Below are 144,179 nucleotides of genomic sequence, written 5' to 3'. Positions count from 1 at the left end.
AGCAAGACCGGAGGACACAGTCCGACCACAGTTGGACGTCTGCCACAACTCAGAGGTGAGGGGTGAATCAGAGGAACATCAGTGGGAGTGCGACCTCCCCCAAAGGGCTCCTTTCGGAAACCTACATCCCACTGGGTGACCTCGAGACCTACAGTGGACCCAGTATGTGCTGGCTGCACCGTAATTTAATTAGCTGGACCCAAACTAATTAAATCAAAGGCCTGACCAGCGCACACAACAGTCTGCAGGCGGCATGACCTTCAACACCGTCCATGGGATACTGGCTGCAAAAACTCATGGTAACATAAAAACCCAGAAAAAGAGCATTGTGCTTTTCATGAGCCAGTGGCAGACAGTGAATGGCGCTTTTCTCCGCAAAATGATACGATTCTCAGTCCTTCAGACTCCAGCATGGTCTACGTGATGAAAAGTTTTCTTTCTTCTTTTGACCACCAGACACCTTAACTGTAGCTGCAAATGATAACTCGAAAAGCGACTAAATGACTCAACCCCGCAACTTTGTTTGTTCTCTTCTGTATGTCTGTCGTTGCGGGACACCATATGTGGGAGGAACTTTTTTTTTTTTATTTAAGCTGGTGTCGGGAGATAAACAAGCCACGCCCACAACTTCGACAGCAGGCAGAGTCTTGGACTCTAGTCAAGGCATTTTTCAAGGAGCCCTCAATCTGCGTTTACTTTGGAGGTCTAATCTCACTTTTTTTTTTATATGTATAATAAAAAACCTGGAAAAAATATCTACACTTTGTGTATTGCCATCAGTGCCTCTCTGCTACTGATCCATGCTCCTGACCCTAGACAGGCGTGCTTGGTCTTAAATATGTTAGTGGTTGGCTTTTCTCTCATCTTCGTATTCGACAGTGCCTCTACATTATTCGTTCATGCTTCTGAAAAAATTTGGAATTTTGTCTGGGATTTTAATAATTTTCAGCTGTATTTTTTTTTTTTTTCATTACATCGAAGAACATGCTGTACCAAACCTTTAATCTTGGTGCTAATCTTGGTGTTTTGTGTAGGAAGGTCAACACAAATACAGAAATTCTTCCTGTGAAGAGTTCGGCTCTACATCAATTGTTCAGTGCAGCATTAGCCATCAATAAAATATCTGTTTCTCTTCCAACTGCAGAAAATGTGGAAATAAACACCTCGCTGAGCACGTTCCATGAAAGCAAGACATCAGAGAGTGCGGTCAAAACCAGAAGCATTCAAACAAAGACGGGCTAGTGAGACAGCAACAAAAGACCCACAGAGACTGGGAGGGAGGGAAAGATGGAGAGATGTAAGGCATCTCTGTCTTTTGTGGGATTAGTGTGCCCTTGCACAAGGACATGCTTTGCTGTGAAGGACACGCCCAGGTATTCAGGAGTTTAAAAAGCTGACAGGCCATCGCTACGCAAACACAATTAACCAGGTTGCGTGTGGCTGAACACACGGGCCACAGACACACACACACACACACATGAGGAATCAAGGACATATGGATTTTAGTGACAAGCAAGAAAAAGGCATGAGCTTCAATCCATATTTAATTTCCAGCATCTCTGAATGGTCCCTCAGACTGGCATCTGTAATATAACTCATTAAAAAAAGTCGCCTGAGGAGTCTGAAATATTATAAAACACAACCATCAATGTTAGCCTGCCACCTTTAACTAATGTCACACCGAACCAGGGCAGATATGAGCCTCTGCACTACTTTAAGGAATGTGTATTTTTCATATAAACACATGGGCATGTGAACATGTGAGTGTTTTGCAAAGCAAAATATGGAATTGGGCCTAGTTGTCTCATTAATTACACTGAGCATGATAGTGTGTGTGTGAGCCAGTTGCCTAATTTCAGGAATGGGACTTTACAGTCTTTTTAGTAAGGAAGCTCATTATTTTCTGATGGACATTTGGTTTCAGGAAGAAAGAACTGTTTGTCACGCTGGTCTGAAATGGCAGGCAGGTGATCTGAAACGATGGCTGGACATGGCGATGAAGAAGGACGCATATGCACAACGTCACAAATACATGATGAACGGGGAAGACATCCAGTAACAAGTAACGATGACCCAACTGTGAACAGACACGAACAGGGCAGCTTTATACAATCTTACACAGGTGAAAACAATCAGGAAACATTACACAGGACGAACATGAAACTCCGCTCTGGATCCCGGACCCAGAGTAACCCCTGCCAGACCTGATCATGACAGTACCCACCCTCCTAGACTGCCGGTGTGCCACCAAAAGCAGTCCACGAAGGGGGGAAGGAAGTCCATACACTGAGTTTTTTTTTACATGAATGGAAAAATAAACAAGAGCTGACTGCCTGATTCACAGTCTGCATCCTGTTGGCATAACTGGGATGGATCATCTCCTTTCCCCCCTTTAATGAGGAGGTTCTCGCATTGCTTGAACAAGCTCCCAGTGGTGATTTTTGGCTGGTTCGGGCTGCTCTGGCAGCAGATAGCGCCTTGTGGCTTTCACGGAATGTTTGCACCGAAACTCCCAGATGTTAGAGAAAGCTGAGAAATTGTTCTTGGCTGCAGGCAGGCTGGCACACAAAAGAACATCCATCAGGTTTACTGGAAGTAGTTCATTTGCCCAGAATCTTCACCAACCAGTTCCTCGTTGATTTCTTCACGTAACTCTGGACACCTGCCTAATACATGGTGGTGCTGGATTGCATGACCTTTTCATCACCTCTGGAGGGTTGCGCTCAGGCTCATCCTCAACCAAACCTATAAACTAGCCTCTCTTTTATGCCTGATGCTATTAATCACTTTCAAGAAAAAGGAATAATTAATCTCATTAGGCCCATGGAATTTTGTGGACTGCACATTCATCACATCGCACCGTGACCTCCTCCACCTCCTCAGAAAACTTTATACATTTGGGCAATTAGGAAATTTGTGTGTAAACACACAGCTTTCCAATAAACGCTTGTGAGATATTGATCTGTGCTCATTACCAAGGTGCGTCCTTGGAGTTCCAACTCGGCCTTATTACTATTCTGGATCTGTCACAGAAGGATTCAGATTTTTTTTTCTCTTGGTCCTGCAATTACTTTTGACCTCAGTGTATTCTTCATAACATGTGATAACATGGATTAAAGCGTTCTGAACTGAGAATCCAGCTAAGGCAGCTAAGTAGACAAGAATGTACATGGGAATGCGATTCAGTGACATGATATTGATCTACTCAGCGATCAATCAATGCTAACATATAAATTATTAACGAGGGACAAGGCTTAATTGACATGCAATACAATGGGAAAGTAGCTCTTAGAGGGATCAGTCGTGACCAGTGACTGCAGCAACTTAGTTAGACAGTTAGATTTTATTGTCCCCGTTAGTAAAATTATAAATCACAAGATAAATCAGTGGCACTGCAAGTACAGTGCAATCACCCCAGAGCTCAACACAATCAACATCATCACAAAACATCAGAGTTCAACACCAAAAACTATCAACAGCATAAGTGAAGTGATTGCCACTGTGATACACAGCACAGCACACGGTGACACAACGAATTGTGTCCATCATCCTTGGTGAGCAGTGGGCGGCCATGACAGGCGTCAGGGGAGCAGTGTGTGGGGACGGTACTTTGCTCAGTGGCACCTCAGTGGCACCTTGGTGGATCGGGATTCGAACTGGCAACCTTCTGATTACAGGGCCGCTTTCTTATCCGCTAGGCCACCACAGCGCAAACCAGTCAGGGAAAGCGCGCGACACACACAATAGTAATTGTGTTGGAGATCAGCTTGGTAGACTACAGATAATGCGGGACTTTTGCAGGGGAGAGGAATAGACACAACAACCCGCACCTGATGCTCATTAAACCAATGCTGATCACTATCCGTGCTGAAGGGACCTGGAGTGGGAACTGTACACTGAACAATACTGCATTGTAGATCACAAACAGCTGATATATATAAACACGTTTATTAGTCAGGGTTTGATCACTGATTGAGAAATATTAATGATAAAAACAATCCAGTCATAAAAGTTTTAAATGAAAACACAAAAGAAATGGCATGTGAGCCAAAAACAGAGGAAACAAGGGAAACCCTAAGGCATGTGTCAGAGGTGACAAGAACTAACATTCACACACACACAGGTAAGTGCCAGTGTCCACTGTGGCAGCAACGGCTGAGAGCTGCTGCTTGGGTTTAATGGAGTCCTGGTCCATGAAGCCTAATTGGTGTCAGCTGGGATGGACCGGGACGCCATAATCAGGTTTATGGGCACCTGCTGTGACGATCCCATGGTCCCGGGGCGTCACAGTCTCAAATACAAAAGCAGGGACAAAAACAGTCAGTTTCTGCCTTGAGCTTTTCCCATGAGAATTAATTACACATAATTAATATTGAAGTAAACATGAAATCACACTGCAACCCATCTTGAAACAACCAAACAAAAAAGATGCGGTTCATCTTAGGTGAGTGTTCTGAAGCAACATTCTTGATGAGGTGTAAACGTTCAGCCAGAGGCTGTGTCTCCCCTTGGCGCCTGGCTCTGCCACGCAGGGCTATGGGCACATCCTGTCACCTTGCACTTTCTTGTTAGTGATTTATTTATTCCTTTTACACACGAATTTGGGGACATAGCCAACTAAGACAGCTGATTGATTCATCAATAAATGTTTCCTACACGGACTTTGGCTCTCTGTTTCAGTTGTACCATTGAGTGGCCTGATGCAGCACCGTTTATTTCAGCGCCCTGGGCACGTAACTTACAGAAGAAAAAAAAAGGCCGGCTGTTAATTTGAGTGATCAGTTGAGCACCCCTGTGTTTTTGTCCAGTAAATGGATTACATGCGCACAGCAGCCATACATCAAAAGTGAAGCAGGCATTTATGGTGTATAAAGTGAGGTTTAAAGTTGAGTGGGCTTGGCAGTTCAATGTCTATTTCTGCACTCGAGAAATGCACCAATGATTATGAAGCACTGCTATGTCTGAATAGCTTCCTCACATTGATTTCAAAAAATAGAAATGAAAAAGTTTACTTTATGCTAGCTGCAATGCATTTATTCAACATTTCTTTTGTACATCAGTGGGAATAGTTTTAACTCTATAATTTTGCAGGTCAATTTGACCCAAATTGACACAGTGGCACAGCAGTTGCACTCCCTATGTTGGTGTGTGTTTCACCCAAAGGCATGCACGGTAAGTGAATATGGCACTCACAGTTGTCCATTCAGTGGGACAATGTGGGACAGTATGGACACTGATTCAAAGATACTGTTTTTAATTTCTTGCAATAAACAGGAAAGAATCTGGATAAATTCTCAATATGGCAAACACAGAATTAAGTGACATTTTCATATTAGGGGACCTAAGTCCCCGAGTAAACTTAATTTTGCTAGAACTCATAATTTTTTTAAAGTATATATTTCCACATTTCGTCATGAAACAGCTCTCAAAATTAAATATACTGTATGTTATAAAATGGTACACAGGTTTCAACAGTTTACATGCTCTCCCTGTGTCAGTGTGGGTTTGCTCAGTGTCCTCCCGCCGTTCAGAGGCATGTATACAAGGTGTTGTACATAGTTATGAGGGTGTGAGTGAATTCTGTGAGTGTGTGTGTGCCCTGCAAGTTCCCACCGGTGGACTTGCATGTTGGACAAAAGACTTTCTGAAAAATTTCCGAGATGGATTAGCCTTATCTGGCCCCAGGTGAAATGATGTCCTCTGCATGTCTGACCATGTGTGTCACAAAAAGCTAATCAATACAACATCATTGCCCGCATTGACTAATGCCCCCCCCCCCCCATGACCTACTTGTCCACACCGATATCCAATCATTAGACCCCCCGGCCCCCTACTAGCCAATCAGGACAACTGAGCCTCAGGGGTGTGAAGCCGGCATTCTCATAAGTCGGAGAACAAATGAAGGATTGAAACTCAATAAGGGATGAATGCGACGTAATGGAATCTGCACATTCATCACGGCGCCATGTAAAATGTTAAAGATGACAAATCTGCTTTGCACATTCACTGCAGCCATTTTCATTTGGCATTGCACTCGTTTTATAGGATTCTTCTGGCCACTGCACAATTAAAGTGGACGTCCTGCTCTCCCCGGCTGCAGAAACACAAACAGACCTCAAGCAGAGGGAAATGTATTTAATGATTTCCTTTCCTTATTACTGTTGGCATTGGAAGCACAAGGAGAAACCTTTTGTTTCCAGTGTAGGGAACCCTGAACGTGTGTTTTTACAGATTCGGGATGAGGCCAGTGATCATGTGACACAAGGTCAAGTAATTTCATGTGATGAGTAAAATAGATGTGAACCACCCCATTACTTGCCCTTCAGCTGCCAGCCCGGATCATACAAATACACCACATCAAGTATATTAAATGGAGCAGAATAAAAGAACTGTAGAACCTGGGGCCAAGGCTGTGGGGAGTGTAGAGCCCTTTACAATACAATTACACCCATTAAAGTGAACCCTTATCAGCCATAACATCATGGCTACACACAGAAACACTGAGGTATGCATCAGTGACCATGTCATTGGTTCACCAGTTGTCCTTCCTTGGACCACAAACGTCCCACGGCAGCTGCATTTTCTGAAATACTATCATCCACCTGATCAGCAAAATTAATGTCAGCACATCAACATAATGTTTGCTTGCTGCTGTCCAATACATCCCACCCACTTATGTCATGAGCACTGTCACCTTAACTCTCAAGGCCCTTGTGTCATGATCCGGTCCGGAAGGGGTTACTCCAGGCCGGGGGAGTTTCATGTTGGTCCTGTGTAATGTTTCCTTATTGTGTTCACCTGTGTCTGATTGTATAAAGCTGCCCTGTTAGTGTCTGTTCACCGTCGTGTCATTGTTACAGGTTACCTGTTCACCTGTTACCGGATGTCTCCCTGGTCGTGTTCATCATGGATTAAACCTGCGTCCTTCTTCCTCGTCATAGCTTGTCATCATTTCAGATCACCTGCCTCGCCATGCCGAACGGTCGTGACACCTTGTGCTCTTGCAAATTCTATATTATCCTCTTGGTTAATAATGTTTACCTCGCTTCGGAATGAAAATAGCAGCGCTGCCTTTTTATTTTTAGGATCTAAGTGCATCAAAAACAAAAACAATAAAGCCTTCAATAGTCAGGAGCAAAGCATGAGTGAAGTGACCACATGTTGGAGGCCTGAAGGTCTCGCGGAGCCTTTTTTAGACTTTTTTTTTTTCCTCATGAATCTCTCACCCATGAAGACCAAGACTGCAGTCAGCAATGTCGTCTTTACAATAAACACTCAAGCAGGACAAGTTTTGCAGGGTTAGACCATAACTGACTGTAAACTGAAGGCAAAGAAAAGGAGAAATAAATAAAATTGGACAGGTTGTAATGTGGGCACGTGGACGAGAAGGCGGAGGACTAGCTACTTTGTGTGCGAAGTGCTTGGTGAGGAGGAACACAATAACCTTTCCATGTGTTATTGTTTCAAAGCCACAAAGCACTTACGCATCCTTAGAGAGAAACCCCCTCGAAATAAAGGGCGAGTTTAATTGCCTGTGATGCATATTAAATGCAAAAGCATGCAACTGTGCAGTGTGGGCGCCTGCTAATATCTTGAGGCTTAGAACAACGACAACCCGACCAGGCAACCAGATAAATTCAATTAAAAGTAAATTAATATATTAAAAGCAAGCAAATAATCACCTCCTTTCTTTGACATAGTTTTAATAAGAACATCTTAGAAGAGCTATTTTAGATGCCAACGCTAATAAGAATTTCAGGCACATTGGATCCGTCAGGAGACCTTTTAGACTCGGCAGAGAAAAATATGGCAGCAACATAACGATGTCTTCCATATGCATTCCAATAGTATATAGAAAGTGAACCTATGGGGGGGAAAAATACCGTCAGGTTTTACTTCTCTGGGAACAAAGTGTACAAACTTCAGCAACTAAATAGTAGCAATCAACATGCTAGACAAGTAATGCTAGTTCAACGAATGATTTATTCACCTCATCAAAATCAGCAACCCAAAGAGTAATATGAAAACTCTTGATAAAGGTTCACTGTGTGAGCGGCCACGATACGACACCTGAATCACGGGGTGAGAGTTTTTCCTTTGTCGAAAAAAAGCTTTAGAAGCTACGTGCTTTGCTCCATATTACGGATAAAAGACATTACAAAAGACATCGGGGCAGTGGTGGCCTAGTGTTTAAGGAGGCGGTCCCATAATCAGAAGGTTGCTGGTTTGAATCCCGATCTGCCAAGGTACCACTGAGGTGCCACTGAGCAAAGCACCGTCCCCACACACTGCTCCCCGGGCGCCTGTCATGGCTGCCCACTGCTCACTCAGGGCGATGGGTTAAATGCAGAGGACAAATTTCACTGTGTGCACTGTGTACTGTACTGCTGTGTATCACGTGTGACAATCACTTCACAATTACATTTTTTTTTAAATATTATGGAGTTGTAATTTTAAATGGAATGTAAAATGGAAGCACATCAAATCTACCATACAATGCAGGAATATGCTGAAATGAAAAGAAGGTTCAATCACCATGAATGCAATTTTCCATCCATGGAAATGTGTAGTTCAATATCTGCTCTGCCAGCGATGAAAACCTGGTATCAGCTGAAGGAGCTTCAGGCCCGACATGTAGTCATACCTACGAGGACTCCATGTGACTCCATGGGTGATTTAATGCTCTGCTCTTGGAGAAACGTTGGCAGGACACTTGGAAGGGTTCGCGTTGCCCCTTGCAGAACGTCTCCACCTATTATTTGCCTCTGGTCCATGGAAATAAGACCAGTACAGTTCCTCGATGCGGAGTGACCGATGTCCAGAAGGAATACCTGATGTTATGGGCTTCCTGAGGCCAAAGCTGGTGGTGAGTAACAGGGAAAACAGAAAAGTATGCAGGAGTTGTGCTGCAACCCTGGACATCTGAGGGACCATTCTGGTCACCAATCAGTAGAATCCTTTTAGGCAGCTTAGGGACCCTGGCACTGTCGGTACCTGCAGGTATTCTCTGAGCTGCAGTTCCTTGGATGACTTCCAGGGACCGTAGGAGCTTCTGGAACGTATGTGACGACAGGCTATGCAAAGTTGTACATGGAAGCATCCTCGCCCCGTGACCTATTTTTTCCATTTTGGCTGAGCACAGAGCCGGTTCCCTCAACCAGTGAGCTAGCTGCATATGTGGACATGAACCACAACGATCATAACATAATGTGTCAACAGATGGCAACGATGGCTCCGGGATACAGTAGAAGCATCACGAAGCATCCAGTGCTGTCATAAAAAAAAAAAACCTTGCATGTTCTGCACAATGAGGACCATTTATTTGCTTACATAAATAATTAATTAGTTAATAATTTATTTGCGGATTCATTTGCGCTGTCCTATGGAGGTGCACAGCATGGGTTCAATTCGGCAGCTTCTCGGGCATCGCACACGCTGTAAATTTATTGTCAGGCAGCAGCTCGTTAAGAGGACAACTTCCCACCCCGTACTGTCCACGTCGGCATTGTCTTCTCTTCTCCTCTTTTTTGACCTCCTTCTGGTTAATTAGCCGGCGGCGGCGGTGCTGCTTCGACCCGAGACCCAGGCGGTCAGACGAGTGGCCGGAGGAGAGCGTGCAGGCCACTGTCAGCGGGTGATGAGGGGCTGACGGGAAGGGCAGTGTCTCCTGGCTGGTGACATTAGGAGATGGGGACAGTGTGTTTCTGGCTGAGTAGAACGCACATGGTGCCGAACAAAGTACGCAAAACTGTACTCTAGTTAAAGTAGAGTTGCCCAAGGTTAAATAAAAAGTTTAAACTAGAAATCATCCATTTCAATATGAGCAAAAGTACATTTATCATGGCTCTAAAGCACTCTAATATTACTCTTGATATGCATGTCTTTTAAATCCAATGTCTTTAAATCCTCTTGTAAACCTACTCAAGGTAAGTACATTTACATTTACACTTACGACATTTACCAGACGCCCTTATCCAGAGCGACTTACAATCAGTTGTTACAGGGACAGTGGAGTACACTGGAGTGTCTTGCTCAGGGACCCGATGGTAGTGACAATGACATTTAAAAGGCAAAGTGTTGGTTTTTATTACAAGTAACAAGAAGTTTAATTAAACTTTGAATTCAACACAGGTTCACAGGTGAGTTTTAATACTGAGGGGTGAGATCAATATGGGAGTGTCATTAAATGTGTGGATAGTGGTGGACGCGGCCCCGTAATCAGAAGGTTGCCGTTTCGAATCTCGATCCGCCAAGGTGCCACTGAGGTGCCACTGGGCAAAGCACCGTCCCCACACACTGCTCCCCGGGCACCTGTCATGGCCGCCCACTGCTCACCGAGGGTGACGGAGGACACATTTAATTTTTTTGCACCGTGTGCTGTGCTGCAGTGTCTCGCAATGACAATCACTTCACTTATACTTCAGATCACTTCACTTTAACCCTCGATATAAAAACCTGTGTTGAATCCAAGGTTTAATTTATGATCTTGTTACTTGTAATAAAAAAATCTGAAACAAACACTTCTCAAATGTCATTGCCACTTGGTCCTACCATTTTTTTAATCTAACTTTTGAACCCAGGGATGACAGTATAGATAGTGAACAACATTTTAGATGTTATTAAGAAGCATTTTTCCTGGATAAATGCATTCACCAGAAAAGCGCACAAAAAAAAAAGAGCGGAGAAAAGTTCAGCAACCAGTCAGACTTCTTAGTTAGTCCACTCGCGAACCCTCAGTATGTGTGCATGCCTGTGTGTGTGTGGCAGTGATGGGAGGGGTTAGAATGTGCCACTGTGTGTGCATGTGTTGCCTCCGGAAGTGGATGTCACTTTCTATGAAATGACGTGGCTCGGGTCGAGTCACCTCCCTGAGAAGAGCGCAACTGATCTGATTGTGCAGCTGACAAGTGAGGAGAAGGAGAGAACACACTTATGCTGTGCACGTACACACACACACACACACACACATAGTGAGCCTTTAGATCCTTGCCTGCAAGTCAATAAATAGAGTAGAACTGCAGACATTTACAACACCTACTCATTACAATTAGCTACATATTTAAATTAGATGTGTAATACGTTCATTGTTGATTATCCTGAAAAAAGAAATGTTTTTTTTTGCAGGTCAGCTCCTTCTAATGGCGCTTTCTAATATAAAACTGCAATAGTGCAAATATGGGTTCTGTTGACAAGAAGGATAAAATGTACAATTTTCTGTTTGTCCACCATTCAACCAATTCAGAGACTCAGAGAGCCAAAATAAGATTAACAGCAGAATAGTCCGGAGGAGGACCTGCAGCAGAGCATTGTGGGACGAGCCCAGCCTTCCAGCCCAGGATCAGTGATGAGACCCAGACGTATGTTCCATCCTACAGAGAAAAGATGAGATAATAAACACACACACACACACACTGCTGCCTGTGGATGCGTAAAAGCGAGTCTGCTGCACGCTGGAAATCTTTTCATCATCACAAGACTGTGCGGCTCTATCGTCAGGGAAGTGTCCCCTGTTGTCTTTTTCCTTGTCCTTCATCACACCAGGCTCTGATGGTAACTTTTGAGACGTCAGAACGGCAGATGAGCCACAGCGGCCTTCACGTCGACGGCTGCGTTCGCGCCATCACAGCATAACGTCCCGTCCGTCTTATCCGACGCCCTGTCACATCCATAATGACATTAAAAGCGGGAGTGGAGCAGTGCATGCATGGATTTCTGTCTTCCAAAGGGTCTCCTTGGAGTCCCTGTCATGAAATCGCCCGGCTGAAGTGATGTGGATTTAAACGGTTTTCCATTTCATATTCTGTTCATTTACTTCATAACTCATTCATTTTTCAAATGGAGACGCTACACGCAATACCACAAACCGTAGAAGCAGCTCATCAACTCTTTCAAAAGTTACAATTTTTACACTGTCTGGTCTTTTCTTCAGGGAGTGAACCGTCTGAAGGCAACAGAGCAACTGAAGGCAACGTATCGTTGTGTCCCCACGTTGTTCCATCGATGCCCGTCCACGTCTGTCTCTCGCTTCTCCCTTCTCCCCCGGCTGCTCCAGATCAGTTGCATTATTGATCGGCAGGACCTGCTTGTCCTTGTGTAAAACTGGGCCAGACATGTGATATGAAGCTTTGCTCCACCGTAAAGGAACACATGGAACTGTGTGGCCACGCCCTGCCACGTTCCTTACTGTATTTATTCTATTTCTCTAATCATTATTAAGAATCTTTAAGAGTCATTATGTTCCTCGTTTTGTATGGATGCATTAAGCATCCCATTTCTGGTTTCTGCAATTGCAAAATTCAATGTATTAAAGTATGAGTTCCTCAACATTTCACTCTCGGCTGCACTGTGACTTAGAAACTATGTTGTCATGTATTTCCTGAAGGGAACGATATTTACTGTCATCGTACAATAGACAGCAGATGCACGGTCATAAAAAGGTTCTTACAATAAGAAAAATAAAAATACATGCCATGCACAGTTTACAATTTATCTTCATTTTGCTGATGTGGTCATTTGAACAGTTTGTGTCTTTATGAATCTATGCAGGGGGATAACTGGTAAATATCTTTGTTGTGTCTTAATACTCAAGAATTTAATCATATTGTTAGACACGACATTATCATTACAGTAAAAGTTAGCCTGATGGCGGCCAGATTATGATGGGAGATGGGAATTTCATAGCTGATTTCCACTCCCACTCCCATAATTAGGCTGCAGAGTGACTTATCCTGTTTCACAAATCCGGCCGGAATCATTGGTAACGTCCAGGAGAGTGGCAAGAATGACACTCAACCTGGCATCAAGGACTACTGAGTACTGGATTTTGTTTCCTTTTTCCTGTAATTTTCTACCACTCTCCAGTTATGGCTTTTGGACCACAGACACTTCCGCTTTGCTGCTGTTATTATTTAACTTTTTTTTTTTGTACAGTGAAGTATTCTGGGAAAAAAACAGAAGTAGAAGGATGTCTCATCTGTCTTCTAAACCCACTTATTGAGGTCAGGGTCAGAAGGACGTTGGAGTAAATCCCATCAGTCTTCATGCACTGGGCACCAGTCCATCACAGGGTGAGCACAGACTGGAACCGGAAGTGTCTACACCGAGCAATTTAGTCCATTTCTTTCTGCCGGGAAAAACTTGATGCTTATTCTGATATAAAAATGATAAATAAATAAATGAAACCCAGGTTGGCTCTGTACATCACAGTGTGAACTTCTGACACGATGACAGCACCTGAGCACCCATCTCAAAGCATCACATCCTGTTGGAGCTTTCCTCGGGACTCACACACACACACACACACACACACACACACACACACAGCATACTTCACACCCTTTGTGTTCAGGTAAAGCTCCAGAAGGTTTGGGTTTGTGTCGCACAACACGTTGCTTCCTCCCAAACCCTCACTTCCACACTCCTCCTCCTTTCATGTCCCACCTCCTGCATCTCCGCTCTTCCCCCCTTCCTGTCCTTTCTTCTAAACTTGAACTTCTCCGTTGCTCGCTCCCATCACACACTTCCAAGAGGCACCAGCGCCACAGTAAAAAAAAAGAAGCCTCTCTCAGCTGGAAGGATTATCTGAATGTGCGCTTTCCCGATAAGTGGATTAATATAATATTTCTCCATTTGTCTCCGCAAGGTTGAGACGCATTACTGAAGCCACGACTTAAGTCAGCCAAATGGCAGCCATATTATGATGGGAGAGTGGCATTTCACTGCCGATGCCACTCCCAAGTAGACCGCACAGGGACAAATCCGGCCGGACTCCGCGGGAACGTCCAGGTGGGCGGCAAGGATTATTGACAACAACTCAAGAGGGGATTTAGTTTCCTTTTTCATTTCATTTTTACCTCTGTCCGGTCATGGCACTTTTACTCGGCCACACTCAGACACTTCTCCATTGCTGCTGTTATTATTCTACTTTGTTAGAGAACTATATTTGAACATCAGCGCTGTGTGGCAGTGGGAATCTCCAGGAAAGATCATTATTTCATAAACTGCCATAATTATGTCCTTTCTCCTGGAATGTGTGATGCAAGTTAATTCTTAAAAATGTTTTAAATGTTTTCACTTCTCTTGCTTAGATGCAGTTGGCATTTATGGGCAAGGTTGTGGAAAGATGTGCAGATAATGTCACTAGGATAGCATTCTTTCACCTTAGAAATATTGCAAAGAAAGAAGAAACATCAACTCAATGCATGATGCAGAAAAGTTGGTCCATGCATTTATCACATCAAGGTTAGATTACTGTAATGCATTACTGTCTGGATGCTCTGGTAGGTGCATGAGTAAACATTTACATTTACATTTACGGCATTTATCAGATGCCCTTATCCAGAGCGACTTACAATCAGTAGTTACAGGGACAGTCTCCCTGGAGCAACTAAGGGTTAAGTGTCTTGAACAGGGACACAATGGTTGTAAGTGGGATTTGATCCCGGGTCTTCTGGTTCATAGGTGAGTGTGTTACCCACTAGGCTACTACCACCCACACTAAACTCCAGCTAGTACAGAATGCTGCAGCCAGAGTTCTAACTAGAACTAGGAAATTTGACCACATCACCCCAGTCACCCATCAAATTTAGGATTGACTACAAAATCCTACTTTTGACCTATAAAGCTCTAAATGGTCTCGCTCGACCTTACCTGAGTGAACTTTTAGTTCTTTATAACCCACCACACTCAGTCTTTAAATCTAAACTAAAAACACACCTGTTTTCTCTGGCCCTCGGTCCCCGACACAGTGTCAATTATTAAATCCACTTTATCACACAGTCACCCAGTCAAACACAGACAGTGTTAAATTCACCTTAGTCAGTCTGTCCTAGTTAGGGTACCAGGCCACTGTACCACCAATATACTACTAGAACCACATATTTCAGTATCGGTCGTACGATGCCACCGTCTCCCGCTGCTTCTGTTTGTTCTCTCCGAGACACAAAATCAAGCGCACAGACTGCCGGCAGACTCCAGTGAAGAGACCAGCAGATAAATCCTGGTTCCTGGCAACTGCTAACCGACGACTTCAACCCGGATCTTCAAATGGACCAGTAGCATCATAATGTACACCATAACACTGGACTAGAACCTTCTCTGCACTGTCCAGTACCTCCAAACATGGACGGATGCTCTATACTACACTTTGGACTACTCCACCTCTACAACTGTAGGACTTTTTCTCTTTTTGGACAAATCAGCCACCAGCCCTGCACTGACACCATTTGCAGGCTCACTGTACCCTGGAAGGGGGTCCCTCTCTGTTTCACTCCTTCCCAAGGTTTCTTCCTTTCTTTTTTTCTCTCTCCTAGAGTTTTTCCTTGTGAGCAGAAGGGTCAAGTGTAGGGGTGTCAACTGTAGATCCTGTCAAAGCTTATTGAGACGTACTGTATATTATTTTGCGCTACATAAAAAATAAATGTTGATATTGTTGTTGATGTTTGTAAGTTGGGACTAAACCAAAAAAAATTATTCACCTTCTCTGATGTCATCCATGTGATCAAAAGAGACTTTTAGTGTTCAGACTGCTCATTTGCCTGATTTTTCCACACTTATTTCATGTGAGGTGTGTTTCCACCACACTTTCATCCAAAATCAGCTCAGCAGGAGTACCATGGATGAAAACGGTCTCATTTGTGGTAATAAATGTTTAACCAACATAGATACCTGCATGTAAAAGTACCATAGTAACCGCACAAGGCCGAGAGAGGAGCTGCTTCACTTCTTATCCCTGCAGAACCGCCAATACTCCAATAAATCTCTAGACTTTAATGATCAGCTGGCCTGCAGGTGGAGGATGATGAAGGAGAGGCACCCAGCAATGAATCATGGGAACTCACTAATGCACAGCCGATTATGTTCACTAACTACGGGCCCGGCAGTGCTGGGGCCGGGCTGAATGTGTCATTCAGGGACACAATGGCAGTAAATGAGTCCTGTCCGTCTTTGTCGGTAAAAATGAAAAACGCAATTGAACAAATTCAATACCAGGCATTTCCACACCGATTTTCTCTCATTCTGTCCTGATCGAAGGACTCCGGCGGCTGCTCTACTGCATCCGATGTCCACTGTCAATAACATGACAGGACAGACAATACAACTCCTCCGGTCAAGCCTTCAGCCGTCGGCGAGTCGATGCTGCCGATGCGCGGAGAACAAGGCGACCTTCCCACATGCAAGCATCGGGGGCACAACATTCCCACGCAGAGATGTTTTTCCCATTTTTTATAGATAATGAGTTATGGAGGAGTGGGCAATGCTTAACTTACCTTGTCAAAAGTATTTAAACATTTTAAAAATTAATGGTAAAGGTTCCACTATGTTATAATTATGGCATTTATCAGATGCTCTTATCTAGAGTGCTTTATTACCACCCTACCAAAACCAGTTGAAGGTAAGCCAGGTATGGTAGAATGTGGAAAGATCTAAGATTTGCATGGTTGGTGACAACTGATCTACAGAGGTGGGTGTATGTAGCCAAAATTATGAGTAGCGTTACTCCAATATAATAGTAAAGTACCAGAAGTCATCCTAAAAATTACTTGATTGTAGCATTTAATGTAATTAAAAATAAATATAAATGTGCTAATTCTGGTATTTCCTCATAATTATAATAAACAGGAAACAGAGCATGCATGTCCTAACATAGGACAGAACATGCAGCACAACGACAAGCTCTAAACAGGGGTGATGGGGGTGAGGTGCAAACGTTTAAATAAATGAAACCAAAAATAGCGCGCGAATGAGGACGTTCCTCCACGTTCTCCAGTTTCCTCCAACTGACCAAAGGCAAAGACACCAGGTGTCCCTGGATGGGCCCTGGCACCCAATAATAAGCAGTTATCAAATTCTAATTTTCTGGTCCTTTCTCTTTATCTATATTTCTCCTGGATCAGGTGATCTCTTTGAAGCTTTGTCCAAGGCCTTTTCTCTCTCATTCTCTATCTTTTTCTCCTGTCTTTTATTTAGGGTTTTTCTGTAAACATTGGTACCTTCTTTACATACAATATTTACATGTAACTGCAATAGTAATTTATTGGTGTTAATAAATTAGAAACTGTTCATCCTTTTAACCTCTATTGTGCCATGCCTCTTTCTGCCAGGTAACATCAGTTTCGAGTGGTGGCCTAGTGGTTAAAGAAGCGGCCCCGTAATCAGAAGGTTGCCGGTTCGAATCCCGATCCGCCGAGGTGCCACTGAGGTGCCACTGAGCAAAGCACCGTCCCCACACACTGTCAAGGTGCCACTGCTGCCCACTGCTCACTTATACTACTTCACTTTTTACAACAGTCATACACGGTATGATATACAGTGAAATGCTTTAGCGACTGCTATAGACGACAGTGAAGCATACAGTGAACCAATATGCAAATATTGCAAACATAACCAAATATTACACTTTTTTGTTATTAATATAAAATATGTGTAACAGTTAGGGACAAGGTGTCCAAATGAGTAAAGTGAAAGTAAGAAGTAAAAAAAATTATGTTAAAAAAGTTATGGATTGTGAGTGAGAACGGGGGCGACACTTTGGTGTCTTGTCCTGAGTACCTGATTGCCTTATCTTTAGTGTGCATGGGTGAGGTTTTGTACTGCTTTTTGCATTGGTTCCCTGTTCTATTTGTATTCGAATCAGCTTTGCATCAAAAAAATATGTCTCCTGCTTCTCCCTCACACCTGACCATACATTTTTAAACAGAGACAGCTGACGTGCCATAAATCGTGAACACAGTGAGACGTAGAAAGAACTTCCATCAGATTCGTGCTACAAGGACTGAGGACATCAGGGGTTTTCTATTTTCCCCCCTTCAACTAGCAGTCACATTCGCTTACCGACCAACCCACATAAAAGACGGCGGCTTCACACCTCCCCTGTAATTATGCTGTAAAATGCTGCCAATTTACAGAAAAAGAACAACAGCAGTGAAGCTTGAGAAAAATCTACTTGCTAACGCGTCTGATCACGACGTGGAAAAGAAACCTGCGGACTACCTGTTGCCATCCATGCACCGTCTGCGCATTCCATTCAGAAATCGTCATCAGAACTCTGCACTGGTTAAATTTGCATGGAGTTGCATCGTCTCAAGTCCTGAACATGGTCTCTCTCAGACCCACACACTGCTGTTCTTTTTTTATGTGGTGAACGGTTGCCGAGTTTACTCGAGCCCAAGGATGCAAAGTTTACGAGATCAAACTTTGTTTCTGCTTAGAGTTTGGAAACGGGGTGTGACGCGGCTCCTCCCGCACCGTACTGCAGTGTAATCATGGCTTTACCATCTGCTGTTTCCTCTCCAGCTCCGAGGGGCTTTCTGCAGCCTCTGCATTCTGCCAGAGGGAAGAGGCAGGCATGAGCAGACAACGCACACACTCAGACACGCATGCATATATGCAATAAAAGAAAAGGAAGAAAAGGAAGAAATGCGGGGTGCTGAAAATCTCAACAGTGAGTTCCTCACTGGAGCCCTCACTTAAATACAATATGAAAAGTCCTGTCTCATGTCAGCACACAGTCCTGTGCCCGTTGAGTTTGCCGGTTTTCCCTGACACAACAACTCGGATTGGGGTCCATTTTTTTAAAGACCTGCAGCGAGGCGGCGGGAGGAGGAGGAGGGCGCCAGGCTTTCATGTAAAAAAGTGCCTCTGCTGCTCCGCGCTTCTGAAAGGAGCAGAAAATAAAGTTGGAGAGCGGACAGGGCTGCCGAGAATATTGTCGCAGCCTGAGAGCTCCACTCTCCCTTCCACTGACTTACACCGAAATGCACACGCGTGTCTGCGCGAGTGTGTGTTCATCCACGTGCATTTCGGTCTTTTGGTGTGCATTCAGTTCTTTTAAAGCAGGGTTATTATCTGTCTGACAGGCCTGGGTAAAAGGCCATCAGAATTTTGTTCATTTTTCACTCTTGCGAAACAAACTATTCTGAATGAATCCAGAAAAACTTTTCATCTGTTTTAATCAAAGTATTTGGTCATAAGTGCTGTTAATGATCCAAAACCATGATATATAATCTAACATAACAGACTTAATTGCAACTGTTTTTTTTTTTCAGAATTATTCTCAATAAAAAGAATTTTAACCACTGATGTAGCCAATCAAAATTGTATTTTGGAAAACAAATCCAATGTAAGTGCATTCAGAAAACCAAGTAAATATGCTGTAGACTGTATTGATATTTGGTGTGAAATTCACCCAATCTGGCATCCCAAACAGACCGATGAGAATCACAGATGTGATCAATATATAAAGCACGGTGCTGCACGGTGGTGGCTTAAAATCAAATCCCGGCTTGGACCTTGTGTGGGCATCCTCCCGGAATTCCGGTTTCCTCTCACCATCCGAAGATGGTGAAAAGGCGGCTCTGAGAATGACTGTAGTTGTGAGGGACTGTGTAGGACGGGTGAAAGGAATAAGCTTAAGGATACTGAGTGATTGAGTGAGTATGGAATACATATGGTAAGGTTGCCATAGATAATCTCTGTAGATTAGTTGCTGGGACAGATACAATTCTGCCTGTGAGCATCTGACTGAACAGGGAAGATTTATGAATGTGTGATGTGCACACGATTGCAACCTGAATTATTACAGTTTGTGCTTTAAAAGGCTCAGAGTACGGCCAACAACAGTGTGTGTGTGTGTGTGTTTGTCAGTGCATACACACACCCGAATCACAGAGGATAGCGCCGACCCTGCACAGAAGACACGGTCCCATGATTGACATTCTCACTGCACCGATCAGCTCAGAGCTTGTTGCCAGCAGCCTGCGGGCCGCTTCATTTTAGCTTTGTTTCAGTACAGCAGGCGCCCCGTGACCCTCCGGACCTCTTTATTTTGGTGTTCGCCAGACTAACCCAGCAGCCTGAGGAAGCTTTTTATTTTAATGCTGTACTTTGCATGCTAGGCTAAGATAGCGAGCCTTATGACAAAACACTGATTAGCTATACTGTCCTGTTAAAATTATTTTTCAAATAAAAAAAATGATATTTCAAATTAAACAACTTGTCCATAAATGTCCACAAAAATATGTAGTCCTGATAAGCATAATTAAGCATTTGTAAATGACTACAGTACAGGCCAAATGTTTGGACACCTTCTCGTTCAACGTGTTTTCTTTATATTCATGACCATTTACTTTGGTAGATTCTCACTGAAGGCATCAAAACTATGAATGAACACATGTGGAGTTCTGTACTTAACAAAAAGTGGAGACCTGGACTCCACAGTCACCGGACCTGAGCCCAATCCAGATAGTTTGGGGTGAACTTGACCCCAACAAGTTCTAAACACCTCTGGGATCTCCTTCAAGACTGTTGGAGAACCATTTCAGGTGACGACCTCTTGAAGCTCATTGAGAGAATGCCAAGAGTGTGCAAAGCAGTAATCAGAGCAAATAAACTAGAATATAACTAGAATAGGGTGGTAGTAGCCTAGTGGGTAACACACTCGCCTATGAACCAGAAGACCCGGGTTCAAATCCCGCTTACTACCATTGTGTCCCTGAGCAAGACACTTAACCCTAACTTGCTCCAGGGAGACTGTCCCTGTAACTACTGATTGTAAGTCGCTCTGGATAAGGGCGTCTGATAAATGTTGTAAATGTAAATGTAAATATAAAACATGTTTTCATTTATTTCACCTTTTTTCGTTAAGTACAGAACTCCACATGTGTTCATTCATAGTTTTGATGCCTTAAGTGAGAATCTACCAACGTAAATGGTCATGAAGATAAAGAAAACACGTTGAATGAGTAGGTGTGTCCAAACATTTGGCCTGTACTGTACATATAGCATCCTAATTTGATGAAGTCAGTATCCCACCCACAATAATCAAAACCCAGTATATGGTGTTACCATTTATGCTCTTATAACACAATGCTGAAATTCTTGTCACCGGGTGATGGCATCAGCCAGTTGAAGGCATGGTGTGTTTCTTCTTTTCCAAACTTGCGCACAGGGACAGTGGTGGAAGCAGTTAAGGAAGAGGCCCCGTAATTGGAAGGTTGGCGGTTCGACACACCAGGGCACCGTCCCGACACACTCTTCACCGGGCGCCTGTCATGACTGCCCTATGCTCCCCAAGGGTGATGGTTAAATACAGAAGACACATTTCGTTGATCACTGTGCGCTGTGCTGCAGTGTTTTACAACGACACTTTCACATGCATTGCAATGCAAATGAATTCAGATCGTTTTATTTAGGATTCTTCATTAGAATGCATGGACCTATAAGTGCCCTGCTCAACATCTCCATATATGGTATATAATGTATGGTCTTTGTCAGGTTTATGTATATTTCAGGGGTCGCGAGGAGTTATAAATGACGGCTGCAGGTGCCATCAGTCTTTCTCATTCCACAGACAGAATCTTCACTGCCGCCGCCTTTTCTTTTTTCACTCTAATGCCATTATGGCTGATTGATTGCCGGCGCCGTGTGCAGTGAAAGCCGAGATGGAGCGAGGGGGCTGAGGAGAAGACCTCTGCTGCACCGGAGCCGTGGTAATGATTCGGGGTTGAAGTGCAGCTTGCGTCTCGCTTGGCGGGGGGGTAAGATTGGACCGGCTGTAGGTGTTTGATGTGGCCTGTGTTTGCCGCTTGGGGGGCTTGTGCTGAGCGCTGATTTGGGGATTGAGCTCAAGGGTCGCGGGGCGAAGAAGACGAGCGCGGCGGCAAACAGCGACTCAGATGGCTGAAGCATTTGATCAAATTACATAACAGCCTCACAGCACAAACTCATTCACCTCACAGCTTTGATGTCAGCTTGTGTGTGTGTATGTATTGCCGTCAGCTTGTGTGTGAGAGTGTGTGTGTGTGTGTGTGTGTGTGAATCACAGCCTGTCCTCAGCAAAGCAGGCCAGCAAATGATTAATTGTTAAAAATTGAAATTAGCAAACCGCATCTTGTGTTTGTGTGTGTGAATAATTGTTTGTATTAACCCCTGGAGGACGGACCTTTCCCTTATTCCTCTCTTCACACGGATCTTCCAGTCTACGTTTCGTAGTGGGACTCCTGGGGGGTCACGAGGCTGTGAAAAACTAAGGGATAAAATACATCGCATTTGTGCAGTCAAGTCCATGTGGAGACATTTTTTTTTGTCACTTTTGTGCTTCCAATTTATTCTTTGGTAGGTCTGTAGTTTGTCAGTAAGTAGTATGATCTACAACTATTTAATGATTTAATGATTGGTGATATGATGTTTTATAGTTTTCCCTCAGCTGCTGGTGTGAGCTTATGACCAGTTCAAACTGCGAACAGCGCCACAAATGCCTTTAGTGGCCAGAAAGCGTATTACATGTGTACTGTTAAGAGTCCACTGAACACATATCAAACTCGTGATCACTCTACAGGTTTTGGTAGGGCTGTATTTTGGTGACCAGTGGTCCAGAGCAACAAATCAGCAGTTTTACTCCAAAACTGCACTTTGCTTCAGAGTTGGACCATTTGCTCCAAGCATGTGGGATCATAATTCTGTGTGAGTACACAGTGTGACGACTGCAGCTGTCTATTTTTCTCTCTTTCTGGAACACACACACACACACACAAGTTACTTCTCTCTGTCTCTCTCACACACACAAAGACCACATACGATCCGGCCGCCACATGTGATATATCCATGAAGCTTCCTTGCCACAGTTACTGGTTACACTGGCTCGCTTTGACAAATGGCACCGGCGCTGTTGAATAAGTGGCTGTGTGTGGAGCAGAGCGATAAGTCTGAGCCTTCAGAGCTGGCATCTGGTGAAGCAGGGCACTTCTGCAGAACCCTGTTTGGTTCCTTCATACAGGGTCAGCCAGATGTGACACAAATGTCACTGTGTGTGAAATAACTGCCATTGTCATTGTTTTCCTCTCAAATGCCTTTCGAAACCACGTTCATTAAAACAACAATGAAATCCTGTTTGGACCAGAGCCATGAATAACGGTATGATCAAGTGATAAAAAATACATATATAATTTTAGAAGGTTCCTGTGAAGTCACTCTGCAGCCTCACATGGTGCATCTCCTTGTGTCATTCAGCCACTGCTGGTGACACCTAAAGAAAACATCTGGATGATGCACAAAACCACAGGTATCCATGAGTGGTTCTTTCATCCTGCTTTTACTCCAAATAGCACCAGGAAGGCTATTCGCTTCCATACCTTCAATCCCCTTAGACAGTCTACAAATTGTGCTGTTGTTATTGTAGGTTTTATATATTTTAATTTCATATCAAAGGAACACCTTCCTGGACGTTTCCTGAGGCCCTAAAGTGCTCAACTTCACAACCATCAGATCAGATCTTCTGAGGTCAATACGGTGTCTGTACATGATTGCATGGTTGACAAATTTGATTGGAAAAGTTTGTGCAGTGAAGTTGAGGTGTACACACTGCCGCTGGATAGCTTAGGGGACCTTACACAGCGAATTAAGAGCCAATTTGCTTTACCAACAACCACAATTTATCAGCAGGGCCGCAATTTACCAAAACCGGGTGCCGCAATTTGTCTCAAATGAGGCAACAAATGAGTAAAACCCGGGACAAATAAAACATCAGTCACCTTCTTAATACAGCATGGGAACAAATTAATAATGTGTGGACTCCCTTTTCTAACCTTGGCCTTAATAATAAAAAAAAAAAAAAAATATATATATATATATATATATATATATATATATATATATATATATATATATATATATATATAAATTTTTTTTTTTTTTTTACAGCATCATTAATCTGCAGCATCTTTGTGTTTGCAGAACCTTGATTCTCGGGAGGTTTACACCGTCTGTGGGTGGATAAAATGGATAAAAGCATCTGCTGGCTGAATGAATATAGATGCAAATGGATACTGAAAACGATATTTTTTTTTAAATATGGCACATGTCGGGACTGCACTGGGCTGTAATCTTTTCATAACCCCCCCCGCAGCCAGCGCTACTGCCGCCATCCCAAATTAAGCAGTTTTATCTCCATTAGAGCTTTTTAAGCGCAAGGTCAGAGTTGTGCATAGCTACACTTGTTCGCGTTGAACAGCTGATTACTAATTTATGCTACAGCTGTAGTCAATTTATCTGGGCCGTTCTCCTCAGCCTAATGAATGAGGGGTGTAATGATTCATGTAGGCCACTGTACCTGCGTCGGGGGGGGCAGTCACCTCACCTGTGATTTCGAGCCATCGGCCTCATATTCAGACAAATGGCCATTTCTTACACAGGTAGATTGATAACAGATTCTATTATAACACTCGGTAGCATTGGGGTTTTCATCTGTCCATGACAAAAATAAATAAATAAATAAATTACTCTTCCGTGACAGACCGTCAAGCTCCTGACGTCCATGGACGATGTGATGTCACCGGGAGACGTTGGACGGGCCGGGAACCTGGTGCAGAGGCGACAACCTGCTGGTGATTGTGGACTTTAGAGTCTGTGAGACTCTCCAGTGAACGATGTCTCCTGCGAGGAGGCATATGAAATTGTTAATGTTACATGACATGCAAAAGCTTAATATTAAGGAGGCCAATAGAACTTAAAAAAAGAAATGCTTGAGGACGGTGACCACCAATGCAGAATTCTGCTGGTTGTGTCACTTCCACAGGTGTCACCGTAATACAGTCTAGACTCTCAGGTTTAGTCGATCCTTGCCACACAGCTGGAAATTGAGTTGAACATGCGAACAGGAAAGGATGTCAGTGATGAACTGGACACCGGAGTCTAAAATTTTTACGCTGCTATCAGAATGCACTGTGGCAGTTTAAATGTGCGATTAAAACACACTGTGGTATATAGGAGGACGGACTTGTCAGTTAATTGACCAGAAATCCGTTGTAGGATAGAATGCCTTGTGGGATGGGATTGACAGTCACGTTTAGGGAAAACTTGGGATCTTTATTTTGTTCATGTGCGAAAGTTCCGGAGGTTTCTCAACACACTCCCAAACTGCCTCGACCCAACACACAGAGCAGAAAGGTTACAACTGCTTCCTAGCCATCAGCATTGTGCAGAACTCTTAGCCATATTACCATAGAGGAAAAGGCTATCAGACACCTGAATGCATTTACATTGTAATATGATTGCAAGGTTTGACTTTGTACTGTCTGTGTACTGCTTTTTACATGGCATCTGTTATGATCCGGTCCGGAAGGGGGGGGTATCCGGATCCGGAGTTTCACGTTGGTCCTGTGTAATGTTTCCTAATCGTGTTCACCTGTGTCTGATCGTATAAAGCTGCCCTGCTTGTGTCCGTTCACCGTCTTTGTTATATTACATGTTCACCTGTTACCAGATGTCTCCTCTGTCCTGTTCATCACAGATTAAACCCCTGTTTCGTGACGTCATGCGAATGCGACCTTCTTCCTCGTCAAGTCCTGTCATCATCTCAGTTCTCCTGCTTCCCCATGCCCAATGGCCATGAAAGCATCTTTACTGACTTGGCACTCTTTTCACTGGTTTAACAGAGTCTGCCTGCTTCCCACGTATGTACTTTATCTTGCCCAGTTTGTCAATGTCGCACATATGTCACTCTAAAACTTTCAATGTTAAATGTGGTACCTCGTTCTTGTTTCGCTATGTACTGTCTAACCTGCATGTAGCTGAAATTACAATAAAGCTGAACTTGAATTCGAGCTCTGAGTATAGGTTTTGTAGTCTGTGCGAATACGTTTACATGATTTCAGAAGATGGATGAGTAACAGTAACACGTGCTTGTGTCCCTGCAATTGTTCATCTAATGCACGTCCTGGACTTCTTATGATAAGATTCATGATAACAAAAAAAGGCCTTAAACATTGAAAATGTGCATGGAAACAACCTTATTTCTTCAATGCTTGACTCGCGACGACTGTGTGAATCATATTAACTGGTCTTTTTTTCATCTTTCTTTATTTACTCTTGAATAAGACATATTGTCACCAACCACACTGACAAGCAACACCTGAGTAGCGCTGCCAATATCAGACATATGAAATGGTGAGACGAGACATTGATGCATGAAACATACAGAGTCAGATCTCCTAAAAAAGGGTGAGTTCGTGGGTGTGAGGAGATGGTAGAAAGTGAGCAGGTTAGAGTGTGAACAGTGAGCAATATGCAGAAAACAGACAACATTAAGGTGCAGACACACACACACACACACATGCTGGCCAATCAGAACAAGGCTTGCGTGCAGCAGAGCAGGCAGGTGGACAGGACAACGTCTGGAGCAGCATCACCAGTGGATCCATCATGAGATGACATGCAAGAAACATGACAGCGCCTGGAGCCCCCAGTGACCTACTGAGAGCGTGACGCGCTTTCCTCATAAAAGGCAGAGATCTTTATACAGCGTGAGTGAACATGAAGCAGAAGAACACGATCAGACAAACGCACGTCACTCTTGCAAAATTTAACGTAACAAGTCAACTTCTGATCAAACACTGATTTAACTAAAGCGTTTATTGCAGAATTTTGTTCTTTTGATATAACAATGTCATAATGTCTGAGCAGAAGTACAGTGTTGTTCTCCATCTGTAGACTTCTGCTTATTGGAGGCTGGAGGGCGCATTTTCACACATGCTGGGAACATTGGGGGAGTCAGGAGGACTGGGGGTGGAAGGGCATGGGGCTGCAGGGCAGGAGGTGCAGGGAAACTGTACAGAGGTCCCTTCAGATCCCTTCCTGAACTACTCACAATAAATCAGAATTTTAATGAAATAAGTAAAAGTTCCCTTTGAAATGACTAATAATGCACCCTAGATTTCAACCCCAGCCATCTTCCCAGCAGTAATCTTGACAATTGGCCAATACCAGAAGACAATCTTTCTCATTTTCATTCGTTTAGTGTTTATTACCCCCACAAATTAGACAATAACAGGGATAGCTCCAAATAACAAAAATTGGCAATGTCAGTAGCGGGTGTTTCTACCATTTGCCGCAATGACAGCGACGTCTCCTGCTCCTCACCAGCCTCCTGATGTTGTTCTGAGGCAGCGCGTTCTACTCTTCCACAAGTGCTACACTCAGTTCTGCCAGGTCACGTGGGCTTCAACTGGTCCCAGACGTGCTCAATGGGGTTCAGGTCAGGGGACATTGATGGCCACACCATATGAGGCACTCCAGCTTCCTCAAGTCAAGGTGTGACAATTCTGCCACAATGTGGTGGGGTTTTATGATGATGGGTTTTATGATGTCTCTGAGCCATGTACAATAACTAAATCTGTTTTGCGCTGACTGTTGATGCCTGCCCAGACTGTTGCACCTCCTCCACCAAATCAAACCCTGGGGACCATGTTCACCTCACCTTCTCCAGCAACGCTGACAGCTGTGTGGCAGTTGCAGAATGATATCTGAGTGTCTGAGGTCCTTAGGTTCTGGTCATCATTGCGGTTTGTCACCCATGGGGCTCCACTCCTGGGTCGGTCATGAACTCTGCTAGTCGTTCTGTGTCTTGATGTAATTGACACTTTGAGACGAGCAACATTGCAAGGATCACGATCAACATCTGACTGCCTGCCTCCAACCAGAAGGCGCGCCATGACAAGGTGACGCTACTCGTCCGTTAAGTGACGTGTTCATGGCTGTTTCAATGATGGACTTGGAATGAATTACTGACAAGACCAGCTTTTTATACCCACAGAATGTTGAAATTGATGCCACATTGAGAAAGATTGTCTCTTGGTATTGGCCCCAATATAAGGCCCACCTGTACACAATGAGACCATTACATGGAAAACGCAAAATGAGGTGTGTCTATCACCCCAATACAATGACCTCCCTGTCCCAAAAATGTCTGAAGTGTAACAAACACTGTATGTATGACATCCACTAAATCTCTCAAAATATCCCTAACTTATTGTGGGTAGTGGATGTCAAGATTACTGCTGGGAAGATGGCTGGGGTTCAAATCTAGGGTCAGAAATCCAGGCTCTATCCATGATTTGTAGCTGTAGGACATGCTCTGTCTTGTCCTTTACTTGGGCAAGAGTCCATATTTGGAATGAACAGATGCACAGTGCCTCAGCTGACCCTGCACCACCCGTGACGGCGGCTGTTGTCACCCGTACACGGACGGTGTCTGACCCGGAGGTAAACAGGACCCGGCGTCCACCGGGAGGCGAGTACCGTGACATCAAAGCCGTGGCGGTGACGCGTCGCTCCGGCGGTGTCTTCCAGGAGGGCCATATGCCCTGCCCTTCTGGGGCTTGTGGGTAACGCAGAGCGGGGTGACGCACTGCACATGCTCATCGCCGCGGGAACACTGGCACATCGTCAAGGCGCGGTCTCCTCCCCCATCACCAGCAGCGGGGAGAGACGAATGTTACATACACTGACGCACATATTCATAAAGATTACATACACACATTACATATACCCATTATATGCATTACATATACCCATTACACATCTCACAGGAACCCCATCACACACACTCATGCACAGAAATCACATCATGCATGACCTCACACACACTTAAAATATATAAAATGGCACTAAATTCAATAACTTAAAGCCTTTTTGTCATGAAATGTCATTATGTAATAAACCACAATGTGAATGTGCAGCCTCCGGTCGCCCTCGTCATTTCCGGAACACTCACACACACCCACACACACACACACACACACACACACACGCGTACATACACAATCCTGCCCAGAGCGGTTTGATTAGATAATAAATTATTGTTACGCCCAGAGTCATTGCAACTGTGACTTGCTGCCACCATCGATCTGCAGAGGGGGAGGAGTGGCTCTTCCGACAGCAGCCTCTAACCTGCAGCGTCATGGATCAGCCGGCGGCTGTGGCGGCAGCCTGACCCATCATGCATCAGTCGGCCCCGTCCCAGCGCTGGCACCGTTACTCAGCGTTTACTCTCCTGCACATAATGGGTCATGCAAGAGGGAAGACAACCGTGAGGACAGAACAGAATACCAGTTCAGTCTCTAAAACTGTCATATGTCAGAAAAAAAGACCAACTAGAGAAAAATAAGAGTTCGGTCTGTCTCGCCTCTGATAAATTAACTCTGTTGCACCAGCTTGCAATGGAAAATGGATTTGATGTTTCTCCCTGGCCAGACTAAGTATGTGTGCACATGCCCAGGGGTCCAACTAAACCACCAACCATGAGTCCCACATCCCCAGCAATGCCGTTTTCATGAAACTCGCACTGATCTGTCGCCTAATTGATCTAAATCAGCACAAAGAGTAATTATTATCCTTTACTTATTTATAATCCAGCGTTTTATGGATTCTGTGCATCTATACCGATATGTTATAATATGTTTAATTAACTGCGGAAAAAAAAGGATTCTCATGAATGCATAATACAGTATGCAAATTATACTAGTTTGATTTGCATATGTCTTGTGTACAGGTGGTCCATAAAGCATCAGCTGACAGGTCCTCATTGGTTTATGGATCGTTCAGGGTCACTGCTAAGCGGCGGATGTTGCCAGGTTAAGATGAACATCTGAATAATGATGGTGAAATGAAGGGTTGACTGACTGAATTGACTCATAAACATTTTACTACATTTATTTCTTATATGGCCCAAAATCACATACAGTATGTCTCATCATAAGCACCTCAAATCTGACGATTCCATGAACTAACTGTAATATTTTATTTCTTTTCATCATATTTAAGCTCTTTATCCATGTCACACAAAGCAGGTGTGACTGGTCCTTCTGGGTTGTGTCTTAGGGGATTGTCACACACACAATGACCCTCTTAACCTTCATCACTATTCAGCAGAAAACGTTTAGGACAAGCAGCAATCACATACACACAATCACACACAATTATTCAGAGATGAATATGTTTTTCAGCAGTTTCTACCCAAAAACCTATACTAATGCAGCTGTGGCGTCTCCCTCTTTACCCCTTAATCAACATAAATTTACTGTGCCAACGCCAGCAGCAGCACCCAGATGTCAGATGCACCACAGAGAGGCTTTTTCTGAACTTGGCCTGCGGGCCTGAGGTTTTACGTGTCCCTACTGCCAAAGGGGGTGTGGTAAATTATTTAGTTTTGCATTGCCTAGATGCAAATTTCTGGGAGAAGGATGATCACTTTTCTTGATGTGTAGCCAGGCCTTGACTAAATTTTGCGTACGGCACCAGAAATGTATTCTCTTATGGTACATAAGAAAAAACAGTATTCAGAATAATTTTAAAATACATACTTGCATGTGTATTATCAGTACTTTTTTACCTACTATTTTGCCATAGCTCTGGGTGGGGATGTGACACCCAGTGGTCACTGGGAGCTCGCAGCTGGCACCAATTTGCCAATTTAAGGAGATCTGAGTAATGTCAGATGAAGCCAGTTAGGCATGATTGCTCAGGACTCCTAAATGCAGGTGGGTGCTGCAACATTAAGGTGTTCACTCAGTTCATGTCATTTTGGACACACGCCTTTACTGTTAGATATGAGTTCTTTGTGTTTTTCCCTTGTTTTTATAAAAAATCCTTACCTGTGACAATGTCCTGCTTCAGTGTATCGCCCCCAAGACGTGACGGGGGAATTTGTGAGAGGTGAATTACGGAACCATTCTGAATTATTCTATAGTTTATCAGTAATTTCTTCAAACATGCATGGAAAACGCTGTGGAATGAGCTACTAAATTGCATCAGAGCAGCACCATCACTCCCTCCGTCAATCTTGCTCTCTATGGTCTGCATTGCTGCTTCCAAACATTCTGCCTTAATTTCATGGCCATGGCAACTGTGATTAGTCAGCAGAATCACATTTCTCATATATAATCTTCATAGTTATGGTGGTACCTTGTGTGTCTCTCTAAAGTTTTAGGGGACTGATGTTAAAAATTTGAAATGCTACACAGCGCCATGCTGTTTTCCTTTTCTAGTTCACAAAGGCACAGAAATGTCAGCGTCTCCAGATGCCGGGTGAGGACAGGACCGGGGTGTTTATGATTATTTTAGTGAGATGCTAGGGTTGCTCAAGTTCAGCCCGGGAGCTACAGAAGCCCTGAGCGCATGGCTTTCCAGTCAGAGCAGGGTTTATTTTTGTCACCCTTTCCAGACATTTCCTCAACTCAAGCCTGAGGGTCCAGAGGCAGCCAGCGACATCCACCTCTGCTCTGACTGATCAACATCGGGACTTTTCGTCCTTTTTACTGTGAATATGGGCTGATCAAGACATTTTCAGAAGTGCATTAGCTTCTCCTGCTTAGTCAGGAACTCTAGAGTTAACCAGCTGTCTTAGGAGATCCAGCAGGGGATGGAGTCTTATAATGACCAGGCTGTGGGTTTCCAGAACACACAAACCTTCTCACTTGAGAAAGCCACTCGCTCTTCCTGACATGCACTGTGAAATTGATGTGTCCTGAAATGTCCAAAAAATACATATTCTTCATTATTGCATCCACAAAAACAGGCAAATAAATTCACCAAAGATGTACCGCAGTGCTGTACTGGTGGAGTTGTCCAGCATTTTAATTTTGTTTTTGGAACTAATCTGAAAGTCTATAACCCGAGTTACAATGCAGATCTGGGAAATCTGACTCTTTCCAATTATATTCCACAAAACATGCAAAAACACAATGGGTTCATGGTCCTCACCTTAAAGTGTTTTTGAAATGGGAACTTCTCATTTATTTTAGACCTACTGTATATTGCCTCCTAAATATTTCAATTCAGGTGTTCCTATCACTTAATAAATCACACTCCTCTGTCTGAATATTGATGTTTGGTGGATACAAGGACATGCACATGAAAGTGAAAGTGAAGTGATACACAGCACAGCACACGGTGCACTCAAAACAATATGTCCTCTGCTTTTAACCATCACCCTTGGTGAGCAGTTGGCAGCCATGACAGGCTCCCCGGGGAGCAGTGTATGGGGACGGTGCTTTGTTTAGTGGCACCTCGATGGGGATTCGATCGGGATTCGAGTGGCAACCTTCCGATAATGGGGCCACTTCCTTAACCGCTAGGCCACAACTGCCCCACATAATAGTCCATAAATCCATGGAACCCAGGTTCAAACCCAACTTACTACCATTGTGTCCCTAAGCAAGACACTTAACCCTGAGTGTCTCCAGGGGGGGACTGTCTCTGTAACTACTGATTGTAAGTCGCTCTGGAAAAGGGTGTCTAATAAATGCCGTAAATGTAATCCATGGATAGAACACCTTTGGGATTGCAAGATAGGAAGAATGATATTAATAAAATAAAATGATATTAAAGCTGTAAAGGGTGAGCAAACTCCATAGTATTACCTGTGGATAACGAAAGTTCATGTGTGTGTAAAGGCAGGTGTCCCAATACTTTTGACAAAATATTCCATTCATGTAATAGATTCATTAACTTTTCATAATATATCAGAATAAGACATTCAATATCATAAATCAACAGGAATAATAAATTAGTGAAACTATTTGTTTTCAGAAAAAAAGCACAACTATGCCTAAAAAACATGCCTCATCACAACTATGCCTCATCTTTTATTTAATAATGATATTAATTGGGCACTTTCAGATCTTTTACACCATAGTGAAGCACATTAAGAACGTTTACTTTTGGTGTTCTTTTGACTGGAGCGGCCACAATGGGAGCTATTAAAAAAGTCTGTTTAAATTGCGTTTTTATTTTATTCATTTCAAACATTCGGCTTGCATGTACTTTTCGGATGTGAATCACATCTGACATCAGCATGTACAGAAACATCAACTGCAAATTTGTGCATGAATATATTCAGCAGGCATTGTTTTTGGAAATCGTCTCTGAAGGCTCTGCCGGAGTGTGACCCAGATGTTCGCGGCCCTGGCACATCTCCGCTTACAGGCGCAGAAATATCTCGGTGCCCACCTCCCCAAAGCGAGAAAGCTTTCTGGTGTCCAACGGTGTTAAAGAGTGCTTTAATGAAGGTTATTTGCATGCAGTCTTTAACACACAGGCCAGTTCAGCTCACACACATTTAAATTACAGAAAAGCAACAACGAGCCATAAATGAGTGCATGCTAGGTCACACAGTGAAATGGATCCTGAACCACTGTGTTAAGGAAATAGAATAAAAGAGGAGAAAAGTCTGCGAGGTAAAATGTAAGCATGTTTTTTGTCCGAGGAGAAAGTGTAGAGTATTTTTTGAAAAAACTAAGAAGCATGAGCAGAACTGTTCCATTCACAAAAGTCATTAGCTCCAGATGTAAAAAAAAAGAACACTGAGTCAACATCACCTGACTGCATGGCTCAGAGAATGACACATTTGGTGACAATCTGCAGAATCAGCCTTGTCTGTGTTCTCTTTCTGAAAAGGAGACACGATATTATGCATGTCGAACAGGCCTCTGGCTGCAGGAACAAAAGGCAGCCGGAGAAAAACGGATCAGGCTGCCGCTCTCCCCGTGAAACGCTCATTATGCACATCTATTCAGTTTGCATCTGGAGTGTGTGAGTCCGCTTTAATGAGCTGAGCGGGAATTTGTGGCGCCACAGATGAACACTGGAACACCCACCAGAGTTCAAAAATAGTAATTAAAAAAGAATCCTATAAATACCCTATTCATTATGTATTAATAATGCAAAATCAGGTGACTGCTTTTATTGTCTACACAGCTACATACAGGTTAGACAGTACATAGTGAAACGAAACAATTTGTTACATGTAACATTTAAACTAACTTAGACAAAAACAATAATCTTTATGCAGTCTCACAGTGAGTTGTAAAGGGTTGTCAGGGAAGAATGGGCGCACATTTATACACATGACAACAGGTGAACACAATCAGGACGTTAGGAACATGCACACGGAACACGAAACCATGGAGCAACCCAAATAGTCAGGATTATGACGTACATACATACAGCGGCTTTAAATACTTGGGCGTCCCCATTACTGTCATGCCACGTGGGTGAAAAATTGAGGAGGAACCGCACGACATTTTTAAAAACAAATGTGGGATTTTACTTTGCAAAAAGACCCTATGGTGGCTGTAAAAAAAAAAGCACAAACTGAAAAGAAACTAGCAGCATAAAGGTGAAGTACAGCACAGCACTCGGTGACACCACGAAATGTGTCCTCTATATTTAACCATCACCCTTGGTGAGCAGTGGGCACCATGACAGGCGCCTGGGGAGCAGTGTGTGGGGACGGTACTTTGCTCAGTGGCACCTCAAGTGGAACCTTGGCGGTTCAGGGTTTCGAACCGACAACCTTCTGATTACGGGGCTGCTTCCTTAACCTCTAGGCCACCACTGGCCCAAGGGCATGCTATCCAACAAGCACACATAATGTCAGACATAATGCATGAGACTACTGCACACTGTCTTAACAAATGAAGGGTTCTAATCATGAGTTGCGTGTGATTAGAACCTCTTCACACAGAAGAACCACCCACATCCCCAACATGGACTGTTCACTCTACTGTCGACAGGATGAATGAAGTGTGAAATCTAAAACTCCTTCTTCCCCACTGCCGTCAGACTCCTGAACAGCGGTTTGGAGAGTGACCAATACACATTGTCACCTACCTTTTACTGTCCTTCTTCTGCATGAAAATATTGCTTGTTGTTTAATTCTTTATTTATTTATTTTTTACTTCTATTTCAATTACATTTAAAAGTGGTTATAAATTTTATATGAATTTTCGTGCACATTTCTACTGTTCATATGACATCATTTGAAACTACTATTCAGCTATAAATGTGAAGATCCAAATGGTTATTCATATTAAACTCAAATAAGTATATTGAATCATCTTATTGGGAGAGAGAGAGAGGGTGAGAGAGAGAGAGAGCAAAGCTGTAATGTTCACAAGGGTCAAATAGATGCATATAATGTTAAATTCATAACATTGGAACAATCTACATGTGTTATTAACATAACTATAATAAAGAGCCACGACAGAACATCTGCTGTTCTATGGCATTAAATGGGCTGCATAGAAATCTGCATTTGCATCATAAGGCAGCATTAGAATGCGTTATGCATATCAAATGCATGCATTAAAATGTTATTATTCTGTAATGCATTATGATGATGGTATTTAGAATTAATGATGTGAAGCAGAAGATGTGTATCCGAAACACACAAAAAAAACACACACACTACAGCTGTGTGTATGATGTCAGCTGCGTGTTCCAGACTGAAACCCCAAGTTGGCAGAAATCTACACTACTGGATTAGCTCCATGTCAGACTTATCACTCACACACACACACGCACACTGGAAAAAGAGCAGCCCTGGAGAGGAGTCCTGCATGGGACAGTGACAGAAAGAGAGGACGAGACGGAGGGGAGGACAAGACCGGACTTCCTCCTCACATTTAATCAGATTGAATTAGGTCTAGGGAAGTGTGATGGATCGGTCACACAACTGACCTCGGTCCTGTCACAGTGTATTAGGCTCTAAGCCCTGGCAGGGACAGAGATCCTTCACTCCAGCCTGTTTATGTCCATCTTTGGAAGTTTCTGAGGCCAATGTGGCCACCGGGCTAGTGGTGCCAGCAGCGCCTGGTTCCAGGGCCCTCAGACACACATGGGGGTCCCGCTCTTGTGTCAGCACTGTGCTGATGGTGGGTTAGCCAGGGTGACTGACAAGGTGATGAGCAACATCGCTGGAGAATCTGTCCATGCTTTGTAAGGCTCATTAATTATGCAGGAGCTGGTTGCAGTAGCTCTGATTAAATATACAGCAGTCACTGTGCAATATGAGTGGATGCACTGTTCACTTGGGCATTTCATGGCAGTGACACAATTTCCAGATTTAAAGTGAAATTACATTAGTTGTCATCTTGAGAAACAAATGGAAACGGGATGGCATTTGATTTGTGGACAATGAATTGTTTTTTGTGAATTTTGTGAAGCTCACCAGGTGGCACCAGTTCACTGCTGGACTGGCCTGATCTGCCACATGTGTGGGACTGTTTCTACTGTCACCTGGTTCCACAGTTGCATTGTTCCTCATGTATGATTTGCATGGACCTCTGATCTTGCTTAGTGTCTTTCTGCCCATCGCGGCATGTTTATTTTTCCATTTATTAAAAACTTACAATTTTCATGAAATAAAGCTCACGTGGTTCCTTCACCGATCATGGCACAAACAATAGACAAAATTAGACACTAATGTTTCTCTATTGTTTGTCTATAAAGACATGGAGTACTGTGGATTTAACACATGGAAAAAGAACCATGGACTAGTGGGAATGCTTCAAATGGACATATTTTTTTCCATTGGAGAATATTTTCAAAAGAAGATCCCATTCTCCATTGGGAGGTGGTAGCCTAGCATGTAACACACTCACCACAAAGTTCCAGGTTCAATGACTTACTATCATTGTGTCCCTGAGCAAGACACTTAACCCTGAATTTCTCCAGGGGGGGACTGTCCCTGTAACTACTGATTGTAAGGTGCTCTGGATAAGGGCGCAAATGTAATTGTCAGGTGGCAGAGCCTTTTGCAGCCCTTCCTGTCCCATAAATAAATATCTAGAGATATGTAGTGATGAGAAGAAGCCAATGTCCAAGTCTTCACATTAAAATAACACAAAGTTGTCCCTTTACTTTTAACTACATGCCATACTATTGAGAAATATCCCATATATTACAATCCATATTCAAGCTTAAGAATATTCTGGGATGCTCACATGTAGCAGAATGTAGTCATATGGGAACATCCTTTGAAACAGTTGCAAAAACATAATCTAATTTAGATTATGATTTCTGCACAAATCACTGGCATTGGCTGTTGACCTTCTAGTTTTGGCTGTTTTTGGTGCATTGTCATTTGTAATATTGTTTTAGTTCATATTGCTTGACTGTTATTACTTTTGAATAAACCCCCAGTAGACCAGCAGACAGTTTATGGGATTTAAGATGGATCTGAATGAAAAAACAATGAACGGTAAAATGTGTACTAAGTCCTGGAGTCCCAGTCCTCATTGTGTTCTGTTCTTTTGCTGGTGACATTTTCCTAAATTAGGTCCAATGGTCTTAAGTCACTGTCACTCCATAATCTGTTTACACAAAAGCAACATGGCTTTAAAATTTGAAAATAATTATGTTTTTGGAGGGTGCAGGATTCAGAAGAAGCCTGAGAACACATTGACAACGCTGGCCAATTACAAACACGTCTGCGAAGTACATTTACCCTGGAGACTGGGAGAACATCCCAGGGACATCTTCAGGTATGACGGTGGTAATTGAGCGTTGCGTCTTCCAGAACATCTGTTCACACCACAGTTATAGACTGCTGGCGTTACAGGTGTGTGTGTGTGTGTGTGTGTGGTTCTCAGCTGTTTAAGACATTTCCAGCGCAAGTGCTGTAACCGGGACTTAAAAGTTTCGCCTGACCTTGCTCGAGCCTACATGATAAAAGGCTCCTGCACTTCTGACATATTAACACTGGAGATCAAGGGGCCCTCAGGGGCCAGATTTCTCCCAGCCACCCTGCTGGGCTGAAAACCACCCATCCCTTAACACACAGATTAGAACACAGCCCCCTCGTTGTTTGCTGATTTCCCATAATCCCACAGCCAATGATGCAACAAGGCCTCCTGTTTGGTGCAGAGCTCAGTTCAGAGACTCTGGCACTTTTATCACCATGACGATTGGTGGCTGAAAGAGCGAGACAGCCCCTCAGACCACCCTCATGAGCCGAGCCGCAAAGCATGCTGGGATGGGCAAAGGAGACACTCCTTCTCAACATGTATTGATTTCGCCGCGATCAATGCAGTCAAGGATGTTTTCAACAACCGGAGGCAAATATCTGATCGCCTGTAACCCTCGGGAAATGGGCGCAATATTCAGACAGGAGGGGAGGTGAAAAGGAAATTCTAAAATATATAAATAAAACAGCAGGTGGCCACATATGCAAGCCTGTTACTGAGACAATCAAACGGCCATATGCTGCAGCGTGGCCCCCAGCACGGCCCTGTCACACCTGTCACCTGACCGGCCGGCCACAGGAGAACACTGACCTTCCATCGAGGTGGTCAGCAATACAGCTCAGACCATCGACGCCTCAGGACAGAACACAGATTGAATCTAATCTGCGACTAAACCAGCTTCTTAAAGGGATCGGTGTAGTGAGAATTCGAATGCCGTTGATCGGTGCATGTCGAGAATTGTGTCTTTACACAATTTCATAAATGCAGAATATGTTGTTTATTACCTTTTCAAAAAGGTGGAGCCCGCACTTCCTCAGTTTTGAGCCATTTAAACTGATCTTCTTTTAATATGTCACTCAAACAATGTGGCGTTGCCAGATAAGTGATTGTTTTAGGCCACAATCAATCCAAAATTGTGGGCAACAAAAAAAAATGTTGATGTATTTATACCTTCACCACATGTTCAGTGCACCATTATAAATATAATCTCTGTTCTATGCATTATGTTTTACTCAGTATGATGAAAAAATATCCCCCAGTGTAGTTTCAGGTTAAACTTTTGCAATGATACCGTGTCTTCTGAATTATGGGGGGGATGAAAAAAAAGTTTTCCAGACAAAATAATTTCAAGATTTCCAGCAATGTCTCCCCACACATAGATATAGAATCATATTTAATCTCATGTCCCCACAGGGCGGAGGGTCTCATCCCTGACCTCAGGGATCAGTGGTGGCCCAGTGGGTAAGGAAGTGCACTCATAACCGAAGGGTTGCTGGTTCATATCCCAAACCACTAAGGTCCCCTTAATCAAGGTACAGTCCCCACACACTGCTCCCCGGGCGCCTTTCATGGCCGCCCACTGCTAACTAAGGGTGATGGTTAAACACAGAGGGCACATTTCACTGTGTCACAGTGTGCTCTGCTGTGTATCACAGTGACAAAAACGATCATTTTCATGCAAGAAAGGGGGTCTGTAGTGTTAGGAGCTAAATATCATGTAAAATACATATTTTCAAATGATCTTGTTTCCATGGACCATATCATCACCAACCGGAGGTTCCTGATACGTTCAGAGAGACAAATGGCTGCACAGATGTCCATACAAGTAAATCTCTATTCTTTTGTCTTGACCTGGGCCATTCTTGAATTAAAAATCTAACATAATAGTCTTAATAATAATTCTTATTATTAATTATGGTCAATAATGGTCAATTGTTAATAAATAAAGACATTGACACTGATGGAAACCTCCCTGTCCACCACTGATCCATCTGGTCCATGTGGCAGCCATCGTGCAACTCATCACACCAAGGTGAGGTCATGAAAGATTCAGACAATTCAAAGTAAGGGATTGTTAGGGGGTCAAAGGTCAAAAGGGTCAATGCCTTTCCAATGACATCCAGGAGACCTTGGGGATTGTCTAATATCGGGGATGTAACCTTTACACTGCACAGTGGCCACAGGTTTGATCCAAGTGGAGCCACAGACACACGGTACCAATCTCTTCAGTGTCAGGTACGAGGACGCCGTTTTAGAACCAGTCGACCATGAGGGAGATCTAATGGTTCTTTTGATGAGCCCGTGGATTGGAGCACGCCATCCTGCCTCGTCCCTTCATTGTGGCTCAGCCGCCCCGCCATACTAACCTCGCCCCGCCACAGTGATTAAAAAACACTTACGGCGAATAAAGATGGCAGTGAGAGCAGCCCTCAGCCAGAAGTTAAGGGGGAGAGGTGTGTGTGTGTGTGTGTGTGTGTGTGTGTCTGTATTTGCATCTCTGAGTGTTCCTGTGTTTCTTGAGTGCTGGTGTCGATGTACCAGAAAATAAAAAAAACATCGGTTGTACAGCTTCATCTGTATGGTGACAGCGCCCCCATGTGGCATTTCAGCCTCCATCTCAGTACACCTCATCACTGCAGACGTCCGTTTGCAGGAGTGACCTGGAATGACCAACACATGTATGAACACAATTGCTTTAGCATTGTTGTGTGCAGTTTGCACTAAACAGACACACACACACACACACATGCACTAATCTACAGCAGACACTCAGTGGGGGAGCCCAGATCACTTCCCTGAGGTTTGCACGGTGCACTCGTCTGACCATAAATACCTTTTAACACATAAACTTTACAAGTGGACTCAGCAAAACAGCAGCTCAGCGCTTTCTTCAGAACTCGCTCATCCCCCGGGTGCCGTCAGCAGCAGCTTTCAGGAAATGGTAAATTCAGCGCCACCGCCCCCTCCACACACACACACACACACACACACACAAACAAGCCGGAGAACGAGGAGGCATAAGTGGCCGTCAAAACTGAGCACAGAAATTACATTGACATCAAAAATACATTTACTCAATGACAGTAAAAAGGACATCATTCTTTCCACTCATTTATGAGAATGTGTTGCACACACAGACACAGAATAGCACTCCCCTCTAGTGGTCAGAACCGTCTGTACTGGCGTGGCTCGGCCATAACATTATGAATGGTGAAGTGAGCATAATTGTTCATGTCGTTACAGTGGGATCTGGCGATGGCTGCGATTTAATAGGCACGAGCGCCTAACTTCGAGGGACTTTGAGACAGCCGTGTCACGGCATCTTCAGAACTGCAGCTCTTGTGGGATGTTGCTGGTCTGGACAGGACCTACCAAAAGTGGTCCAAGGAAAGAAAAATCATGACAAGACCAATAGAAAGTTATGGTTCTTATAGAAGGCGCAGCATCGAAGCATGCTTTGTGATTGCTGGTTCAAGATTCAAGATTAAAGATTGGTTTATTGTCAGTACAACAGTATACACAGTACACCGTGTATTGAAATAATGTTTCACACAGACCCCCCATAGTGCAATCATAAAAGAAAAACAGATCTGCATATACACACTAAACTAAACTATACTAACTAAAACTAAAGCTTAAATACTGTACAGTATCTCTATAGAGTTATCTCTATAGGTTATCTCTAATTATGAGGGCTTCACCCTCAGGGCTGAGTACTTGGTCCTCTTCTTTTCTTCTTCTACACAAGATCACTTGGTGAGGTCATATTCTTTACATGGGTTATCGTACCACTGCTATGCTGATGACACACAACTCATCTTCTTTTTTCCTCCCTCAGATGTCAATGCTTCCTCCAAGATCTCTGCATGTTGTACTGACATTTCATCTTGGATGGAAGACCATCATCTCAAACTCAAACCCACAAAAACTGAACTAATATTCATTCAATATTCATGATTGCTGAATGCCATGATTAAATCATAAAGGGACTTCAGGGTTTGCACACTTATGCAACCCAGTTATAATATTTGCTTTGAAATGTACATGTTACAGGTCACATTAAAGGTGGGACATTTTTTTAAATGATTTATTCTGATTTATTTAAATGATTTAGTCTTATTCATGTGGAATAATGCGACCACTCGACCCCGCATCCAAAAACAACACAATCATTACACAGAGAAAAAAAAAGGTTTTATTTTTTTAATGGGATATACAGAAGATGATGTAAAACAAAAACTATAAGTTACATAAGTAGCACAGTCACCGACGGTACGGTGACATGTTGCACAGTGATGATTATGGGATTTACCTACACTATAAATATGTGCACAAAATACAAAAGAATACTCACAGGCAAAATATTTACAACGTTCAGTTTACATAGCAGCCAATAGTACATTCAGTGTGTGGCTTGTGTACACACACAATTTTTTAGTAATTATTACTCCCCACAGTAATGTTTCTTTGGCATGGAATGTATTTACAAGATCGTGATGGTAGTGGTAATACGCCGGTTTCAAACACACACACATACACTCTCGATGGTTCCTGAAAACCTGTAGAGTCTGCAGAATGCCCCGCCTAGCTGCCGTATTCATCAAAGCAGCAGCATTTAAAACTGATCGCCTTGTTGCTGCTGCTGCTGCTGCTGCTGGAGGAGTTCCAGCGCCGGAGTCCACCACCGTCCAGTAAACGAACAAAAACACCAAAAAAAAACGTAAGGACCCCAGGTCCGTCTACACCCACATACTCTGCTCTGCAGATATCACCCACTGGAAATACCGAAAAGGTCACTTAAGGATGTAACAGAAGTTGGCTACATCATACATTTATTAATGAAGGTGTAATATAATATAAAAAAAATAGACAACAGGAGAATGTCCACACCGCCTCCATACTGGCCTGTTTGTTCTGAACGGATGACTCCGCCCCCTCATATGTCTGGTCCACATCCCAGTCCAGTGGCCTTCTGGGTAAAAGAGGCCGGTATGGGTGCTGCTGCAGCAGAGGTCTATAAGACCTACAGGAGATGCTCCTAATGCTGAAGTACATTTGCTGTGCTGGCCACAGTGGTGCTTAAAATATTCATATGACAGGTTATAAGCAGTCTTTATAACAAGCTGTAAGTTAACAATGGAGAGAAAACAACAATAACAACAAAACAGCTCTTTCAGTAGGAGCACACCGAAGCTCCCATCCCAAATCCAGAGCAGAGCAATTCAAGTAGTTTCAGGAACCAGTCTCCGGGATGCTTTATGATTGTGTGTGATATGATTGCATTTCCAATGGAGCAAATAAAAATATATAATTTTAATGGAGGATTAATGAGATTGAAAGTGATGCCCCAATATATTTTTATCTATTTGTGTTTCGTCTAAAAACATTTTCATTATGGTACTATTATTAAAAGGTAAACCATTGAATTTTAGTGCCAAAATGGTAATAATGTAATATTGTCTTTCATCTTAAATTGTACCATAAAGTTTCAATTCTAGAGCTCTCTCTAGTGGTAGTTCCTTATGTAACACAGAACAGGAATATACCCACTTTTAGATATGCATATTAATGAAAGTAATGCTGATGTTCACGGTAAATCATAAGCCAAATGTTCTAACTATCAATGCATCCTCATCACATTTATTATTGGCTGATCGAGTGGCGAACCGGAATACCTGCACCCTCACTTGGCCTGCATGGATCGGCTTCAACACTATGTCCTGAAAGTGCAAAGCAATGCCATCCGATGGAAATGCACCATTAGAAAGCACACTGGACATAATTCACCCACATAAATCATGATTACCGCTGGCACCACCACACACACACCGTCCCCTGCTGGCGTCTGAACCCAAAGGTCAAAAACAGCCCAGGCGTATTACATCATGGGCCTTTGGTGCTAAGGATCCACGGCAGAGCTGTTCCATGTTGTCCACCCACAGGCAGTTGCGTCCACGTCGCTCTCGGCTTCGTCGCGTATAATGCAGGGAGTACTAGTTGCGTTCTGATGTGAGAGACGAGGGCCGGTTGGCGCGACCCCCTCTTCAATAGTTCAGGTTTGGATAGTGTTTGTAGACCTTGTGGATCCACTCCGTGTAGAAGGCCACGTTCACGAAGATGCCTGGCCGGTTATGGCGGGCACAGCCTCTGCCATGGACACTCACCCCAACGATGACTTTACTCTCCCGCTCCTGACACACCAGCGGGCCGCCATAGTCTTTCTGCATGGAAGGAAACAGCTTTGATGTCTACGGCTCTCAGTCATTTTCCTACTCAATCTGCCTGTTTTATCACCTAACAAAAAATCACGAAATGCATTGCAATTAAGAAAGAACTAAAGAAAGAAGGAGTCCCAGAACATGCTGGAGTCCTAGTTCAGAGTCACCCTGGTTAATGGAGTTCACCACCTCTCACCTCACACACACCCTCGTCCTTCCGACCCCCGGCGCAGAGTCTGGAACTGGTTATCTGCAGGTTGCCGCGGTGGTTCTCGCGACACTTCTCGTTACTGACGACGGGCAGCCGCACCATCTTCAGGGTTCCCTCGTGACCGGTGCCTGGGGACAGAGAGTGGCAGAGTCACACACCACAAAACATTTGGCAGTTAAATGAAGGTCTACTGGACCTGATGTAATCTGTAATTATATACACAACACGGACTGAATGAGAGAAAGAAAAAAAAAAACATAAATCGTCCCAATCTGGCAACTTCGATCTAAAAAAAAAAAAAAAAAATACTGAGGAAGCATCACCTTTGGTCTCACCCCATCCATACATGGCACACATGGTGCCCTCTGGGATGCCACAGCCAGCGACGGGCAGCTGAATGTTCCGGATGTGTTCAGATGGGAGGGCTGGTCTTGGGTGGACGAGAGAGAGAGAGAGACATGAGGAACAGGCCTCCGACACGACATTGATTAAAACGATCGATGCGATGCTCACTCCGACAGACGCAGCAGTGCCAGGCCGGAACCTTCCGGGCCGCAGATGATGTGGGCTATCTGCACCTCCTGCCTCTGGAAGCGTCCCTGTTGTGACTGGTTGAGGTGGGCCGTTCCCAGCCACACCTTGTATTCCGACAAGTCGGGAACGCTGAGCGGAGAAGCAGGATGGTTTTTGTTGGCCGCGTCACAGTACATCGCCACATTTAAAGCCAGACGACTCCACCGGGCAATTAATTAAAGAGCATGGGAAACGCGCGTCTTCACGTCCGAGGACAAGCTCTACCTGCATGCACTAATTCACAGCTCGGGCTTAGGAGCCCTGGGGAGGGGACACGCCCGGCCTGACCTGTCTGGCCGGCTACTGACAAGCTGCAGACATGACATCACGCCAGATGCTGCGAATTACCAGGAGGAGAAACACTGGCGGTCCGTCAGCACCCACTCTTCACGGACCAGAGACCCGCCGCACCAGTGGAGGTTCCTGGAGGGGGCGAGACGGACACATCGGTGTTGGCTTTCACCGACAGGAGAAGCGCACTCACACACACACACACACACACACACACACACACTCACCCCTTCTGGATGCTGACCATCCAGCTGCCCTCGGTGATGGGGACGGGGCTCCCTCCCACGATGCGGACCGTTTTATGAACGAAGCAGGACGGCCGCGGAGGGTCAGCTACGGCGACACGGTGAAATATGACTCTTATGGGCTGAAATCTACATCTGCGCCGCGGGAGCAGACGGGACCCTCGGCGCTCGTATCGCGTCCAACACTTACGCGTTTAACTCACCGTTTTGTGGCAGGTTGTTCCTTGACGTTTCACCTGGAACCAGAGGGGAAAAGCGGAGATCTTCAGACTAACGAGAAGCCAAAATTATGGGAACAAATATCTGTGTGCGGTGGAAAAAAACAAAAAAAAAAAAACCCTAACAAAACACATGAGCTAACCGTCCAATAACCGTAATGAGTTCCAGGCGGAGAACCGCCTTTGTTTAGTTTCACATTAAGATGGGCCGATAAGTGGGAAGCGGGAGGCGGTGTCCGGCCCGGCGGCGGCAGCCGCATGTGGGACGGGTTAAGTCCTTTCTGCCCTCCGCTGATCTACACTCCAGACCGGCCCCAGCCGCGCCCTCTCTCACCCAGCCAGAGGTAAAGAGGCTGTCGTCGTCTAGAGCCACCTGCGGTTCTACCCCTCACCTCCAGCAGCTGGACAGAACACAATCTGAGACGTGAAAAGCTCCAGTCCCATAATCCACAATGGAGCTGCAGTCTACTGCCTGGCTTTCAACCGTCTCCGCCGCAATTTCGTCATGGTTTGCTTCTGATAATCTCATCATGTAAAACGAACCACTTTTAATAACCGATGGTGGACCTCAGAATCCGCAAGGGACCGTTTTTGTTTAGACCAGATCCCCATTCTAACCTATCTAATCTGCTCGAAATCACTTCTGTCTTCTATGCACATCTAATCCACATTTGACCAACATCAGCAGCTTCCATTTCCTGGTTATGGTTTCTTTCTAGAACTAGACTTAAAACAATTTAGAGAATAGAGAACTTCAGTGAAATTCGCTTTTAGTCTAGGACTAGGTTTAATCAGCTTTCCGGTCATGGATTAAGCCTAGGTTTATGGTTCGATGGTCCTTAATTAAACCATGGAGCATGTGCTGAAGATCTCCTGCATTGGCGTTGACACTGTTGTCACTCACATGGCTTTATCATGCAGTAGTCCCAGGGGGTGAGGGAGTCGTTGGTGTAGCACCAGGGCCCGTGCTTGTCCCCGTCTGGGTTTCGGCAGTAGGTCCTCTCGGAGTCGATGGACAACTCCGCCACGCCCAGGTTCTTACTTGGAACACGACAAACATGACAACATTACACATACCTGTACACGTGCAGTATCAACGTGAATAAAAATAGGTGTAAGTAAATAAATGAAAACTTAATTATTTAAGTTGTGAAGGGACGTTGGTATTCAGGGACATATCTGGAAGCACCACTAGATGAAGCTCAGAACGTGCAAATGAATAGAAACTCACACATACTGAGTGAAGTGAAGTGATTGTCATTGTGAAGCACAGCAAGCACAGCACACGGTGAAATGTGTCCTCTGTATTTAACCGTCACCCTTGGTGAGCAGTGGGCAGCCATGACAGGTGCCCGGGGAGCAGTGTGTGGGGACGGTACCTTGCTCACGGGCACCTCAGTGGCACCTTGACAGTTCGGGACTCGAACCGGAAACCTTTCGATTATGGGTTTCCTTACCCGCCAGGCAAGCCACTGCGCCACATAGTCTGATTCATTTGCATTTATGGCATTTTGTAAGATACCGTTATCCAGAGCGACAGTCCCCCTGAAGACATTCAGGGTTAAGTGTCTTGCTCAGGGACACAATGGTGTCTTAACCACTACTACCACCCTCATTTAATTATGACATTTTTATTGGAATCAGAAATTTTGAATTAGAGTTTGTTTTCTAATATCAAGCAAAAACAAGAAGTTAAAAATTAGAGGTTGAGTAAATGGGGCGGCGTAACTGTAAATCTAGCAGCAAAACTGAAAAATTTTAAAAAGCCAAATTAAAAGTCTCACAAGCGAGAGTCTAATTTTCGATATCTAATTTGTTTTGATGTTGTGAAATTTTTGCCACAATTTCCATACATTTTCATATGACCACAGTGACTCAGGAGCTGACCGACTTTAATCAAATTTGGTTTTTACCATGACTCACTGTAGTAATGATGGTGAGTTTAACAGAAAACCATTGTTATCCCTGCAAATCAGTGAGCCGTTTATGTAGTTTTAAACGTTCCAGAACTGGCCTCTGCAATACTTTACAATTCCATAAAAAACATAATAGTAATTTAATAAATAGTAATACAGTACAAGCAGATTAATACCACAGTAAAGCCGCACTATTCAGTTTGTTCTATTAATCCAGTCTCCATTTGGCCTGTTTGCCCAGACTACATCCTTCACAGCGAAAGCCATTACGGTTTTAAAGGACTCCGTGCTTTCGGCATTTTACGTACAAATGAGCATTTTTATGTGGTCCAAAATGGACCCGTGTCCACATGAGTTGGGTTCAGTGAGGTTTAAGAGGTAGGAGGACACTGTGGGGGGAAGGATCACATTCTGGGGCGGCTTGTGGAGGTCACGGGCCGAGACTTTCCCACCAGGCCAGGGCAGAGCCAGCATGGATGCGAGGGAGGACACAGGGGGGACGTTACTCACCTACACGTCACTCCCACACCCAGCAAGCTCGCCGTCACACGACAACGCATTCCGCCGAACGGAAACGCCTTCGCGTGATAAAAGAGGGAAGATCTGAAGGGAGCGTCTGGTTGAAAACCAGACATTCTGCAGCGATGACCGTTTCATGGAGAAAACTGAGCTTCCCCGCACCGACCTCTGCCCCAACAACGCCAGCACGCTGGGCGACGGCCAAAAAAAGGAAACTGTCACACTTTGATGTGATCGGCCAAGGGGGCGAGCGGGACATCCCGAGGCCAGAGGTCACGGGCCAAAAGCATGGCTGTCCAGCTGGGTTAGTGCCCTGTGTAATTCTTGGGGAACTGAGTCATGTCGAGAGCAGCACTCGGGCCCTTCACCCCAAAGCGAGCGAGCCTGCGCCGCTCTTATTTTCTCAGGGAAGACGAATGTGTCTCTGTGACGGACACAGCTCCTCTGGCTTTCCTCTCGCTGCACCATGACCTTTGACCTTCTGCACGTTCATAAACCAGGGGGAGTTCTTTGGGAAAGGAGAGCCGTTTTAAGGGAACCTCGTTCGGAGGAACAGGTGTCACATCACTTCACCTTTTGTAGAAGTTTTTTGATAGTTTAACTATCAAAATACATACTTCGTCTGCTTTTGAAGGCGCATTATGTGATGGCGTAGAAAGAAAGTAGACGTAGAAAGTGATAAGTGGAGGATGCGGAGTGCTTTTGGCAGGACTTCAGTCGCCTCTGTCCTCTCCTGCCTGCGCAGCATCTTTCTGTCCTTGAAAGCTTCCAAAGAGAGGATTTAAAGCCTTTTTTTCACTTCTAAAACCAGCGTTCCAAAGAGGCATCATGGGAAACTTGTCCTTGCGGAACAAAGTCTGGGGACGTCAGTTCCCATGGAGACCGATATCCGCGGCACGGCTGATGAATATACGAGCAGGGGACAGGCTCGGGTTCCTCACCTCTCGCTGTGTCCTCTCCACGTGGCGCACGGGATGCCGGACCTGGTCTTGGACACGTTTCCTCGGTACCTGTCTCCCGCGCCCTCGTAGCACTCTGACGGAGAAAAAAGCAACTGTTATAAAAAAAAAAAAAAAAAAGGAAAGTGAAGCGGTTGTCATGGTGAAACGCTGCAGGTCAGTGGCACACCCCGGCACCGCCCAACTAGCGCCACTAGGTGGACCTGAACGCACGAATGTCGCTCTGTTCTTACAGAATGCACTTGGCCAAAGATCAGTGGGCCGAAAACATATTAAGATTATAATTATGATTCATGCGCAGATCAATAACCAACTTTGTGACCTATGCTGAGCTGCTGACAGGTTCTGGCCCACAGTCGGTCTGATGTTGACGTCTGTGGGCTGAGGACTCATTCCCACACTGAGGCATGTTTGAAAGCGTCCACCATTAGCGGTTACCGAGCTTTTCTACTTCGGGGACCGCAGAGCAGCCGCGCCAAGAAAACCCAGTTACGAGGGACGGACGGGAACGTGTCTTTATGTTCTCATACGACGCAGCTATTTCTGGAGCGGAGGAATTTTACAAAGCATGATGAAAAGCCGGGCAATGCAGATATGCAAAGGAGTGCAACACTTCAAACGGAAATATGAGTGCGTTCTGGACGAGCTACAAACGTTTTCCACGTACATAAACTCATTTTTCATGCTGAGAGAGGAGGCTGCAAAAGTTCAATAAAAAGTGAAATGAAAGAAGTGAAAGGTGGTAAAGACTCTACATCTCAACAGCACGATGCTCAAGGTCCTCCTCAAGGTCTCAGGCACGATCCATTAAAAACCTCACGGGAGGGGAGAACATATCACGTCAGACAACAGACTCGCTTTGGTTCCGCCAGGAGATCTTTTTTTTTTTTTTTACACGGCATTTTGGAGCAAGTCTCACCCTCAGGATCCGTCGTCTCCGCCCCGCAGCGAGGGATGTTTGTGCAGGACGCGACCGGAACATTAGGGTCCGTGGTGAAGCACCATGGGAGGTCGCGGCCGTCCGGGTTTCTGCAGTAGTTCTCCCGCAAGTCTCTGAAAATCAAAGGCAAACGTCACTGCTCACCGTCGATTTTTCAGATGAGACCTGTGTGCGTGTGTGCGTGTGTGTGTGTGTGTGTGTGTGCGTGTGTGTGTGCGTGATCCTCACTTGCAGCGGTAGTTCTGTGGGGTGAAGGAATGCTGATGGGGGAACTGGGAGTCCCAGCGCTGACAGATCACGCCCCCCGGGGTCACACCCACTGTCCCGCGGTACCCCTCGCCACGGCCGTGGTAGCAACTTGTTGTCGTGTCAGAGGCGGCGTGGACTGATTCTGCCGGACGGAGAGATCAATTTAAAAATGAAAAAGTCCATTATCTTAAACCCATTAACGAGGTTTTGAACTAAATGTTGAGAATATACTATACTATCATATACGGTTTGGATCCTGACCGGCCGAGATCACCAGGCCTGCAGGTCATGTCCGTCTCCACCGCGCTCTGCAGCACTCGCCCAGCGCCGTATAAATAGCTGCGCCCTCATTATGACAACCGAGACGCACTGGCCAGGAAAACAATGGGGCTCTTTGTCCGCCGGCCTTCCCTTTGATTCCGGCCGAAAATAACCCAACTAGGTTTCAGGAACGGGGCCGTAAATTCCGCCGCTTGGTTTCAGCGGAGAGTATCGGATCGTTAGGACCGCGCCGCACGCTCCAAATGGACGGGGCGGCATCTCGTAAACGCCCGCACAGATCTGCCGATCGGCTTTCACGGGGAGGCGGCGGCTGGAACCTGATACGGCGAGAGGGGTCGGCTCCGGGTTCACCTGGGAGCCCGGTGCGGAATCATCCCGCAACACCGACAAGAGACCGACATCACTAAAATGCTTCATATGGTCCAGTGGTGGCCTAGCGGTTAAGGAAGCGGCCCCGTAATCAGCAGGTTGCCGGTTCGAATCCCGATCCGCTGAGGTGCCACTGAGCAAAGCACCGTCCCCACACACTGCTCCCCGGGTGCCTGTCATGCTCACTCAGGGTGAAGGGTTAAATGCAAAGGACAAATTTCACTGTGTGCACCGTGTGCTGTGCTGCTGTGTATCACATGTGACAATCACTACACTTTACTCATATTTTAAAATTTGGAACAGCTGACTTTCATCACAACAGATACGTGGATCAAGTCTCATAAATAAATATGGACAGGTCGGTTGAAGGCGGAACAGCGTGAAGAACAGCGGCGACTGGCACTGGCGACTCGGGCCGAGGTCAGAGGTGAAAGGAATCCACACGCCTGTTTTGTCTTCGCCGGCCCAGTCCAAACCCCCGGCCGCCCGGGCTGGGCAACGAAAATAAATTCATCACTCTCCACAACAAATTACATTCCACGCCGAGGACTGGCACTCCGGAGCAGAGGTCAGGCACAGGAAGAGGAAGCTGTAAATTTGCTGAGGGCTCAAGCGTTTCCTTCTGAAGCCCCCAAAATTTCAGGGCCGCAGCTCGGCCTGCAACTGCACTGACTGATGATCGGCCGGGCGGCTCTTTTGATTCAGTGGTCGGCTCACCGCACTCCTTGATGCTGCAGTACTCCCAGGGCACGCTGGGGTCAGTGGTGTAGCACCACGGCCGGTGGCGCCCGTTGGGGTTTCTGCAGAAGTTGTCCTTCAGGCCTTGACCCGGGAACCTGAGGGAAGCAGCGGAGACACGTCATATGAACCTCAAGCATCTTGTAGCACTTTAGAAAAAATCTCCCCTATTTTAATCAGAAAGGCTTCATATTTAGTGTTTAATGATTTGTATATATTGACTTAGAGTTGATAAGCTACGCTAAGCATGCTAATTGCATGATGTTACAGTTAGCAGCCTCAGGCTTCACATGTTTGACCTAAATATTTTAAATAGTACAGAAGAAAAATAAATTCTCGACACTCCCGGAACCCGGGCAAGAGTGAGTCAGACCAGTGAGTGCCTTGCCAGATACAGGAAGTAAAGAATGGGGACGCTTTTCAATGACCCGTAGATGACTTCTACACGTATACATGCATATTCCTCTTAATGTGGATCTAACGCACACATTATCATGATATGTTCCTCAGAGTTATGTATTATATACGATGGACTGCGCACGTGTATTTCTGCTCACTTCACACCGCAACACGTAGAAAAGAACACTAATCAGTAGTTCCTGGTGCACAAATACAAAAATCTACAATAAACCACAAATTTTTTCTTGTCGGCAAATTGTCTTTACAGGTTATAGGCTTACTGCATGGAGGAAGACTTTGTAAAAGTATGGAAAATAGGCACAGAATCCTCCTTCGGCAGCCACAAACACTCCCATCATGCATTGTGGTATGCATGGCAACGCCCCAATGACTGACTGTTCAATAAACACTCACTGATAACAGAAAAAAAAAAAAAAGAAATACTAATACTGGCAATGCTTTCCCTTTTCCCGCTGCTGCCCGTTTCGGATATACATTTTTCCCAGCCTGGGCACCAAAACAAGCCCACGCTCCAGTTCCAAAAAGCTCGTCTGCAAACACGGGCCGTGATGTATGATGGTCCCTTGGCCATAATCGGGGACATGGCGCGATCCCGCTACGCCTGGGGAGCCGTGAAGTGTGAACCCGTGACCAGCTAGAGTAAACAGTCAGAGAACTGGGACCATGTTGATGACCGCAGCCGGTTCTTACGGCTCTCCCTCCTGTGGGCTGAGGGAAGAGGAGATTTACTCTCCAGCGAGCCCTCCGATGCAGCGTTGCGGAATTCCAAGGGATCCAACAAGGAAGCATTCAGGCACATTCGTGTCATTTTTGGATCTTCCTGTTTCTTGTGCTGAAGGGCCGGGTTCTGGTTTGCAGGAGCATAATTGCATCTCTGGTCCTTTTTTGCCATATCTGTCCTTCAGAAGGGCCGCTACAATAATTTTATGCAGATGTTGAAAATGTCCAGACTGGTTTTAAATGGGTTAGTAATGTAGTCCATGATCTTCTGAATTGAGTGTAAACAGCATGCTTTAGAACAAGCCCAGACCAATCAGCGGTGCAGATTTTTTTGCATTTTTTTTTAGGGTCTCACCACTTGGGGTGGAAGGTGTGCCGGTGCGGCTCGTCCAGGTCCCAGCGCTGGCACTCTCGGCCGCTCTCGGTGTGGTCCATGGGTCCCCTGTAGCTTTCGCCATTGCAACTCACGCACTCCACTGTGGGGAGAAATTAAACACACACACACAGATAAAGACCCCTTACGTACAGTCCAACTTTCCTCAAAACACCACACACTCAGCCACACTCCACACGTGTGTGCAATACGGCATGTGCAGTAAGTGCGAGCCTGAAGTGAGGCTCCGGATGAACACAGATTGCAAATAATCTAATCGTCTAAAAATCATTTTAAAGGGCCAGAACACCTACATGCCCACGATCAGCCGCATGTACCCGACCTTTTTTCATTTCCATCCCAGACCGGCTCGATTTTTTCTCCACTTGGCCGGTTAATTCCAGGACCACGGGAGAGGAGCTCCTCCACGTCCCCTCGGTTCATGACTACGGCTTAGTCACATCAGTTAGTCATTAGAGGAATGGCTTCGGCGATGGCCGCGTTTACGGACCTCAGCCGCGGTCAGGTTCCCTGTTATGACATGCTACGCTAAGAGGTTCACTTCAAAAAAGACAACAGCAACAAGCGCGCTGTCATAATGTACCACTGTTCCAACAAGTCCTCAGACCGCCGGGGTCACCTTCTGAAACGCCGTTAGGCCCCGCGCCGAGCAACGGCGGCGGCTATTGGAAACAGATGTTTATAAGTTCGCCGCTCTCATGAAAGCTCCGGTTTACGTCCCTGCGCATGACTGTTTCCGATTATGGGAGACTAATTTATTAACGAACCCTCCCGGTCGTATTTCGCCACAGATCCTCCGCCTGTTCGCTGTCGTCCCCTCAGACTCATCCCCGGTTCCCACGCTGTCCTCGCTGCGCGACACGCTCTGGACCTCCTGCCCTTTTCTCCCAATCCAGGGCTAAATTGTGTTTTCAAGGCCGTGTTGTTAGGTGGTAGGTGGTGGTAGCCTAGTGGGTAAGACACTCGCCTATGAACCAGAAGACCCAGGTTCAAATCCCACTTACTACCATTGTGTCCCTGAGCAAGACACTTAACCTTCAGTTGCTCCAGGGGGGACTGTCCCTGTAACTACTGATTCTAAGTTGCTCTGGATAAGGGCGTCTGGTAAATGCTGTAAATGTAAATGTAAATGTTGTCACCCATACTGGCATCAGACGGTAAAAATGCAAATGTTCCAGGCCACACAGGTGATGGGGGGATGGGGAGGGACACATTAAATGGGTCATCCATTTACAAATGAATGGGAGCCTATGAACCAGAAGACCCAGGTTCAAATCCAACTTACTACCATTGTGTCCCTGAGCAAGACACTTAACCTTCAGTTGCTCCAGGGGGGGACTGTCCCTGTAACTACTGATTCTAAGTTGCTCTGGATAAGGGCGTCTGGTAAATGCTGTAAATGTAAATGTAAATGTTGTCACCCATACTGGCATCAGACGGTAAAAATGCAAATGTTCCAGGCCACACAGGTGATGGGGGGATAGGGAGGGACACATTAAATGGGTCATCCATTTACAAATGAATGGGAGCCTATGAACCAGAAGACCCAGGTTCAAATCCCACTTACTACCATTGTGTCCCTGAGCAGGACACTTTAACCTGAGTGTCTCCAGGGGGGGACTGTCCCTGTAACTACTGACTGTAATTCGCTCTGGATAAGGGCGTCTGGTAAATGCCGTAACTGTAAACTGTAAATCAAGGGGCCATTTGGTCAACCTCTGGCAGGGTTGAGGGGTCAGAAAAACCTCAGCTTGTTTTTTTTTTTTCATTTAATAATAAGAGCAGATCAAAAGATTGTCACTTATGGTCCTCTCCCCTTGAGACCTTCTTCACTTTCACTGTCACACGTAAACGATGCCTCTGCTTTAACTCTCACCCTCGGAGCACTGTGGGACGCCGCAGCCTTGCAGCCGCACGACCGGGTCAACGGTGAAGCACCAGGGTCCAGTGGTGGCGTTGTCTGGATTCCGGCAGAGGTTTTCCCGGAGGTCTTTCTTCTTGTTCTTCTTCGGCAGGAAGCTTTGAGGGGGACAGAGCGAGACGTTGTTAGCCGCCTCGTCAGTTTGGCTGTCGTTGCCAAAGCAAGTCCTTCTCTGAATTTTTATTACAATGCTGACATCTGAGAACAGGCGATACATTAAAAAAAATTCAGAATATTAAATCTGGATATTAGGCCCCAGAGGAAGAGGGCTACAGCCTTTGCTCTCCAGGTCCATCCATGCATGTTTTTTTCGTGTTTTTTCTTGTTTTTTTCATTTGCATCTGGCAACCCAAGTAGCCCTCAGCTACCCAGTTCTTGAGATGACCCAGTCCTCCCTATTCCTTGCTACTCTTCCAAACTGGAACCCAGTCAATACGCTGAAATGAAACACCACAGCATTACGCTGCCTTAAGAAATTAAGGCAACAAAAGACAGAAATCCGTTGATTTCCCCCACAGAAATTTACACCGAAGGCAATGGGAGAATTTGCCAAGGATATTTAAAGACACAAACTGCTGGAGGGAAGCGGCCCCGTAGTCAGAAGGTTGCCGGTTCGATTCCCGATCCGCCAAGGTGCCACTGAGGTGCCACTGATCAAGGTACCGTCCCCGCACACTGGTACCGTGCCCTTAACACTGGCTAAATACAGAGGACACAGCTCATTGTGTCATCGCGTGCTGCGCTGCAGTGTTTCACAATTAAGTGTCCAGCAACATCAAAAAAGAGGAAAAACATTCGTGACCATGAGCCGGGCCCACGTGAGCCGCCATGCTCTGCGCTCTGTAAAATGGCGAGTGCATGAGAGCCGTTGATCTTGCGGTCAGGAGCTGGCTGAATATTACAGGATAGTCGAGGATGAAAAAGCGGTCTGGTTTAACACAGTTCTATTTACACAGGCGCAGGCGGGATGGTGGGAGGTACCGCTGCATAATTAATAATCCTTTCAAATAGAAAGATCAATTATGATGTTGTGGAGGTCAATGCATCACCATCCCGAAGTGAAGCTTTTCAGAAAAACGTGAAACGGATCAAAACGGAGGAGATTTGGAGACGCGCCGAGAGGAAGAGGGAGAAACGTTCGGACCCTTTGAAGAAAATCATATTAATAACGACATAAATCCTGAACACTGAGGACCAACTCGTCTAATGAGTTCCTCTCCCTCCCACCACCAGAGGCTTAGTGGACATGGCCTGCCAGCGCCATCGGGGCGCCCCCGGTGTGTGCTTTCATGACTCAAGTGAAGTGATTGTCATGTGATACACAGCAGCACAGCACACGGTGCACACAGGGAAATGTGTCCTCTGCATTTAACCCATCACCCTGAGTGAGCAGTGAGCAGCCATGACAGGCGCCCGGGGAGCAGTGTGTGGGGACGGCGCTTCGCTCGGTGGCACCTCAGTGGCACCTTGGAGGATCGGGATAAGAACTGGCAACCTTCAGATTACGGGGCCGCTTCCTTAACCGCTAGGCCACCACTGCACCAGACTAGGCCACCACTGCCCCATTGTCATTGCTGATGACCCGGGAGCCAACTGAGGACCAGTCCGCATTTACGCTAGCGCGAACCGCATGACAGTACGTCACAGGTCACGCCCACCAAACAGAAATAATTCCATCATAATAGAAATCTTTCACACATTCCACCGCTGCCACTGTTACATTAGCCCCTCTTTTTTGTCCCTCTTATCTTCCTTCATTTTTTTTTTTAGCTAATTGACAAATTGGTCGTTTGTTTGAGACTTTAGGTTTTTCCTTCATGCACTTTCTCCTAGTTCACTTTTAAAATTATTGTTGAAACGCTGTGGATGTCCATATAGCCTTTAAGGGCTTTAATTTCTCTTTTAAATCTACAATCACTCCGCCCACTACTCGCTACTAGACCAGCAAAGTTAAGTACCAGATTGGCGCCTGTTTTTGGCCATTGGCACCAATTTATTTATTTATTTTTTGTCGGAAAAGCACAGCACCGCTTTCCACAGCGCAGTGGAAAAGGGATAACTGGCAACTTTTGCTCAGACCGAGTTCTTTACATAGTAGGAATAGGACTGAAAATGATGGTTTTTTTCAGTAAAGAGGAGCACGAATGTAGGAAAAAAAGCACATCCTGATGCACAGTGAGAAGGGTCAGAGGTCGACTCACTCGTGATCGTGTGGGATGAGCAAGGCCCACCGCTGGCACTCAACTCCGCTCTGAGTAAGGGACCGGCGTCCTTTGTAGCTCTGGCCAGTGCCGACGATGCATTCCCTCACGTAGTCTACAGACATGGGGAGACGCGGGGTTATTGCACCAGAAATGACATAAATACTTCAGCGCGCGAAAGGTTAAGGTTAAATGACAGATCACGTGGAAAAGGTCAACAACACTTCAAATCATTTTCAAAGAAAAAACACATTATGTGAATGTGTACTTCATTAATAGCAATGAAATGGAGACGTGGCTCATTGCAAAATATCTGTTTTCTTTGGTCTCTTATGTGTCATGTTGTATTCTGACCAATGTGCTGTTTTACAGTAAGTAATCTGTCAAACCCACATTATATACACGAAGCCAAACGTCACCAAAATCATTCCGAAATCATGCTGAGGTCATAAATGGCTTCCATAATCCTCAGTAATCTGACAAAAGAGGTGCCCACAGCCCTGTCCTTCGCGCTAGTACGCCGTACGGATGATCAGAAATCGAGGGGAGGCTCTGCGCCCGGGCGGTTCACCTTTCTTCTCATACAGATCGAAGTTGAAGTCGCTCTCGACGCGGACGCCTGGAGTGACGCTGTCGGCGGCGAGCAGGTGGCACCTCCGGTTCTTGTGGTCGTAGCCGAAAGCTCTGGAGGCACGAAAGAGCGGAGGGACAGATCAAATACGGAGAGGACCAGACCTGCGATCTGTTTATTTATAAAATCCATATTCATGTTCCATTAGAGCACTTATAACATGATGTCATCGTCCCAAAGCGAATGTGCTGACAAGAGAAGCAGCCATCTGCACTACAGATACAGCCAGGGATTCTGTCTGTTGTTTTTAATAATTACACATTTTGGAAAGGTAACTCACAGATAGTGACGAAATTGGCACATCACCAGATTTGTACGTTACGACATTTAACCTTCTTATGATGGTGAATCAACGACAAACGACAATCTTCTTTCATAATGTTTCACTTTTTTCATTATCCCACTGGAGCTAAATAACCATAATGATAAAGTAACTATAGCCTGACGGTGGGAGGGCACAAGCACTGCCAAAGATTTTTCTTTAAGTCATTACATTTATTTCGCACGAAGCCCTTTACTATTTGTGTTTGTAGTAACGTAACAAGGATTTATTAAGCTCCTTCTGATGGTGGGGTCGAGGTTAAAAACCTTCTGGCCGTCACTGTGGTGCGCCACACCAGTCAGGACTGCAGTCCTCAGCATTTTCGCCAGAGATAAGTGGAAGTGGGTGACGCGTGGGCGACGCCAGTTTATCAGCTCATTAGGAAGAGGGGAAGACTGTCAAAACTGCTGATCTTGGCAGAAGTTCAGGGCCGGTTCACCTCCCACCGGAGCCCTGGCGTTCCGACAGACGTTACCTGCATGGCAGCTTCCAGTTGCCGTGGCAGCGGCGGGCACACTTGCCCAAGCTCAGCCTCCTGGTCTTAGACTGGCACGCCTCAGCCGGGCCGACCAAGCGAACGCCGTCACTCTTCTGGTAGTCCTGCAGCGGGTTTCGCTTGGCATCTAAAAGGGACGACACGCAACATGGCATCCTTCATTAAGCAGTCAGGAGTGTAAAATGTCCCTCGGAGAGCAGGGGGAGACATGAGGACGGGAAACGGGATGCGGAATGATCTGTCTCTGGCTGGTGACTCACGCTGGAGGCGGTGGGAGGGGGGGGACATCGCCACCGTGCCACACACCGCCCTAGCATAGTACAGACTACAATACATGACTTTAAACTGATGCGTCATTCACACTAAAGCATACAGTACAGTGGAATGTGATTTATTCAAACTATTTAATATTACTAATACATGTATTCTTTGTCACACACCACCCTTGCATAGTACAGACTAGATTAAATGACTTTAAAATGATGCACAAAAGTGTGCAGTACAGCGGAATAGGATTTTTTTAACTATGTTTTACTATATATTCTTTGTCACACACCACCATAGCATAGTACAGACTAGAATACACGACTTTAAACTGATGCACCATTTACACTAAATTGTACAGTGCAGTGGAATGTGATTTTTATTAGTAATACATGTATTCTTTGTCCATTTTTTTTCCATAATAACAGAATTTGAAGACTGGCTGGTCAGGCCCCTGACAGCTGCGGTGCGCGCATTTACGCAGCGGGGACGTTCGATCCGACCAGTAACGCGGACGGAGGCGCGTCCAGATGTTTCGGAGCCACCGAGAGAGAAAACAACAGATAAAAAAGAAAAAAGTTGGGGGCTGTTGCGCAACCGACGCGGGGACGCGCACGCAGCTCTGCGGCTCCGGACGGGGACCCTCAACGTCGGCTCAGCGCTGCGCGGAAACGAACTTTCTCCGAACCACGGCAGCGTGTTGTCACCTCACCTGAGCAGAGCAGCAGCGACGCGCAGATGAGGAGCTGGTAAATCCACATGATGCTGTGCGGGACGCGCAGGACGCGGGACTGGAGGCTCGGCTCGGGGTGGAGAGACAGTCCGCTTACAGGAACCCAGCTGCGCGCTCTTAAACCCGGCGCGCCCCCGACAGCGCACACGCAGACCCCGCCCCTGTCTCATGGAGGACTGGACCGGGTTTGTTCCGCACCCAGGGCGGCTGCATTAGAGGAGGAGGATGATGATGACGATGATGATGAGCTCCTTGGGTACTTGTAAAGGACTGGCGAGCTCCGCATCTTATATTAGTTTTAAGTTTAACTTGTGGACTCAGTAAGTAGTGAAGTGGGTGCTGGTGAACTCAGTGGGTAGTGAAGTGGGTGCTGGTGAACTCAGTGGGTTGTGAAGTAGCTAACGTTGAACTCAATGGGTTGTGAAGTAGGTGCTGGTGGGTTGTGAAGTGGGTGCTGGTAAACTCAGAGGGCTGTGAAGTGGGTGCTGGTGACCTCATTGGGTTGTGAAGTGGGTGCTGGTGAACTCAGTGGGTTGTGAAGTGTGCGCTGGTGAACTCAGTGGGTTGTGAAGTTGGTGCTGGTGAACTCAATGGGTTGTGAAGTGGGTGCTGGTGACCACAGTGGGTTGTAAAGTGGGTGCTGAAGTGGGTGCTGGTGACCTCAGTGGGTTGTGAAGTGGGTGCTGAAGTGGGTGCTGGTGACCTCAGTGGGTTGTGAAGTGGGCTATGGTGACCTCAGTAGGATGTGAAGTTGGTGCTGGTAACTTCAGTGGGTAGTGAAGTTGGTGCTGGTGAACTCAATGGGCTGTGAAGTGGTGCTGGTGAACTCAGTGGGTTGTGAAGTGGGTGCTGGTGAACTCAATGGGCTGTGAAGTTGTGCTAGTTAACTCAGTAGGTTGTGAAGTAGCTAATGTTGAACTCAATGGGCTGTGAAGTAGGTGCTGGTGGGTTGTGAAGTGGGTGCTGGTGACCTTATTGGGTTGTGAAGTTGGTCCTGGTGAACTCAGTGGGTTGTGAAGTTGGTGCTGGTGAACTCAGTGGGTTGTGAAGTGGGTGCTGGTGAACTCAGTGGGTTGTGAAGTGGGTGCTGGTGACCGCAGTGGGTTGTGAAGTGGGTGCTGAAGTGGGTGCTGGTGACCTCAGTGGGTTGTGAAGTGGGTGCTGAAGTGGGTGCTGGTGACCTCAGTGGGTTGTGAAGTGGGTGATGGTGAACTCAGTGGGTTGTGAAGTGGGTGCTGGTGACCTTATTGGGTTGTGAAGTTGGTGCTGGTGAACTCAGTGGGTTGTGAAGTTGGTGCTGGTGAACTCAGTGGGTTGTGAAGTGGGTGCTAGTGAACTCAGTGGGTTGTGAAGTGGGTGCTGGTGACCACAGTGGGTTGTGAAGTGGGTGCTGAAGTGGGTGCTGGTGACCTCAGTGGGTTGTGAAGTGGGTGCTGAAGTGGGTGCTGGTGACCTCAGTGGGTTGTGAAGTGGGTGCTGAAGTGGGTGCTGGTGACCTCAGTGGGTTGTGAAGTGGGTGCTGAAGTGGGTGCTGGTGACCTCAGTGGGTTGTGAAGTGGGTGCTGAAGTGGGTGCTGGTGACCACAGTGGGTTGTGAAGTGGGCTATGGTGACTTCAGTAGGATGTGAAGTTGGTGCTGGTAACTTCAGTGGGTTGTGAAGTGGGTGCTGGTGACCGCAGTGGGTTGTGAAGTGGGTGCTGAAGTGGGTGCTGGTGACCTCAGTGTGTTATGAAGTGGGTGCTGAAGTGGGTGCTGGTGACCTCAGTGGGTTGTGAAGTGGGCTATGGTGACTTCAGTAGGATGTGAAGTTGGTCCTGGTAACTTCAGTGACCTCAGTGGTAGTGAAGTAGCTACTCTCGAACTCAATGGGTGGTGAAGTGGGTACAGCAGTGAAGTTTGCTTTCACCACGCTAAGTCAGCACGAAGGAGACATGTAAGAAGGTTTGAAGTGATGATTCAATTTGTCCATAAATCTTCCACGGGAAAGAATACGTGAGCCGAATGAAATAAATCGCAGCGCGCAGAAATGAAACGTGTAATGGATTATCCACTCCCCGACTATCACTTACTTAACAGCAAACCTGTCAGCGGGACATTCTGCATGGCCAGTGGTGCGGGCGCTGAGTCATGTGACCTGCACCTTGCTGTGAAACGCGAGCGGCGGGGTGTTGAGCGGTGATGGGTGCACAGAGGTCAGCAGCAAACAGAACAGATGTTTTCTTTATTTTTCGTTTCACTTTCTTCGTCCAAATGAATAGTTTTAAGCTGGGGACTTAATGCTGTCATGTTGCTGTGTGTGTGTGTGTGTGTGTGTGTGTGTGTTGGGCCTGTACATAACTGAGGGTTTAAGAGATGCTCTGTTTCCTTTGAAGAGAAACAAATGAACCCATTCTCCGAGTGTCCCTCGAGGGAGTGGCATTACTGTTTGTGTGCTTTATTATAACTATTAGTGTCACCAACAGAGCTGCGTACACCCACCCAGCCACCCACCCACACACACACACAGACAAAAATGTACCCAACTAAATAAAAATCTCCTGATGCTTTTATCTCCATGTATGTTGAGGGACAATGCAGACCTACTACCGCTGCACAAAATAAAACACGTTCAGATTGCATTTGGATCTTGCGATGCGCTGGTGGGCGAGAAGCTGCTCGTACAACCCACAATGCCGCCCACCCAGCAGCGCCACGAAGGCGTCCGCGGCCTGTCATCCTGCACATTGTTCACTGCCGCCAGCGGTGGCAGATGCACGATTTCACGAGTGAAGAGTCGAGGAATTCCACCGCAGCTGCGTTTCGCTGTGTTTCAGGAAAAGCGAAGACCGCGCTGATGCCATCGGCCGATCCAGCAGATACTGGCCGTCTCTCTGAAGCGGCATTGACCACCGTGATTTCCTCTTTGCCCCTGAGAACGGGCCCTCCGGTGAGTCACTGGTCTGCAGTCATCAAGCTGATGCTGGTCTCCAGTGATCCGTGTGGAGGTGGGAGCCCCACCATGTCCACCACGCGTCTCGGGAAAACATTTCAGACGCCGCAATCTTTCACTGATGAGGCAACATGTAGGCAACTGCAAAAACATGGGACCCTTAATTAATCACAGGGTGACACACACACACACACATTTTCTCTCTCGCACACACACTTTTCCAGTAATGGCTGACACACACAGCCACCCATATTTTTGTATTTTTTTTTTATGCTTACACTCTTGCGTCTAACTCGGAACATGTGCTTCGGAGCACCAATAAAACAATAACCTGTCCTTCTGCCACTCTCTCTCCCAGTAAAACGTGACCACATCGCAGCCGTAAACCTGTCAGCATGCCACCTTCTCCCCAGTGAAGCCACCGCGGTGGCGCTTCTCCCAACTCCACACCTCCCAGTGTCCTTCTTTCCGGTGCCTCCATCAGTCATTCTGTCCATTAAAAAAAAAAAAAAAACGTATAATGTAATACGTGCAATTAGTGTTATAGCAGCACCGTTGTGTTGTGTTGTGTGTGTGTGTGTGTGGGTGGAACCCCAACCCCTCAGGGTGCTAATAGATTTCCTGCTGCTTTGAAGAGATTTGTCATTCAGGGTCTGGGGCCAGTGTAGAGTTTCATCTGCAGCAAATTACCTGGACCCCAGTGTGACCCCAGTCGCCCCAACACACACACACACACACACAGACGCACATTCAAGGGCTGTGCTCTGGCAGTAGGTGTGTGTACCAGCATACATTCAGTTGCACGAATAATATTGATAATACTTTTCTTTATTAATATTAATACAGGGATACGAACAGCAATACAATAATGGATGTGTTGAAATGTAGAGAAGCTTATTTCATAAAAATGTATGAAAGTTACGCATCACTGCAGCACTAGATGAGTCGACTGCACAACATAAATTAGCCAATAAACAAACACGGCGAACAACACCGGAGCAGAGCTTCAGAAAACAAACATCTGCGTCTGGGCGTCCTGCGGTGCGGCCGCGCCGGCGCTGTAAACACGGCTCGCGTGTCACTCTGTAAACAAACAAACACACACACACACACACACACACACACACTTCCTGTGCCGAGAGCTGTGGCTGAGTCACCCGGGGGAATGGAGAGGGGCTGACAGATGCCACCGGGGTCTGGTTCACCTGAGATCGGCACACACGCTCACGCTCATTACACATTCATACACCAGTCACGCTTACTCACACACACACACACACACACACACACACACACACACACACACACACACACAGACCTTCTAGGTCTGGAATCAACGCAAAAGTTGCAGATTTTTTATCCCAGCACGTCCCACAGACGTTCGATTGACGGACATCTCTGAGGCCAAGTTTAGTTAAGGCAGTGAGGTGCCACTGAGGTCCCCACACACTGCTCCCCGGGCGCCTGTCATCGCTGCCCACTGCTCACTTAGGGTGATGGGTTAAATGCAGAGGACAAATTTCACAGTGTGCACCGTGTGCTGTGCTGCAGTGTATGACTATTAAACTATTCTTCAAGATGGGTTGCAGTGTGCGTTCATATGGAAGGCAATACCAGCTCAGCTCAGCTCAGCTTTGAACTTGCATCAAAATTATCCACCAGCTTGTGAGATCAAGACACACTGAGGAAGCTTTTGGTGATGGATCTTCATGGGCGCCCTCACCCATTCGCATCAAACTCTGATACATGCCTTTCCATCAGAACCAGCCTGAACTGAACAGTTGGAGGCACAGTAGATCGCCCAGTGGGCCCGAGTCCTTGGAGCGACAGAAGCGATGCTGTTTTAGATTTTATAAACATCATGGCTTTATAATTTACACAGTTTCTCCAGCAACCAGGAGCTTCGGATCTATCCTGACTCTATTCACTGAAAAAGTCTCTCCCAAGGCAACATGAACGACTTTCATAATCCATTATCTTATCCGCCTGCACTGCCAAGAGGAAAATGTTCTGTTCCACGACAACAATGCAATTGTCCATCAGGCAAAATAGGTCGATTTGCACAAAGGTGCCACTTATGTTTACCTCACACAGCAAATATGAGTCTGTCACTTCAAATATTTACAGGAGCTCCTGTCGGACTTCCACTTTTTATTGTGAACCATGGGAACCGCCTCACGCCGCCGCGCTTTTTGTCTGACTGTTTAGATGACGCATCCTTTACCGTTCGAAAAGCAGGAACGTTCCCAAACGGATCCAGGCGACTTCAGACCGATTGGTGCCCGAAGCTAGGCACGCTTGTCGTGAGAGCTGAGCGTCATCACCTCACAAGATGGTCTGCCGCTGACATCTGGAGCCCATTACATTCCGGGATGGAATTCTTTGGAAGTCCATTAATTCTGAATTACAAGATTATTGATATTATTTGAGGTGTTAATTAAAATGAGATGCCTTATATATGTGTACCATGCATTCAGCCGTCCTTCTGTTTTAACGCAGCTTGTGGAGACCACAAGACAGTGAAATAAAATTACAGTAGGAAATGCCTCCTCTGGTGGAGTATAAATAGCTGGGGTTGGTACTTTTTTCTGCTTATCGATGCATGAGAGGTGAGTCAATATCAGGGCTCATAGACACCAGTGACGGGGATCAGACCACCTACACTGAATCCAGTTCCAGAGCAAGAGCGTCAGAGTGAGGAGCATGACTGGAAGAGGGGAGAGGGAAAGGAAAAACAGCCTTTTTTTCCCATCTGAAACCAACTCAAGAAGCAGACATGGTAAATTCGATGTACGTTTGGGCAGATTTGAAACCCAATGAAACCCCTTAAATCACAATTAAAAGCTCCCACTTAGAAATGAAAGGTTCACAGTGGAATTCTATACCAACAAATTGACAGAAAAAGGACATTCATGACATCATAGACTATAGTTTTCATTTAGACTGATCACATTGTTGGTTTATTTGCAGTCCATATACTGTATATACATATATGGTATAAGTCCAGCAGAAATCAATGAAACCCCTTAAATCACAATTAAAAGCTCTCATTTAGAAATGAAAGGTTCACAGTGGGATGCAATACCAATGAATTGACAGAAAAAGGACATTCATGACATCATAGACTATAGTTTTAATTTAGACTGATCACATTGTTGGTTTATTTGCCGTCCATATACTGTAAATACATATATGGTATAAGTCCAGCAGAAATCAATGAAACCCCTTAAATCACAATTAAAAGCTCCCACTTAGAAATGAAAGGTTCACAGTGGAATTCTATACCAACAAATTGACAGAAAAAGGACATTCATGACATCATAGACTATAGTTTTCATTTAGACTGATCACATTGTTGGTTTATTTGCAGTCCATATACTGTAAATACATATATGGTATAAGTCCAGCAGAAATCAATGAAACCCCTTAAATCACAATTAAAAGCTCTCATTTAGAAATGAAAGGTTCACAGCATGAAGCAATACCAACAAAATCAACAGAATAAGGACATTCGTGGCATCATAGACTTACAGTTTCCTATCGTGTCTGTATACTCGTACAGTCATATCTGGTATAAATCAGCAGAAATGGTGGGGACATTCGACAACGTGTCCGCGTACCGCCACACCGGTGAATCATTTACAGCTCCCAGCTGTTGATCGTGCGCGTTCCGCGGTAAATAAACAGATGTTTAACCCGTCGCCGGCAGACCTGATTCCAAGCGGAGAGGGCGCGAGGCTGGCAGGAAGCCGCCTGATCCTTCTCATTTGTGTGGACGCTTGACAGGCCAACAGTGTGCACCCAAACACACATCTGGTGACAGTTCGGGGGTCTCGCTCAGCACAGCCGGCTAATTGTCCCTCTCAGCGGCGTGGCACAAAGAGCCGTTTCAGACGGCCACGCGATCCCTCTCGCTCCTAAATACCTGTCACGCCGCATCGGCGAAATTAGTCCTCTGATAATGGGCAGGTTTACAACGGCCATTACGCGGGCAGCTGGGAGCCAGGGACGCGTCCCGGACATCCAGCCCAGGGGGAAGCGCGGGAAACGGCTGCCCAGGGACGGCGGCAGGCAGCTGGGCCTGGCGCTCCCAATCCCCGGCGCGGGGCAGCGGCCGGCTCTGGCTAATGAGAACCACATCCACCACCGGCCCAGCGCTTGCGTGATTAGGCCCCGCCGAAGCAGCGCCACGTCCATCTGTGAGAGTTTTGCCCTCCAACCCTGCCGCGCCCCCTCACCTCTCTCCCCGGCCCGGCCTGCGATTAGGCCTGAATCACGCTCGCGATGGGTCACTCCGAAACAAATGGTGTGTGGTACGTCCCCTCTGCAGACGTAAATAGCCTACAGATGAGCCATTAGTGTGTGTGTGTGGGTCTGTGTGTGTTTCTACATCGTTACTTTCATGTGGGAGCAGGGTAACGTGAATGGGTTCGACTGCCAGGTGGAAGCCGTGTAGAAGGTAGTTCGGGTCAGCGAGGTGCCGCTGCTGCTAAACTGCTGCAGGTGGTGAAGGTGGAGGGCCGGGGAATTTACATAAAGAACAAATAAAGGATTCATAAAGGCGGTGCGTTTTTGTGAGGCTTACGTTCCTCTTATATGATGCAACTGTTCTTCTCTGATTCCACAGTGGCTGGTCACATGACACTCTCTAAATAACAACATAAATGTACATTTTCATTTTTTTTTGACAGTATTTGGAATATCCCCTTAACTCGGGACGACTGTAAAGTCTGTTTAAGTGATAACATTCTGAGACTCTTGGACTCAGGTTACACACGGCATCATATTTTATTCATATATCAGAATAATGGTGTTGCCAGAGGTTGATCTTCAGTCACCATTTAAAGGTACCCTTCACTTCACCTCACCAACCGGCTTGTAGCCGGAGGATTCTGTGAGGGGTGCAATAAGATCCAGCAGGGTCCTGGTCCGCTTTTGGCTTTGTAGGCCTGCCTTGAATCGTCAAGCCAGTGGTGGTAGCAGAGCGAAGGAATGGTGTGGGCGAACTTGGGAAGGTTAATAACAAGCCATGCTGCTGCAGTCTGGATCAGCTGGAGAGCTAGAATGGAGACTCAGGCCAGGCCAGGCTGTTACTGACTCTTATGTTTCCCTACAAACGTATGTTGTTATATACTACAATTTCTATTGCAATATCCACATATATTTTGACGGTGGTAGTGGCCTAGTGGGTAACACACTCGCCTACGAACCAGAAAACCCAGGTTCAAATCCCACTTACTACCATTGTGTCCCTGAGCAGGACACTTAACCCTGAGTGTCTCTAGGGGGGGACTGTCCCTGTAACTACTGACTGTAAGTCGCTCTGCATAGGGGTGTCTGGTAAATGGAGTAAATGTAAATATATTTGCAATGCCTTTTTCAATATATAATCTCATTTACTGTAGGACATTTTTCAGTATATATAATAATATATAAAATAGTATAACAATGTATTTATTCAATTAAAATGGCAATAATTGCAAAATTTTCATGTATTGTCATATATCCTATTTCATATATTTAAATATTGCTTACATATAAATATATATTATTATAGAATATATCAACATATGTTACTATGTACAATTCACAATATATGAATACACAATGAATATATTGTCACATAATATATTTAGAAATATATTTTTGTTGCGTATGGGTTCCCAAGCCTATATGTGGTTGATGTGAAACTGTATGGACTGGGTCCCTCATCAATGGGTCTGGCCAGATCCTGATGCCTTTCTTCCATCGGCAAGCTTAGGACCGGGTCCAAGGTTAGACGGTCTTGAATTTTTTTCCTTGGCAGCCTTCTGAAATTCATGTGCAATGAGGCTAATCTTAACAGCTTCTTGTTTATATGTTAAGCTAAACGGAGGCCCTGAAGGTGAAGGAGGTATCACACGCTGATGTGTTCCACAAGTCTCCAGAAATAACAGCGAGGGCCTCAGGAAGTCTTTTCGGCTGCAAGGATCCGCTCTCGCTCCCTGGAAAGGTGGGAATTCCCGGGCTGAACTTTACTTTCATCCCTCCTGACAGGCGTGGGGTGGATAATGACTGCGGAGCCTGGGATTAGGAGCTGCGGCGCTCCGATTGCCCGGGGCGCGTCACAGAGGGCCCGAGTGCGATGAGAAAGCCATGCCGGCGTCGCTAATGATGCTAACGCTCATGTTTACAGGTCTGGCAGCGCCTCCTCTCCCAGATCGGATCTCCATGTGCGTCCCTGCCCTGTTTAACTGCGGAGATCTGACGGGCGTCTGACTCTGGGCGTGGCGGCCTGCTGCGCGAGTGAGGCGCGGGGTTCATGTGTGTTCAACGTACAGGGATTTACGCTCACCCTTAACACGTCAGCTGTCACACGGTCGTAAATCAGAGGGACTCGGGACTCAGATAATAACTATTTCAGATCTGTGGATCTCCAGTCATGTAGGCTTTTGACTTGATAAAAGCCCAAAGTTAGAGTATAAAGCTAGCATTGCATACTTGTAGCATTACAACAGAGGCATCATGAGGGTGATAGTAGCCTATGAACCAGAAGACCCAGGTTCAAACCCCACTTACTACCATCGTGTCCCTGAGCAAGACACTTAACCCTGAGTGTCTCCAGGGGGGGGCTGTCCCTGTAACTACTGATTGTAAGTCGCTCTGGATAAGGGCGTCTGGTAAACGCTGTAAATGTAAATTGAAATTGCGGCTGTCATAATTGCACCCCCTCTGCCATCCTTGGGCTTCATTTTCTTGTTTCATAGAGTTTTTTTGATAGCAGCCAACCAAGCCACTGGGGACGCATGTGACAGCGCATTCCTTGGTGTCAGTCCCAAGCCCGAAAAAACGTTTATCGACCAGACCAGTTGCTTTGGTGATGATGGGAGACGATGACATTTCATGATGGCAGTGCTCAACATATATGTCTTCCATGCTTCAAGACTCTAGACACCCTCTTTTTTATTGTTCGCATTTATTTATATATAAATATATATATATATATATATAAATAAAAAGGCAAAACATTGAAAACATTGGGCTGGTAGTAGCCTAGTGGGTAAGACACTCGCCTATGAACCAGAAGACCCGGGTTCGAATCCCGCTTACTACCAGCGTGTCCCTGAGCAAGACACTTAACCCTAAATTGCTCCAGGGAGACTGTCCCTGTAACTACTGATTGTAAGTCGCTCTGGGTAAGGGCGTCTGATAAATGCTGTAAATGAATTTTAAATGGAAATAGAGCTTTCCTGGCAAAATGTCAGTTTATTTATAAAAGTAATTTTTAAAAAAATCACCCAGAGTGAGCAGCCATGACAGGCGCCCGGGGAGCAGTGTGTGGGGACGGTGCTTTGCTCAGTGGCACCTTGGCGGATCATGATTCGAACCGGCAACCTTCTGATTACGGGGCCGCTTCCCTAACCGCTAGGCCACCACTGAGTTGGGGTCCTAGAAGAATTAAGTTTATTCCACTGGTGTGGTTTTTACTAATTCTGTAATTACAGAATTTATTCACTTTATTACGTGGCTAACTGCACGATTACTTCTTTAACTGGAATCTGCTGTTGTGCCTCGGGGTCCCCAGTCTGAACGGGGCGACTGACGGACGGGAATTCATGCCTGACCCTGCTGGTCCAGACGGTCGGAAGCAACTTCTGCTAAACAGTGACCATAAAGTTTCCCCAATTACACAGAGCGGGGTCAGAGCCCTGGATACAGGGTGTGTGTGTGTTTCAAATCAGCTCAAATGTGCAAAACTTATCAGCTTCTTCTAAATGAGCTGCTCCAGCCTTTTGACCGAAACCCACGCGAGGATCACATCTGTGCTGTGCCATGTACCCGGAACTCTTTCCAACTCAAACACTGACACATTTTTAATCTGTATTTATTTTTTATTGCCATTGTTACCAGTTTAGAACGAAACGTTCCCTCATCTATGTGGTGTCAAATGTAACGGGGGTCATTATAAGTGCCGTTGGAGTCAGCAGAAGGGGTTAACAGAGTTAAGGTGTTAAAGGTGAGGAAGAGGAGGATGTTTTGGTTGCGGACCCTCGCTGCCAGCCTGTTTGTTGTCATTTGGGGCGGGCGCATGCTGTGATAGGAGGCCGTGACCTTTTAACTGGCTGACAAGAGTATCCCATTACCGCCGGTGACCTCTTACCCATGCACAGTGCATGAGCGGGACGGGGGAACTGGCAGATAACCATCACTCGGCAGAATCGTGCCCCCTTAAAAGCGCCACTCCGACTCCCACATCTGGACTTCCTCTGGATGCCGTTTAAAAAAACACACACACACAACGGTCTGCCTTAACAAATAACCTCTTTAAAACACCAGGAACACTAAGTGGCTCCAAAAGGGGAACGGTCAGGCTGAATCAGGCAGAAGACGCTCTTCCATCGGCTCAGCAGGATGCCAGACGGAGATCGAAGACGATATTGGCCTCATGTGTATCTAAATGGCTTTTAATTTGAAAAGGAGAGCGTATTGGCCCACAGATGGGTGAGGAACTGGAGGAACCCCCCAAGATGACCGCTATTAGGCATTTAGACTGTTTAGAGTTGGGTTCTACAAATCTAAATCCTTCAACTGCACGTGCGGATGATGGCTTTTAATTTGAAAAGGAGAGCGTATTGGCCCACAGATGGGTGAGGAACTGGAGGAACCCCCCAAGATGACCGCTATTAGGCATTTAGACTGTTTAGAGTTGGGTTCTACAAATCTAAATCCTTCTAAAGGCCCCACCTATTCTATATTGACGGGAGTGCCATTTCCAGGGTAATGAGATGGGATAGGAGCCTCATATGAAATTACATGCTGGGTCCCAGTTCATCTCACACAGCATCACAAATCCGCCCACGTGTCTACACTCCGACGCAGTTTTCCCCACAATAGTTCATCATTATTTAAATTGTGCGAAAGCACTGGGTCATAAACGACAACACTGAGATGTAACATGTTCATAATGTGCTTGTTTTGAGCATGAGGAGAGTTATGGGCCAGATGCTGGTGTTTTCTGGAGTGGGTGGGAACCGGTGCCGTTTCACATGTATGTGGAATATAATTCACGCAGAGGTTTACTTGCCGCTCTGGACCCAGAACTTGGGTCTCCTCCTTTGTGACTGAACTGTTTTAATAAAGGCGTCTGACGTCCCCCCTCTCATCGAGACAGAATTATTATCACCCCGGTGACGATAGATCACGGGCGGCCGCCGTAGGAAATGACGTTTTGACAGAGATGCGACCTGAAAACACCACTGCCGTGGTCCTTCGTTATTGCAAATGAAAGCCCTGGGAACATTAGAGCCGCAGCATTATCTTCTCACGACATGTGGCGAGCCCCGGTGAAGGGTTACGGTCGCATTAATAAAATAAGCGCTCGCCGTCCCACCGGTTCATTAGCCGAATACTGTACTCTGCCCGCCTTGTTACATACTGAACATAATTACAAACAGACCAGAGTCGAATAATACTGTGGAATAAGCCAGTGCTGTATTGTAAATTATTATATATTTTTTTTTATTGTGAATATATTATATTTGCACCAGAATTAACACATTTCTGCAGTTATAAACATTTTCCATCGGCTCATATATTTGTTTTATTATTATTTTTTTCACATTATTGTACAAATGTATACAAAAATTGGTTCAAATTCCACAAAAGGTTATTAAAGCACAATCATTTACAGCGAGCAGAGTTGTTTCTGCTCAACACGCACATCGAGCAACTCCCCCATACATTCAGCCTAATGAGGGGGGACATAAAAAAATAAAAAAAACACCCACAACACTTCCAGCAACACGAGGCGTCCCAACACAAGGCTACAGCCGCTGATTAGCACAAGTAGAAATGTATGCATTCAATAAAAAAAAAAGATATGCTGTTAATGCAGGAGATCTTGGAATTCCTACAGATTTTTACGGAATGGTCAGCGGAGGCCTGGAGGAAAAAAAATCGGAACGTTCCATTCTGTAACATCAATCAATCACAATGTGAACGCAACACATCAAGCATAGCCGCTGCTTTGAGACGGTAAACGGGGGACGCTGCAGTCAACAGACAGCTGAAGATGCACAACGTGGCAACCCTCTTCGCATTCGGCGAAGCACGAGGCGGGTGGTTCTGACGACGGAGACTCAACGTTTAGACTCATCATTTCGACACAGTATTAAGCACCAAGGGCATCTAACTGATGTGCATCGGAGCAACAGAAAAACGACGGGCCTCATTCTCTGAGGTATTTTAATAGAAGGTAAGGCCAAATTCCACTAACACCACCACAACAGTGGAGGTGAACCTCACCCAAAGGGTGTGTGGACCTGCTGACCCACAGTTAACAGTCAAACGTGGAGAAATTCCTCCCAGTCACCTTCCAGCTCTGACCGGTACCAAGTCTAGAACAGGAAATGAAGTGTGTAGAACAGCGAGGGCTGGCTTTAACGAAGTCAGACACTTTGGCAAACCTTCATCATCTTCTCAACCACATTGTTATGGATTCAGGCGTGAGCAGAACCTATGGAGAACCTGATCCACGGAGGGCAAGTCATATACCGATACCTGCGTGGAACCCTCATCCCTGGGAGCAGCTCACACTGCACTACATCAGTGACCCGACATGAACATCCCAGAGGAGGGTGGCTTCCCCTTTCTGAGCCTTGGTTCCTCTCAGGGTTTCCTCCTTTTCAGGGAGCATTTTGTTTGCCACTGTTGCCTTTGAGCTGCTGTTCTAATGGGCGCTTTGTGCCAATTGTGAAAAATTGATTGATTTGGGATTTTTATTTTTCTTGTAGCAGATTTTCTTTCCAGATCCCAAAAAAGCACATGCCTTTCACAGACCTGGCAAGAAATGTCCTTTAAGTTCTTGTTTGAGCAGATTAAAGATTCAACTGCAGGATGCAAGCACTGCTAAGAGCAACAGGTTCTTATCAGGTTACGCTGCAGTAATGTATTTATGTAGTTTATCAAAGTTCCCAAATTAACAAGTGACTAAAAATGAGAAGGGCATCTTGCAACGCTGCCTCCATTGCCCACAATGCACTACTTCAGTCTGTTTAGCCTTCAGAACAGATACTTAAGCACAGGTCAACATTCACATTCGGCATGCAACCATGTGTCCAGAGGTCAAAGGTGTGCAGTGAAACAGAGCCCTGTGGACCTCTCAAAGCTGCCTGGAGCAAAGATGAGCAGCAGTAGAGTGAAAGGTAATGGGCGTGTAGTCAAGACAGCTCCCAGGGGCGTGGTTTGGTCCTGGATTTAGGTGCTGTCCACTCAGATACCTTCTTTAGTCCGGGACGGTGTCTACGGTCTAAACTTTGGGTCAGAAGTGTATGTGTGTGTACCTGCTGTCAGAATGATTAAATATAATGTTTATGTGTGTGTGTGTCTGTGTGTGTGTGTGTGTGTGTGTTAGGGTCAGGATGTGTGTGTTGCAGTTCCAGTCAGATACCAGAACAATAAGAGCTGCAGCACCAACAAGGGCCAGAGAGCCGGAGTCAGACTGGAACCTCGACCACAGTCAGATACGTCCTCCTGGAGAAGAGAGGTGTTTAAATGCAAACACACACACACACACACACACATCACAAAACGGTTAGTTTTTTGCTGTTATTCATTTGTTCTTATCAAAGACCTATGTACATTAGACAGTCTAAAACATTCTAGAACCATCTAGAACAGTGGTTCTCAACTAAACGAGGTAGTTAGATGTGTTGAGAAAATATGAAAGTCTTATTCAAATTTGAATTATCAAACATGTTCTTCTTAAGATCATTCAGGTTCCATGGCAACGTTCTGGAGAAAGTGAATTATGAGGACGTTTATGAGCGCTTTTGAGGACATTAGAGTCTGAAGATCTGAAGAGTCCTGTGTGTCTGGATTAGTGAATTGTTGCATTGTTTAATCTTAATCTTGACAGTCTAAAGGGTTGAGAACCACTATTGGAGAACCTCCTGAGACCCAGCAGAATTCTCTTGTTTATTCATCATGACACGTCTCTTGAGGACAACAATGGGCAATGATGCCGTAACATAAGGTCCTTGCTGATCATCTTACTACATCGCTGCTCAACCGAAGTAAAAGAAATCATTACATCATCACTGCGTCAGGGGTGCTGAGCATCGTAATGGTGACATCATCAGATGTCATCAATGGTGACATCAAATGGTGTTGGTGGGTCTCAGGAGGGCACAGTACATTTAGAACATCTCAGGGCAGACAGTGCCAGGTGGGAATCAGTGCCCTCATCTGATGCCAGGGGAAGGTGTGTCTGTGTCCTCTGCATTTAATCGTCACCCTTGGTGAGCAGTGGGCGGCCATGACAGGCGCCCGGGGAGCAGTGTGTGGGGATGGTGCTTTGCTCAGCGGCACCTTGGCAGCTCGGGACTTGTCCCGTGTGCGTTTGCACGTATGGAATATGGTATACGTGTGGGTGCGAGCGTAGCTGGACGCAGTCAAAGTCCAGGAAACACATCTGGGGCTTCCTATGTTTATCCCACAGAAAATATCTTTCTGAATCTTCCTGCAGAGGAGTCTAACACACTCTCTCACACACACACACACACACACACACACAGTCTCGTTTCCCCTGCAGGGCGAGGTCTGGCGCTACCTGTGTGAGGCTGACCCGAGGCGGCGCAGTGGCCGACAGGAAAAGGGTCAGAGCGCCACATGTGACCACACACTTCCCCTTTCTCAGAGAGATTTCATCAGCCGGCGGGGGTTAAGTAATGCCAGACGCATCATCCTGCCACCGGCAGCACTTTTCGCACCGGCACAGAGAGAAGGGGCATGATTTCACAAGGGTAAACACACACACACACACACACACACACACACACACACACATTCCCACTAATGCTGCATTCAACTGAAGCCTGGGGCTTGACCTTTGGTTTTATGAATCTAATGTGAATTCTGTGCACCACAAATTGGCAGAGGCCGGTGCTAAATGCTGAGCTGTAAGGAAGCTCACTTCCTCGTTTCTGCATGTGAAGAGACAGCAAATCGTGCCCCGTGTGTCACGTGATCTTGTACGCGGGCCTTTTATGCTGTCACATGCACTAAAATGTCATCAAAGCGTGCTGATTTGGCCAATGGACATGTCTTTTGACGACACCGCCAACAACTTTTCACTGCAGTCAGGAATGCAGCATTAATGCCCTCGGTTTCGGTATTCCAGGGGTCCCCAACCAGGTCCTTTTTGGGGTTTGTGAGGACCGGGTTCAGAACCGCTGCAGCACGGCACACAGCAGCTTGAAAAGCTGACGTCACACTGACCATAGAACCGCAAAGACCACGTGGAACAAAATGAGGCGCGAAGGCGCGGCCAGCGCAGAGGAGCCACTGATTGGACACAGCGGTTCATCCTGATGATGGGCATGAAGAAGAAAACGAAAGAAAGGAAACAGAAGAACGGAACAAAGGTAAAGAGATGGGCGATGGAGACGGGTGATTCATGCGAAACAGAGCAACGTCTGGCCAGATGAAGCCTAACGGAGAGCAGAAACGACAGCAAGGCGCTGAGCACCGCGGAGGGGAGGAAGTTGGAGACGACAGGCCCTACAGAGACCAGGAGGCGTGTCTCTACATCAAACCCCAAAACCATGACGAACCTCAAAAAATATATTATTAGCAAAATCAGACTGATCAGCCTGGCCTGGCCTTCAGATCAGATCAAATGGAGGGAAATTTTATGGAAATACGATACTGAAGAAACTGTCGGGTGGTTTTCTTCTCTCTTTTTAAATAACTTCATTTTATAGTCACTGTACTTTTGCATTCCCACGTACACTTGCAAGGAGGCACTTCCCCAATCTTTAAAGTAAAAAACTATGCATGCCAGGGTGCACATCAAGCGCTGACATGCAGCATGCGTGTGAGCGTACAGTAAAAAAACTAAATGCAACCACGCTAAATATTTCTAATTAATTTCAGTGATTAAGGTATTAATTTTGAGTGTGTGTGAGAATATACACACATTTTAATACTCTCAGGATGCCTGCTTCAAAAAATTGAATCAGAAATATTTTGTGGCAGGATTTTATTTATTTATTTATTTTTAAAAAATATCTGTAATTTAATCTGAAGGTGTTTTTTTTTTTTTTTATGTTTTCACTCTCATATTTGCGATTATGAGTCTGCCCGTTAAGCTATAACAGAATTTGCCTCTGGGGGGGGGGGGCTCTTAAAATCCTCCTGATGACGAGGATGATTACATATCCCCCGAGGACTGGGTCAGATTTTTTGAATTATATTTTACAGAGTACTGATTGGCATGCTGTCAGAATGAGTTTTCCCGACCGGGCGAGTCAGAAATGTCAGACGTTTCAGAATCTCCAGGCTTTCCGAGACTGCGTGAGGCCCGGAATTCTCAAGGTCGTTTGAGGGGGGCGGGGTAAAAGCCCCAGAGGTCGTAACAGTGGGGCAGAGCTGCTGGATGATTCCGTGTAAAACACTCACGGCAGCGTTGTTGTCGAAGCAGACGTCCGGTCCTTTCCGGTACCGCGGATTCTGGGCCAGCTCGCACAGGTCCGGGCCGGAGGCTGATGTCATCACTCAAGAAAAACAGCGTTTTTTTTTAACAAAATGATGGACCGTGTTCAGTGTGTGTGTGTGTGTGAGCGCGTGTGTTTTAGGATACAGGGCTGCTCAGCTTGTCTCAGGGCCGTCTGTTTACACGACCCGCACGTGTCCTTGGCATCCGAGATGAGGAACACCAGGTTGGTGCTGGGGAGCTTCTCTGCCCGGTACATCCTGAAGAACACACACACACAGAACCAAACTAGACCAAACCCAGACGAAATCTGTACAGCATTGGAACAGAATGAAAAAAGAAAAACAAACTCTCTGAACACTAATCAATACTAATCAAATTGTAATATTATTACACCAGTTTTAAACCATCATGCCATTGAACTATTTTCTTCCTAAACGTGGGCAGGTCTGGAGAAGGTGGGCGTGGTCGTCAGGGTTTCTGCTTGGCGAAAGACGACAGTTTGGGCAGATTAAGTTACAGCATCCTACTCTGAGATACAACGTTTCTTTATGAGACTCGTTAAAGTTTACATGTCCAGAGCCCCATCTACACACACACACACACACACACACACACTCGGCTCATAAAGCAAAGTGTGTGTCTGCTAAGAGAACAGAAAACTCTACCTAGAGCAGTTTCCACAGTCCAGCGTTCCATGGAACGATCTGTTCTCATTCTCGAAGAAGTACTGCGTCTGCTCGGTGATGCAGCTCTCTTTGGAGAACGTATCTGAGACCTCGTCCTCAGAATGTGCTGCAGAGATAGAGAGAGAGAGAGAGAGCGAGAGATCCTGATACGATACAGACAACAAACCACACACACACCGGGGCAGTGGTGGCCCTAGTGGTTAAGGAAGCGACCCCGTAATCTGAAGGTTGCCGGTTCGAATCCCGATACTGAGGTGCCACTGAGCAAAACAGCGTCCCCACACATGGCTGCCCACTGCTCACCAAGGGTGATGGTTAAAAACCGGGGACACATTTCGTTGTGTGCTGTGCTCCGTTGTACGTCACTTTCACTTCACACAGGACCCAGAGTGGCTAGTCGTGAGGACCGGGGTTCAGTCCTGGCCCTGGACCGATCACGTATGAGCCACCGTGTCAGTAGTGAGTTCTGCACTCTATCTTTGCTGGATTCCCTCTTACACAAAAACCTACAAATCTCCACTTTCACAAAGTCACTCACACACACACTTTATTTTTTCAATTGCTGCCGCCGATGAATTGCGAAATAATAATGCCGCTGGGGGGGATGAAACACTGGACAGGTGGCGTCAGATAGCTAGAGTTCGGGCAAAAACGGCAAATACGGAAACAAAGCGTGAGTCAGGTGCGAAGTCGTAGCTCGTGGTTTTAGCAATAACACTGTTGTGTTAGCATTTTTATGCTGGTCCTCCTCGGCACCTTCTCAGCACGGTGGCTGAATGGGAACCGTGACAGGTTCCGATCCTTACCGTACGATTCGCTGCTTGTAAATCTATTTTTGGTGATTTGTGTTGTGCATGTTGTGCATTTTTTTACAGCTCTCATATAGAACAAATGTAAAACTACAACTTCTGATCATTTTTTTGCAAATAAAAATTTGTAATTAATCGTTTTATTCTTTTAAGGTGTATACGCAGGAAGAAATTTGGGGGGCTTCCGGGAAAAAAGGTTCGGAAGCACTGCTGAGACTAACCCCTGACTAACCCCCTGCAGTAGCAACTATGAGCCCATTACTCATCCTGAAAAATACACCGAATCATCAGGATTTACAGAACAGTAGACATTGCACGTAAGGTATTAATTGCTTGATTTTAATAATAATAGGTCGTGATCTTGGCCCTTTGTGAGGCATGAAACTCTGGCCCTGCGCACACTCACCAGCGTCCAGGACCCTTGGGAAGGTCAGACTGAGGAGCAACTGCTGGAGAAGTGACCTGAGCAGAGAGGAGAGAAGGACCTGTGAGGATTAGCAGCGCTCCGCTGTTGCACGCGAGTGACAATGCTCCGTGAAACGAGTCAGTCATCGCCGCGTCACGTCCACTCGCGTCAGCAGGCGGCGTCGCTGTGATGTGGCCGGGGTGCCGAGCGTGTGGAATGAGTCCGCGGGACACTTTAAAGCGGCGCCTAAGCGGCAGCACATGGTCCGATCCTGACAAGCATCAGCACCAGACCCACTCACCAGGCTGCAGCCGACGCCCACCAGGCCAAGCTCAACATGTCTCCGACGGTGGGCTGCAGGGACAGCGGGACACGAACACAGTTAGCGAAAATCACCTCTGTACTAAACAACTCACACACACACACACACATGCACAAACGTATTATCTGGTATTGTTGTGTGTATGAACAGGCGGAAAAGAGAAAAAATAATTCTGGGTCCCCTGAAACGCTGTCCCCGTGTTGGGCACAAGGCCTGGTCGGATAGAAATGTTCCCGTTTTACAGTAAAAACGTCATGTGGACGTTAAATTATAATGATTATAGGTACGGTGGAACACTTCCCTAATATAATTATATCCCTGATAATTAGTAGTCGGCAAACGGAGTCGCGTATCAGGTAGTTTTTGGGTTATATATATGTGTGTGTGTGGTATAATTATAATCCCTATTCCCACATATGTAAATAAATCAAATAAAAAATAAATGAGATAGACACACTCTTACCACGTAGACACATCTGGGCCCCGCTGCAGTCTTGCTCTCTTTCTCTGGATCACACACGGACTGGTAGTCGTAGGTTTTGTTAAAGGAATAGAGCGAGGTGTTGACCAAGCTGATCATCAGGACCGGGTCCACCTCGCCAAAAAAACGTCCAATCTGGGGAGAGCGGGTCAGACCCTGGTTACAGACAGACCGAGACAACATATAGAAACCAGTGCAGGTAGAAGGTTCCCTACCTGGACAATGTATTTATCCTGGTTGGACATGAGCAGGAATCCCCCGTCATCCAAAATGACACAGTCTACATGCTGGAGGAGGGAAAATAGGACTCGTTATTCATACTTGAAAGTGAAAGTGAAGTGATTGTCATTGTGAAGCACAGCACACGGTGACACAGCAAAACGCATTTAACCATCACCCTAAGTGAGCAGCGGGCAGGTGACCTCAGATTACGGGTCCGTTCCTTACCGGCTAGGCCACCACTGCCCCTTAAGCACATAAAAACCTGTCATATCAGTTATGGTGCTCATATATATACTAATTCCTTTTCATTATTTCCAACCATACATGTGAAGTTATTTCAACCAGATTTTTTTTTAAGTGAAATTGCGCTTTTTTTTTGGCATTAAATCCAAATTAAACACGTTATTCTTACATGATCAAATCATTTTTGTGGGAAAGATTAAAATATTAAGTTGATTCCATGTGATTCATTTTATTTCGGTGTTGTGATGGTATTCAGGGCTTTTGTACCTGGTCATTTTTTAAACACCCACAGATCTCCTCTTTACACTGCAGGGGGAGAACAGATCAGAAAGTGAACGGAACGTTCCCAGCACCCCACTCATTAATTGGAAGTGGTGGGCGTGTCTTACATTCTGTTTGATGGTGGCGTTCATGAAGCTGTTCATCCAGGCTGAGACGTCCAGCTTCACCCCAACAACTGCAGACAGAAGCAGCGATCAAACGTACGTCTCAAGAGGGCCGAGTCTTCAGGATTTTACCGACTGCCTGCTAGTCCCTTCTGTATGAGGAGGAGGAACTGACTACCCACCCCGCAATTTTTTATAATTGGTATGCAATTATTTTTCTTATCCATTCTTCAACGTGGGGAAGACAAAGGAAGGCAGATATGCGTCGACCTTTACAAGTCAGGCAATGGATGCAGGAAAACAGCCAGTCGCCTGCAGATGCCCATATCTACTGTCAGAGGACATTTCTCACAAATGTCTGGAGTTTGCTAAGATGGGATCGTGTGCTTTGGTCAGATGAGACCAACATAGAGCTTTTTGGTAAGAAACATTAAGTGGGTCTGAGTGTGCAGAAAAGCCCCTTATGGCCACTGTGAAATATGGGGGAGGGTCGATGATGCAGTGGGCCTGTTTCTATTCCAGAGGCCCTGGGAACCTTGTTAGGGTGCATGGCATCATGAGCGCTTTGAAAAACTAGAACATTTTAAAGCAAAATCTGGTGGCCTCTGCCCGAAAGCTGAAGACGGGTCGTCCATGGGTGGCCATCTCTACACAGAAATGGTTCACCAGACAAAGAACCAGGCTCCTCCCACGGCCATCTCAGTCCCCAGACCTCAACCCCATTGAAAACCTGTGGAGTGAGCTGAAGAGGAGAGTGCAGAACCACTGGATGATTTAGAGAGATTGCGCAAAGAGGAATGGCCGAAGATCCCCCGAAGATTTCTGTATTATCCCATCTTGTGAAACCTTACAAGGGAAGATTAGGTGCTTTTTTTGTTGGCAAAAGGGGGTAATACAACATTGTGGCATACAAGATTTGATGTGAAAGAATTATGTCTTAATGTGGCATTATTTTCCCATTGAATAAATGCACTTGGATTAAAGTTTGGATTTTCTTGCTTTTCTTTATTAAAATGTATTAAAAGCTAAAGAACAATAATGATGGAGGGTGGGGTATGTGTTCAGAGAGAACTTGAGTGCAACTCACCGGCTGGTTTGAGGACGACCCCGTCGATGTTCAGGTTGACTGCTTTGCTGACCAGGACGCCCGACTCGTAGCTCGTATCGATGCTCTCTGTGTACGGGATTTGGGGGAGGGGGGTCAGAGGTCAGACCATCCTGGTGGGATGAGACACCTGCAGTAGAAATCTTATCTTTCGTCGTTTGAAAAGGATCCCCGCGGACCCCCGTGGAGACAGAGAGTGGGGATTTGGCAGAAGCGTCCGCGTTGCGGCAGAGACGCCGGCTCCTTCTCTGCTTTTTCGATTAATGTCAGAAATGTCAAGGGTAGAAGAATCTGAGCCTCTCCGCTTTCTTGGCTGGCCGAGCGGAGGGCCTTGTAAGAGCAACTGTGTGTGCGTGCGTGTGATTATTTAACACCACTGAGCAGGAGGCTGATTGTAATCTCTCCAATTTCCTTTCAACATCTCGATTTTCCTCTGGAATGAGATCTAGTGTGAGTGTGAGTGTGTGTGTGTGTGTGTGTCTTACTGTTGACATATGGAGCAGTGAAGATGTAGATATCATTGTCCAGGCTCCTCTTGTAAAAGCTGGACTCGTAGGTTTCAGGATTCTCACTCCAGATCTCTCCAGCACTGAGAACACACACACACACACACACACTCGACTCAGGCCTCTTTAACCACGTTCACTAGAGAAGGACACCGGCGTGGACACTCAGCGCAACAAGAGGGCTATGAAACAGGCGGAAAGACATTTCACTATGGCAGTAGCCTAATAGGACAATCACATAACCACAACATTACAGTGACATTGTGATTTAATAACCACAATAAGGTGGCCGCGGCTTCCCTGAAGAGGATGGAAAAAGTCTCATTTAGGGGACTTTTCTGCTGACAGAATATATTTTACATGCATAAGTTTAAAAAATAATGGCAATAATAATAATATATAAATGTCATGTTTTTCTTAATCTATGATGTGATTCACATGTTGTTGATATTTGACGCATATGAAAGTGCAAGCTGCAGTGATTATGAATGTCTTTCACACCTCTTGGGGTAGACGCGAGTGATTCCTCCATCGGTGGCAACAAACCGGGCCTGGACGCCCTCTCTGAAACATACACACACACACACACCGTGATCATTTTGTCACTGGATCGTTCTGACGGGCTGTTGTGTGTGTGTGTGTGTGTGTTCCAGAGAGGGAAGATCTTACACGTTCTGTTCTTTCCACAGCTTCAGGAGATCAGCAGTGAGTCCAGCATCTAAGAGAAGCCGGTTGACGAGAGTAGCATTACCTGCAGGAAGGTGCAGAGACGCCGTTCAGATTGAGACTGGTCCAGTCTGAGAAGAACTGAGAAGAAGACTGGTCCAGACTGAGAAGAAGATCAGTTGCTACTGAAACAGGCTTATTGCATTTTTTGTAAGGCATCTCACCATGAGGTCCTCCACCCTCTGGATGAGCTGCTCCCATAGGTTTAAAGATCTAAACTGAATGGGTTTGAGAAGAAGAACGTCTTTCTTGGATGTTTCCGTGTTCGGATTAAAAATGCATGGGTTAATATTCATTGCCCTTCTGTCACAGGACTGACATCAGCATGAAGGCGTCGGCGTGATGGCATCAGTAAACAGCGATGAGCTCAGAGTGGAGTCATCATCTCTGTGACTCACTGCTTTTTAAAGCCCCAAAATCCATACGAAACAAGGGCAGCGGGACACTGATCTCACAGATTACAGTCGGGGGAACAAGTCATCATCATCATCATCATCATCATAGCCATCAGCAGCACTGGGAGAATGTTACAATATATTATATTTGGAAAATCACCAAGGGCGTAGTGTGGGTCTCCATCAATGGAATTTAACGTCAACAGTTTTCGTTGACTAAAACTAGACTAAAATAGTCATAGACAGACTAAAGTGGTCAGACTTTTAGTTTCAGTTGACTAATACTAAGACAGGCTGTCCAAAAATGGGACCGCCTACAACAGGCGTCACCAGCAGTCTGTACACCTTACACACCTGATCGACCTCTCAGTTCGTGGAACAGGGCTTACTGCACAGCTGTGCAAAACATTTACAGAGAAGGAAACTCTTAACACCATCACAGAAGGACATACCGAAAGCTGATGTATTGGTTTTCTGTTTATTTTAGCAAAAACTCTGCTGTCAGATTCTGATTGGCTGGCGTCAAACCCCATAACTCATCTTGACTTGAGCTCGTATGTTGTTGGAGGACGGGGGAAAGCATGCGGGTGTGTCACAGGATGGACGAACTCACACATGGGGTCATTGGGTGTCCTCCTGTCAATGTACTCATTGAAGTCCACCAGGAACCTGGTGTTGTTCTCTGAGAGCCTCAGGTCTTTGCAGTATTCTCTACAGAGATTTAGAAACAAATTATGTCCAATATTCGTTGCATTGAGACAAGAATACAAACTTCATATTTAATAAAGGTTTAAATGACAGTCTGTGATTCTGTATGGTGAGATGTGATGACTACACCAGTCCTGCACCTGGAGTGGAGGACACCACCAATGGACCTGTTCATATTTGTTTATTTCTATGAAATGGTCTTCTGCGATGACCTTGTGTCCATTAACAGCGTAATAATTTGAAGAATACATAAAGGAATATGTTATATAAATGAATAACGCAAACACAAACACACACACACACACACACACACACGCACCCTCACAAACACACACTGAAAGAGTTTTTCTGTTCGTCAGCAGCCCACCAGGTCTTTCATCAAGGTGGTCAGCTAATCCCCCCTCACAGCGCTACTGAGCTGTGCCAGATAAACACTCTACCCCCCCCGTTTCAGCAGCACTGAGAAATGTGTGTGTGTGTGTGTGAGTGAGTGTGTTGGGTTTCAGATGTGTGAATTTACTGGCCTGCTTTCAGCACCGGGGTTAGGAGACCACGGCCATAAATCTGTCACAGTGAATGTCCTGTTTTATCCCCTGTGCATGGGGGAGCCTTTGGAAATCTGCAAAGTGTGTGTGTGTGTGTGTGTGTGTCAGAGACAACAAACGGATGGACAGTCACCTGGGCGCTATGAAGGTGAAGCCAAACTCCTCAAATTTATCCACCTGCATCGTCTCTGAAACTGCAGAACAAGAAAATAGTTCATCATCATCATCATCATCATCCCAAAGTCACCATGACATAAATACAAACATTTCAACGTGAATGAACATGAAATGGTCTTCTCTGTGGTGAACCATGCAGGATGGTAGAAAACGTCCTCTCACTGTCACACAAAAAAAAATCTGGGTGCGTGCAGTGTCACTCACACACACACACACACACACACACACACACACACACACACACACACACACACACACACACACATTGTGTACGTACACACAGACAGTGTTTTAGTAAATGAGGTGCATTAACAAATGACCCGGGGGAAAAAAATAAAGAATGCAGAAATAATAGAGGAGAAGAGGAGAGTCTACTTGCCCTTAAACCCTGTAGAGCAAATCCAGAAGATTAAAGAGAAACAAGAGATGAAGGTTACAGACCACACTCAAAAACCAATCCAATCAGACCAGAACACACACACACACACACACAGACACTTCACAGCAGCCAAGAAACACATTAAATGTGTTCAATTCCAGGCTGGAACCAATCTGCTGCCCTTTGACCCCATTTATCAGTGGTCACTTTCTGACCAGATGGCATGAGGGTCGGACACTAAGGTGGTGCTTGTGTTGAGACGGACCCACCCAAACACTTTCAGTCAGTCAAGAGCGTTGGAGGAATCCAGAAATGAGTGTGTGTGTGTGTGTGTGTGTGTGTTGTCTCCATGTTCCTCACCGGTCACCTGACGGTCGGGGAAGTTTGGTTTAAAAACAGGAAGTAGGAGACGATTCTGACTTTTGGTGACCCGGCCAGCCTCCATAATACCTTCTTCTCCAAGTTAATGACTTTAAAAGAGCCCACGACTCAGGCCTGTAATTGTGGCGACGTTTCTACAAAGTACCAGCTGTGTGTATCAGTGCTTGTGTGTGTGTAAAAAGGTTAGTGTGTAAATTCCATTAACGATCAAAGCACAATAATGAGCAGAGTGCTCAGCAGCGCGTGACAGAGTGTGTGTGTGTGTCCCGGTAAAGACTGGTGCAGGTGCCTTTTTTATGCAATGCAACTGTGTGTGTGTGTGTGTGTTTGTGGTGTGATGCAATGTGAAAGTTTTGACTGAATAGTGTTTTCTCTGCATGGTGTGGGGTGAGTGGACAGTGGCTGTAGTAGGTGTGCAGTGTGTGTGTGTGTGTGTGTTGCTGTGTTAACTTGCACTCTCCCTCAATTTTTTTTTAAATACATTTACAAATGTTTAGATTTCTCACAATTTTATAAAAAAAAAAACATTAAAATGAACTGGTTTTCCATCAGTAATAATTTGTAGTAATACATTATTAGGCTTATTACCCACAAAGCCACGTCAGGTATGAGTTTAGTACATTGACGTTCACTTTGCTGCTTAAAAAGGATGCTGCGAGGTTTATTTCCAAAAATTGCTGGAAAGGGTGCAGTAAATCTGTGAATTTACCCAAGGGGCGGTGAATTTGAATAAACTTGCCCACCCGGTGGCACCCATTAACAGTAGGGGCTTTTAATGTTAGCCTATCCCACACCGCTGCATCCTGAATTAGTTGTATGCTGCGTTGAGGTTTTCTTCCAGCTTTTTTCTGTATGTTTGACCGTTGTGTCCCTCTCGGCATGACACGGAAACAGTGTGTGTTGTTAAACCACGCTTCCAGCAACCCGTCCCTTACAACTGGTTTTCTGATGTTTCCTTGTAGTGAAATATATTTCAAGTTTAGTTATTTCTAACCAGTTGAGTCCAATCTTCTGGCCTGTAGTGTACATGGCATATATAGTGTACCAGGTGATGTGCATGTTGTTGTAGTGTTTTGGTGAGGTTCAACATACACACACAATAAAGTTGTCGCGTGATAGGTATATACTGCGATGAGTATATGGGTTTTTTGGTGTGTGTGTGTAGTAGGGGTCTGTTCTTCCCATCATCCTCTCTGCCTCGGCCCCCTGTGGCCTGTAGCTGCTGCTGCTCTCTGGTTTATGGGAGCCTTTGAACTCTGGGCTCTTCCACAGACACCTGATCTCCACCACAATCCTCCGAGGCAGAATAAGCCCAGAGATGGTCCTAAAGAGGTCTGCCGAGTCACTGGTTTTTAGTGCCCATATGGACGGGCTCCTTAACAAGCTCGTAAAAGCCCCTCCTGCCACCTTCACAGACCCCCGAATGAGTCACCGAGCAGCAAATCGGCCGCATTCAGCAGCACAGGCACAGACTCCGCCCCCAGCCATCAAACACAATAACAAGGACAACATAATTACTGTCTGTTACACCATCGACCTGGCTAATGGCTGGTGAGGCATCGTCTGGAGTGACACAGAGCTGAGCAACACATGACCAGTTTTCAGGAGAAAGCAGGAGGGTTGAGCACATGACCCGTTTTAATTTACTTCTTTACATACTGATTTCTAAAAATAATGCTGTTCCAAGTAAAATGATGGTTCCACACAATTTTGTACCAAGCATAATGAATCAGGATCATCTGGTTCATGATCGTGTGAAGGAGGATCAGGAGCGATCCTGACATAGTCAGGGGAAACACTGCTCTTGCATGCAACTGAAGGTGTGAGGAGGAAAAAAGAATGCAGGAGGAAGGTGAAAGAAGGTTAGAGGTAGTCTCCCCAAAGATCTGCAGATGTGATCAGGAAGCAGAGACAGGAACGTCCGAGTAGATGCGGACTCACCTAATTGCAGTGATCAATTTGAAACATGTACCATATTAAAATGAATTGTGTTTTGTTGACTGTAAATTATGTAACAGGAGCAGCAACAACATTGCAAAAAAACGACTGATTAATCACGATTAATGCATGTAGAGAATTCTGTTTTAATCCTCTGAGTGTGATGTGTGGGCGTTTTTGAGACCATGACACTGTCATGTCCTGAGACTGAGAAAATATATTTCATTTTCTTGAAAACAAAGGTGATAGAGGGTGAAATTGCTCATTTAATATCCGGCTCTATATGGACATGGTTATAATGACAAGCAGTAAGACTGAGACATTTTTCTACAAATTTATACCGAAGCTGAGCTTTATGTTGATGATGCAGCATTAAGAAATGTAGTTTTCTGGATGTGTTTGGATTAGAAAAAGTTCCAAGAACCGTATTCCTTCCATATAGTTTTACACCCCGTGACATGAAAACTTTTAGTTTCTTCAGACCACCATGAAGCCCACAGCTTCCCTTCAGAGGAAAGTGATCCTAAGTAGAACCCGGTGCAGAACTTTGGATCGAAACCATTCGCCTCGGAAAGGGACAGAGGATCCCGGAGCCAGATGCGGAGCGCTTTTGTCTGGACCATGACTGTGGGGGTGGGCGGGGCAGAAGGGACCCAGAGGACAGGCCTCTGGATTTGGGGGAGAGGTCGGATGAAAAGACGTCTGTCGGACTAGATGGGCAGACGCCAGCCCAGTCCCAATAGTCCAGTTGAAAACTTTGGAATGTTCGTGGTGCCTTTGACTCCGCCCCCCCCCCCTCTGTCTGCATTATAAACAGTGCCAAACAGATGGACTGTGGGTTTTATTCACCAACAACCACTTTTATAATTGGGAAATACAATAATTATAATTATAATTGGGAAGCTGATGTAACAATTACACCCATGTGACATTATGGTGTTAGTCTGACTAAAACCTGACTTTTAATATGCAAGCCTGACTGAAATCTTACCAAATCAAACCAGTTCCCTCTCTAGCATAGGATAGTGTGCCTCTAGATGAGACAGTTAGATCTACATTTGATTGATCCCACGGGGAATTTCAGGAAAGAGCACAGAGCAGAAAAGCTGTTGAATTTGTGGGAGAGATTCGCTGCCAGTGAAATTGTCTATTGATTTGCTCTGTGATCGGTCAGTCAGAAAATGGACACTTGAATGAAGATCGTACCTATCATACATCAGTCCGTACATCGAACGTGGTGGCAGTAGTGGCCTAGCAGACTCACAATCTGAAGGTTGCAGGTTCAAATCCTGGAACGCCAAATAACTATTGCTTCACTAAATTGGGCATGGAACCTGATGTGAAGTGTATATAATGTGTGTGTGTACTCAGTGGTACTCACATATGGCCTGCTGTATGGTATCTCCCAGGTTGGCCTGGATGTAATGTAAACTGTACTCAGGCAGCACCAAGGCCAAACTGTAAAACACACACAACTGTCACACAACCAGACAAAAAAAATATCTCCATTTTAACAATCCAGATTAACTTGATTAATCTTCTGTGTTGACAGTCGCCTTCCCATAAAAGAAGTTTATTATACCTGTAGTCTGTCCCGTTCACTGGTTTCCATGTGTATGTCCGCACTCCTCTGTCAATGTAGCGCTGACATTACACACACACACACACACACACACACACACACACACACACACACACGCACACAGCAGGTCAGTTCGATTATTCGAACCATTGAATAGATAAGAACCAGTGTGTGATACAGTTATATGGTTGCTGAATGGGGACGTATGCTCAGCCCGCATAGGAGCCTGCATGAACCAACCCCAGGAGTATAATTACTACGTTACAATATTATCAGTAGCACTTTTGGCACCGGAGAACTATTGAATTATTATTTCAAAGTTCACATTTGATCAGATCAGCTATCACTGACGGTGGACTGATGCATTTTATTTGTTTTATGTTATAATAATCAAATATAATGATTTTCAAACATATTAAAATCCACAACTGAACAGCCGGTGGAGACGCTGTACAGATAAGGCAAGATGTTTAGAACCAAATCCATCCCTACAGTAGAACCTCTGATGAGGAGTCACGTGACCTCAGCTCTCACCTCGTCCTGAGATTTCACCAACGTCTCTATGGTCTTCTCCCCCGGGTCCCCATCAATCATCATTGTCCGAATCTACCGCAAAAAAACATACCAACAGAGACTGTTGTTTAGCTCTCCATGTAAAAGGAATGTGTTCTTGATTACAAGAACATTGTTCGCTCGTAGCATGTATTACTGTATACAGATCATAATTCCACAACATATGGTTTGGGTACAAAAAAAGCACAAGGCACTTGTGCAACCCTAATGGTAACTTAAGAACATAATGTTCCTATATTTTCCCAGTGGCTCAAACTGAGCATTTGGATCATTTTACAGGCATTAATTCTCCTTATCTGATTTAACTCTGTGTGCACCAGACGATTGCTGCCTGTTTTTAAATCATTCTGGTTTAGCGCGAAGGAACATGGGTCACCGAATAAATAGAGTTAAATTCTTTAATGCACCCTCATTGAGATAATTGCTGTGCAGTAAATACAGGGTCATGGCATGTCAGGTCAGGAAAACACTGACCAGACATAACAATAAGACCACCTGCCCGCACCTGCCAGGCGAGTCGTGGACTGGTTCTAGATCTCTGAAGGTATCTGTAACTAACCCATAAGCAGAAGATCCTTTAAGTTCTGTAAGTTGTGAGGTGGAGCCTGCATGGACCGGATTTTTTCCAGAACACCTTCAGAATTTGGAGGCCTATTTGGAGGTCATAAGCAATATTTTGGAACACTGTACATTTACATTTACATGAATGCAGAACATTGTCCAAAGCATCAAATGGCCTCTCCGTGTCTGCTCCAGGTGACACACAGAAACAATTGAGATCCACACGATGTATCAGAACAGGATGCCTTCTTTCACTGCTTTGTGGTCCAGTTCTGAGCTCATATCTTTGGTGGAACACATGGGTCATCATGGGCACCCTCACTGGTCTGCCAGAAGGGGCAGTGGTGGCCTAGCGGTTAAGGAAGCGGCCCCATAATCAGAAGGTTGCTGGTTCGAATCCCGGTCCCCGATCCCCACACACTGCTCCCCAGGTGCCTGTCAAGGCTGCCCACTGCTCACCAAGGGTGATGGTTAAAAGCAGAGAAGCAATTTCCTTCAGGATTGATAAAGTATAACAAAACAGAAAAAAAATAAAACAAGAACACAACCCCATTCACAGCAAACTGTGATACACTACAGGAGAACCTTTTCACAACCTGCATCAATGAGCCTATGATCATGTTGATAGTTTGGACGTTCTGGGACCACTTGGTTGTGGAACACCACATTTTGGATCAGGAATTTGGATCAAAAAAGAGAGAATTTAACAAGATAATCAAGATATTATTCACCTCACCCATCATAATGTTGATTTATATTATGTAAATGTCAATTTTCTTTTTTAAGCTGCTACAGTCAATGTATCCATGAAAGTCTGGTCAAATTCTCTTACCTGGACTTTTATATCATTTTCCAGCTCGGCATCAAGGAAGTCCAGGGTGACAGGTTCCTGGAATTTTGGATTCTGGAGGATGAAGGACAGTCAGACATGCTACACATGCACAGTAATGCAATATTTTATAAAATCGTTCTGACAAAAGATAACTTCATCTGCAGCATATGTCTGGCATATTCATACCAGAACATACAGCCTCTTAAACATTTAATACATTTATAAAAAAACTTTCTATTGTATTTTATGACTCTATAAAGATGAAGTGGACTTTGGAAGACGTCACACGGACACAGAAAAGCTTTTTTTGACCAGTCCGTCAGTCTGATCTACATTAGGAAAGAGGTTGTTTCTTTTGTTCTGCCTCCGTGGTGCAGAACAAAAGAAAAATTCTTCAATCAACCAATAAATATATACTGCATGTTTCATATTTACAAATGCTCAGGATCTTGTTTAAAGTAATAATACTAAAAAAAAAACTTTCAGTTCATTCACCGTTACAGGATATGGTAGCATTTTCTGCTGGGTTATATCCTACTCTGGGCCAAAATATTGTTTTCCACACAAAATAATAAACAACATCCATATCTGATAAAACACTCTTGTCTCACTCATTCAATATTAACGCATGGAGATCCTACTCTGGCTAAAATGAACAAGCCCAGGGCAACACAGATAATAAAATAAAATAAAAAAAAAACAATAATAATGATAACATGTATATCCAAAATTGCACACAGTCTGATAAAAAGTTTAATGAAAACTGAAGTGAGTCTTACAGACAGTGGACGGTGAGAAGAAGCGATGCCATGTAGAGCAACGATTGGTCCAAGGCATGAAAATAAAAAGAGAACAAAAAAAAAAACACAAACACAACAATAATAATAACAGTGATGATAATAATATTAATAGTAATAATAGTAATGGTGTTTAAGTTGGCGAACCAATGAGACACAATGAAAGGAAGAGTAAGATGATGAAAGATGGTAAAAATAATGGGATTTATGTGATGAACATATGAAAGCGCAGTTGTAATGTAATCAGAGTCCGACAGATGAGTTAAGAGCGCCTGGCTGGACCCCCCTCTCGACCTCGGGGGATGACCGGTATGTAAATCACGACGGCCTTTGATTGGCATCCTACAGTCACGCAGCTCATCAAACACCCCCCACAGTCAGAGCGGCGGACCGACATATGAAAAGCATCTCCGGCGTTTTCACACAAACCGGGGATAAGGCCGGGGACTTCAGGGGGATTATTTTACACAAACTGAAGCCTGGAGACGGTCCAGCCTGTTGCGTTTCACCACGTCAGTGAAAAAGAGCAAAATCTGCGCTTGTCTTCATTCCCATACTTCGGCCTGCAGGAGGTCAGCTCCGGTTTTCTCGATAAAACATGGAACTATTCACACACACACACACACACTCACACAAATATCTGGGATGAAAACAGCAAAGTCGTACATTTATGGCTAAATAAAGCTGAGTTCATGCTGCCAAATATAACATCCCAGAATAATCCGTCCCTCGCCGGCCGCTCGCTAGCAAACAGGAAGTACCAAATTATCACAACTCCTCACTTCCTGCACGGGCCTGGGCCCAGTCCTCTCCCCTTTCCGAAAGAGAAACAAATCTTCAAAAGCCGATGTGATAGCAAAATGCTGTGTCACTTTCAAATTTCCCTGTTTTCCCTGGTGGAAATGGGCGTCAGCACTTTTCCGTATTCATATGAATCGCTTCGTTTATGCTGTGATGCTGCTGCAGTGAATGAACTTGTGCGAGTTTTAGAAAAGTTTCATTTTTTCCCCATTCCACTCGTGATCTTCACCAGTACTGATGCACCATGGTACATTGGCTAGTGAACATGTATCATTTCTAAATGGAGAAGATGCAGACGTGTTATGCAAGCTCCTTTTGTGTGGGTCTGGTCGAATAGATGGATTTGTGGTAGGTGGCTAGGTTTCGACCTTCTGGATGACCTGCTCAACATTTCATATGCCGTCTGATCGGAATGCCATATAAAGCCAATGGTCTAATATGTGACCTGGGTGTTTGTTCAATGGATGCGTGCTGTATGGAGGCAAATTGTAGTATGTTTCATGGTAATTATGTTGGAAAAATCACGCGTGGCAAATTCTCCAATGCTCTTCAGTTCATATTTCTAGGACTTGACCAATCACTACAATGCTCACGTTTTGGCTCTTAAAGCTGAAACTTGCACGTAAAACATCTCTAGAGATTGTTTTATGTGCATCTTAGCCTCATAAAATAACACTAACTTGCTGAACTCCTACTCAGCACCAACTGAACTCATCGTCAAGGTTCTAGGGCATCTATTACAAACTATCTATGATACCAACTACCAGTGTAAACTATCATTAATCTAATCAGCAAACTCCCACCTCGTCTATCTACACACATCCTCACCTCGTGGAAGGTTATGGCGTATTTGTTTCTGAGCCTGACGTGACGATTATGAATCCTTTTCTGAAGACCAGCAAAGAGAAACCAAAACGAAAAGTGCATTTGCATTTGAATGATTTTTTGTGATTATGGATGGGAAACCATGTGTAAAATGTGTAAAGGAATGAGTGATGTGTAACGCAATGCAGACTGCAGACAAATCTTTCCCTAAGTCCACAATTTGGCAGAAGTCAGAAGACCTGTGTCCTGACTGCAACATGCATTTGAAACTTTTTGAAAGACAGTATGTAGCCCCCCTCAGTACAGCCCAGCGAGATATTTATAGTGAAGAACATCTCACCTAACAAGCTTCAGAGGCTGCAGTTCTCTATGAAGGATGCAGCGTCCCTTAACTGAGCGGAAAGAGAAACTGCACACAACGAAATGTGTCCTCTACATTTAACCATCACCATTGGTGAGCAGTGGGCAGCCATGAAAGGCGCCCGGGGAGCAGTGTGTGGTGACGGTACCTACATCAAGGGGACCTCAGGGGAACCCAAGGGTCCGCTTCCTTACCCGCTCGGCCACCACTGGCCCGTGAAAGATATTTCATGTAAGATGTTTCATAGCCACATAAACCATGATGATTTAAAGAATTCACAAAGCGGGACGTAAAGTTGCGGTTCCTACGCCTCTGCAGTAAATCAGGGTTTGATGTGTTCATGTGTGTGTAAAATATAAGTAAATCCACACGTTTACAAGCACATTACACAAAGAGCCATTTCTGCACGACTGTACTGCATGTACAGTCTGATGCCGTTTCAAACTTCAGTAGAGAAATTCATTCCTGTGTCTTACCCCCCCACCAACCACCCCTGCTCTCTGGCCCACAAACGCATCTCTACGGTCAGGGTTTAAACGTTCCCGAGATCGGATCCATGCCTCAGTGTCCGACTCAATTAGCCCCGCGGAGCGGCGACCACATTGGATAAGATCCCCACATTTGTCCACGGGAGATGAACCCCTCAGATTTGAGGAGGCCTGGCTCCACGCATGTTAAAAAAAAATAAAAACGCAGAGGCCTGAGCAGCATATGGAAGAGAGGAGATTTATGGAGAGCATGCAAGCTTTGGGTTCTGCCCGTGCTCCGAGTCCATTGGCGCAAGCCACGATCTTACAGGAGAAATACCTTCGCTTAATATGATGTTAATGAGGAGAAAAGCGGCATAAATCAATGGCGTGTTGATTCACGCCAGAGGACGAATGAATTCGTTCTGGGCCTTTAAACAGCTTGATGAAACGCTCGGGTCTCCTAGCGGGGTGAGAGTTTGAGTGACCCCCCCCAGGCGGACATGACACATGGAGCACCGTTACTTTAATCTGCGCGTAACACCAAACACGGCCCCCGGCTCCCTGCTCAGCGTGGCATCTGCTCAGCTTCCAACTGTGGTCACATGACTTATTATCATACATTTTAAAAAAAAGTGGTGTGAACACAATTTACATGAAATAGCGTGTCCACGCTCAGCATTTCTCCTGTGGCTCTTTCCAGGCTCAACATGACGCGAGCCAGAGATTTCCCTCCCAGGCTGAGGTTCTACACGGTTCTACAAGGTGTCCGGGTGTCGGGTGATGGTTAAAAGCAGAGGAAACATTTTGTTGTGTCACAGTGTGCTGTGCTTCACGTTTACGTTTATCAGACGCCCTTATCCAGAGTAACTTACAATGAGTAGTTATAGGGACAGTCCCCCCCTGGAGCAACTTAGGGTTAAGTGTCTTTCTCAGGGACACAATGGTAGTAAGTGGGATTTGAACCTGGGTCTTCTGGGTTACTACCACCCTTCACAATGACAACCACTTCTCTTCCACCTTTACGTTGCAGAGTGATGATCAGCAGGTTTATTGCACGTGTGTAAGATGGGAAATCACAAGTCCATGTTCTGCAGCTTTGTCTTGCATAGAGGTCCATCACCTCCATTCTCCATATCTTTGTCAAATGGTGTGAAAGGCCAACCATTTGTTCGGCCAACCATTTGTCTGACACCCCCAAGCAGGAGACAACAAGGGTCAGCAAATGACGACGGAAACAACAAATTCTGATTGGTCTGTGACAACTTCCTGGGAGTCAAATGTCTAAAATAATTTTCTCTTGTGGACATTGGGACTTTTTTCCCTTCCATCGGGAACTGGGACTTCCAGTTCCTGGACCTTTTCTTCTCTCTCTGTTTCTCCTGGCTTTTCTCTCTCTTTTTCTATCAGTTTCTCCTGTTTTTTATTTGGAGTTTTTCTGTAACATTGGTACCTTTTTTACATGTAACTGCAAAAGTAATTTACTGGGAGATTAATAAATGAGAAACTGTTCATTCTATCAACCACTATTGTGCCACGCCTCTTTCTGCCAGGTAACATCGGATTGGAGTGGTTTTTAATACAGCGCTTTGTGTGTAGAGAGAGAGATTTTATACTTTTTTACACTTGGACACAATGGAGCAATTAGGGATCAAACCTGCAAATCTGTGGTCAACTTCTGAAGCACCACACTATTAGTGTTTTGTATTTGCAGAAATGTGGAACGGCCCGACCTGCATGTTTAACCTCTGCTGGAGCATGGAATCTCTTAAGAGCTCAAAGAGCGCCTCCCCGGCCCTCGTCTCGGCCTTGCCTGCATTACGGGCGCGGCCGCTGATTTGTTCAGCATGGATGCCGCTTTTTGATGTGCGTGTTCTGATAAATCGGACGCACGCTCGCCGCTACGGGCGCAGGCCGCGCCCGCCGCCGGGCCGACCGGACGTTTCTCAGGGAGAACACCTTGGGAACAGAGCGCCTCGCGTCATTACAGGGCGGGTCGGAGCGCTGCGAACAATGGCTTTACGTGCCAGATCTGACACAGCTCCTCGACATCCGCCGGGCATGATGGGTAATGCAGACAGCAGGGGCGGCACTGAGCACACCGTGTGGGCCCGTGAGTGTGCGTAATTAAAACAAAAGCGCGCGCGTGTGTGTGTGGCTGTATGAATCAGTGAAAACAGCATATGTGTGTGTGTGTGTGTGTGTGTGTGTGTGTGTGTGTGTGTGAGGCTGGAAAATGCGTGGCTGATGGAAATACGTGTGTGTTTGACCCGGATTTAAATAAGCCAGGCTTATCCGGGCCCGGGCCGCCGCGTACCTTGGGCTGCAGGTTGGGGTGCAGCAGCACGTAGCCGTTGGGATCGATTGCGAAGTAGTATCCGTTGGGTCCGATCTGCAGCGCGGGGAGAGCAGAGAGGGTTTGAGTGACAGAGGAACGGCCAGCAGGGAGGGTCCAAGCTGCCAAATTCTCTACCGGGATGGACGTGTCAAAAGCGCCGTGCTCTTTGTGTTAATCAGAATGTCCACGCTCATATGGAAACACTGATCAGAGATTATTGGCAAATCACAATCATTTAAAAATCAAACGTAAGTGGGAACAGATGGCGGGTGCTGAAAAGGGTCGAGCCCGTAAAAAACACACACACACACACACACACACACACACACACAGGTCGAGAAGCGGCAATCTAGAAAAAAAATCGAAAAGCGATCAGGAGCGTTTCGGCACTTCACACAACACCTGCGGGATTGTGCAGCGCGTAGAAAAGCTAATGCATCCGAAAACTGTGGACAGCATGCGGGGGGGGGAATGTGAAATTGTTAAAAAGTTAAAAATAGAATTGATGTAGAAATAGTCAGACATTTGCAATCTATTTTACCCTTGCGCCCACAAAAAAAAAATGTACAGCTTTTGGGAAATTGGTTAAATTTTGCAACCAATTTCAGGGTAAACCGAGGTTCCTTGGGTGACGTTTACAAGTAGGGTGAGGATTAGGATTAGGATTGAGAAGGTCTTGTCCAACCATGTTACAGAGAGGTCCCCACAAAGCCATTGTGATTGTGTGTAAGAGCATGTTGTGTTGACCCACTCACCGTAAATCGGGGTGTTAGCCTTTTTATGTCGTCCAAAGACACATCAATCCCCATCACCCCCAGGATCAGCTGGTTCTGCTGTTTTTGTGAATACACACACACACACACACACACACACACACACACACACACACACACACACACACACACAAAACACATGCATATTACATATGAACTCAGATGAAAAGGAGGCATGTGGGCGCACGCACACACAGCCTTAAGGCCTCTGACCCCTTGTGGTTCGTTAGGTTAAGATATCCCATAATACTTCCTCTTTGTCCAGTGCTGGACAGGCCAGTGTCCGCTGGGTGAGGACGGCCACGATAACGAAGGGCTGCATGTGCGTCAGTCAGGTCGACGTCTCTGTCACTTCATCAAAACAACATCGCACAATTCCAGGAACAGAAGCTATTCATATCCCAGCATCCCCGATACGCCGCGCTATTCCTGTCGCCTTTATTTTGCTCTGCTTTTCCTCAAGAGCACGACCGAGCGGCCATGACGGGTTTGCCGGGACCCGTTCGAAGGACAGACCTGATTCTGGGAGCCGTCCTCTCTGGACCGGGTCTTGTTGAAAACAGGCAGGGTCCCAGTGATGACCAGCCCGAGTTCCTGAGGGCGACAAGACGCGAAAGAGGTCCAAGTTTAACCCGGAAACATCCTGACGTACCCGTCCTCCACTCGACACTCCTCAGACCTCAGCGAAATGGGCTCCTTCATGTATGAGCCATTCACAGCCATTCTATGCAATTTCATAAATGTGAAACTTAAACTAATCAAGTTAGAATTTCAAAATTCGTGCGGCCCGGATTCTCCAAATTTGTCATTAAAGGGTGACACAATCTGGTAGGATTCCAGGCAAAATTCGGTAGAAGGTAAAAATCACAAAATACATGAAATGATGACAAGAATCCTCATAAAATGTTTTCTCAGCAGATCCACTCAAGCACATTAGCGGGTTTGCTTCACGTTCATCCTTAACACAGTTTCAAACCAAACAGGAACAAAAAAACAGCGAGCTCATGAGATCCGTAATGGGCCTGCGCCAATCTCTCAACAAATCAAAAATCCGCTTTACAGCAGGCGGCGCTGGCGTGATTAACGACTTTAACCCAACCGGCAGGGCGCCCGAGAACAGGAAACGTCAGCAGCGCTGCCGATGATTACACAACAGATACTGCCGTCCGATTGGCCGAGCCACGCGCGCCAGAGAATTCTGTAAACACGGGCCTTTTTTTCCCCACGTGTGTCCTTGTTGAACGGTGAATGGTGTTTGTAGGAACAACCATCTATCGTGTGAGCTTCATGAGGACCCGGAATCTTACCAGGGCGTCCAGATAGACGTTGGTCCACTGCACCTGTTTGCCTTGCTGGTCTGCGAGGACCATGGGCCTACCAAGCACGTCCAGATACTCCTGCCGAGCACAAATATTACAGCATCACGCACTCCTGAATGCAAATTTATAATGTTCCTTATTTACTCATCCAGCTATCGTATTTCTATTAAACTTAACCTAACTAAGCATTTGTATGTGGGCAGCAAAGAAAGAATTTCATTGTACAGAGAAATGCATTTTCTTCTGTACACATGACAATAAACTCCTTGAATCTTACCTGCGTGTTGATCCGGATCGCTCCAATAGACGGAATTTCATAGAAGTATCCTGGGGACAAAAGACAGTTGTGTTGACTAAGAACGATATGGATATTAGTGATTTGAACATGATTAATGAACATTAATGAACATGATGATGTTCAGTCAACTTCTTCTTGTTGTTATTTCACTAGTGTACCACTAGGTGGTAGAAAAATGTCACAATTTTTTTTTTTTTTTATGTAACATCGGGCTTAGACCACTAATGGGACTTGAACCCTGTAGATAAGGGTCCAAGTTCATAAATGCAGGATATATGTAGTTATAAATTATATATAATTTACCTGCTCACCGGATATTTTATATTTTACTGACATTACCGGATATTTTACATTTTACTTACATTACATTACATTACATTTTACTTTACATACCTTTGTTAGCACAGGCCATCCACTGTATGGGCCCGGTGTCGTAATTATGCTGCCCCACTGAGAAGGTGAAGATCCGCACCTGAAACCCAGGCAAAGCCATGTAATAAATCGAACAAATTGTGTTTCTGCACAAAGAAACGCACGCACACTTGAGCTTTAATGGTGTGTGGATCAACTAAACAGGCAGAGATGAATGGAGCTGAGACGTGAGAGGAAACAAGGGTTCAGCATGGTACTGATCTTTCTTAATCTAATGTCCTCGTCGATGTCCTAATCTGAGGCCAAAGCCTCCTCTTAAAAGGCTGGCCTGAATAAAATAATAAAAAAAAAAACGAGTTAAGTGGTACCTGCTTTCTGCGGCTCTTCCAAATTCAACACACTTCCACACCACACATGTGGAAATAGTTTCATATCAGGCTTAATCTTCGTGCCAATGTCCTGCTACAACAGCACCAGTTCTGCATTACTGACCCCCGCGCACACACTCATACACACACTGACAGCACACCTTCTTGTCGGGGTTGTACATCTCAAAGACCTCCTGGGCCCTCTCCTCTCCACCGTCAGTGAAGAGCATGATGATCTTGTTGCAGTTCGCTCTGGTTATGTTGGGCTGAAAAGGCGCAAAAGAAGCCTTCAGGTCCTGCGTCGCTTGCAGTGACACTAATCCTGCAGCAGGTGGCAGGACAGGTCCACCCCATTTCTGACCTGTGCTCTGGTCGGATGGTCCCATCACATGCAAACTTACGTTAGAAAGCTGCTGGAAAGCGAATTCAAAGCCTTTGGTGTAGTTGGTGATGCCCTTGGCCGTGATGTTCTGCACAGCGTCCTTCAAGATCTTCTTGTTGCGGACGTTGGCCTGGACCAGGTGGTCGAAGCAGGCGGTGTTATTCACTCTGGTGTTGAACTGCAGGAACGGGGAGGCAGAGGGTCAGTAATGTTGTACGAACAAAGTGCTGTTCAATAACTGTAAATTTACATTACTAGCGAGATAGGAAGCCGCCACACACTGCTCCCCGGGCCCCTGTCATGGCTGCCCGCTGCTGTAAGTGGGGTTTGAACCCGTGACGTGCTGCTCTTCTTGTTCTTCTGGTATTAGGCTTCTAACGGCCTTGAAAAACGAATGCTAGGCAACCTCAGCCTTGACAAGGTCCAACAAGTGTTGCAAAAACCTCGATCGAACTAGGAACCTTCAGATCTTCAGTCTAGCAGTCTTTCAACTAAGCACAGTGGCAGCAGGCAGAAAGAACCAAACAGGTTCTTACATGTAACATCACTAGCAGAAATGTGGATTAATTTAATAGTGCATTTTATTTCAACTCCAGAAAGGTCGTTCCTTAAACATAAAAGCCCCAGTTCACGATTCAATGCTGCCGGGCAACCAGCATTTCCGTATTTCCTGAAGCCACCACGATCAGGAGCATTGAGCAAGCAACACACTGTGACATCATTTCAAGGAGAATATTCATAAATCGTATATATTGTACACTCGCTTAGTTTGCACCACAAGCACAAATTTGCACCATTACTTGATGGCTGGTTGTAGCCTAGTGGGTAAGACACTCGCTTGTGAACCAGAAGACCCAGGTTCAAACCCCACTTACTACCATCGTGTCCCTGAGCAAGACACTTAACACTGAGTGTCTCCAGGGGGGGACTGTCCCTGTAACTACTGATTGTAAGTCGCTCTGGATAAGGGCGTCTGGTAAATGCCGTAAATGTAAATACGTCTTTCAACCATTGCTTGCTCTTCTGTTATACACACAATGTTGTGTAGTGTTTAACTGGTCTCACCACGTGTACAGTTTTGTATTATGTTGTCCACCTAGGACACCTAGGTCCCCTCTGTGCTGCATGGACAGTAAATGCTGCAATAAAATTCGAAAGGGGTGGAGCTCATTTAAACACGGGTCGATGCGGTGTCGTGTCAACGTGCATTTCCCGGTCGGCGTCTAAAGGGTGCTGTGGGCCGGGACCGATTAGGACTTCGGATCAAAAATGTGGTTAAACAAAGCGTACACTAACATCTACTTTAGAGCAGAGGGATCTGTTCTAATCTATCGAGAACCCTGAGGGTTACCCGCTCATTACGGAAATTACACACACACACACAGTGAGATGAAAGGAGCTGATGATTTTGTGGTTTAATTCCTCCACGTCCCCCAGCGCCGCCGGACGTCCATTCTGTCCGTTCTGGACAGACGGATCGTGTTCTGATCTGCGGCCCCTTCCTGGTAAATGGTTAATTAAGGCCTGATCTCTTCACAATGCAGCGGGCTCCTTTCTGACTCACCCGTCTCCGGAGATGCTCTGTTGCTATAATTAGAGTTGTGTGTGTGTGTCCAACGAACCACATCTGGTTTCACACACACACACACACACACACACACACAGCAGCAGCACTCATTAATGGCTTTAAAGCACCCATCTCAACGACATCATGGACCACCCCACACACACAGAACAAACTCACAGCAAAAATCTGCTGTCTTGATATTCAGCTGAATTGTGAACTGAGATCAGGGCTATAATGGGAGTCCAATCAGCAAATCCCACATTTCACACACACACACACACACACACACACACACACCACACCTGCCAGAAAGGCCCGACACAGGCAGCTCATCTTTTATAAGACATTCATCTGCACAAATATTTACAGTCTTTTGTCCGGAGCAGAGGGGGGAGGAGCCTCCTATTGTCCCGAAATAACAGCCAACCCAACAAGAGCAGCTGACCTGACCTGACCTCTCTCAGCTACAACCACTAATAATAACTACTTTTTCCAAAACAATATTACATTAAAATCATTACTATTATATTATATTTAAAATCTAAGAAACAGAAAAGGTAAAAGCATAAAACTTCAATCAACTTCTACAGGTGGAGGCTGGACTTTATCACAAAGATGTAAATTCACAAAGGAAGAACCCTCTGGAATCATATTTAATATAATCAGTTTGTCTGCTATTGGGTCTTCTATCTGCATGTAGAACAGTGATGACTCTTATAAAAGTTGAACAATATTCTCTTAAATATGGGACTTTGCTTTTGTTGAGCAGAGCCTCAAACATTTGTTCTTTTTTAGTTATCATGGCAGTGGTGGCCTAACATGGCCTACCGGGGGTCAGCGGTGGCCTAACGGGGGTCAGCGGTGGCCTAATGGGGGGCGGTGGTGGCCTAACGGGGGGCAGTGGTGGCCTAACGGGGGTCAGCGGTGGCCTAATGGGGGGCAGCGGTGGCCTAACGGGGGGCAGCGGTGGCCTAACGGGGGGGTCAGTGGTGGCCTAATGGGGGGCAGTGGGGGCCTAGCGAGGGGGTGGGGCAGTGGTGGCCTAGCGGGAAACAGAGGTGGCCTAAAGGGGGGCAGTGATGGCCTAACGGGGGGCAGTGATGGCCTAACGGGAAGCAGAGGTGGCCTAACGGGGGGCAGTGATGGCCTAGCGGGAAGCAGAGGTGGCCTAACGGGGGTCAGTGGTGGCCTAGCGGGAAGCAGAGGTGGCCTAAAGGGGGGCAGTGGTGGCCTAAAGGGGGGCAGTGATGGCCTAACGGGAAGCAGAGGTGGCCTAACGGGGGTCAGTGGGGGCCTAACGGGGGGGCAGTGGTGGCCTAGCGGGAAGCAGAGGTGGCCTAACTGGGGTCAGTGGTGGCATAACGGGGGACAGTGGGGGCCTAACGGGGGGTCAGTGGTGGCCTAGCGGGAAGCAGAGGTGGCCTAACGGGGGTCAGTGGGGGCCTAACGGGGGGCAGTGGTGGCCTAGCGGGAAGCAGAGGTGGCCTAACTGGGGTCAGTGGTGGCATAACGGGGGACAGTGGGGGCCTAACGGGGGGCAGTGGTGGCCTAGCGGGAAGCAGAGGTGGCCTAACGGGGGTCAGTGGGGGCCTAACGGGGGGCAGTGGTGGCCTAGCGGGAAGCAGAGGTGGCCTAACGGGGGTCAGTGGGGGCCTAACGGGGGTCAGTGGTGGCCTAGCCGGGGGGCAGTGGTGGTCTAGCGGTTAAGGAGGCAGCCCTGTAATCACAAGATTGCCGGTTCGTATCCCGGTCTGCCAAGGTGCCACTGAGGTGCCCCTGAGCAAAGCACCGTCCCCACACACTGCTCCCCGGGCGCCTGTCATGGCCGCCCACTGCTCACCAAATGAGATGGTTAAATACAGAGGACACATTTCGTTGTGTCACCGTGTGCTGTGCTGCAGTGCTTCACAATGACAAATCACTTCACTTTCACTTTCAAATTTAAAAGGAAGCTTGCACTCCGCTTCATAACTTCATAACATTTCACTTTTTTTATTTAGATCGAGATGATATATTAAGTAAAAGACATTATTACAGCATATTTTTTCCCGGTACTGCCGGCAACATTTTGCACCATAATGACTATAACCAAACTGTCAACAGGTTATAGTGAAGCAGCAGATTTCTTTCCAGTCAGACAGACGAGGTGCTCATTTTCTACGTTTGTGAAATTCAGGTTCTGAAAATGTCTCCCGTTTTAGAATGTATTCCTTGCCTGGAATGATGGGAAGGGCGCGGGCAACGGGCGGCAGCAGGTAGCAGACGTCCCGCGTCGCCAGAGAGCACCGCGCCGGCCCGGGCTCAGCGAGAGGAAGTGATGAAGGGCCTGATAATTACACGACAAGTTGCATCGGGCAGGACTTTCTCCCGTCGTACTCTGAACTGGGCCGCCCGAGAGCTCGTTTTCGCCGTTTCAGTCGTCACTCAGCCTGTGAACTTTCTGCAGCTGATCCAGGCTCCTGGAAACGACGCCTGACAGAGACGCTCCGGCGCTTTAATTGCCACCGTAGCGACGCCACTGTTGAGGGGACGGGAAAGGCCACGTGCCCATCAGCATTCGCCGTGGATGATGAGGTGAACGCAGGCAAGACTCCCGGGAGGTGGAGGGTGTGTAAATGTCAGGCCCAGCGGAGGGACATTTAAATGCAGTCGGAGCTCTGTCATGATGAGGCCCATAAAATATGATCTGTATATCAGTAATGTGTGTGTGTGTGTGTGTGTGTGTGAAATAAAAACGGGCAGTAAAGAAGAGACGCCGTGCATATTCGTTTTTCAGACCAGGCCATTCACCCGGTCAATCTTGTGTCCAAATTTTATTTTCCCTTTGATCCTGATCTGAGAAAAGAGCAACTGCAAGATGAGCTGAGGAGATAGAAACCTACATGGGTTCTTCTGATTGACAGGAGAAACTCATGATGGATAGTGTGTGTATGTGTGTTTGCGCATGTGTGTGTGTTATTAACAGGGATGCCAACTGATTACAGAATTGTGACAAATTACACGCTTTGCATGAACCAATTGTGATTAAATCTAAGACTAAAGCTTGCTGCAATGCATGTTTAAAAATATGACATGAACAAGTGTGCTGATCCACCAAAATCTCTTCATCTGGTCGCTCATTATGTCTAATCTCTGCGAGTCTGAAGAAAAACTATTTGAAAATAATAATAATTGACTCCTTCATGGCCCGGCTGCATCTTTATGATACATTTTGTAAGTGAAATATATTAAGGCATTAGTGTTTATTGCACTTATTTATTTTAAAGTGTCAAATTCACTGATTCATTTCTGCTAAAATGCCGTAAAATGCGAAGATTAACGTGACTTGCTATTAAATATGTTTTTGTAATGCCAAGTCAGGGTAAGGAAAAGGCACAGGCTCCCGGCATCATAAATTGCAGGGAGTTTTATTATAGCGAAAGTACACAACAGTCCGATGGCTGAAAAAACAGAAGAAAACAATGCAGCATACGGAATCAACAATAACCACAGTGCATGACGGACAGCTGGTCCTGATAAACCGAGCCCGTGGGTGATCATGACCCATCTCACATGTGAAATGGCAGGCGGAGAAAAGAGGTCATGCTTTTTAAAAAATTCTATTATACTGGTATAGATAATGTGTCCTAATTTTAAAAAGAAAAAGTAAAAATGTATGCGGTCCTCCCACAATAAAACAAGTAAACAGAATGTGGGTTTTTGTTGGATTTAAAATGCTTGGGGAAGGTTTGCATGTCTCTGTGTGATCCTCCAAATGTCAGCACTCTCTCAGGGCCAGTGTTAATGACCAGTGGATTTATGGGTAATTTGGGTGAAGAATGATCCGGGCGATGGGCAAACAGCACCCTGAGGCATTGGGTCTGTGACATCACCGTGTCCTAAAGCACTAAAATACATCAATCCAGTCGTTCTTGCTGATGGGCACACGTGCTTAGTGAGTAAAATCAATGCATGTATGAAAAGTGTGCAGTATGAAAGGTTTGCTTCATGATGAGCATTCAGTAAGAAAAGAGTTCAGTATAAAATGCATGCATTATTTAAACCTGGCATTATGCATTGGGTATGAAGAGTGTGCAGTATGAAATGCATGAAGTATAACATGCATGCATTTTGAAAAGTGTGCAGTATGAAATGCATACTGTATGAAGAGCATGCAGTATAGAACACATACTATATGAAGAGTGTGCAGTATAATGTGCATACTGTATGAAAAGTGTCTCTCCATGTAAATGTAAATGCTCATCCTTGAGTTGAGAAGATCAAAGCATTCCCACCGATCAATATTCAATCGAGTGAAGTGATATTGAGCAACTTCTATAGTTCCAGCAAAATGAATGGAAACCAATGAGTGTCACCTTCACTGTCCACATCTTATTAAACATCTGAGAGTAGCATGACCGGCCGTCTACAGCTTCCTGAGGACGACGGCGTTCCATATGCAGATCCCTCGTCGGCGCAGCGATGCAGCGGTTCAAAACAGGCCACTTTTAATCTCAGCAGAAGCTGAAAAAGCGGAACAGTGGAACAATGGAACAGTGCGGAGAGTGTTTACGGACCTTTCTCCTCCCAGCTTCTGAATGCTGTCTGCTGAGCGTCACTGATTTTATTTCTCTGCTGCTCCACCTATTCTTCATGCTTTCATGTCTGCCGAAATGCCATATGGCACAGACCCTTCAACAGGTTGCGGCGCTCTGGTCACTTTGATAGTGCGCGCCTCGAATGCGAAACAGCAACATCAAACGTAGCTGATCAATGGCGGTGGCACTTGGGGTTATTGGATGCAGAAGGGGGGGGATGATGGATGGGCATTTCGCGGGAAGCCACCGCCCGCGCTCTCCGCGCCCGCTTTCCCAGACACATTCCAATTCGGCGGGGCGAGACCTGCAGGGTCTCCTCATTTAAACCCCGTTTTCAAGTGGCGAGTGCAGATCCATATTTCATTACCACTTCGACCCCAAGCTTCCCCTCCTCGACCCCCCCCCCATACTCACATACACCACGTTGACGTAGTCGTCGTCGGAGAGGGTCTCCAGCATCTCGCTCACCGACGTTCGGATCAGCTTCAGGGTCAATCCAGAGACACTGCCACTCCTGCAGATGTCATTCAAATGATCCACACGGTTTCAACACGTTCAGCTTCAGAAAAATTATACCATTCACCATGACACCTCCCATAAACCAGTAAAGACCTGGTTTGATGACATTAAATTGGTTTATTTATCATTAACAGAGGATTGTTGTCTTATATGAAAATGTATTCCAATGGTAGCCCTAGTTAAATTACTAAATATTGCATTTGGCACCGCAAAGACACTAAATAAACCCAATTGCACGACAGCAACACGCTTTCATTAGGGACATCTCCAAAAAAATTTGCTTATAGGCAAATTTCCAGGTGCCAACGGAATTTTATGCATGCATAAACATAAACCCACAGAAGACGTTTCGGTGATCATTAAAACAACATGCAGCATACACATGGGGGGGCAGATCCACAATAACGACTGAGGTGCACAACACATAATCCACAGAAACTATCACTGCATGTTCGAATAAAGCTCCGGCAGGCTGGAGGCATCAGCTCATTCACCGCGGACAGCGACTCATTTTCTCCTCGGCCCGGACGCCGCGTCTCTCGCTCGCTGCTTGTTTAAATGAAAGATTCATGAGGAACGCCGCATCGCTGGCACACATTTATTAAAGCGATGGGATAACTCACGGCGCATCAGGCATGGGTTTCACTGCGCTTGACTGGATAAATTATATTCACAGACGTGCACTCACACACACACACACACACACACACACACACACATTTGCATTGTTAAAGTCCTGACACCGCGGTAAGCCGACAAAAAAGGATATTTCTTTGTCAGCTGTAGCCAATAGCCTAATTTTTTATGCTTTGCGTATACAAGAAACTTTAATTAATGGTCAGTGGACCACTATACGCCCACCACCACCTGAGTGTCACATGCCACACCCTTATCTGGTCAGCAGAGATGGCCAGGAACTGACCACAGATGAATCAGGTAGTGTTCAGCACATGAACAGGAAACAGAGGGTGGGTGTCTCCAATAAAGTGTCCAGAGCCTGTAGAAATATGGGAAGTACTCACGCGTCTACTAGGATCAGCATGTCTTTGGGAGAAGCTGCTCCCTGAATGTACCTGTGAACGGAGGAGAGAAAAATCAATAAACGTCTCCACACACGCAGAGTGTCTCATATATTAATAAAAAAAAAAAAAATGGCAACAGCAGCATCAACAGACTACTCCCCTACGCTCATACTAATAAATCAAGAACGATAATTAAAACGAAGCGAGCTGCTTACCACGGCCTGCGCCGAACGTCGTACAGGTCAATTTTACTGGGAGTTTTCCTCGAGTCCATCCATGGAGATGCTGGACGTTGAGAGGGGAGAAGATTTTGACCCTTAACTCAAATTAGTATGGAGCGTTACACGGTTTCACTGTATGAATCCCTCAAACATCATGGCCCGCCATCTGGCCTCCGGTGTTCATTTAAAACCTACCTTTCTCCCGCTTATTCACTCATTCACCGCCCTCAGTCTTAACAGTGGAAGTGTATTACACGCTCTTTGCCAGCGGTGACATTTTCGGGGCCTGTTCATGTAAAGACTGCATGGTTCACACTGCACACTTGTCATTAGCAGGCGACAGTGCTTCTGTGGTTTGAGGTGCCTCAAGGTCTGGAGGTCTGGATAACCTCTTATTCCTGTTGGAAGGTTTAAACAAGTTCTGATTGATTTAACAGTTGATTTCTTCTAATCTTGAAACGCTGGATTAAAAACCTTGTAATCTGGCAACGCCCTTTGCTCCTGCATTCCTTCTCCAAATCCAGGGTCAAGGTGGGACTTTGTGAGGTGGGGACAGTGGCAGGCAGGCAGGGTTTTATCGAGGAAAGCAAAACGGTGTATCCACGGCTCAAGATGCCACGGTGGAACACGAGAACGCTTTTCTCTAAAACAGGAGTTCGGTTTCTGAAAAACCTGCGTCCACATGGGAGCGTTATCTGAGATGTTGACATTCACACAAAGAAATGAACGCCCTCCACACCTGTAAGTGGCGCTGTAACTCCCCGTCCCCCTGTCTTTTCATTAGAAATGTGCAGCGCAGAGAGGATTCCTTGCAGTTGCTGCAGCACAACCACGAATGTGTTATCCGCCATTGGGTTTGTCGTTATAAGTCTGGTAATACGTCCCCAACCAGGAAAAAAGAAATTCTCTCTGGAGCCCGTGCTAGAAAACAACCGATCTGGGTCCCCTGAAACGCCGTTTCTGTGTGGACGCAAGGTCAGTTTGGACGGACATTTTTAGAGACAAAATGAGGCCAGAGAGAGTAGTCAAGAAGGGGTCAATCCATGAATCCGTGTCAGTCCAGGGAAAAAGCCAAACAGGAACAGGAAACATGAATCCTTCAGAAGAATTGCAGAAGCACAGAGAAAATTTCTAATTATGAACGAGCGAAGACCTAATGTCCTGGCCGTGTTTTTTTTATAGTTCTGGACTTATTTGGGGGTTGCGTTACATTAACGACATTTACCAGACGCCCTTATCCAGAGCGACTTACAGTCAGTAGTTACAGGGACAGTCTTGCTCAGGGACACAGTGGTAGTGAGTGGGATTTGAACCTGGCTCTTCTGGTTCATAGGCAAAGTTCTTACCCATTATGGGCTACTACCACCCCATTGGTTTCTAGTTTGTGGGGGTTTTCCAGGGGTGTCTATGCCCCTTCTGTTGGGGCGTGTGGTCCCGTGAGGACCATGACAGACTTTTATAAATAGACAAAAAGATCTAACTACAACAAAACTTTTTTAAATACTGAAAAATAATATAGGCCACAAAATATGGACACAAAATATGAAGACACAATTTAAGTATGAGTTTAAGGTTGGTGAATGTGCCCACGGAATAAGTACCTGGATAGTAGCGAGCTAGTCCGGTAGCGCTGCCAAAAACCTGCCAGAGGAGGGTGGGGTCGTCTTCTCGGTTCTTCTTAAAGACATCCTCCAGAGCTTCGGTCCAGTTCAGTTCATTCAGAACTATGGTGGCTGCACAAACACGAACATATTGCGTTAAGTGGAGTTGTCTACAAGTGGAGTTGTCCACAGTACGAAACAGAACGAGGAGGTACACCATAATAACATTGTAATAAAAAAGTGTGAAAACGTGGTAGTGTTTCATTCAGTGCTGTCCAGGAGGGTAACGCCCAGACCTGACATTCATATAAGCTTTGCTCTGATTGGTTGTGCAGAGCACACTTGCAGGAAGTAGCTGGGATTTTGGGGGGAAAACAGTTGCTAAAGGTGCTAGATGTTATATTAAAAAATGTGGGTCTTTATTGCCAGTAAATCGCCTGCAGAACCCTTCCGTTTCCAACAGGTCCGTACACCCGTCGTACGGGAGCTTCAGTCATCGGGGCCGTGATGTAATTACCAGCTTTCACTTTCAACACATGTACAGCACAGCGGGAGTGGCTCGGCGTTGCGGGGGTTCCTCGGTTCTAGCCCTTTCCTGGGGCGCCGTGCACCGTGGGGTGCAGGAGAGTTACGTCTACAGTCGAAGATTTTAGAATCTGTTCTTTTTGCCTCCGTCTGTTGCTTGAATTGAATTAGCATAAGGAACATCATTGTTTCAGCTCACCTCCATCCACCAGACGGAGGTGATGCCAGATTCGCGTTCTACGGCCCCTTTAAACAGGGTGACTGGCAGCCGAGGGGGTCAGAGTTTGTGCGTAGATCACTGCCACCAGATTACGATCACCAAAAAGCTGAAAAACTGAACAATGGAAAGAAACAATCTTATCTGCACGGCGTCTCAAGGGGACACGTCCTCCAAGGCGGCGAGTTCTAAAGCAGATAGACGCGGCTGCATTTGGAAAAAATCTTCTGTCTGCTCCCGTGCCGTGCCGCGCAAGTAAATGGGCCGAGGAAGAGTTTTACCCTCCCTCTCCAGAGATGTCTCCGGCTGAAACGGATATAAACGATCTCCAGCATGGAGAAACATGGGAAGCAGCTAGAACGTGTAGGACTACTGTGTGACACCCCGAAACGCTTTCTAAAGAGAGGTAAACCGTGAGGAAAGGCTGACAGATGCCAAACTGCATAATAACCGGACACCCCGGCGGCGTGATGTTCTTCATCAGCACGTACAGAGGAGGTCGGGAGAGAGTGTCTACTGCCGTCTATAAGACATGGTGCAGGAGCTGCGATGGCTTGGGGCCGCACGTCAGAACTGATCCACCATAGATTGACCAAATCCACAAGATATGACACCTTCTCCGGCCGTGTTCACATTTCACCGCACCTAATGAGTCTTGGGGCGTCAATAAAGTTGGAAGAGTTGCGATGGCACTGCAGCGCGCCAGTCATTTGTTTGGTTCCGCGGCGCCCCTCGGTGGATTCTGTCGGAGGGGCGCGTTAACACCACTTCCTCTCCGTGCGTCTCCCAGGCCGGTGTAAATCTGTCTGTTATCTCTCCTAATGACCCTGAGTTTTTGTTGGCGCCTGGCACCCTCCCTAAAACACGCCGCTTTATCCGGGAAAATCCAATTTTCTGCCCAGTGGGAGAAAAGGGCCACAGACATTTATGTCTGTGTGTGTGTGTGTGTGTGTGTATGTGTGTGTTTCCGTGCCACTGCAATGCTTTTCTCTCTCATTGACTTTCAGGTTTATAGGTATTCTGGTAGTACCTCCAGTCCTGAAAATAACCCGTTCCCAAAACTACACCTAAATTCCACTTACCAGGACAAATAGCCTGGACCTTCAGTAGTCTAGAAATACCAAACACACATACACATGTGCAGATCATAATCATTCATCTAGACTCTTCTCCGTCTTGGTGGAATGAACTTCCCCTCGAGGTCAGAACAGCTCAGTCACTGAGTATCTTCACACGGCAGCTCAAGACCTTCCTCTTTAGAGAATATTTAGATGAACTTGTAACCTTCTTCTTGTCTGACGTCTGTATAGAAACTAGAACAGAGTGAATAAAAAGGCTGTATTCATAATTGGGGGTCCTAATGAACCAGAATTGATCACTTCATCGATGGTAACATGGAAGCACGTTATAAGTCGCTCTGGATAAGGGCGTCTGATAAATGCTTTAAATGTAAATGTAAATGTAAATAATCACTTGAGCGTGTCATGTGTTGAAACTATGATTCTGAAAACATAATTAAAGTTCTTCAGAAATAATTCCACACCAATAAAAAAGGTCTGGGTGGGTAGTTAGCTCCTCCTCTCTAGAATACGGATCATCAGCAATTTAGTGGTAGTGTTTCATAGACATTGCGCCCCTTGCGCTGTGAAAATATGTCTCACGGTGTTTTTAGAAGGGGGCAGCTGCTGCTTTTCGTGAAGCGCGTTGAGCTGAGTCTCTGCTGTTGTGCAACACGCTCAAATGACTCAATTGCTAAAACTGGGTCGGGCTCAGCTCAGTATTTACAGCTCTAGTATAAATATTGTAAATAAGTCGGGTCGGGTCGAGCACGATGCACAGTACAGACTGTGTATATCGGTCAGCAAAGACGACCTTCCGGTCTATAGTACCCATCCTTTTCCTGTGATTCGCTGCTTGTACATTGGTGCTTTGGTGATTGGCATGATGTAAATTTGTTTGATGAAATATGAATATTTAAATATTTAAATGTTTATTTTATTTTCCATTTTCGTCCACCGTCGTCAGGTGATAAGTTATCACGAGAGATGCGAAAATGGATGCGGAGAAGGTGAAATGGAGGCTATCTTATGTTTTAAACCCTCTGATTTACCCACATATTTCCTTAACCTCTTAAGGAAGAAATAAACTTGCTGTTAACTATGTAGGTATGTACATTTGGTCTGTTTCCTGTGTTTTTTTCCTGTGTTTTTGTGAACATACTCAAAAATGAACGGAACGTGTACAGATGAGATACCTGTGATGTTTAATATTTTATATATGCAGTGTTGCGAGATCTTGGTTTGCGGCCTCAACATGGTCCCCTGGTGGTAAAGAGTACATACTACAGATTACGAAGTGTACAGACAGCTATGCACGGATAGGCATATGTAGCTCACAGCAAGTACATTTCTGGCTAAAGTCTAGTGCTTGTAGTGCATACAGAGAAAGCCGGGCTTTTAAAAAGCTGCACTTGGGTCAGGTTGGATTTAGTCGGGCTTGGGCCAAATTTTGATGGGCTCAGGCAGGGTAAGGCCTGACTCTTTAGGCCTGATTACAGCTCTAGACACCAGCATGGCTAATTGATGCCTCAGAACATTCAACACAACACACAAACATTACCAATTAGGGAAATTACCATGGCACTTTTTTGACAGGTTCTTGCTGCTTGTGTGTAATGTGTGTATATTTATAATATTCTGCATGCAAAGTGTATATATGTGTGTATATTTATAATATGAGTCATGTGAATGTGTATGAGTGTGTATATTTATATAGGGTGGTAGTGGCCTAGTGGATAACACACTTGCCTATGAACCAGAAGTCCCAGGTTCAGACCCCACTTGTGTCCCTGAGCAAGACACTTAACCCTAAGTTGCTCCAGGGGGGACTTCCCTGTAACAACTCATTGTAAGTTCTCTGCTTTTAACCCATCACCCTTGGTGAGCAGTGGGCAGCCATGACAGGCGCCCGGGGAGCAGTGTGTGGGGACGGTGCTTTACTCAGTGGCACCTTGGCGGCATGATAGGCCACCACTGCCCTATGGTATATGTGTATATATTTAAAATATACTTTATGTGAGTGTGTATATGTGTGTATATTTATAATATACTTTATGTGAATGTGTGTGAGTGTGTTCTGTACTAGCATGGCAAGGTCGGCGTTTTAGGGACGTCTTTAGCCACAGGACCAGACGCTGACCCAGCATGCATTCAGTGCTGAGAAACATATTGCATGACCCTGCCTTCCACTCACCTTTCTCTGCCTCACACACACACACACAAACACACCCTGAACCTTTTGTAAAAACAGCTGAAGAGATCACATTTCAGTATGGAATCTGCAGAACAGAGAGGACAACTGAACACTGAATGACTATGTGTGTGTGTGTGTGTGTGTGTGTGTGTGTGTGTGTGTTTGTGTAATTACATAAACAAAAAACATGTTTCAGGTGTGTTTGCATGAAATGTGCCATTGTCATCATCATCACTGAAGTTGGACCAGTAGTTCTTCAAACAAAGCCATAAAAGTTAAATGCAGTTCTACACTGACAGGTGTGTGTCCTCCCCGCCATCAGCGCATACAGAACCCCCGTGTCAGAGGGTGTTACTCACAGCCGTCATATATGTCTGTAGGTATGTGCACCGCTGACAGGTTGTAGGACGTGAGGCGCTTGAATGACGGGTCCTCCTTGAAATCTGGCCGGATCCGGTTCTTCTTTCCCTCCGTTTCGTTGACATCAAGCTATGGGGGAAGACGGGGCAAGGAAGCGGGACGTGAGAACACTGCAGAGCGTGATGTGTGTGAGTGTGTAACGTTCAGCCATAATATTCAGCATTCAATGTCTTAAACTGAGCTCCAAAATAATTTACGTATCCTTTTACACTTCCAGTTGCCGATATTGATATAATATGGTATGTAATGAGTAAATTATGAAAAAAAAGAACATTATTTTAAGTAGATGAACAGTGATCACAAAAAAACAATACTTTCCATGACTGCAATCACTTGTAATCCACTGATCTCCCTGTCCAGTTGTTTAGGGCTCGATAATTTGATCATATTGGTCATAGGATATGTTTAGGCCGTTTGTCAAATAGAAGAAGACTAGTGCGATATCGGAGTAAAGAAAACTGCACTCACGTTGTCCTTGGCATTGTAGTAAACGATGTCCCCCTCCTGCAGGACAGAGGAAAGAGACGTCACCGCTGCACTCACGTCCACGTTGTGCACGTTGTTACAGCTCAACTGTTATAGGTTTTGTCTAGACTTTGCATCAAGCTGTCATTTTAGTTTTTATTAGTCTTAGTCACGTTCATATTATTTTAGTCTTATCAATTTTCAGTTGACTAAAAGCCTGAGCATTTTAGTCATATTTTAGTCAGAATTATTCATAAATATTTTATCCTGAAATCTAATTAATGCCGTGATGGGGAATTACGGAAGTGACGTCATCTGTGCAAAGATACAGGAAACAGAATCCACATTAAAATAAAGCAAATACACTAGTGGAACGGCTCATTTTCGTCAATGAAAATAAAGAAACATTTTAGTTTAGTTTTTATCTTGTAAACCATATTTAGTCTAGTTTTTTATTCGTCAGCAACATATTTAATTGTGGTTATCATCAGCATTTACGTCTCATCTTAATCACGTGAAAAAGGTTTGTTGCTGAAGGTATTTCTTCATAAATTTCGTCGACGAAAACAACACTGCTGCTGACCAGGTTAACTGGTGACTTGTTCATGCATGTGGTCTGACAAGCTGAAACTGACAAAATGAAAGAGTGGAAAGTGCTACCTGATTCTGTTAAAGATTATTTTAACTTGAACTAAACTATCCAGATGCCGTCAAAGTGTCAGTTTTAACATATGACTAAAAACACAAAAAAATGCATAAAGTAAAAGGGAGAACTTGTTTGACATTTTTACGTAATGAATTCAGGCTGCCCGCCATGTTACCAATCGAAACAAAAGTGTTCCAGCTCCTCAACGACTTGCTAAATCCTGTCTGACTGTGGATGTGTCCTTAGAAACGGCTCATTAGCCGGAGCCCTTTTCAATTGAATTTCTCTCAAGATTTTCCCAAGGCTTCCACTCTCACCCTGGATGCCAAAACGAGGGGCGACGCCACCCTGGACAATTAAAGCCCACGCATTATCACAACCATGGCGACCCTTTTATGAAAGATCAAGATGGAGAACTGTGATTTTTTTTTGTTAATAGGCCGGTCACCCATTCAGCACCAGTATTGTCCATTTATACCATAAACTATAACTATTATCAGCCAATATTTATCATCATAAACAGAAACAAAATCAAAATCATGTTTCACTGTTTTCACACATTTGAATGACAATAATGTCAGTCATAATGTTGGATCATTCAGACAATACTTAATGCCAATACTCTGTGGACCAAAAAGTGTAAATCGAGTCAAAATGTTAAACCAACGCGTTCATTCATTTTGCAAATAATTAATTGTTATTTAGTTTTTAGGAATACAACTATTTCAGAGGCAAGTGTGGGGAAGTGAATGGGAAACACGTCTGGCGACGAGCCACCGCAGCTTTAGATTGTTCATTTTAAAAAATGTTGATTTTCTCAAGGCCCAAGCACATTTATGGACACATTGGCTAATCAGTAGTGGGCTATGTTGTGGTGAAACATCTACTGGTTGCTGCTCACATGCTCCCTGCATGGCAGGCACACCCACCTTCAAGGAAAAATTAGTAAAATAGGCACAAATGATAATTTGCCTACAAACTCATCAGAATGTGATTAAAATAATTACCGTGCAAGCCATGAAAGGTTGTTACCAACTATTCGCATAACCAGTGTGTAAAACACAAAGACACAGTAGACCTGTGTGCGTGTGTGTATATGTGTGTGAAAGGGGAAATCAAACCCTTAACCGCACGCTGAGGGTGCGTGAGATGAAATGAAATCTACAGATACATATGCAGGAGGCACTCAGTGAGATTTGGTCCATTAACACACACACACTCACTCACACACTCACACTCAGTTGTCTTGCTGGGCCACCTCACCAGAATGAGCCTCACCTCCACACAAAGTGGGTCAGTTGTGCGCCTGATTAGATTCCCTCCTGCCTGCACCCCCGCGCCCCTCCAGCCATGCCCCGGCCGCGCCGCCACTCATTAATTTTACATTCCATCCCCACCAAGCAGAGGCTCGTTTATGATGAGATATTAGAGGCCTTCCAACATCACGCATAAAACCACAAGATCACGGAGAACCTCACCGCAAAGTCGTCCTTCCACTGGTGCTGCATCTGCAGGTTCTCAGCAGCTGTGGCCAGAGCCTGCAGACAGACAGACAGACAGACAGACAGGAATGCATTAGGGGCAACTGAAAAATTTTCAATTCATCAAATGTAACAAATTCTTCATGATGTGAAAACCCAAACTTCCTGCTGCGGTCATAAATCAGCCCAAAAAGGGTCAAAACTGGATGGACAGAACGTATCCACAGTTACACTGCAGAATTATGCGATGGCAGGAGACACCATGAAACCTCTTCCGTTGTGATTGAGTTGGATAAAAGCATGATTTTTAATATTAAATCTGTCTTACTGAACAGCACAGGACGTGTTTCACCATGCCAGTGAATAATAAAATAATAACGCTCATAAAGCAAAAGCTCAAAAAGTCATGTGATGGAAATAATGTGACTGGTCAGGGCAGTAGGCAGGGAAAAAGCAAGAACAGAGACCTAAGGTGGCCTAATCGAAACGTTGTGGGTTCAAATCCTGGCCCGTCAAGGTGCCACTGAGGTCCTCTTGATCGAGGTACCGTCCCCACACACTGCTCCCCGGGCGCCTGTCATGGCCGCCCACTGCTCACCAAGGTGACTGGTTAAATGCAGAGGACACCTCTTGTTGTGCTACAGGGCATCACAATGACAATCACTTCACTTTTACTGTCACCATGGAGTACAGCATTTCAGCAGACATTATTTACAGACTGAAACACGAATGTATGCAAAAAAAAAATCCATCCAGGGGGTAAATGCTCCAGAATTTCATTCATTAATATTAAACAAGGTTGGTGCAGGCACATCATGGATCCTCATCTTCTCCTACCATCAAGCTGACCAATTTCTGAGTCTAATCATCATAGTTCTTTTTTTTTTTGGAAGGGGTTCATCATTGCATTACCAGGAACCACTAAAACTGATATTTACTCATTGCCACACAATATGAATACTTAGACATTAAGAATGAAAAAAATAAAATAGAAAAAAAAAGATAATGAAAGGTTTATTTCTTCTGAAATATTTACATAGCTCATAACACAAAGATCATTTTAGCATAATGGACTCTGCATGAAATATTAAAAAGGATGATTGAAAGATTGCGGTGCCGGATGCAGCTCCCCTGCAGGCGGTGTATTTTTCCTCATGCTCTGTGACTCAGCAAAAATGATAACCAGGAAGAACACACACGACGATGTAGAAAACGTGTCTGTGGGCCAAATGGGACACCTGAAACATCAGCTGTAGACCAAGGCGACGTGTCAGGTGACCCCAGGGCCATGTTTTGGTACCGTGCACTGATGGACAGGTGTGGATAGTACATGGTACCAGCACGACACACACCCAGGACAAGATAAGATGAGAGACATGATGTGGCACCCTCCAGATATCAAATGCACATAATCCACCACCGTCAGGCAGACGTGGAGGACGAGGACAGGAGAGTGGAATTCGCCGTAATGAGGGCTCAGAACAGCGACTGTGGCCTTTCCCCAATCACACCGACGCCACTTGTCCCGGATCCGACAGCAAGTGGAAACACTCGAGTGAGAAAGGCCAGGCCGCTCTACTGCGCGAGGTCAGTCGGGAAAGGTTAATTAGACGTTGAGCGCCGCCGCTGGGTTGATCTCGTATTAGCCAGTTGATCTCTGTAGAAAACCCCCATTCCAATTATACCAGCGCCGGAGATCACACGTGTCAAGGATCACAGTGGGACTTCAGCCACAGTAAAACCCGAAATAAAATGTTATGTGCTGTCTTCACACACACTACCAGGCAAAAGTCTGGACGCCCCTACTCTGTGGCGGCTATGGAGAGTAAGATGGAGCCATTTTGAAGAATCCAATAGAAGAAACATCTTCAGTGTTTGTTGTATCGTGAGAAAGTGAAGAATGCTTGATGAATGCTTTTTCCTATTTTTACCTTCATGGCTGCTTTGTTCACTGTTGATATCAAAAGCCGCTTGATGAGATGCTCGATAACATGAGTGAATGATAAGAAAGTGTTCAGCATGAACCTTCAGGACTGTTGGAAACTGTCCCCGTCGTCCAACTGAGAGAAGATGAGAGTGTGAAATGTTGCCATCACAGCAAAAGCTCCCTGATTTGGAGAGACGCAAATCTTGATCTTTTTGTTTATTACATAACCTCACATGTGTTAGTTTGCATCTTCATTTTTGTTCTATAATGTTAAAAATGTAAGACCTATACATGAGTAGGTAGGTCCAATCTCTATCTCACTCGCTCTACTGTAACAGACTAATTAAATATTGCTAAATGTTGAATAAGAAATAAAGAAATGGATAAGAAATAAATTAATAAAACTTATAGTCATGTGGATGACATCCATATGGAAAACCTCTGCTGTTTACCTCTAGCCCATGCCCATGCCTACTTTTGTTAGGCACATTTTAATATGTCCCAATAATGTCAAAACTTGACTGCTACGTATAAATGTGTAGTAGTTTCACATTCAAGTACATTTACATTTACGGTATTTATCAGATGCCCTTATCCAGAGCGACTTACAATCAGTAGTTACAGGGACAGTCCCCCCCCCTGGAGACACTCAGGGTTAAGTGTCTTGCTCAGGGACACAATGGTAGTAAGTGGGGTTCGAACCTAGGACTTATGGTTCATAGTCGAGTGTGTTACTCACTAGGCTACTAACATATTCAAAAGTAACTGTGGCATGATGGGAGATCAAGATATTAAATCCGAATAGAAAGCAATAGTAAACAATGTTGTGTTGAAAACAGTGTGATGTTGTCATAGCAATGGTGGTAACAGAAGCCTCATTAAAGGCCTCATTCGTTAGCAGAGCTCATCTCTGCGGTTGCCATGGAAGTCCTGACAAGAAATTAGTATCGGCCGGGCCGAGGCATCACCTCCCCCCCTTCGTCTCACGCTGCACTGCCATGCCCCTCCCACTTATCCACCACCAAGGCTCTTCAGTAGGCCACGCCCACTAGTGCTTAATGATTGCTGCTTGTGGTTCTTTTCCGGCCATTTTCTCATTACGTGCCCGAGGGAGGAGTTTGCACGCGTAATGGGGTCGCGGCTCGTTTGTTAGCGGCTGGCTGCCACCACGTGTCGATACGTCACATGAACGTGTGACACCGCGGGATATATAGAGCCCGGCCAATTTATCAAGCACATTTCAATAACCGCAACTGGAGTTTGATCAATAGCCCCACTCCAGGCCAATCAATAGCTTCGCTGGAGACCAATCAGACGGCCGTCGCTGGATTTATTTACGGAGAACTGAGCCCATGTGCTCCCATAACCCCTCCCGCTTCAACTTACGTCCTTGAAACAGTCGCTCAGCATTCAAACCGAAGCAATAAAAATCATATTAATGATTAAATATTAAAGATCAATTCCCTTCCGGTCAAAATTCAACCCAGTGAGAAAAAAATTAAAGGTCTACGCGCAGATGAAGGTCCCCTTCGGTAATTACTCCTACTTATGAACGCGTCGGAACATCCCGAGCATCGAGAGCTACGGTCTTATTCCAAGCAACGGTCTCATAGACAGCAGATGAGAACTGGAACCCATTTGCAGTGGTTCTTCATAAATGATTCAGCTGGAGAAGCTGCACCTCTCCTCGGGCTAAGAAATCCCGGCTGGCCTTCAACTGCGTCGCCCACAGGTCGTCCCTCATTCTTCATGGCCCTTTGAGGCAAGGAACCAGTCAATGCATGATTTTAACTAGGACTTCTGTACCAGTAAAGTTGCAGGTGTCGTATTTGACCACATGACTTGGTCACAGGAGTGGGTCTGAGTCACACATAATACAAACATATTTCATTTTAGAAGAATATGTGCACATAAGTGGGCATATTGGGTGTTACATTCATCAGTTCATCAAGAATTAAAGAGCCCGACAACCTGTAGGTTGGTGTTGGAAGTGGGCGTGGCCAAATTCACTGGAATTAAAGCGCCTGATAACCTGCATGCTGGTGTGGGTAGTGGTTGTGGTCATGTTGACTGGAATTAAAGCGCCTGATAACCTGCATGTTGGTGTTGGTAGTGGGTGTGGTCATGTTGACTGGAATTAAAGCGCCTGCATGTTGGTGTTGGTAGTGGGCGTGGTCACGTTCACTGGAATTAAATCGCCTGATAACTTGCATGTTGGAGTTAACATTGACAGGAGGGGGTTTAAATTTAGGGGGTGTGAGAGCTGTAGGGGGTGTGAGAGCTGTTAATCATGCCTACAAGCTCCTCCCCTCTTCATATTTTTCTTTAATTAAGATACACCTGGCGCCTGGTTGCACCTGGCTCACACATACAAACACACACAAACATACACACATTACCATTCTACCAGAATAGCTGTATACCTACAGAAGCACACAGGTACAGAAACAGATAAAAGGAGGCTTTTGTCAAGTTTTATGAGCATGCCATCAGCACCCTGCAGGCCACCAGAGGAGTAGATTGCTAATGACCCCTCCTATCATGGGCACCACCTGTTTTGTGCACTTGGCGTCAAGAAAATGTGGCCAATCCATCAAAACTAATAGCACTTGGCATTTCCCCTGCTTTAATCACCGCACTGCACCAAACATCGTCAGACTACGCACCAGGCAGGAGATGAGACCTTCAGTGGCATGACCAAGGAACATAGACATACCAAGATATGTTGTCTGGTGAGAAGAAAAATTGTATTATATATAGTTTGCTTGTCATTTAAGAGATAAAATTGTTGTGAATGGAACGATAAGGCTAAAAATAAAAATAAAAATAAAAAGGTGAAATGAAGACATTAAATGCAGAAAACTATATAGGAATGGCAGGATGGAGGGATGAGCAGCATTGTATACAGAATACAGTTGTTGATATTTAACAGAACTAGACAGGAAATGTGGAAGATGAAAATTAATCTTCTGATTGGGTCTCATTTTTGCTTTCCAGAAACAGTTGCAATAAATAATTGCAACTGTGGATTTATTTTATAGTGAACAGTATTACATGAGCAGAGAGCGGTTGAACTGGTCTGGTTGTCCGAAATGGGACAAATTTTCGCCCTAGAGCCTCAAAGGACCTTCATTTGGTGACAGTCCAGCATAAATTCACATTAAAAATCTAATATTCCTACAGCAGGTCGATATGGAGCCACCTGCCCTTTACTGTTTCATAAGCGATGAGCCATGCTTTCACTTTCCGGCTGATAAACAGTGGAAAGAGAGCTGGGAGAGCGGCCATCAGAGGTCGTGTAGGCCAACGTGGATAGTTTTTAAAGCACTGAACACTATCAATCTTTTATAAAATAAAAAAAACATTATTATTATTACTGTGCATGGTTTGGACCGGTTCTGCACTAAAGATGAACAAAATCCAACTGGATTGCGTTTTTGTTCTCGCACCATCTGATGCGTGAAAACCATTGGTCCAACATGCCTGCTGTAACTCTGTCATGGTACCTGGATATATCTATTTTTTATTTGTCTGATTAATCCTGGTTCTACCGATCAACCGTGCTGGCGCGTTCCTCCTTTGGAATTGACACGACACGCACAAGCCTCACACTCATTATCTGGCAAAAGATCCCATTTTTAATTAAACCTCAGAAGACTTCAGCAGAAGACCCCCGATTCACGGACCCGTCATGCAGCACGCAAGACAAAAGCAACTTCATCTTGGTCTGAATAACAAATAACCAAGGAGCAAAATGAGGAAGATGAAAAACGCGGATTTTAATCAGGCTATATGAAAGTGAAGTGATTGTCATTGTGAACCACTGCAGCACAGCACACGGCGACACAATGAAACGTGTCCATTGTATTTAACCACCACCCTTGGTGAGCAGTGGGCAGCCATGACCGGGGCCTACTGATTACGGGGCCGCTTCTTTAACCGCTAGGCCGCCACCGCCCCATAAGTGCTCAGATTTCTGCATGTTTGGTTTGGTGGCTGTTGGTACGATACATTTCGAATCTGGCAACGCCTGCGCCAGGGTCTGTTCCTTTGCTCTGCTATGATGAAGTGCAGAGATTTGGTTCTCATTTCAGATCTACAGGGTCACGTGGAGCCCTGGTGTGTTAATGACTGGGAACAACCTCGCCCACTGTTACTACCTGAACGTTGGAGGCTGTGTGAATGAAAAGCTACAAGTCCTTGCGGGGGAACAGCCCACACCTGCTGCCCGCTTTAAAATGTAATAACATTAGAGAATTAGGCTGTGCAGAAATTGCATTAGGCCTTATTAGTGCTGATCTCCAGAGTGAATTATGGGGGAGGCTGTAACACTGGTTCGGATAAAAGGGAACCGATACGAAACGGAACCTCTAACAAAGAGAAGGGAAAAGCACAGAAAGCGTGGCCAGGCTTTGCTGGCATTCCTCTGCGGGCCTAGCGGTAAACGCCCGCGGCGGTCTGTATCAGAGCGGCAGGATTTAAGAGCCGAGGCCAGACCTGACCGCCCCCCGGGGACCAATTCCCCACTCCTCGGAATCTTCCACAAAGACGCGAGCGCGATCGCTGGGTGCGCAGTGGCTGCGGCATCCTCCCGTGGTCCTTCAGCACCAAAAAAAATCAAACTGTCTCTCCGTGTTCTGCCCAGAGCAGGTGCAACAAACACAAATCCGGGCCGTTCCGGGGATGGAAGGTTCTTGTAATTATTATCGATCATCTGATTACCGAGCCCAATTATGCGGGTCAGGGCTGCAGCCAGCCAGCATCAGAGAACCTTCAGGAAACCCACACAGATATGAGCTCAGCAGTAGGTGGATTTCCATGAGGAAGTGGATTTATTCATCGTATTAATCATACGGGTGAACAATAATTTCAGACAATGTGAGGATGAAAAATGTTTGCATTCCGAAAGTGGAAAAGCTTTTTTTTTTTTTTTTTTTTTGCATTTAAGTCACATGACCTGGCATCTGGCTTCCTCAAGAGCCATAAGGGTTCGATCATTGACACCATAAGCAGTAGGATCATGAAAATGGGGCACTTCTACAGTATATTCTGATTGGCCACTGTCAAATTCTGTCAATGCTCACTATTATGAATGTGAGGCACTTTTGAGTCACTTTTGTCCAGAGGAAGGACTTTTATTTGATCCCAAATATTGTGAATTAAAGATAATAATTCATATTCAGATATTTTTCACATAGATTACAACATACAGTATTCATGCAAGAATTGAAAGTGACACGTTTTCATCTGTAGCCCTACACACTCCACCACCCATACATGTACAAGAGAAACTGTGCGGTAGTTTGGTACGTCAGGCTGTGGCATGAAATGAAAATATCACTATTCTCAAATAGCAATTTCTGCAGGAATTTCAAATGAAAGATAATCCAACCTGGCAACCGTGTGTGCAGGGTTATTAAAATACTAAAGCTGGGCCTTTCAGAAACACACAGAGACCTAAAAGATGAAATATTTGTACTACAGCCTGCCAGCAGGGGCGCTAGAGCAGTAGTGGATTCATCTTTACAAATGCTGATTATTAAAAAGGAACTGGATTGCATGAACAGCAAAGTAACACGCAAACGCAGTCACTTAAACATGTCACATTAGTGTTATTCTTGCTATTTAGGTGCCTGAGCAAGTCTGTCTGAAAACCACCAAACACACACATCTCACTCCTGAAATAAATAAATCAGAAAACATCTGTTTCAGCGTGCTGAATGTGTGCACAGCCGTCTGCAAAATTTGCATCTTCACCTCATTAAGGTGTTCCAGTAAACAACTCTGATCAGACTCGATTAGTGGCAGGTCCAAAAGGTCTGTAAGGACGGGATGATCTGGATTATTACCAAATGCTATAAGGTCACACACAAAAACACGAACTTTCAACTTCAGTCAATATTGGTGCAATTATCTGAATCTGAACAACATTGATTATCTGCATAACACAACTAAGCTTGACAGATGGGTTGAGGGTTCAAGAGACAATAGAGGGTTCGTAAAATTTAGAAGCTGAAGATGAATATTTGTATCTATATTCCACACAGTTTCCTGCTGATCTGCTCCGGGAAAATGAGACCTTTCGCAGTGTTTGATGCAGGGGGGTAAAAACAGGAGCATCTGCTGAGGAGAGGCCGACTCTCCCATCAAACCCCCTCATTACGGAGGAGAGCATCGGTGCTAAATAAGGGCACGTTGCGAAGAAGTGGCCGCGCCCGTTCCGAACCGGCAGGAAGCAGCTAATGGGCTAAGAGAGACGCGTAACAAACAGCGCAGTGATGAAAGGACAGTATGACACAAATAAAACTGATATTTAAGTGGGAACACGGACAGATCTTCAGTTTCAAGCTGGGCTCTGCAACAAATTACTTTTGGGGAGCACTTGGCCTTTACCGCATTTGCCGATAAATAAGGACACTTAATCTTGCCGCAATGGAGAGGGAGTGTAACACGGTGACCATCTTCACGGCCTCCGCTCAGCCTGTGTTTAATGACCCATACGCATACACACTTGTGCACATACATGCATGCATGCGCAATGGCAACATCAGCACTCAATTGCTTTGCATGGACTTTCTAATGATATATAATCTAGCGCTCAGATTATATAAAATAGCCACCAAAATGTTAGGAATATTGTGGCAGTGGTTGGCCTAATCGACAGGTGCCACTGAGCAAAGCACCGTCCCCACACACTGTCCCCCCGGGCACCCCCTGCTCACTGAGGTGATTGTTAAAAGCAGAGGACGCGTTTCACTGTGTGCACTGGGTGCTGTGCTGAGGAGTAATTACTTCCATTTCACTCTCTTAAGAATATACATAAATCTAAAGTAGTATTTTAGTAATTAAGGGCGAAGGTTGTACCGTCCTAATTAATGAGCAACTGAGAATGTGGTATTAAGGCAAAAATTTTACAAAAATTACAACTGGCATGATGAGTAAAGTGCACACAGATGACGAGGAATAAAAAGCAGCAAAACTCAGACTCTAAAACTCCTAAACAAGGTGGGAGAGATTTGAAATCACATTATGAATTTCCCCACTTCTTTCCTTTAGATGAAATGTACTCAGTTGCCCACGATTTATACATAAATAATTGGAACTAATTGAAATGCCTCCTGACTCCTGTTAATAAACTCTGTTTATTGCTCCGTTTATTGGTACGATTCTGGTTTTAATTACAATTTTTATCTCTTAAGTCATAGTGAGGACCAGAAAAAATTGCCCCTTTTTTTTTACTATTACCACATGTTCCTGTGTTTGCGAGAACATATGATCTTAAAAAACCACACACACACACACACATGCACACCTTGAAAGTCTCATCTCTGTTCTCACGCTAACAGTTCACATCTATTATTAACATGAACATGAAGAGGGTGAATTATTCAATAAGGTCTTCTGCGCGCACGTGTCACAACAAATACACCATTTCCTCAGGAAAGTACTGCCAACGCAGCCGACCGAACGCCTGTGCTGAACGCCTGTATAGCGCAACGTGTGAAGGAATGTAGAATTGTGGGCAGAGTTAAAGCAGAATCACACACAGCACTACAATCCAGCGCTGACACAGTCAATAAATCCCATCATGCATCTGGGCTCAAGTGAGCTAAATGGATTGAGAGTGATGTGCGGTGCATTAACCTGGGTACAGGGTAATCAGATTATGGACAGGGCACTGTTTGGAGTGTGTGTGGGTGTGTGTGTGTGTGTATCTCCCATCATTATCAAGACTTTTGATTGACGATGAAGTTGGCCCTCCAGATCCCGAGTGTCATAGGGTGGAGAAGCAACGCCCACATCCCCACCCCACCCACAACCTCCTCACATCCACAGACACCATACGGACATGAGAAAAGAGGAGGCTCAATAATTCATCACCCGAAGGGAGAGGATCAAACGGGGGGCGCGGAGCACTGCCAGCACACATCACACACACACACACACACACACACACACACCGAATCACAGAAGTCTATCAGTGTACATTTTCACCACACACGCCTCACATGAACACTTCAAAGATCACAGGCAGAACACAACACACATGCATAAATAGTTCAAATGCAAGATTAGAGAGACATGACAAATTCACCAGGATGAAAATGTAGTTAATAAAAAAATATATATCAACAGACTGAGATTCCCAAGGTTGCAAAAAGGTGCAGCTTTCGGGAAAATAATCAGCGATAATCTTTTATTGTGATACACAGCAGCACAGCACACGGTGCACACAGTGAAATTTGTCCTCTGCATTTAACTCATCACCCTGAGTGAACAGTGCGCTGCCATGACAGGTGCCCGGGGAGCAGTGTGTGGGGACGGTGCTTTGCTCAGTGGCACCTCAGTGGTACCTTGGCGGATCGGGATTCGAACCTGCAACCTTCTGATTACGGGGCCGCTTCCTTAACCGCTAGGCCACCACTGACCCAACATCGTCATCTTATCTACATATTTTCAGAGAGTGACTCTCTCTCTCTCTCTCAAGTGATCATATGTGTTGAATGAACTATTAGACTTAAACGGTGTGAGAAGTAACACTCAACATGCTGCCACTATTCAGCATCATATTGCCAGTCAGCTCTGTGTGTGTCTGTGTGTGTGTGTGTGTGTGAGTGTGTTAAGACAGACAGCATTTTTTTTTTTTTTTTTACGAGACATCAACTGAATCTAATTTGAAAGGTGGGGATCACGTCTGACAGCAGACGCTCTTTCTTCTCTGGCTGATCTGAAACCTGGAGAAAGTCCTTCGTGCGTTGGTGCCGCCGGGTCGGACTGCTGTCCCCCCCTCCACTACGTTATCCCGCCTGCTACGTGTACAAACGCCGGGCGCTAACCGCACATTAACGTTAATACTGTCGCTGCAGATCAACTGCTGACATTCCAGAGCATTCTTACAGTGAAAGTAACGAGTCCCCGACCGCCATCCCTTCATCTCGTATTAGTAGTCTAGTCTAGCGGTGTAGGAGAAATGAAGGGGAAAAAGACACATCTGCTGATCTGCACATTCCAAATTCAGGGCTATCGGAGGCAGGGATGGAGTTAAAGGTGCTGAGATTTATGCTGGGGGTGACAAGGATGGACAGGATTAGGAATGAGTGCATTAGAGGAGCAATTTATGGTGGGATGTTCTGGAGATTGTGTTGGTTTGGACAGGTACAGAGGAGACACGCTGTGTATGTTGGGAGAAGGATGCTGAGGATAGAGCTACCCGGCAGGAGGAAACGAGGAAGGCCTAGTAGGAGGCTTTTGGATGTGGTGAGAGGACGATGCAGGGGACAGGGGGAGAAATGGAGACAGTTGATCTACTGTTGCCCCTATGGGAAGCAGACGAAAGTAGTAAAAAAATAAAAGTCATTGTGATATACTGCAGCACACAGTGACACAATGAAATGTGTCCTCTGTATTTAACCATCACCCTTGGTGAGCAGTGGGCAGCCATGACAGGCACCCAGGGAGCAGTGTGTGGGGACGGGGCGTTTGCTCAATGGCACCTCAGGGGCACCTTGGCCACCATTGATCATAGTAGAAGAAGATAAAGTATGATTTGACACCAAGACTAGTCGATTCAACTTTTACTGAAAATGACTGGCTGTTGATGGTGGATGGAGGACCTGACATCAGAATTAAAACTCTGTAGGACATGCATCCAATGACTCATATTAAAATGCCATATGTTATGCTTTCACTGAATGTTGCAGGGTGCACATTCACAATAAAGTTGTCAGGACATGGAAGAGGGAAGTCAAGCTTGTTTTTAGGGTAGTGCACTCTAAAAAAATGGTAAATAGAGCCATGGGAGGACCCTAAAAATGGTATATAGAGCCATGGGAGGAGCATATAAAAATGGTAAATAGAGCCATGGAAGGAGCCTAAAAATGCTATATAGAGCCATGGGAGGAGCCTATAAAAATAGTAAATAGAGCCATGGACGGAGCCTAAAAAATTGTATATAGAGCCATGGAAGGAGGCTAAAAATGGTATATAGAGCCATGGGAGGAGCATCTAAAAATGGTATATAGAGCCAAGGGAGGAGCCTATTAAAAGGTATATAGAGCCATGGGAGGAGCATATAAAAAAGGTATATATGGCCATGGGAGGAGCCTATACACAAGGCATATAGAGCCATGAGGAGAGTTTATGAAAAATGTAAATAGGGTCGTGGTAGGAGCCTATAAAAAGGTATATAGAGCCATGAGGAGAGCCTATAAAAAAGCTATATAGGGCCGTGGGAGGAGCCTATAAAAATGTGTATAGAGCCATGGTAGGTGCCTACAATAAATGAATCTGGTTCTATGCACCTGGTTCAGAGTATCCTCTCTTATCTCACTGCTGCAATTCCTCACATCACACTGGCCATTATTTTAAAGAACAGCATCTTCAGCTGATCCAGGCAAAAGCAGCTGAGCCTCATCCCTCCAATCCCAGCAGCTGAGCTCATAGCATTTTAACATCACAGACACAGAGGGGCTTAAAACCATCTAAACCCTTCTGCACTGAGCTGAGGACCTCATAAGTGGCTATTTTTCTCTCTGCCTCTCACACACACACAGTCTACTATGGTTATTTTACATGAAGTTAGAGGGCAAAATTAATGACATTTGGTTTGTAGATGCAAACTTCATAAATAAAACAGGTTAAAAACTAGACCAACCCATATTTAATCTAATCATATTTTATTGAACAAAATATGTTAAATTCATAGCTTTTCTTGTTCAGTGAGGTTTAATAAGCACCTCAATGGTTGAAAAATTCAGTGTGTCTCTGTAAATTGTACATTGAGTGTGGACATTATTTACGTTGCCAGATCCAGCAAATAAAATATATTTTTTAGAAGACCAGCGAGCAAAATATTCATGGGATGTGTCATGTGGGTATTCATTATTTATGATTATTATTGTTATTAGCTGCGGTTCTTTACGACAATCCCACGGTCTTGATTCAATATTGCACCTCCGGCGCTTGAGACCCGTCGCATGCAGAAATGAGTTCCAGGTCAGGCACTTACACACCCACTCAGCACAGAGAGCACGAAGCAGGGGGAGGATGCAATACCGATGACACTGTGATGGATGGATTGTGTCAATTCATGTGTCATTATGCGAGTCTGGCGGCTTTATTGCGCTGTTGAGGAAGAGACAGATGTCTGGAGGGCGTAGGGAGAGATGTGGGGTGCATACATCCACACGCGTAAAACCTCGCACTGATCTTCTACACTTTAAAATAAAGACACGTGAGGCTACGCTGTATGAGGTTGGAATTCACGGAGCCGTCTGAATGGCGGTGTGAGCGGCCATCTGCAGACAGATCACACCTCAGCAACATCGTTTGACTTCTACCAAAACAGAGTAAGGCTACTAACACCATATGATCATCATATGTGCATCTGATGCTCAATGTGTTGGCAAATGCTAACAAGACAAAATAATTATTGCTTGTTGAACCTGCAGCACTGGGTTTTAGAATCTGAATGAGAGACTCCACCCTGCCTGGAAAGATGTGATGTTTGGACTGGAGATGCAAATGAAATGATGAACAAATCAGAAAAGGAAGAGGCCTTGAAACAGAGAGAGAATAATTGAAAGGACACTAGTTCGCAAGTGTGTACACACACGCAAACATGTTCTTATATGATAAAATATGTATAATAAAGTATTTGTAATACACATATCAGTACATGTGAACAGCTCAAACCAAGATTAAGATTGAAAGCACAGACGAGTCCATTTTGGACGCTTGCTAGACTGGGACGCTTGCAAATTCTAAATTGCATAGAAATTTTTATACAAAGATGCAATAATGTTTTTCTGCATGAAAACATTAATGTTTTTCTGGGAACATAGGACACTGCTTCCTTGTGAGTTAGAGCTGAGAGGAGGAACTAACCGCCCTAATTGGTATCTAATAATTTCTGACATACAGAAGATAAATGGGGTGGAGCCTGTAGGCATATACTTCATCATTCTAGACAATCCTGGACCCCCTGCTGCCAATATGTGACACGCCCAGGTGTAGTGCAGCTTCCGCCTCCTCCCTTTCTCCTCCGTTTCCCTCGGTTCTCCACACTCCTAATACCCCCTGTACACCGTGGACGTAAACCCACTATCCACACCAACATGCAGATTATCAGCTCTTCACTTCAAATGTTCTGATGGGTGAACTAGTGAATGTGATGTAGAATTAGCGCTTAAGGAAAATATTCATTTAGATGATTAATGGAACGCCTGGAATCAGTTTTCAAGATTTGACTGACAGCATGCCAAGCAGGATCGTACCTCCAGGGCCCGGGACCTCTTCTTCAAAAGTCTCTCAATGTTTTTGGCAGCGTTGGCCACCAACTGTGCCGCGTTGTTTGATTCCACAGTAAAATATTTCTGGTGATCCATAAAAATCTGAAAGAAAAAGATATCGTCTGCATGTCACGTAATATGCTGGATTAAAAATTCTTTAAACATTCTATAAACTGGTGAAAGAGGCGGTTTGTCAGTTCGGCATCATTCCTCCTCACGGGCTGAACTGACGGCGAATGACACCCCGCCGTGCACCCCGGTATTCGATCACGCCCATCCACCCGCCTCCGAAACACAGCTGTGACTGACGCACCAACAAACCTCTACAGACAGCCGTGCGGGACTGATTTTCTTCATTACACATGAACGGGGGGGCTTGCATGCTTGTTGACCTCTGACCTTGGCAAGGCTCCTCCCTCCACTTGCGGTTTCGGCCAGCGAGACGAGGTCCTGCTGCATCTGCTCAACCCATTCTTTGATCCTGAGGGATGGAGAGGGACAAATCAAATCTTCTCTAGAGGTGTTGAAACGAATCTCATACTCGATGCATAGCGATGCAGACGTGGCCAATTCTGCATCGATGCGGTTCAGATGACATAATAATCGATGGTATCATAATGACGTTGCTTAATGATTTTCGAGTTAAGAAGTAGTGCCGGTAGTGACTGTGATGGCCTGATCTGAGAACAGCGCCACTCCGGGTAGGAGTTTGTCGCATTTTTGCTGCTGTGTTCGATTGCCGTTTGCATGACGCTGATTAATGATTAACGGAATAGAATTAATTTTACGTCATCTGAACACGCAGCCCATTGTCATTCAGGCCGTCACTCAGTTTGTGCCCACCTGACGCCACGGCCGGTTCAGACGTCTGTGTGAACGAGGCCTTAACTCTCATCTCACCGATGTATTTGAGAACATAATCGAGTGAAATCACGAGACCAGCAACGATTCGCACCGCTTCGCACCGCTTCGCACCGGAAATCACGTGGACCATTCCCACCATTTAGCCATTCTGCAGCCTGGACATCAGCTTCATCGACGGACGCCATGTTTCAGAAGAGAGCGTGTGTGAGTGTGGTTACACTGTGTGGCACATTTATCAAACTTTACTCCCTCAGGGCGGAGGGTGTGCCATTTACCCCCCATGCCAATACATCTGATTCCACCAATCTGCCAAGTGTCAAACCGCTCATGGCCCAATCAGGTCCAGCAGAGCAGTAAAGCGTGTGGGGCGCGGCCCAGCGGGCATCGATCTGGAGCGGCGGCAGAGATCAGAAACCAACTGGCAGACAGGTTGGGGAGGACACGGTGCCCGTTAGGCCTCTGTGACGGATCAAAGCCACCGGGACAGTCAAGTTCAACATCTTCATTTAAAGTCTAGATTGGCTTTGTGCTCTGAGAGGGGAGGCTGACACACAGGCTGTTCAAAGAAACACAATCTAATACATCAAGCCCACCCCACCCACCATGTCCTTGTTCACTAAACCAGGGCTGCGGTTAGTATTAAAATGTTATTTTAATAATCAATTAATCTGTTGATTGTTTTTTGATTAATCACAAAATCAGATTAAAAAAAAAATCCTTTATTCAATCCTTTCTTCAAAAACAGAACTAAAACCTTTAGGAAGTGCACAAACATCTTGCTCCTTGAGCTTTTAGAATATTAAAATAAAATAAAAAATGGACTAACACAAAAAAACAAACACATGTACGCTTTACATCTGCCAGATATATAGACTTTTAAAGTAAAGTGCCACCTGAGCAGCCAGAACAATAAATCATTTGTAAAAAAAAAAAATAAAGAACAATACAAATCAGAAAATTTAACAGGATTTGTTTGAATGCCAGACTTGCAGTCTACACTACACCGCAGATGCACACACTCACAAACTCTCACACTGATGCACACACTTACTCTCTCTCACTGCCTTTGTTCAGACACTTTGCATCGCAATGCAAAAATGAATAAAAATGTGAGCACTCAGGCTCGCTCCTTTCTCTGAGGCCATGTTGCCTGCTGCAGATGGTGTTGATGGCACCTCGGCGGATCAAGGTTCGAACCGGCAACCTTCCAATTACGGGGCCACTTCCTTAACCGCTAGGCCATCATTCCCCCGATAAAGCATGCCCTTTGACCAACAAGCGAATATGCAAATAATCACCTTCACCAAGAAAAATAATCACCAACAATCCTAATATATTTTATGATTGGATCATTTTGATGTACACAATTAATAGCATTGACTTGGTTCATTTGCACTACAAGTCTTGCACACAGCTGCTCTGTGTGAGTAGTAGTTTGTTTCCACACACGCATGTAGAAGCAGATACAGATCATTTTTAGACCTGGGGTAAAATTCATAAATAATGGTATCCGCTCACTTCTCTTGTGCAATGCAAAACACAGCCATGATTAGCATTTTCATGTTCGGTGTGAGTTTGACACACACAAACACGTTCTACATCTCCACTCTCACTTTCTCAAACTGGACGCAGCTTTAACAGACCATCCCTCTGGCACAGCCACAGCGAATTCTCTCCAGTGCGTTTACCCTTGCAAGCTGAACCTGAGAGGTGTGTGCTATCGGTGTGTGTGTGTGTGTGTGTGTGTGTGTGTGTCACACCTCCCACTGTCTGTCTGTGTCTGTCTGAGGAGCGACAGCTGGGCCTGGCTGAGTGACAGCTCTGAGCCGTGAGGCTCTATTCAGCACTGTGTCATCTGTCTGCTGCAGCCCAGACCACACCGGTCAGCTGGACCACTGCCTACAACCACGAGAGGAGAAGAGAGGAGAGGAGAGGAGAGGAGAGGAGAGGAGAGGAGAGGAGAGGAGAGGAGAGGAGGAGAGACAACAGATGGGGGATGTAAAAAGGCTCTAAGAGAATCCCGACCGCATCAATAGTGCTGGATGTTGGCAGATATTTGCATATTACCAGACCTAATAATACATACAACCGTACTGAGGTCAGGACATGACACAGTTTTTTAGGACTATTATGTGGGCAAGACCATTAATAAACCTATTACTTAGCTGAAACACCTTTTAATTACTGGGGCAGTGGTGGCCTAGAAGTCCCAAATCCCAAGCCGCCAAGGTGCCACTGAGGTCCCCTTGATGAAGGTACCGTCCCCACACACTCCACCATGTGCACCATGTGCTGTGTATCGCTTCACTTTCTTTTTAATTACAGCATCCAGTCTCCTTGGGTTCACATCTGCCATTAACTGAAAAGACTGAAGAATAAAGTTCAGCTGTCCTGGTTTGCTGTTCCTGCTCCAGTTCCATGGAAGCCCTGGTTCAGACATGAAAACATACATTTTGTGAGAATTAACTGATAAGAATGACAATATTGGTAAAAACCCATACCCTTAAGGAGAAGTGCCCGGCTGATCTAACTCCTCTGCGATTCCTCCTCATTGCATAAACTTCTGGGAGCCCCAGAAGTTTAAAAGGCGCAGAGCCCTGAGGCTAAAGGGAAGGTCTCCAGGTCCATCCAGTCCCCTAACTGCCGCAAAACATGCTGCCCACGGCTGATGAGGGAGGAACGAAGCAGCGGAGCCTCCAAGGTCTGGCGATGCCCGGCCATCATCCATCACCCTCACCGCCTGCCAGCGGCCACCAGCCTGTTCATCACCATTATCTATCACCCTGTGTGTGTGTGTGTGTGTGTGTGTGTGTGTGTGTCTTGCATATCCACTACAGCCCAGTGGTTTTTGCCCACCATTAGATTTTGGAATTTGTTTAAACCAAATAAATTATACACAACGTTCCTTCAAGAAGAATTAGAAAAAAGTTCACTATTACTATTTTCAACAATTTATATCATTTCTTATCAGTGGGGCCCTGGGGGCAAAAAAATATAGAAAATATACATAGAATCCAATGGAGGGACCAAACTTCTAGACTCTGAACATCTCTGTTCACGTGGAAACATCACTGTCAACAAACAAGGCTTTGATAGCTGAATATTATAACCACATGAATATTATAACCAATATAACGTGCGAGCCTAAATGACCTTCACCGTGTGATGAAACATCTCTATCCTGTCAGGAGCGGACTGGTTGATGACTATGAAGATAACGTAAATCACCTGACCTCAACTACAGGTGATTTTTTATAAAGCATCTGCACCTCTGTCATTAGAGGAGATGAGGGAAGATCTTTAGGAAGGTCAGGGAGGGCTAGAGAACCTGATGAGACAAGCAAAACATTTCTGACAAAATATCGAATTAAATGTCTATTAAACAAACCTTGACATAATGAGGAAATGAGATAAGACATAAATGCTGGTTGTGAGACGACAACAATAATATATATAATATATAATATATATAATTATTAATATTATTAAAAGAAAACAGACTGTGTGTTGAAAAACGGGGAGAAATGCTGCTACTGGAATGGATGTAGAGTATTCTTGAATCTAATGATGAATGCTTGAACGCTAATAATAATATTTTTTTGTCTATTCTACTAGGTACTTGTACTATTACTTGTACTATTGTTCTTATACTATATTGATTGAATTAAAAATCATTGAAAAAATAGACTAAACTATAATTTTCATTGACTAAACTAAACTAAAGAAGTCATGGATAAGTTTGACTAAAATAAGACTAAAATGCTCCGACTTTTAGTTGACTTGAACTTCATTAGACTAAAATGAGTATAGACATGATTAAGACAAATCAAAAATAAATTACAGCTTCACGCAAGGACAAGATAAAAACTAAAATTAAAACAGGCCGCCAAAAACAACTATACAGTGACGTTGCATGCATGTGAATTATTGTGTGTGTGTGTGTGTGTGTGTGTGTGTGCAGGTGCATGCTCATTTTATGTGTTCAGTCAACATCCCCAGTGCCCTTATAAGAGAGTCTATTGTTCGGCATTGTGTTCCTCCCATGAAGCCTTCAGTGGGATCCCAGTCCACATTTATCAAAGGGCTCTAATGATTTAATCCCACCAGTGGGGAGGCGGGGTTTCTGCACGGGTCCCAGGCTCACTGGGTAGGGGGCATCATTCCCGAAAGAAAATATAAAGTAAAGAGTGTTTTTTTTTGGCACCAACTATGAAATACTGCAGTGATTTAATTAATTAATTAACTGCCACCTAAATGTGTGTGTGTGTGTGTGTGTGTGTGTGTGTGTGAGGGTGCACAAAATAATGTAAATTAATGCCATTCAACCATGTACACAGAAAAACAACGACTTTCCTACTTTCCATTCCCTGAGTCACGTACACGGATAATACGCTCACAACACAAGAGGCTGAACCCTGGAATCTGTTTCTGTTTGTCTTCTTGTGAGATGATTTGTTCTAGTCTTTCACTCCCTGTCCCTTTTCCCATCATCCCCCCCAGTTTCAGGAGACCACTGGTTTCTGCGCTACGCAGATGGCCGATGCTTCTGAATGCTGGCTGCTCTGTTGCTTGGATCCCCAAGCTGCCTTTCATTTGGTTTTATTAGTCTTGTAGTTATGTTTGTCAGCCATTAGAACCTGGAACCCTGATCCGCTCCAACAGCCCTTCACCCTCACAGTGCCACGTCTGCTTTGGTTAGAAACTGACCTCTGATCAGTTGGTCGTGGTGCAGTGAATGAATTCAGGACGGACGTATCTTATAAGAATTAAGTGAATCGTTTTCAAGCACATCTGCTATTTCTGTCAGTTCCTGCCCTCAAATGCTGATGACCGTCTAACAACAATAATTTTGATGGTGATGGTGATATGCAAAAAGACACATGCATGTCAAACATTCACTTTACGCGTTGTACTCATTCAGTGGCTGCAATGGACGTATTTTTACTGGGTATATCAGCCAAGGTGCCACTGAGCAAAGCACCATCCCCACACACTGCTCCCTGGGCGTCTGTCATGGTGCCCACCGCTCACCAAGGGTGATGGGTTAAATACAGAGGACATGTTTCACTGTGTGCACCGTGTGCTTCACATTTTTCTCTGTCCACGTTCAACTACACCTTCATCAGCTGCTGTTCAGTGCTACATTAGACTAACAGTCCCTCCAGCTGGACGGCTGGGCCGCGCCCGGCATGCTGAACCGCACCTCGGACTGACTGACCGACTGACCGCCCGCGTGCCAGCCTTTCTATCTGACGGCCGCCTCCCAGATCCATTACCCATTTTCCCACGCGACTAGATCAGAGCGCGGCCTACTTGTGTCGGCGAGAGCGGATTCCCCGGACGGAACAATTACCTGCTCTGGCCAGGAGTCCCTGCGGACCGGCGCGTTTCACCGCGCCCTATTAATAGATTCCGCTGTAATTGCAGAGCTGGTGCTCATACAGAGTTGCTGGCGGCGAGCATGAACGAAGCATCTCTCCGTCATGGGACACCATGGGACACCTTGTGAGGCTACCACGTCGTCAGGAGACGCGTGGCTTCTGTGGGGCGTCGGCCATACCAGCTCGGCCTGATGTAAAATGTCTTGTTGGTTTAACCGACGGCCACATGCATGATTCAAGTCTAAAAAGCATGCTACCCCTGAGGTGCATAGAACGTCCCGAACACAGTTTTAACCCCCTTCACGCCTGTAGGTGGCGTCGTGGTCCATTTACATTTACATTTACAGCATTTACCAGACGCCCTTATCCAGAGCGACTTACAATCAGTATTACAGGGACAGTCCCCCCCTGGAGACTCTCAGGGTTAAGTGTCTTGCTCAGGGACACCATGGTAGTAAGTGGGATTTGAACCTGGGTCTTCTGGTTCACTAGGCTACTACCACCCTGCAACACAAGCACAAATGTGTTATCCGCCATAGTTTGAACATGTTAATACATCTAATACTTCAGCATTTTCACAAAAAAAGCTGCTTTTCTGTCCACATGGACAGGCAGAAAAGGGAAATTGACCTTGGAACCCAATTTAGAGATCCATGTGGATGCAAAGCCAGATAAAACTTTGTGTGGAGAGGGCCTCAGAAAGAGGTGACTTTTAAATCTGAGACACCACGTCCCCCTATTCGCTTACTGGTACATAACTTTTTTTTTTTGAGAAATTCAAAATCTGGCAACGCCGAACTTCTCTGGACTTCCCACGTTAAACTGACGGTAACAGGCACAGGCGTTCCTCGAAATCGAAGCGACTTACATGTACAGTCCCCCCAACTCGGGATGAGGGGTCATGCTCAGTGGTGACTTTATCGGCACCTGGTTCATTGGCAAGCGTTACTATGTGTGTGGCTTGTCGTCATGGTGCTGTATCCCTGTGTGTATCTCAATAAAATATCCTTTTTCAATTCACAGTTCCAGCATGTAATTCAAAACATCAAACCAGTCCGAAGCCCAGACGAGCCCACCATCCATCTCCACGATGCACACCAACTCCAGTGACTAATTACTGTTTCTGCACCCTCACGTCTGTCACCAATCTCACAAGTGTGTGTGTGTGTGTGTTTGTGTGTGTGTGTGTGTGTGTGACTGTGCGCTGGGGACTGCCTTTCGAAAAAAAACCCACTGGAGCGCGGGCGGTGGCATTTACTCCATCTGACCACACTGCTTTCCCCCACCAGCACCAGTCCCGGCCAATTAGCCCCCGAGGGTGATGCGGCCCTCGCCGGGGCCACGCGCGACTCCACATCACACTGGCCTCAAATGAGCCTCTTTAATAATTAAACAGGGAAAGGGACGCCGGAACGAAAATGCGTTTCATCACGTCTTAAAAAAGAAAGAAAGAAAAAATGCAATTAAAAGCAATCATACGAATTATTATCCACGGCAGGCGCTGCATTATAATGCGTAGTTATAACCTGAAACCTTTTACACAAGTGAATCCTACACGCTGATCCCAACATCCTTCCACATGAGAAGGCTTCCGCCCGTCACCGGGACTTCTTGGTGGGCATCCAGCTGTTCTGTGGACGGTGTTGGTGAAATGCCAGCGTGATGAGCGCAGTGGTGATGCCTTGACGTTAGATGAACTCGTGAGCCACATTCTTTTTAGAATTAACTGAGTCATTATTTTTACGAGGTTTTCTGTGCCAGAGACCCTAACATCAAAGCCAAGGTGTGTTGGCCTTGCAGGGTTGCTGGTTCAAGTCCCAAACTGTCAAGGTGTCACCACTGAGGTCCCTTTGATCGAGGCACAGTCCCCACACACTGCTCCCCTGGCGCCTGTCACTGGGTTAAATGCAGGGGACACGTTTTGTTGTGCCACCATGTGCTGCACTGCAGTATTTCACACTTTAAAGTTGTAGAAAACCACGCGTAATCACCAGCCGATGAGTTTTTGAATCGATCGGTTCGAGTTGCGGTGTAACAGGTTGATGGGTGACACGCCGGTACTCACATGAGCGACGTGGGGAACTGCGATCCGCGCACGGAGACCAGCAGCAGCAGCAGCAGCAGCAGCGGCGACAGGAGCGACACGGTGCCGCGACCGCGCGGCTCCATCGGCGGCGGAGAACGGCAGCTTCCCTCCGCGACGCTCCCGGACTAAGCAGATTACCTGCAGCGGCGAGGCTCCTTCCAACCGGCCGGCTATTTCTGGCGCGATTAGAGCCGCGCACAGGTGCGTCTGCGCGCCGAGACGCGTCCGGGGAGCTTCAGGTGACCTGCGCTCCGCCCGCCACAGCGCGTATCCGGCAGCGAGGGGTGAGGAGGGAAAGAGAGAGGAGAGACCCCTCCCTCCCTCTCTATCCATCAATCCATTACTTTTATCTATCTATACATCAATCCATCAAGCCATCTCTTTATCTAGCAGCCAGCTCTGTAGCGACCCCTCCAGCCAGCGAGCCAGGACGGGAGCGAAACGGCCAGTGAGCCAGGCAGCGCGTGAGCGAGCGATCCAGCCAGCCACCAGCAGCCAGGGCGAGGAGGGAGCCAGCAGCCAGCAGCCAGCCAGCCAGCACGGGAGCGACCACCGAGCGCGGGAGCGAGCCGGCAAGGGAGCCAGCCAGGGGAGCGAGCCAGCCAGCGCGGGAGCGAGCCAGCCAGCGAGCCAGCGCGGGAGCGAGCCAGCCAGCAGGGGAGCGAGCCAGCCAGCACGCGGGAGCGAGCCAGCAGCGGGGAGCGAGCCGGCCAGGGAGCCAGCCAGCCAAGCAGCAGCCAGCCAGCCAGCCAGCCAGCGCGGGAGGGAGCCAGCCAGGCAGCAAGCCAGCGCGGCCGGCCAGCCAGCCAGCCAGCCAGCAGCACGGAGCGACCCACCGAGCGCGGGAGCGAGCCAGCGCGGCCAGCGCGGGAGCGAGCGAGCGAGCGAGCCAGCCAGCCAGCCAGCAGCAGCCAGCGGCGAGCGAGGGACAGGCAGCCAGCCAGCCACAGCCGCAGCCAGCAGCCAGCCAGCCAGCCAGCCAGCCACACGGAGCGACCCCACCGAGCGAGGGAGCAGCCGGCAAGGGAGCAGCCGGCGGGGGAGCGAGCCAGCCAGCCAGCGCGGGAGCGAGCCAGCCAGCGAGCCAGCGCGGAGCGAGCCAGCCAGCAGGGGAGCGAGCCAGCCAGCCAGCGCGGGAGCGAGCAGCCAGCGCGGAGCGACCCCGCCAGCCAGCGAGCCAGGCGGGAGCGAAACGGCCAGGAGCCAGGCAGCGCGGGAGCGAGCCACCCAGGCGGCCAGCCAGCGCGGGAGCGAGCGAGCCAGCAGCCAGCCAGCCAGCCAGCACGGGAGCGACCCACCGAGCGCGGGAGCGAGCCGGCAAGGGAGCCAGCCAGCGGGGGAGCGAGCCAGCCAGCCAGCGCGGGAGCGAGCCAGCCAGCGAGCCAGCGCGGGAGCGAGCCAGGCAGCGGGGGAGCGAGCCGGCCAGGGATCCAGCCAGCCAGCCAGCCAGCAGCCAGCCAGCCAGCCAGCCAGCCAGCGCGAGGGAGCCAGCCAGGCAGCGAGCCAGCGCTGCCGGCCAGCCAGCCAGCCATCACGGGAGCGACCCACCGATCGCGGGAGCGAGCGGCAAGGGAGCAGCCAGCGGGGAGCGAGCCAGCCAGCCAGCGCTGGAGCGAGCCGGCCAGCGAGCTAGCGCGGGAGCCAGCCAGCCAGCCAGCCAGCCAGCCAGCCAGCCAGCGCGGGAGGGAGCCAGCCAGGCAGCGAGCCAGCGCGGCCAGCGCGCGAGCGAGCCAGCCAGCGAGCCAGCGCGGGTCTATCCTTCCTTTTATCCATCCATCCATCACTTTATCTATCCATCCATCTATCCATCCATCCATCCATGTCTTTTTGTATTCATCCAGTCATCCATCTATCTCTATATCTATACATCCATCCATTTATCTATCTATCCATTAATCTCTTTATCTATCCATCCATCCATCACTTTATCAACCTATTCATCTAACCATCCATCCATCTATCCATCCATCACTTTACCCATCCATCCATCCATCCATCCATCCATCCATCCATCCATCCATCCATCCATCCATCCATCCATCCATCCATCCATTCATTCATCCAGTTTTGTTACTTTTGATAATGAATTCTTTATGTTCTGAAACAAATTCTTCTGTTTTTTTATATTTTATTAATGTATTTTTGAACGGACTATACTGAGTCATCTCCTTACTGTTTTTACTTCAGAATCTTTCTCTGGTTTTGTTGCCTACTTTGAAGGCCGTAACGTATAGAAGCAGCTATGGAAGCTCGGTGAAGAATGTAAACTTTTGAATAATACATCTGTCAAGACCAAATTCAATTAAGAAAGAAAGCAAGATATAAATATTTTTTTAAGAAAAAAACAGATCATATCGCAGTGGAGAACTTCTTGCTGTCTCTGTAGAATTGTGCCGTATTCAGTTCCGCACATTCCAGTTTGCCTCGGCCTATTTGCCGTCATATTAATATTTAACAAACGGCTAACATTTAATCTCCTGGGTGGTTCATAATCGCTGAGTTCATATTTACACCAGGCACCTGTCGAGATCTGGCGTCGAAGCTCGGCTTTCACCCCGACGCCTGATGGCATAAAGAGGGGCGGGGACCGGGCCAGGACAAGATTCTGGGGGAGCTCGGGTTTTTCGGACTATTGCTAAGCAACCACACCTCTCTGCCTCTCTGTCTGTTCCTCCTTCCCTCCCCTTGGGGAAGATGGCCCTGAGAGGTGAGCCGCTGATGGGGGAACATAAAGAGCTCGGCCTTGAGGACAATAGAAGATGGAGAAATGGAGTCTGGCCCTCCTGTAAACAGGGTGCGCTGATAGGGGCTAAAAAAAGAAGAAGAAGAAGAAGAAGAAGAAGAAGAACAGCAGCGATGAGAGAAAAGCTCTAATGGTGTGTGGAGTTTTTATAAATACATTTTTTTGTACGGGGCCCGGATTTTCCATTAGCACGTCTCTCATTGACCATCCGCAGTCCTAAAGAGGCGCGCAGGGGAGAAGGGGAAAAGGGGCGAAGGAGGCGACGAGCGACGCTGCTGTGGCTGATCTGTAAAGGAAGACGGAACACAATGACCCGAGGATGAAGAAAAAAAAAAATCGATGCGAAGCAGGATGGGAGAGAAAGAGGCGAACGGAGGGGAGAGGTAGAACATGCTGAACACCATTTCGCATTCCCTCCGCTCAGGTCCTCTCCCCTCATTACGGGGTGTCAGAATAAAGAGCCATGGGTGCTGCTGGGTAGTCGGACCAGGAAACGACTCTCGGGAGCATCAGAAATGGAGGATCCATTTCCAGGTCCAGCCAATGGGGCCTTTTCTCAGGGACATTTCATTAAAAAAACAGCCTTGTGGTATGTGAGGGATATTAATAAGGGAATTTGGGGCTTGTCTTGAAAGCACCATGCGCCATGATTGAAAAGTTTTGAAGAAAACAAACAAAAGAAATATTTGACTGGTTCAGCGCGTATTTATCTGTCTCTTTCTATGCCAGTTAATGTACATGGCAGGTCTTCAGCTGGCCTGGCGGCGATGTTGGAGCTTCTTCATGTCTTCCTCAGCCCGTTTGCTGAAGGTTCAGTGAAGCTTCAGCAGAGTGGTCCACTCGCATAAAGACACACTGTCAGGGAACCAATTCATTCGTCCTGCAATTTGCTTATTTGCAGCGCTGGTCCTATAGCATGATGTTTAGTGGGGCTGTAACTGAAACCTGAAAATGTGAAATCATGCAACGTCCAATGTGACCGTGCGAGGAGACACTCAAGAAAATGGGGAGAACGTTGCAACTCCGTGCAAAGTAGCCAGAGACCTGGGCGGAGCAGCAACGGCGTCAGAAAAAATGCACCGTATCCAGCGTCCGGTCAGAATGTAATCTCACACATTCTGGGATCTCACACAATGATGCTCACACACACACAGTATAGAATCAGTCCTAGCTACACCAGTCCCATGGGCTTTCCTACCCTTGTACACCAGATCACCATGGCAACAGGACTACCATGCACTCGTAAAACGGGGAGGGGGTCTCATAAACACTCCTCCCTTGTTTATTGTGATGCCCCTCCTGTTCCTGTCCATCATTCTGAATTGTAGGTGTTATAAGAGTTTCGGAGCCAATTATTAGACTGATAAGAAAATAGTTCATTTTTTGTTTCATGGTTAGTAATGCAAATCATATGATATTGATGTTGCTTCGGTATTTACTGTAGTGCTTGAGAACGAAGTCCCACCAGGATAAATGTTATATTTGCCTATTTTTCTTTGCCTGAACCAATTAGAATAAAAAAAAGGAACAAAGTATTTAAAAAAAAAAAAAAAAGCAGCGCCAGCTCTGCTGCAAAGCCAAGATGAATGAGAGAGAGAAGATCTGGCCTCCTTCCCCGGTTCGAGGGAGAGTCCACCTGGAGAAGAAATAAATCTTCCCTCTCACGCGCTACCTTTCTTTTCCCCTCGTCGTCATGCCCGCCGTTAACTGGAAATCTGAAACGGGGCCTTTTTACAAGAGAAACGCTGTTGTTTTAATAAAAGCACGCGGCGTGCTATACAGAAGACCGCCCATCGCCCGCAAAAAAAAATTTAAAAAACGTGACCACAGCAGAAAATTCAGGCCGAGCGACGGTCATTAGAGCTCCCTTCACTTTGCTGATGCTCGATAAGCTTTAACCTGAAAATCCGCTGTACAGGTGGAGGCTTCTCCGGAGAACAGATAGAATAAATCAGGCTATCTCCACTCCACAACAATGTTACCAGGTCCTAAATTACCGTACGTATATCAGAAAATCTGCGTTAATAACACATAGACGGGCAGTGGTGGCCTAGCAGTTAAGGAAGCGGCCCCGCAATCAGAAGGTTGCCGGTTCGAATCCAGATCCGCCGAGGTGCCACTGAGCAAAGCACCGTCCCCACACACTGCTCCCCGGGCGCCTGTCATGGCTGCCCACTGCTCACTCAGGGTAATGGGTTAAATGCAGAGGACAAATTTCACTGTGTGTGCCATGTGCTGTGCTGCTGTGTATCACATGTGACAATCACTTCACTTTATTTTTATTTTTATTTATTTTAGACTTTACATATTATAGAGTTTAATGCATCTTTTGCCTACAGAAGATCTGTAAAAACCACCTCTGTGCAGAACAGCGCCTCTAAAATAGGGGTCTTTCTCCCGTTCATTTCTGTACTCCTGATGCCGATGTTAGTCTTATTGTCTCATAATCTTACTGCTCGCCTGGTCCCTCCATCTCTGAAGGTAAAAGGAAGGCGCTCATCTAGACTCTTCTCCGTCTTGGCCCCTCGGTGGTGGAATGAACTTCCAGCTCAGTCACTGAGCACCTTCACACGGCAGCTCAAGACCTTCCTCTTTAGAGAATATTTAGATGAACTTGTAACCTTCTTATTGTCTGACTTCTGTATGTAAACTACAACAGAGTGAATAAAAAGATTGTATTCATAGTTGAGGGTCCTAATGAACCAGAACTGATCACTTCATCCATGGTAACATGGAAGCACGTTGTAAGTCGCTCTGTATAAGGGCGTCTGCCAAATGCCTTAAATGTAAATGTAAATGTTATTGTCTTCCCTAACTGCAACTCCACCATACAAATTCACACTGAAACTACTCATCATGGTTACCAACGTAACAAGACTGAAAAGTATGAAAACAGAGATCTGTACGTTAACTTGAATGGGTAAAATTATTTGATATTGTGTGATTTTTGGAATTTTTGATCAGGCATTGCACAGAATACAAATAAAAAATGATAA

The 144,179-nt window shown here is 45.7% G+C and overlaps 2 protein-coding genes across 14 annotated transcripts; both read right to left on the bottom strand.

Moving 5' to 3' along the window:
- Positions 1-41,293: 41,293 nt before the first annotated feature.
- On the bottom strand, positions 41,294-59,932 carry hgfb (hepatocyte growth factor b). The gene is made up of 18 exons (XM_028958241.1): positions 58,889-59,932; positions 57,892-58,039; positions 57,035-57,147; positions 56,464-56,578; positions 54,218-54,360; positions 52,303-52,423; positions 50,787-50,905; positions 49,398-49,560; positions 49,149-49,282; positions 48,212-48,305; positions 45,740-45,876; positions 44,821-44,853; positions 44,600-44,705; positions 44,430-44,504; positions 44,022-44,171; positions 43,832-43,938; positions 43,494-43,636; positions 41,294-43,300 (listed from the first exon to the last, which is right to left on the bottom strand). Exons 1-18 carry the CDS (start codon positions 58,935-58,937, stop codon positions 43,124-43,126), a joined length of 2,127 nt encoding a protein of 708 aa, XP_028814074.1. The 5' UTR covers positions 58,938-59,932; the 3' UTR covers positions 41,294-43,123.
- An 11,462-nt stretch (positions 59,933-71,394) lies between these two features.
- LOC114766508 (voltage-dependent calcium channel subunit alpha-2/delta-1) lies at positions 71,395-138,676 on the bottom strand. 13 transcript variants are annotated; one of them, XM_028957273.1, is made up of 41 exons: positions 138,420-138,676; positions 130,431-130,590; positions 130,095-130,211; positions 115,890-115,949; positions 113,769-113,804; positions 113,240-113,369; positions 108,887-109,018; positions 107,280-107,349; positions 107,065-107,115; positions 105,938-106,037; positions 99,399-99,557; positions 99,159-99,263; positions 98,651-98,729; positions 98,237-98,286; positions 97,948-98,037; positions 97,157-97,234; positions 96,623-96,700; positions 95,847-95,921; positions 92,705-92,764; positions 90,279-90,335; positions 88,847-88,918; positions 88,313-88,374; positions 88,112-88,188; positions 84,412-84,420; positions 83,989-84,049; positions 83,216-83,313; positions 82,151-82,232; positions 81,983-82,045; positions 81,461-81,564; positions 80,958-81,044; positions 79,874-79,941; positions 79,752-79,790; positions 79,235-79,306; positions 79,002-79,154; positions 78,518-78,570; positions 78,217-78,272; positions 76,981-77,107; positions 76,460-76,572; positions 76,279-76,361; positions 75,097-75,185; positions 71,395-73,350 (listed from the first exon to the last, which is right to left on the bottom strand). In XM_028957273.1, the coding sequence occupies exons 1-41, from the start codon at positions 138,521-138,523 to the stop codon at positions 73,314-73,316; spliced, it is 3,396 nt and encodes a 1,131-aa protein (XP_028813106.1). In that variant the 5' UTR covers positions 138,524-138,676; the 3' UTR covers positions 71,395-73,313. The 13 variants fall into 13 exon arrangements, with proteins under 13 accessions (XP_028813106.1, XP_028813114.1, XP_028813108.1 ...); XM_028957281.1 differs by having other exon boundaries at positions 130,509-130,590; positions 138,420-138,675; XM_028957275.1 differs by lacking the exon at positions 75,097-75,185.
- Between the last annotated feature and the right edge of the window lie 5,503 nt (positions 138,677-144,179).

Source organism: Denticeps clupeoides, chromosome 17, assembly GCF_900700375.1.
Source record: "Denticeps clupeoides chromosome 17, fDenClu1.1, whole genome shotgun sequence".
Lineage (NCBI taxonomy): Eukaryota > Metazoa > Chordata > Actinopteri > Clupeiformes > Denticipitidae > Denticeps > Denticeps clupeoides.
The sequence above is the reverse complement of the archived record's forward strand: the minus strand, read 5'-3'. Positions and strand labels throughout refer to the sequence as shown.

What these genes read in the sequence shown, in the direction of transcription:
- hgfb (XM_028958241.1), bottom strand. Translation starts at nt 58,937, where the DNA reads ATGTGGATTTACCAGCTCCTCATCTGCGCGTCGCTGCTGCTCTGCTCA. An exon ending in CCACAGAACTACCGCTGCAA is followed by an intron (nt 49,283 to 49,397) that starts GTGAGGATCACG and finishes TTTGATTTTCAG; the next exon opens with AGACTTGCGGGAGAACTACT. An exon ending in AGGACGAGGGTGTGTGTGAG is followed by an intron (nt 43,301 to 43,493) that starts GTGAGAGGTGGT and finishes CCTTCCATGCAG; the next exon opens with AAAGACTATGGCGGCCCGCT.
- LOC114766508 (XM_028957273.1), bottom strand. Translation starts at nt 138,523, where the DNA reads ATGGAGCCGCGCGGTCGCGGCACCGTGTCGCTCCTGTCGCCGCTGCTG. An exon ending in ACTACAATGCCAAGGACAAC is followed by an intron (nt 113,370 to 113,768) that starts GTGAGTGCAGTT and finishes CTTCCCCCATAG; the next exon opens with CTTGATGTCAACGAAACGGA. An exon ending in GGTGTTTAAAAAATGACCAG is followed by an intron (nt 79,307 to 79,751) that starts GTACAAAAGCCC and finishes TCCCTCCTCCAG; the next exon opens with CATGTAGACTGTGTCATTTT.